A 144,179-nucleotide genomic window follows, 5' to 3' on the forward strand; every position below is an offset into this window, starting at 1 on the left:
ATAATAATCTTTCTATAAATTTACCCTCCAGGTTTGGGTGTTCCCGCGGACTCGGAGAGGGATCCCATCTATACCGCTTCAAGGAGAGTGTCCTGGAGCGTGAGACTTTGGGTTGGGGATACTTTTTTTTGTTTTACGTCGTACCGACACAGATAGGTCTTATGGCGACGATGCGATAGGGAAGGCCTGGGAGTGGGAAGGAGCGCCCGTGTACTTAATTAAGGTACAGCCCCAGCATATGCCTGGTGTGAAAATGGGAAACCACGGAAAACCATCTTCAGGGCTGCCGACAGTGGGGTTCGAACCCATTTTCATCCAGGAGATAGTGGGTTCGAATCCCACTGTCGGCAGCCCTGAAGATGGTTTTACGTCGTTTTCCATTTTCACGCCTAGAAATTGCTCTCCTTAGCCGTTCCTATCACATCGTCGACATAAGACGGCATGACGTAAAGCAAATTGTTACAAAAGTAATCGACAAATGAAACACGAACGATAAATGAGAATGTATACATTTCATATATTCGCCTTCGTCACGGATGGAACTGCAAGCGAGCACACATTCAGTGCTGTTTCTCCGTCCCGCGCTCGCTCACCGAAGCACCGATTGGTTTCTAAGCAACAGTTTACTACTAGCAAATACAGTAGAGACAATACGCGACACTTACGGATTTAGCCTTGATAAAATGGGAGACAATTCGACGGTGGCGCTCCTTGTGACTTGACCTGAAAATTCGCGCTAAATTCAAATATCAATGGAAATGCATATACGAAAATGGATGAATAAATTACGTCTAGAAAGAAAGTATTATTGAGATATTAACGAAGTTGCTAAAGCAATTCTGGATAAATGAATGAAGAATTATTTAAAAGGTTATTATCTAAAGACTGAAATTAGACATATAAACAAGATGTGAAATGGACTGCTGTGAAATGGGTTGATCTTTCATTTATGCATTACTTTTTTTTTTGCTTTAGCATTCCTGCCTGAACTTTTACGGTTAGGTTTGTCTTTTTTCTCATTTAAAAACATTGTATCATCACATTAAGACACTTGTCAATAAAAATATCGGCACATTCCTTACACACATGATGCAATGAATTAACATTGAAAAGCTGGACAATTTTCCTCTTAACATGAAGCCTACTAACAGAAAGAAAATCTATAAAATCCCGGCTTTAATCTGAGAAGAGGGATAAAAGGAAGAAAAGTATGAAAATGTTGTCGATAGTGATGCTTTGAGGAATATTTACGTACAATTAGAGTAAAAATGTAACATACCCTTGGCTGTATAGTCGAGGATTTTTAAAGTTGCTGGCCTGGAAATGATCTGAAGAGATCTTATAATTCTTATATAAGTGTAACGTCCCTTCTTTCTCGTACACCTTATCCAAATCACTTCTGTGACATTTCAAAACCCACAGATCACACCTACAACAACATATCGGTATTGGGGGTTAACTGCTGCACTATACAATAAAATATGCGTATTACCTATATTTTAAGCCAGTTAAAACATGCGTCGAGCAGGTCAGAAGATTATGAAGTACTATAAAAATCTCCTTGTCACTGGAAGAATATATATGCAAACACAATATTACTTACATTTTCTTATCACGAGGGTAGCGAAAGAAAGACAGCGCATTCTTCTCTACTTCATAGTTACTGCAGCCAAACAGAGCACATCTTTCCTCCCATGTTGAGATGAGATATCAAGGAATGACACATGCTACTATTTAATTATGTCAACTCACTGAAAACGTATAATTAACACCAAAAACTTCACACACAAATACACGTGCTCTTATGACAGAATCAGTAGTTTTCAGGTCTACTCGCTAGAGAGAGCTCCAATAGCTGTCCCTCGATATCTCGCTCAGTGTCGCGTATTGTCTCTACTGTATTTGCTACTAGAGAATACCGGAGGGAGCGCTGCACTCGCACTACCGATTGCAATCATAGGAGCAACTGCTCCGTTTCCCAGCTCTACGTCCATTTTCACGCCTAGAAATTGATCTCCTTAGCCGTTCCTATCACATCGTCGCCGTAAAACGGTATGACGTTAAAGCAAATTGTTACAAAAGTAATCGACAAATGAAACACGAACGATAAACGATGTCTTCCGACTGGCTAGAGCTGGGAACAGTAGGAGCGGAACGGAGCAATTGTTTTCGCTCTTCCTCTGGAGACCTCCAGCAGTCCTCCGATTGAATTCACTGGCGGAAAATTCAAATGCTTTAATGTGGGCAATGTTGTAACGGTGATTTGGGGTAGAATTACAATTTAGGTTTCAGTACTGATTCCACAGATACATGTGTTTTTCTACGTTTGTCATTTAAATGCTGCAGTCGATTCAAGATTGCCTCATTATTGTTACGCTATGAGTAACAGATTTTGATCTGTTGAAATTCAGTTTGCGTCCGCCTCTGTGGTGTAGTAGTTAGTGATTAGCTGCCACCCCCGGAGGCCCGGGTTCGATTCCCGGCTCTGCCACGAAATTTGAAAAGTGGTACGAGAGCTGGAACGGGGTCCACTCAGCCTCGGGAGTTCAACTGAGTAGAGGTGGGTTCGATTCCCACCTCAGCCATCCTGGACGTGGTTTTCCGTGGTTTCCCACTTCTCCTTCAGACAAATGCCGGGATGGTACCTAACTTAAGGCCACGGCCGCTTTCTTCCCTCTTCCTTGTCTATCCCTTCCAAACTTCCCGTCCCTCCGCAAGGCCCCTGTTCAGCATAGCAGGTGAGGCCGCCTGGGCGAGGTACTGGTCATCCTCCCCAGTTGTATCCCCCGACCCAGAGTCTGAAGCTCCAGGACACTGCCCCTGAGGCGGTAGAGGTGGGATCTCTCGCTGAGTCCGAAGGAAAACCCTACTCTGGAGGGTAAACAGATAAGAAGAAGAAACTCAGTTTGCAATAGGTGCAGGTGGATAGAATAATGTAGATTGAATATTGCCATATATTATGCCCTTGAAAATGCATTTACAATATTATTGATAGTTATAATGTTTACGTAATAATGATATTCTATTTGCATGTTAACATGTATTATATACGATGTTCTTACATAAATTATACTCGTAGCTCATTTATTACTGAAGAGAAAGAACTGATTGGAATTGTTTATATGCTGTACCGGGCTGAGTAGTTCAGACGGTAGAGCGCTGGCTAGTGGTTGGGACGGAGCAAGACCGCGGACGGAGCTGTTGTTGTGACGTCATCACCCGGTTATACCGAGTAAACTACCGAGTGAATGTAGCCTACTGCAGCGGCACGTTTAAACAGTTAAACACGTTACTGGTATGACAACGTAAAGGTATTCACCCGTCTATTCAGTGCCCTTTTCTCACAACATAACTGTTTCGCTTGTTTTCTGCTGCTGAAGCCGACCTGCTCATTTCATCCTTGTGATGCCTCTTGATATGATCCCACAAATTTGATGCACTACCACCCGTCGCGTAAATGCGCCGCAACATTTGCATTTTGCTGATGTTTATCATCAGTAATTTCAAAGAAATGCCATGCATCAGGCGGTCTTCGTGGCATTTGTGGTACAAATTTCTGTAAAAATTTATTAAATTCCTTTAAATATTCTAAAACATGAATACCATCTAAAATGGGATTAAATATCAAACTAATACCACAATTATTATCTAATATACTTTGCATTATCTACAAAACACAACAAGCAGAGGAAATATAGACGCAAATTTAATAAGCACAGACTGAATACAGGTACAATACACTTACAAGGGGAGGCCACGACGTTCGGATCACATTTAGTAGTCCATTAGGACAACATAATGTGCAAGTTACCACTAAGGCGTCCTCGAGAAAATCGCAAGAGAAATTTTCGCGTCGAAATTGTACCATTGGGGTCACGAACATGAAACGGCGGTGGTCGAGTGGTTAGCGTTCAAGCTCCGTAATCGCTGGTTCGGTGGATCGAGTCCCGCTTCCCGCTTTGTTTCTTTCTTTCTTAATCTGCTTACCCTCCAAGGTCGGCTATTCCCTCGGACTCAGCGAGGCAGTGTCCTGGAGCGTGAGACATTGGGTCGAGGGATACAACTGGGGAGGATGACCAGTACCTAGCCCAGGCGGCCTCACCTGTTATGCTGAACAGGGGCCTTGCGGGTGGATGGGAAGATTGGAAGGGATAGACAAGGAAGAGGGAAGGAAGGTACCATCCCGGCATTTGCCTGGAGGAGAAGTGGTGAACCACGGAAAACCACTTCCAGGATGGCTGAGGTGGGAATCAAACCTACCTCTACCTTCCGAGGCTGAGTGGACCCCGTTCCAGCCTTCGTACCTCTTTTCAAATTTCGTGGCAGAGCCAGGAATCGAACCCGGGCCTCCGGGGGTGGCAGCTAATCACACTAACCACTACACCACAGAGGCGGACTCTTTTGCCCCTACTGGCACCATATTGTATGAACCTGGAATGGCGGTAGTGTGGAATGTTGTGTGTGAGGAAAGGAAGATTAAGGACGTCACAAATACCCAGTCCCCAGGCCAGGGATATTATTCATTACAATTTTTAAAAAACTTGTCCCGGCTGGGAATCATACCCGGGACCGCCGGGTGCGTAGTCCCCTACAACACGGGGCCGGACAACACTGGTCATAGTCTACCATATATATTAGACTTCAAAGGTAATATAATGAAAAAGGTATACTCTATTTGCATGGACTTTATTGGATTTCCAATGTTATTTGGCTCTACTCATTTTTATCGTCTTTGTCTTTATCTGTTTACCCTCCAGGGTTGGTTTTTCCCTCGGACTGAGCGAGAGATCCCACCTCTAATGCCTCAAGGGCAGTGTCCTGGAGTGCAAAAAGTTTTGTTATATCTTTTCAATGAGAGATTTTTCGTATTTACGTTTCTCAGTTCTGAACACCCCAGCTGCTTGGGCACGTTGGGTTTTGTAGGTTTTCCAATCATTTTCTGATTTCGTAGAGTAGTACTGTTTCCACACATTGAGTCTTTCTTGGAGGACTGATTCGCAGGTACCATTCCACCAGGCATGCTTTTTGCTTCTCTTGATTTCTGCAACGTCTTTGGCGGCCTCAACAAGGAGACTTTTTGCGTTGTTAAAATCACAGTCATTTGGTCTAGCCTTCTCCTGGAACTCCTCGACCCTTTGCTGAAGTTTATCATTGTCGAAGCGTGTGATCTGTTTGGTTGTCTTCCTTGTGTTTGCGGTAATTGGTCTGAATTTGATAAGAGACATATAATGATCTGAGGCCACATTGATGCCTTTCTTTACCTTGACATTCATAATCTCAGGGCTGTTTCTCCTGGAGATTGCAACGTGATCAATTTGGAACTCTCCGAGAGCTTGGACGGGAGAACGCCAAGTCATTTGCTTTCTGGGTAAATGGCGAATGACCTGCAGGTTGTGATTTTCGCAAATGGACACCAGTCTTTTGCCGTTGGGATTGCTTCTTTTGTGAGCAGGGTAATTTCCTATAACTTTCCTGTACTTCTGTTCACAACCTAGTTGGGCATTGAAGTCACCCTAAAGCAGCTTGACATGGTGTTTGGGGATTTTGTTTAATTTTTCATCCAGTAGGTCCTAGAAATGATCAACTTTGTCTGGATCAGACTTGTTCTTATCGTTTGTAGGAGCATGTGCGTTAACTAGGGCGTAGGTTTTGTTCACGCATTTAATTGTGAGTATAGACAATCTGTCATTCACAAGTTCGAAATTTGCAACCGATTTAAGGATCTTGGTTCTAACAGCAAACACGGTTCCAAGCATCACAGCTCCATTGAGGATTCCTCTTTGCACTTTGCTCTTGAAAAATCGGTAGCCTTCGGATTCAAAAATCTCTTCATCTGGGTACCTTGTTTCCTGTAGGGCCATTATGGATATATGATTTTTGTGAAGAGCTTTGGTGAGGGTTTTCAGCTTGCCAGTTTGTGTAAGTGAATTTATGTTGAAAGTTGCTAGAAAGGTTTTAGATTTTGGCCTGAGTTTTTGACTCTTCGGGGTACACCAAGACGCTTCGACTAGTCTCTTGCATGATGTCGAGTCTCCCCCAGAATCCGAACGAGACTCGTGCGCCGTGGCGTTCATGACGAGGGATTTATCCGAAGATTTACCCCCTGGGGTATGTTTCTTGAAATGTTGTGCCATCATGCTTTTTGACTTGACTTTGCTTTTGACGGGTACCCATCCTTTTACAACTAGGGTTGTTAGCCCTAGAGGTTGCCTCAAGATGTTTTCTGGCTCCTGGTCATTTACCAGTCTTCGCCGTAACCCTGGCAAGGGACCAGTTTTTTCTTCAGGGTGGTATTTTATTTCCCTACTACCCTCTGACTCTGCTGGCGGCAGAGCCAGCGAGCTTCCCCAATTCCAATGGGACGCGCCCGATGGAGGTAACCGGTAAATAATAATAATAATAATAATAATAATAATAATAATAATAATAATAATAATAATAATAATAATAATAATAATAATTAAGGGCCTTATTTCTTGGTGAAATAAAACTGTCGATTTCGGTGTTAATAATGACACTATTTCAATAGGTATTTCGTGAAATAAAACTGCCATACTGATCAATGTTTTTTGTGAAATCTTGCTTATAGTATGGGGTAAAGCTAACTAATTTTGTGATAAGGGTTTTTAAAGTGAACTCATAATGTAGCCTTGTTAATAAATCTTAGAATAACCAAATATACAAAATGGTATAGAAATAAAACTATAAATCACTGATACCTCAAAATGAAGTTACGTGATCTGCCCTGTAATACGAATTTATGCATAGCCTACATTATTTTACATGTTGAATTGTCTCCAAAGTACAAACTAGGCATAATTTCAACATTATCTGCATGCAGAGTTGTGCGACAGTTGGAAAGTAACTTTGTGTAAGAAAAGAAGCCCCTCTCACTGACCACATTAGACGTCGAAAACCATAATGCTGGTGCTCACTGACCGGGGATGAGAAGCTCAGACGTTTAAAGCGCTGGCTTTCTGAGTCCAAGTTGGCAGCTTCGATCCTGGCTCAGTCCGGTGGTATTTGAAGGTGCTCAAATATGTCAGCCCCGTGACACTAGTTTTACGGGCACGTAAAAGAACTCCTGCGGGATAACATCTCGGCGTCTCCGAAAACCGTAAAAGTAGTTAGTGGGATGTAAAAACAACATTATTACTACCCAACCAGGTGATTTATTTACAATAGACTAGGCCTACCAATACCGTCATATTTCACAATGAAGACAGCATTATTTATCTTTCCTTTTAACTTATCCACTTCCTTGTACCAGGATTAACCAATTTTTCTAGAGGAATGCTGGCTTGAATGAATGATATTGTTGTGTCTATTACAAATTCCTCTATATCACTTTTCCACTTCTTTGCGATGGGTAAAGTGTCATCGGTTGTTATTTGCCGCATAGAATTATGTTCATTTGCTTTATTATTATTATTATTATTCTTTTTGTATGTTTCTGATACTCTGCAGTGTTTATCGCACGTGCCTTTTCGTTTCCATGTAATACGAACATTACAGTAGGCCTATTTACACATTAGAATCTTTCTTGCAGCATCAAAAAGTACTCCCACTGCCAAAATGACCGGTATTGTTACGACCACAACGCTATTTGATGTGATCAATAACAGATACTGATTTTTGTCGATTGGGTTAGAGATCGCGGAAATGAATAAACATACTTCCGATACACAGCGCTCATCGCTTTGTGTGTGTTCGTGTAGAGAATATACAGCGCTATCAAGCAACTGAGAAGAAAAATACAATAGTAAAGTTGTCAGAAGTATTTAAACGTTTATTGGAGAGCTTTTCCAATACTATTTCGCACTTATCGTACCAAGTGGGGTATATTTCGTGATTATTTGCACAATTCGCGCAATAAATCGGATTTCGCGATATTTTGCGAGTTCATTTTGCTAAAATATGGTACTTTAAGCACCTAGAAGGTGATATATAGGCAAGAAAGGGTATATGAAAAAATTTTGTGCGTATCGCTCTTACCAAAAAATACGGCCCCTAATTATTATCACTACAAATTTTCATCCAATTATGCTTTGGCCCCGTTTGTAATATTTCCATTTCTTCCGTGCTAAACTCCGTATCTGTTAAATTCTTAACTGGAAGATAGAAATTAATTTCATTATTATTCGACCTCTTATTGTCGTCTTTATCGTTTCCTTTCTCCTCTTTCCGCCCCTTCAGTAATTGAGTTTTCTATCTAATGTATCCTGCTTCTTTTTGAGAATAAAATACAATGAATTCTCTACATTATCTTCTATATCATCCCATACTAGACCCGAAACATCTTTCGTAATCTGCAGATGAAGGTCATGTAAGTCCTGGTTCAGACTACTTTTTTTAAATATATAAGTACCTAATTTCACTTTTTAACCATACCTGATTCACTTTCAACTGAGTCACGCTCACATGTCTTCGCAAAAAGCCTCTCCCCTCTACCGACTTCAAATGTTTTGGAATTAATTTATTTGCTAGACAATTCTTAAGAAATTTCAAGTCCTTAGATATTTTGGCTATTTTTATTTTTGTGTTCTTAAATTTATTCATTAATTTTCCAGCCTGGCTGGACGCGATTAAGAGCAGGAAATTCCAATTCATGTGAGGTCTCGGAATTATAGCAGACTTAAGGAAAGAAGAAGAGAGCATAGGTGTTATTTATTATTTTACGAATTGGCTATTTATTATTTTACAATGTTAAGATAGTTTATAGATGTTATTTATTATTTTACAAATTGAAACTATTTTATTTTAAAGAGTTCTACTAAATGGCGAAGTAAATATTAAATTTAGACACAAAGAAACATTTTATTCTTAAATGTAAATAAGGACGTAAAATTAACATATAGTAATTAATTTAATAGATTTTATTATTTATGATTTGAAAATTCTAGTTTAAAGTCTGTAACAAATGACATAGTAAGTGAAAGGTGAAACACAGACAAATATTGTAACAATTTCAAGATTTATATATAATTGTTCTATTTGTACCAATGCACCAAGTCCAAAGATTAATTAATGTTTGGCACCGCTGAAGAAGAGAGTAGTTGGCTCTCAAAACATGTACAGTAATAAAATATGTAAAGTATTGACAAGGCGGGAAAGTGTTCTATAGAGATTTGAATATAAGTCAATACGGACCAACATGGTGAAAATTATCAAGACCTGCACCTGGCAAGCCAAATGTCCTCGGACACTCCCGGCACTAAAAGCCAATCGCCATTTCATTTCTGCTGTTGAATGATACAGCACAGTAACAAAATTAAAGATACAATTTAAAATATTGGACCGCGGAGCATTCCTGCCTCTTATATGATGACCCTAGCCCTCATGCAGTTAAAATCCCCTGACCTGACTGGGAATCGACCCGTGAATACCATCTTCTGCCACAGTGAAGAATTAATCAGTTAAACAATTACTGCTAATTTTTTAACGTAATTGAATGCGATTTATCTATATTGTGAGAAGAATGGTCGAATAAGGTGGGATACAGTGAAAAAAATCAGACCTGGCTGGGAAATCGAACCCATGAATAGCATTACTGACCTGACTGGGAATCGACCCCGTGAATTGCTCACTGTCAAAGCCTGTTACACACCCCTGGGGCAATAAAATGTTGATGACAGGAAAAAACCTAGAGAAAAACCTGTCTCCCGCTTTCGCTTTGTCTTACACAGTGGGTGTGTGTGGGATTTGAACTGCGGTATTCAGCGGTGAGATATTGTCATCAAAATCAAAAGATCTGCACCAGGCCTCTCCGGAGGCTACATGCTATTATTATTATTATTATTATTATTTAGAAATTGCTTTCACGTCGCACAGAAGAGTCTTATAGCAATGATGGGATAGGAAAGGCCCCAGGAGTAGAAAGGAAGTGGCGATGGGGTGGGGAAGGCCCAGGAGTAGATAGGAAGCGGCTGTGGCCTTAATATATGCCTCAACATACGCCTGGTGTGAAAATGGGAAACTACAGAAAACTATCTTCAGGGCTGCCGACTAGTGATGGGTCGTTCATGAACGAACTGACTCTTTTGAACGACTCATTGGAGAGAGCTAGCTCTCTCAATGAGAGTCGACTCTTGTAAGAGCTAGCTCCCTCCTTGCTCCTTGAGAGCTAGCACGAGCCGACTCTTTTATCAACAGCTAGTCGTTCAATTACGAGTCGGCTCTTGCATGAGCTAGCTCCCTCCTTGCTCCCTGAGAGCTAGCACGAGCAGCGCCTCCTAGAGAACAAGGCCTGGCAATACGATTCGTGACGTCACGCGACTGGGCTCAGCGCGAGTGGATAGTAGATGAAGCTAATTCCTTACGATAATTGAAAAATACGCTGGTTAAACTACATTCTACGAATATTCTTTATCGTAGGCGCGCATATTGGAAGCGAAATTAGTAATATACCGTATTAATTAGGAAGAACAATAATTAAAAATGCAAGAAAGAATTAAGTTCTTTTAAGAATCTTAATACTGAACAACTTTAATAATATGCCTATATGACACTTTCTTTCATATATTTCAGTCAAAATAATAATAATAATAATAATAATAATAATAATAATAATAATAATAATAATAATAATAATAATAATAATGGCGTATATGGCCTCCAGAGAGGCCTGGTGGCAGGTCTTTCTATAGTAGATGGCCTATTAAGCGACCTGCATGTCTGTGAAGATGAGGGCCCTAACTAGGATGATTTCTAATGTTGAATACGCCGCACACACCCAGTCCCCGAGCCATTGAAAGTAACCAATTAAGGTTAAAATCCCCGACCCGGCCGGGAATCGAACCCGGGACCCTCTGAACCTTAGGCCAGTACGCTGACCATTCAGCCAACGAGTCGGACAGAGTCACAAATGATCAGTTCCTTTTACAAAACTCGCCATAAGACATCTCTGTGTCGGTGCGACGTAAAGCCACTAGCAAAAAAAGAAAACTTTTACAAAACTGAACTTGCTGATAAAAGATCAAAAACAACATGTAAGAACAGCAAAAGCTATTAAATAAAAATAATAACGTATAAACTACCTTACCTACAGGATATTAGTAGCAGTCCAGGTCCATACAAGCTGTAATGCTCAGTGTTGTCGCTCATGAAAACAGGTAAATATTTTTTTTTACAATAGAAGCCTAACATAAATTATGGGGGTGAAGAACTCACAAAATTTGACTGTTATGCAAAGAGAATGATTACAGTACATGCCAACAATAGTTTGTTCATCAAGTCATCAAAATTATATTCGCATTCCCTAGTGTATATAAATGTACTCTTATGATTTTGGACCCTGATTCAAATAACCAGAACAGGGGAAAAATTGAAGTTAAACTGGAAATAAAACAACTTATTAAAATGTATGAACTTAAATTTGAAAAGTATCATGCCAATTCTGATAACATTTGAACTGACCTTCACCCAGACATTTTCTGAAATTGTTCTCAATTTAACTTCACCAGGTTGCTTAAAATTGAAATGGACATGAGGTGAACATGATATAAGAAAATATAAAAGGAAATCTCTTTGAACATTACTTGTTAAAATCCTAAGAAACCATATTAAGAACTTGCATCTCTGCCATTAAATTCATAAAAATGTAGCAGAACACACACTGAACTAGTCATTTCATGCTTTATGAACCAGCTGCATTGTATAGATATGACACACATGAGATCAATTAAGTAATCAATCCCCAATTTTTCACAGATGCATGTTACATTCATTACATGCAATAACAAAAGCTGGAAGGAGTACTTTCTCCAAGACAAAATTCATAACCAAAGTGTGAATAGGCATAATGCTGGAAGAGGAAATTCATAATTGAATTCACAATTACTCAAACAGGAATGTTTACTACTGAAGGAGCTTACAGTGATTAACCGTGAATTCAGAGTTTACACATTCCCTTTCAGTGGAATTCATAGAGGTTCATCAAATGAGTAATTAATAATATTAATGTACTCAGAAAATGAGAAAGCCTCAGCTTACCACAGACAAAAGAAAAGGAGGGTTAATAATTTTGTAGGATATGTGCCACCAAGGTAATGAATCATATTTGTTAAATGGCAAAATACCTGTTTAACATAAAAGGTGCCCTCTCAAATGTAACATCACTCCCTGAAAATTTGACACCTGGCAATAAACATGATAAAATAAAAGTGCTCTTGTGTTATTACTGTGTTCTCTTCTAAAGAAATTACTATGGAAAACACATCTACTAAATTTGGCAATGTGTTATTATTGCATCAACTCCTTAGTGAATGATTTCTGTCTCCTCGGGTGAATGGTCAGCTTTGAGGGCTTTTAGAGGATCCAGTTAGAAGGGCTAGCTAGCCATCTAGGATAAATGCTGGGGGTCTGTATTTCACTGCACAGCCATTATTATCCAACTTCTTGCTAAATAACCTGCGTTATTACCAAGCAAATGCTAGGACTGTAACTCCTTGGTAAATGAACAGCAATGTTACCAAGCAAATGCTGGGGGAGGATGTATTACTCCGCAGGACAATTGTCCAACACCTTGCTGAATGATCATCACTGTCATCAAGCAAATCGTTGTCACCAAGAAAATGCTGGGACTGTACGACACAGCCCCGAAAATATTGCCCCGTCTCCTCGGTAAAATGACAGCGATGACTCCTTAGTGAATAAACATCGATGTTACCAATCCTTGCTGAATGATCAGCGTCGTCACCAAGAAACTGCTGGAGGAGGCTGTGTTACACAGCACCAAGCAAATGCTGGGACTGTAACTCCTTAGTGAATAAACAGCGACGTTACCACGCCTTGCTGAATGATCAACGTTGTTATCAAGCAAATGCTGGGACTGTACGACACAGCCTCAACAATACTCCCCGTCTCCTCGGTAAAATGATCAGCGATGTTACCAAGCAAATGCTGGGGAGGCTGTATTACTCAAATAATTAACAGTTTACTATTTTAAAATGTTTCAACAAATTCAGAAAAGTCCTGACCTACCTGGGAATCGAACCCGACTATGAACTAACCAATGTAGGGTCCGTAGACTACGAACGAGCCTTAGATGCAGGTAACCTCCCTAGGAATCGAACGCCGGGTCGCGAACTAGCCTACAGCACTGCTCAGCTCGAAGGCGTGTCCAGGAATTGAACCCGGGCCTCTAGACGTTGCAGGCATAAACACAGTCTCCGAGCCAGAAGAAATAATAATTTTAATGTTAGTTCCCTTTATTGTATTGTAAGTGTGATCCAGTCATGGAGCGCGAATGCTGCGCTGAAGAAATGCTACAGTGCAAAATTTGGTATCTTCCTTCCTGCAGTAAGAGTATGCTATGCTGTGTTGGAGACACAATCATTTCTTATCAACTGAATGCAAATTACATTTTATCATTTCAAACAACAATAATCCTCTTATTATGTTTTTACATGTAAGAATATATTATGCTACTATGAGGTAAGTAATTTTTAAAATGCGAACGAAGTGTATGTGCAGAATTAAAACGTGTACTTGAAAGCTGTGTAAATGTGTCTTTTTCCGTTGATAACTTCACTACGTTAGAAGATGGTGTTACATAGTCCAATGTAGGTGCTATGTCATGTGTTTAACATATTCGTGTTTTTCATTCATACTGTTTTTATCAATCGTAAATAGGAGCAAATCCATTTCCTTAGATCCATAGAATTAGTTTTATCAACTGCGGTTGTTGTGATTACCTGCTACACCTGGAGGCTCGGGTTCGATTCCTGGCTCTGTCACAAAATTAGAAAAAAAAGTCTGTTGGATGGAGACGTAAAGCGGCGAGAGGCCAGCGCGCTGCTGCCTGAGCTGTAGAAGCACATGACAATGCGAATTGAACCAGGCCCTCCCAGACATGACGTAATTCAAACCCCATGTCGGTAACCCTGAAGATGATTTTACGTGGTTTCCCATTTTCACACCAATCAAATTTCTTCTTACGATACAGTCAAATCGCAATCAATTATGATAAAAAAAGTGCAATAATTGTTAACTCTCCAATTCATCACTGTAGCAAAAGATGCTATTCGCAGGTTCGATTCCCGGTCAGGTCAGGTTTTTTTTACCTGCATCTGTGGGCTAGTTCGCGGTGTTGCATTATTCTTCTTATAATATAGTTAAATCACATTCAATTACGTTTCAAGGTACAGTAAGTACTGTGTCGCTGTATGTGTGCTCAAATATTTTTTTTAACAATGTGTCGTTCAACTCTGTATTTTGTGTCTAGTGTTCAATTTTAATCCCCTGCCAGTCGTTCATTCTGGTTTCCTTTTCACAACAGAGAGTTCAGGGGTTCGATTCTGACATACTACACCTTTCTTCTCACTATACAATTAAATCGCAATCAATTATGATAAAAGAAGTTTAATAATTGTTAACTCTCCAATTCATCACTGTGGCAGATGATGCTATTCACGGATTCGATTCCCAGTCAGATCAGGGATTTTTTGCCTGTCGTTCATTCCCTTTTCCTCTTCACATTGGAGAGTTCAGGGGTTCAATTCTGTCATACTACATCTTTCTTCTCATGATACAGTTAAATCGCAATCAATTACAATAAAAAAGTGCAATAATTCTTAACTCTCCAATTTATCACTGTGGTAGAAGGGGCTATTTACGGGTTCGATTAACAGTCAGGTCAGCGATGTTTTTACCTTCCTCTGAGGGCTAGTTTGCGGCCGGGTTAGAGATTTTTTTTATTTTTTATTTTTTATAGAGTCCAGTGCGTGTGTATGTAGTTTTCCGTGCCATTTTTTTTACTGCGTGTTGTGGTGTGGAGTGTGGTCAACTCTCAGCATTTGCCGGGTTAGAGATTTTTTTCACGGTATCCCATCTGTCGTTCGTTCCCGTTGCTTCGTTCTTCTTACAATATTCTTAAATCACATTCAATTACGTTTCAAGGTAAGTACTCTGTGTGTGTGTGTGCTAGTGTTCGATTTTAATCCCCTGCCTGTCGTTCATTCCCGTTGCTTCATTCTTCTTACAATATAGTTGAATCACATTCAATTCTGCATTAATTCGCTCAAACTGTCAACAATTTCAAGGCTTTGACCACCAATTTTCACAATGCCTTTCCTTTGTCTTTCTCCTCTTGAGATCACTTTTCTCTGCACTGATTTTCATACCATACTTTCCAATTTCTTGTTCAGTACATCAAGTTGTTCTTGTACTTCTTTGGTGTTTGTTCCCCAACCTCCATTAATTAAAACAGAATATCTTTGTTCTTGACAGAACAGCAACAGATTCTATCAAATCACTTTTTTTTTTTTAACTTTATGACTTGATGAAAATGATTGTGCGACAGGCTTCGGTAGCTGGCACAGTTCCTATCCTTGCCACTAGATGGGGGCTCCATTCATTCCATTCCAGACCCGGTTGAATGATTGGAAACAGGCTGTGGATTTTCATTTTCATAAAAATCATTAAAAAATATTCTGTTCATACACTTTTAATACATGAAAGTTAGAACTTATCTTAATGAAGTGCTCTGTTCCTCTCTCTGTACTAGTCTAACAGAGAGTGCAAGGTGGTGCATTGGTCTGTGGCCAGCTGGCCAGCAAACCTCCAGCGACATACCAAGAATCATACTTGAAGCTTTTTTTAATTATTATTATTATTAATGTATTTTAGATAAAAAATATATCCTGTGCTACACAAGTTTTATAAGGAAGTAGAAATGTTGCAAATCTTACGTGAAATTCATTTTTGAGGAGAGGTATGTTCATTGCAATGTCCACGAACCCACCAGTACATTTACTTTTGTAACACTCAGCATTCTCCATTCCCGAAGGAGCTATTAGCATTGCTACTAGCTGACATGTGATGTCATTCCGAGGAATGATGAGAATTACATTCTGTTACCAACCCCCGTATAATAACAGCACAAGTAAATGGAACATGTGAAGGAAACAATCAACAAGGTACTGTTATTGGTGGGGACTTGTGACATTCTGTCATTAGCCGCACGTAACCAATCCACAAGAACGGCTTTGTAAATTTAAGTTTCACTACTAGCCCACGTCAAGAGAACAATGGCGCTTTTGGGCCACACACACTTCGAGACACTTTTATATATGGCCGCAGTGCATACTGTCTGCACGACAAGAAAAAAGATGGTAAGGTCATTTGTGCTTATCTTAGTTCCTAAGTAGATAGGTTGGCAGCATCGTCTGCGAGGACGTGAGAAGGAACAAACAAAAGTCATTCTGCATGTAGATGTTTGTGATACAAGTGGCAATCCGCTGTATTAATGTTGCGTGGCACGGGATATAGTTTTCATGTATTTTAAATTGTTTTGGAAATTATTTAGGAGTGGTTTATTGGCCATTTAATGAGCTGGCTAATTTACTGGTAACTATGTTCTTTCATTTTCAGTGACTTCATCGTCTTTCAAACTCCATTAATTATATAATTTGGTAACTTACTAATGCTCTTTAAACAACTCCAAATCCATTACCAATACAATTTAAAGTAAGATGATGATGATAATAATAATAATAATAATAATAATAATAGTAATAACAACAACAACAACAATAACTACAGCTCGTTTTACATTATTAACCCTCGAGCACTCGCATTCTTTTTCATCACTCAAGCACTCACGTGGCGCACTGTGAGCTCCATTACATATTTTAATGTCTCCTTCAAAGTGAATTAAATTAAATGCCTGAATTCTACGAAGGTAATCCCAAAAATAAGGGATCCTATTTTTTTATAAATACATAGACCTGTTTATTTCTACAATGGTTTACATCATTTTACAGCTTGAACATTTAGCTATTTTTCTAAATGATCACCATTTCGGTCGATGCATTTCTGTAGACGCTGTGACAGTTTTTGTATGCCCATGTCATACCAGCTCACCGTCATGCTGTTCAGGAAGTTGTGAACCTCATCTTTCACCTCGACATCGGTGCTGGCACCCATCTTGCGCACACCTTCTGGTATTTCAACTTTCCCGTTAAAATTCTGTAAGCGGCGCTTCGGGAAACCTCAGGAACCAAGTGCACAAATCATCCAGGGTGATCCGCCGATCTTCACGCATGATTTTCTCAACCTTCACAACTGTCTCGATGAAAACTGACGGTCTCCCGCTCCTTTGTTCGTCGTGAATTTCAGTCCGACCGGCTGTAAACTCTCTACACCATTTACGAACATTTTTGACATCCATGCACTTGGCGGCAACATCGAACAGGAGCTCCATTCTCAACGGCTGCCAAGCCAAACCTGAGTGTCTCAGCGCAGCATGCGCATGTTTATATGCGAGCGCGGGAAACACTCTTCACAATATTGTGACCAACAGCCACACGAAGGGAGTTCTGTATTTATAAAAAAATAGGAGACCTTATTTTTGGGATTACCCTCGCATGTTATATCGATCAATTAATTCTTAAAATATTCTACATAATACTAACTTTATTTTACCTTGCTATATTACCTTAGAATATAATATTAAGTAATGGAAATTCACTAAAATTCTGCTTAAACTTTATGTTTACCTCCTGAACTAACATTAACAAATGTATGTAATTATTAAAGGAAAATCTGACATAGTTGCAGTTTATTTTTATGTGTCAACTACCAGAAGTATAATTATTATAGTATATTAAAGCACATAAATTAAAATCTGGCCTCAGTGCAGTTTAGTTTTGCCCCGTTTATTCTGCATCACTGGCAGCTGCACTCTTTCTGAGCTCACTGTAAATTATTTGCTCATTTTCACTTTCATAATTATCGTCATTTACATTTTCACAGTCATCCGCTATGTCAAAATCTGGATCACAATTCTGTAACCAGCACAGCTGTGGACTTGACAGATTTCTTCCAGCCCTCAATAAACGGAACGATTATAGGAGACTTAATAGCAATTCGTTTGTCCGTTATTGGACATTATAAATTTTCCAGCTAACTCATTCCTGGTTGCCAGCGTTTCACCCCAGTGTGCTAAGTTGGCCTCATCAGTTGGTGTGGCTAGTGCATACCATTGAGGCTAGTGCATACCGTGGAGGCCACTGCGCAGGCTATCTGGAGCCACCGGCAGTGTCTGTGCATTATGAGAGACTTTGTCTCATTTTCAAAAATTGATGTCTGCTTGGCCATTGGATGATCAGGTTCCACGGAGTGCACCAGTTGTGATACTGTGAACTTAAAATCGCTGTTTAATTCGCTTCCGATGGAGAAATATTTGCCTTCTCACACAATAGCTGTACTGGAGGAACAGCTAAAAAAGCAGGTCAACACAACAATGTACATCTGTTTTTCTAAACGTGGCGCACTCAGTATGCCAACACGAGAGCTTGAGGGTTAAAAACAATGTCACAATAATTGGTTTCGACTTCTATATTATACTGTGAAAAACTAGAAAATTACCTTTACAAAAAAATATTTATTCTTGAATACTGCCAGCTAGAGGTAATTTTCACGTCATTTCAAGAATGACTTGTCTAACACAATGAAACGTGCTCCAGAGAGTTGTACGAGCAAACACAAATGCAACTTAAACATAGTATTTGGACAGTTAAGATGCAGCACCTCAGACTAGGTGCCGAAGATTGTGAGGAAATTTACACCTGAAAGGTATTTTTTTACAGTGAAGTGGAAGACGGTACGCTGGAGATCCAATAATTACCCTCATAATTATAATACACAGGACAGAGTCATCCAATTATAATATGTACACTCAACAAAGAAATAAAATAAGCTACATTTGTAACTGACACATTCTGTTCATAGCTTCTAAAGGATTCACAGGTTCAACAATTTCTCTTTTATGCTCTTGCTGAACTGTCATCTTTGTTTCTTTCTCTTCAATTTTCTTTGCACCTTGCCGGACTTCACTTTGCAGCTCCGCGAGCTCCTTGTCTGCTTGGGCTGTTTTCTGCCGTGTCACTTCTGCCAACTGGAAACAATTTTTTTTTTTTTTTAATGTTACAGGAACATTGACACAAGATGTTATAAGCTATAGTACACACCATGAAAATTATTTTATGGATAGTTTCACTGGTATTCCGAATCTCAAACTCTTTTTTTTTTTCTTTGGTAGTGGTGGCTTAACATCCAACTAACATCCAAAATCAAGAATTTCATGTTAGGTCCATAATTTGTATTGAATAGGTGGATCACTATATTTTAATTTACTACTTTGTCCTACTAACATATCAAAAGTTTTCAATGATTCAAGGATGGGAAAGGGAAGATGGCAGCTGTGGCCCTCATTATGGTACAATCTAGTACTTGCAACTGAATACATGCATGAATTTCTAAAAATCTTTTTGTCAGTACATTAAAGGATAATGATAATTCTGTTTGACTTAGAAACCTTTCCTTGGAGATTACTAGTTCAATTTCTGTCTCTATGATTGATTGTTCTAGTATCACATGAAAATGGCAACTTCTTTGAGAGTACAACAAACTTCACTGACTTGGGAATATTGTTTAGCAGTTACAGGGATAGTGGTGACCCTGTTAATCACGAAGATAATGAAGGTAATTATCAAAATGAGAGGAAACATGTACTTGAAAATTTGAATCCCACGCAAGTATTTTTTATTTACTTTGGCACCAATTGCCTGGGTTGTGGTAAGCTTCCACAGACTGATTTATTTGGCCCTGTAATGACCCGTATGTATAGTGGCATAGGGTTTTGAGCTAGGTTGGACGAGGATGAGGAGGTGATGGTCTGTAGCTAGCATAAAGGCAACCAATCAGCTACGTTGTACATGTTCTAAGCTTCATAGACCACACACAGGGTAAACCGCGTCCCATTGGAACAATAACAACATGAGATGGCAGGCAGGTATGTAGCTTTTTGATCTCCCTACCTGTGAGGAAAGTCAAAACAAAATGCAACACAAAGCTTATTCACTGCATCGTGATGTATTCCAGCGACGAATATGTAGATTTGTTACTCATCTATGGACAAACTAGACAGAATGCACACCAGGCATAACGCGTGTATCAAGAACGCTATTTGGACACACGACAACCGACAGGCATGACATTTCGGCGTTTGGAAAGCCGTCTGCAGGCTACTGTGTTCCTGGGAAGGACATGGCCTGTTCGAGATCATCCTGTGATGTCTGCTCACAATGAAGAGATTGTGTTGGACGCTGTCCAGCCTAACCCTCACACCAGCACACGGGCCATTGCACAGGAGAAGAACATTACCCAGGCACTTGTTATGAGGATATTGCATACCAACGGTTTCACCCATATCATTTGCACTTACATTACGAGCTCCATGGACATGATTTCGAATTACAGGTGGCGTACTGTCAATGAACCCTACAGCATGTGGACACTGATGCTGCCTTTTTAGCGACCATCTTATTTACGGACAAAGCATCGTTACACAACAATGGAACCATTAATCGCCATAATATGCATTACTGGAGTGTGGATAATCCTGATTGGGTACGGCACAGTAAAAAAAGTCTATTGATCAAAACAAAAATTAAAACATGACAAGATGGTGGTTCAACCAGAGGTGACATATGGAAGCGGAACTTTTTAAAGTCACTCAGGGAAACAGAATCCTGAAAGTTGAGAGAAGAATAGCAAGGATGAAGTGGTGTACAGAGAACTGGAGCCCATCACAGATACTATACGGAAGAAAAGGATCTCTTTATTTGGTCACATTATGACACCGGAAGCCAGATTACCAAGAAAAATGATAGAGAAACTCTGGAATCTGAAGCAACAAGTAGAATGGATTAAGGATATAACTAGAAATAACTCTGGATGATTTGCAAAACATCAAAATAAGATTTAAACCAAAAATAGACAAACGACATGCAATGAAAAGAGAACTTACAGATGAGGCACAGCAGAAAAGATCTTAACAAATGAAAAGCTACTGGACAATTTAGAAAGAAAACCATAGAAGATGATGAGAAAATGATTGACTGAAGTGGTCCAATGAGGCTGTAAAAGCGAAGAAGACATACTGTACTATATTTCAAATAATATCCTGTAGAATTTATTTAACCATTACCTGCTGGAATGCAGTATTATTGCCCTTATTATAACGGCAGAGAACTATTTTAGAAAGCATTTCTGTAATTGAGACCTTCACTAACTTACACCCCACCGTTAATTCAAAGAAGTGAATGTTTATAGTATTCAAAGTAGAATTTGTAAGTAAAACAGACTAAAGTATATCCAACTAATACAAGAAGTAGGAAATACTTTCATAGGGATTATATCACGTGAAAAAGACCGGAAGAGTTTGTTATTGATCACTCACTTTCTTCAGCTGGGAGGTCACTGCCTTGGCTTTCTTCTTCACTTTAAGGCTCCTTGCTCCAGCCACTTTGAAGACATTATTGTGTTTGTTCTTGCTGTTCGCTTTGTTCTTCCCCATCTGGACACTCTGTAAAAAGGATGCACATTTCTTATGAGGCAGCGCAACAGTGCACAATATAATATGACACAAAGCACAACATAACCAAAAAAGTTCTCTCCGTTTTTCACACTGCGAAGAAGATGATTTCACAGATTACGGTGGGAATGAGACCAGAGAGGGAGGCGGGGCTTTGTCCTTGGCCTGAGAATGCAAAGTTACAGGAGTTATAGCTCGAGTCGCAGCATACAGAGATGGAGGTGTCAGCGCAGCTTGTTCAGGACTGTTTGATTTGTAGGCCTGTCTGCAGCCAAATCAAGCCGCCCACAGTGGCCGCCCCTAGGCGCTGAATGACGAGGCCTTGCAGGAAGCCACAGAACGAGTGCTCAGCTTGCCTCACAGGTAAGACAAACAAGTTGAGCAAGCGGACAGCAAGTGATGGCTTGTTTATCACTACTTTCATGACAGCGCAACACACCCATATTTAATCAAGTGTTCACCGGTGATCAAGAGCTGATCCTGTATGACACAGTCAAGTGTGCCAGACATTGGTCATCACCATGAGTCAGTGCCACACCACCATTTGCTCTCTCTGTACCAACGCAAGACCCTGTTCTGTATCTGGTTGACTAGTCGCCAAGTGGTCCACCATCACAGACCTGTACTGGAACGTGTGCAATGGGCAACGAAGCAGAAGCAGCTAGCACAATGATATACTGCTCCTGCATAATAATCTCGGCCACATGTGGCTCAAGTCACCAGGGAGACCATACGACGACTTGGCTGGCAGACCCTGTGCCAACCATCCTTCTCAGATCTAGCGCCATCTTTTTCATTAACTGGACAGCCACCTTTGCGGAAATCATAGAGGCGGGTATACACAAAGCACTTGTGGACTTCTTTGCTTCGAAGAACCATGATGTTTATCACCAGGGCATCACACAGCAGGAGGTACACTGGGAATAGATGCTGCATACCGAAGGAGATTACTTTGAGGACTGAAAGTACGTAATGTTTGCTGTCTACCATCTTGTGTCTGACACTTGATAATGGACAGAAATTTTTTGGTTACCTTGTAATTTTAAATTCAAGAAGTTCCGAACAGGTCACAGGATTCCTGGGAATGGCTAAAAATAGAAATATAACTCTTTCAGGCTTCTTCTCTGTTTGAAGTTCAGCAAACACGGCAATGTCTCAGATTGAGGAGCTCCTTAAGATCTAATAAGGCACATGCAGGAACGTCTCAACAAGGGTTCGAGACTGGCAAACCAGAAGTCAGCATCTTCCTTATGGTCACAAGGATGCGTTAAGATGTCAGAAGAAGAGCAGACTATACAAAGTACATGACATGCTAAAAGCTACAATCAATCCAGCTTTTGGTCTACACAGATACATTTTTAATGTACCATAAAAAATAAATACTAATTTAAAAACTTAACAACACAACAGAGTGAGTGGCTGTGCAGTTTGGGCCATGTAGCTGTCAGCTTGCATTCGGGAGATAGTGGGTTCAAACTCCACTGTCAGCAGCCATGAAGATGGTTCTCCATGGTTTCCCATTTTCACACAAGGAAAATTCTGGGGCTGTACCTTAGTTAAGGCCATGGCCACTTCCTTCCCTCTCCTGCCTCTTTGCTATCATTGCCGTAAGACCCATCTGTGTCTGTGTGACATAAAGCATACATACATACATACATACATCATCAGCATTATAGACTATTATGCCTTTTCAGCATTCAGTCTGCAAGCCTCTGTGAATGTACTAAACATTGACACAATCTTCTATTTGCAACTACTGCTGTGGCCTAGTTTAATTCTATACCTCTTATCCTTAAATAGTTAGAAACTGAGTCTAACCATCATCACCTTGGTCTCCCTCTACTTCTCTTACCCTCCATAACAGAGTCCATTATTCTCCTAAGTAACCTCCTCTTCCATTCGCCTCATACGACAACCGAAGCCGGTTTATGCGTATAGCTTCGTCCATCGAGTTCATTCCTAACATAGCCTTTATCACCACATTCCGAGTCCCCTCCTGTCATTCACCCTCTAGGTACACCAAGACCTTGATGTTGGTGTAGGGGCTTATGTGCTTGCTGATCCCAAGGGATGTGCCAGCTCAGGGTTACCCATGCTGGATCAGCCTCGGTGTAGGGCCAGACTAACAAGGTGTCCCCCGAGTTGCCTGAGAGGCATCTGTGCTCTTTAGATTTCATAACTATTTCTACCCTTCTATTCTCACCTTCTTAAATTTCATTCCTCTTCCTGTCTAGCCAACCCCTCTGCCTCAGGTAGAATAGGTTAGTATGGAGGTTTTATCCTCCCCCAATCACAAGTTTTGGGTCGTGGTGAAGTGATGCATGGCTACTGGGAGAGTAGTTCCTAGCGACCCCCCTCAAGACACTGGGCGCCCCTTGCCTTTAGTACATCAAAGCTCTGCTGAAGGTCGACCTTTTATATCCCGGGTACTTGTGGGACAAGGCATGGTTTTTGAGTTTGGTTTTGATTCATCGAAAGCTGCAGGCCTTAAAACTGCATCCTTTAATTGTTCAGTTAGGAAACATAAACATTTCAATCGTGTTGACCTGTCTAGTAAGGAAGTTTCTGCAGAGCGTCTGCCATGATTTCTGGCTGCGACCACAGTCAATGGACAAAACCTTCTTCAAGGGAACCCGTTCCTAATAAGCAATGCTGTGGAAGGTCTTGCTGGTGAAGTAGATGAAATGAGGAAATTGTGGGATGGTAGCGTACTCATTAAGACTAGTACGCTCGTGCAGAGTAAAAAGTTATTGGAAGCCACAATGTTCAGGCCAGTGCCAGTTAAGACTGAGAGCCACAAGTTCCTTAACTCCTGAAAAGGAGTTATTTTTCATAGGGACTTGATTAAGACCTCCGATGATGACCTTATCCGGGGCCTTCCTTGTAGAGGTGTCCGATGTTAAACATCTTGAGAGGCATATTGGTGACACCTCTATGGCACGGGGGCTTTCATCTTAACCTTCGATCTTGAGAAACTGCCCGAATGTATTAAGGTATCCATGTACACACTCACTGTTCGGCCATATTTTCCTTCTCCTATGAGGTGCTACAACTGCCGGCGGTTTGGCCACACCTCACCACGCTGCCAGGGTTGAGCAATATTCAGGGCATGTGGAAAAGCAGCGCATGCCGGTGCGGAATGCACACCAGCCCCAGTGTGTGTTAACTGCACTGGTGAACACGCCCCTCGGTCCAAGGAATGTCCTACATTTAAGCAGGAGAAAAAGATCCAGGAGATTAAGACCCTGGATAAACTTTCTTATCCAGAGGCACAGAAGAAGTATAAATCAATGGCTCCTCCGGAATTCTCCATCTCCTTTGCAGAGAAGACCGCTAGTGTGCGCATATCTTCCGTAAGTTTTGTACCCTCTGTCCTTCCATCAACTCCGCAAACATCATGTACCCAGCAAGTAATCGTCAAACCACAGGTTTAACAGTCAGCAAGCACGTCACTGCCGAAGACGTCCGGAAAAAACTCTTCCCAGACACATTCGGCTGGGAAGTCTTCCCTCACAAGGGCGGGGGGAAAAGACTTCCCCAACAAAGGCTGGAAAATTACATTTCAGGAATCCTTCAACTGGCCCAAAAAAGGAGGAGAAAGGGAAGCATAAATGCTCCCCTACACGTTTGGAGAAGAAACCTTTTCCAATGAGACCAGGGGTCCCAGGATCCCCAAAAAAGCCTGGCAACTCATCTGCCAGCCCTCCTCCAAAGTGTTTGAAAATGGTGGGCAAGAGTGAGGGCACACGATGTCCCTCTACTCGATCACTTTCTGGGGAATGAAGTTCTCCAAGGAAGAAGATCCACCACTCGCGATCAATGAGATCATTGTCTACAGAGTGCACGGCCACCGCGTCTCCCTCTTCTAAGGAGACAATGGAGACTGAACCACTCATTACCGTGGACGATGATGACAATACCGACAAGAACAGTGGAAACTGGCAGGTAGCTGACCGAAAGAAGGGCAAGCAATTGTCCTAATTTTGTAACACTACCAATCCACACAATGGCAGGAACCGCAATAGTTATCACTGTAGCCTAGCTGAGTTACGTAAATTGATATCCGTCTATGCGGCCTCCATAGTCTGTCTACAGGAATCTCGTTTGAGACCTGGACATGACACGACTATGAGAGGACATCGTATTTATTCTAAAGACAGAGTAGCTGTGGATGGCTCGGCTACTGGGGGCGTCTATACCCTAGTTCGCTCCGACATCTTCAGCGAGGAAGTACCGCTCCGTACTCAGCTAGATGCAATTGCAGTTCGCACTCCATTGCCAGTAATGACAATGGTGTGCAACATGTACATTCCACTGGACTACGATCCTGAAATCCAAGCACTACAAGATTTAATCGCTCAGTTACCTCCTCCTTTCCTCATGCTGGGAGACGTGAACGCCCGTAACACACTCTGGGGTTCTCCATCTTCCTGTGGTAGGGGGAGGATGCTCGAGCGACTGATAAACCTGTTCGATCTTTGTGTGCTTAATACAGGGGAACCGACACATTTCACCAACGCACATGGCACATTCTCACACCTGGATGTCACTTTGTGCAGCCGTGCGCTAGTTCCCCTGATATGGTGGCAAGTACACGACTATCTCCCGAAACTTCCCGATAATTCTATCTCTCTTGAATCAAAGACAGGCCAAAATACACAAGCGCTGGTTACTTTGGCAGGCAAATTAGCCAGAATTTTTGAAACGCGCAGTGATGGCCAATGATATGCTGGAGTCTGTTGACAACCACGTTTCTTCCATTACTACTGGAATTTTGGCTGCTGCAGAGGAAAAAATTCCTTCTTTGTCTGGTATTTGTCACCGGAAACAGGTCCCATGGTGGACAGACGAAATTGCAGCGGCCATACGTGATCGCTGACGGGCTTTTAAGCATTATCGTCGGAATCCAACGATGGCCAATTATATCGCATTTAAGCGTCTGCGCGCGAAGGCCCATTTTCTGATTCGAGAAAGTTACGTGGGAAAAGTATGTGTCTTCCATGACGGCACATACTCCATAATCACAAGTGTGGACAAAACTCTGCCGTATTGTCAGAGTAGAGAATGTGCCCTCAGTACATGGAACCTCCATTAATGAAGATATAGTTACGATTCCTTCAGTCATTGCAGACCACATCGCATCACATTTCACAGAAGATGTGTCCAGCTCTAGGAGATACGACTGTACATTTCTTCCAATTAAGCGCGAAGCAGAGGTACACCATTTCTCTTTTGCCTTCGCATCCCTACAATGTGCCTTTCATCGAGTGGGAGTCGCGGAGTGCACTCGCGCTATGCAGAGACACAGCTCCTGGACTGGACAAAATCCACAATCAAATGCTGAAGCATTTAAGTGACAGATGTCTCAAGGATATCCTCACCCTATTCAACAGAATATGGAGTAAGGGTGTGTTTCCATCTCAATGGTGGGAGGGAATTGTGATACCAATTCCCAAGCCAGGTAAAGATCCAAAACTTCTGAATAGTTATAGGCCATTATGCCTTACAAATGGCCTCTGTAAGCTATTTGAAAGGATGGTTATCCGGCATCTTGTGTGGGCCATGGAAAAGGAGGGTCTCTTGTCTAACTACCTGTGTGGTTTTTCGCTCTCATCGGTCTGCCACTGATCAGACTGGAGAGCGCCATTCAAGAGGCCTTTCTCCGGAAGAAACACCTAGCCGCAGTGTTTCTTTGCCTGGAGAAAGCTTACGATACTACCTGGCAATATGGGATTCTCTCCACACTACAACAGCGGGGATTTGGGAGAAATTTGCCAACATTTATTGAGAACTTCATGTCCCTCCAGCTCTTTCGAGTCTGAGTAGGGAATGCATTTTCTCAATATTACGTTCAGGAAAATGGAGTACCCCAGGGATCGGTATTGAGTGTCACGCTGTTCGCAATCACCATCAACGACATAGTTGCTGCTGCTGGGCCCACAGTCGTTCCAATCGCTGTATGTAGACGACTTAGCTCTACATTACAGCTCTGGAAGGGTGGCATTTGCTGAGAGACAGCCACAGCAAGCTATTAACCGAGTCAACAGATGGGCCCTGCAACATGGTTTTCGATTTTCAATGGCGAAAACCTCAGTTGTACACTTCTGTCGACGTCAGCTTGTGCATCTCGAACCAGAGCTCCGCTTGTGAAACAGTGTCTTACCAGTGGTAGACACCTGCAGATTCCTGGGTCTCCATTTTGATAAAAGACTAACGTGGCAGCCCCACATCCATCAGTTGAAGGTTGCCTGCATGAAGAGACCTAACATGCTTAAGTTTCTCAGCAGCACTTCGTGGGGGGATGACCGTGCGGTGCTGCTACGATTTTACACGGCAACGGTCCTCTCTCGAATTGACTATGGAAGTGCGGCTTATGGCTCAGCATCAAAATCTACGCTGAGCCTTCTAGACAGTATTCACCATAGTGGAGTTGGGCTAGCAAAGGAAACTTTCCGTACTAGTCCCTTTCCCAGCCTACTCGCTGAAGCGGGAGTTCCACCTTTACGGATAAGGAGCCAGCAGTACGCTGTCAAAATTCGTGAAATGCCGCTACAACCAGGCTATCAGTGCATCTATCGTACCGAATACCACCAGAGGTACCAAAACTGGCCGAATGCCACACGGCCGGTTGGGTTTTGAATTGATAGCCTGTGTTGTGATTTGAATATCGATATCAGTGGTTGTCTTGAACAAACTTTTAGCGAGGTACCTCCGTGGTTGGTTCCGCGACCGATATATGTCTGGATCTAATCCGGGGACCCAAGGTGAACAACGGATTCCTCCGTTTATCGGAGGTTTTCCAGGACTTCGTTCACCAATATCAGGCTGCAAGACATGTCTTCACGGATGGTTCTAAAATCGGAGATAATGTTGGTTGCTCTTTTGTCACCGATGATATGAGCACGAAGATCTCACATGCCTAGTGTGTGTAGCGTGTATACTGCAGAGCTTTACGCCATCTTAGAAGCTCTGCAGTGTGCACTCGGTGACAAAAGAAGGCACTTTCCTATATGTAATGATTCGTTAAGCTCTCTGCAGTCTATTGAAACATGTTTTTCATAACACCCACTGGTGCAGCAGATTCATGACCTTCTAGCCAGGTTAAGTGATGCTGGCACTAGAATCACTTTCACGTGGCTTCCAAGCATTGTTGGGATTGCGGGAAACGAACTTGCGGATAAAGCTGCAAAGGAAGTGGTACTTTTACCTCCAAGTCCTGTCAGTGTACCTACTAAGGATATTTGTTATCAGCTATGTCGAACCATCTTGGCGTCCTGGGAATCTGAGTGGCTAGCTATCCAAACTCTCGACAAGCTGAGATCAATTAAAAAACAACTACCGTGTGGTGGTCCTCTTTCCGACCTTCACGAAGAGAGGCCATAGTATTGTGTAGGCTGAGGATAGGTCATTTACGATCTACGCACTTTTATCTCCTAAGGGCCCCCCCCCCCAGTGTGTTCTTGTGGTGCCGACTTCATCGTGGCCAACATCCTCACAGAGTGCGCCAATCTCTCTGGCCTAAGACGGAGCCTTGGCCTGCAGGAAACACACGGACACATAAATTACAAGTGAACTGTTACTCAGGGAATGCAGGTTCCCTTTTGATTCGTTAAAAATTTTTTGGCCTAATTCAATTAATTTTTGTTTTACTTTGTACTGCGTTTCCAAATTCCTTTGTTGAATAAATAATTTTGTTTTTATTTTAAATTTCTTTTCCACTAATTTGTTCAGAGAGGATGATTACCTCGTTGTACTTCCTCTTAAAACAAAAATCACCACCACCTCCTGCCAGTGTTCCTACCTGTTTGTACCAGCAATCATTCTCGCTACTTTCATGTCTATTACTTCTAACTTATGAATAAGATATCCTGAGTCCACCCAGCTTTCGCTCCCATAAAGCAAAGTTGGTCTGAAAACAGACCGATGTAAAGATAGTCTTGTCCAGGAGCTGACTTCCTTGTTACAGAATGCTGCTGATCGCAACTGCAAGGTCACTGCATTAGCTCTACTGCACGTTGATTCAATCTCACTTACTATATTACAATCCTGGGAGAATGCACATCCTAAATACTTGAAATTATCTACCTGGTCCAGCTTTATATTCCCAATCTGACATTCAATTCTCTTGGATTTCTTACCTACTGACATCAATTTAGTCTTGGAAAGGCTAATTTTCATACTATACTCATTGCACTTATTTTCGAGTTCCAAGAGACTGTAGGCTTTTGGCACATAAAGTAAATTGTAATAAAAATGTTAGATGAAAAATCTCCAGCTAATTAAACACAACAACTTTGTTGATCAATCTTGTTTTGAGAGACATAGAAAAGATGATCATCCCCAAAAGACATCAATCATCCAACGTTCATCTGGCCTCCTTTTGGATTATCCCCCAATTGTGGATAAGGTGACTCACTGGACCAGCCTGTAGTTTGGAAAGCAAATAAAATTCTTTCAAAACTCCAAATGCATTTTTTATAGAAAGACCAAAAATAAAAGCCCAAATATGACCTCATCTCAAGCCAAAGGCTCATGGAATGTTAGGCATCAAAGAGTTTACAGACTTTTTATCCAAACACATGACCTAATGGTGCAACTTTCAGATAAAAAGGCAGAGACACTGCAAAGTAAATATTCCAAGCCCAATAAGACTGACGAGCTGCAGAAGACTTCCAAGAACTTTCAAAATTCCAGTTTCATACAGGTGAACACTTAATGTTAGTTCTAGAAATAATCTCAGCCTCAAATCTAATAAAAACATTTATTTTGCAAGAAAGCCAAACATGACACATTTACTGTAGCACATGCAACTTGTGCTGAAAGTTACAAGATGAAATCAGCTCTTAAATTCTCATAACCTTACTAAAGGCCTGTACTACAACAGCCAGATAAAATAGCTGCTTAAATTTATGTGGGAGTTTGCACATTTATCTAGAAGTTTGGTTGAAAACATGTACTACGACTTTCGTTTATATGCAGTTTGGGAGAATATTTTCTAGTTTAGCTAAGCTTAAGTTGGAGAGGCTGTTAACATTCTTATCTGGGACTTTGCTCCTATCAGGGAGGCTGTTTTAAAAATCAAGATCATGGTGAATCTACATCTGCATGTTGCTGCATGAAAAATAAATTATTACAATGTAATCTAAATATATATTTATAAACTATATCATACTTTCTATCCAGCTATCGCAGAATTTTTGAAGACTTCCAAAGCCAACAAGTTTCTGCCACGCAAGCGAGCACATATGTAACAAATTTTGTTGTTAGCCATAGTCGACACGGCATCATCGACTGATGCTGCCACACAAGTTACTTGTCAATTCGAGCCCCAATAGCAGATTATTATTATTATTATTATTTTTTTTTTTTTTTTACCTTCTGAATGTTAGTCAAGAGGGTACAAGAGGTGGTGGTATACATTTCCTAACCACTAGAATGTGTGCCACAAGCATTTCACAATAACTTACTTCTAAGTATTTACATTAAAGTGAGATAAACACCTGCTAGTACTATTCTAACATTGTCTCGGAAAAAAATAAAATTTATACAATTAGCAACAAATTACTGACCCTCCGCAGAATTCACGGCGCCTACTAGTGATATCCAGGTTCCCCAACTTCACATCACAACAAAATCAGTGAAATTGAATTCAAATATAAACTTAACTTTTGCCATAACGCACCCTCTTAATTAGTATTAATTAGTATTAATGCAGGCAGATTGGTTGATAGCTGGAAGAGTCTCTGATTTCACCTTTAAATTCAAAATTTAAACTCATTTTGTTGTGTAAGCACCAAATGTGTGATAGGAATTAGTTGATAAGATACACGACTTGATCTATCTTTTGAGTAAATGTATAATTTTCAACCTTTTTATTTTCTACAACAATTTCTGTACATATTTAATTAATTTTGAAGTTACTTCATAAGTGTAGATTTCAGTCCTAATTATTTTCTTGATCTGAACTTCCACATTATAGTCTAACTAGCTAAACCCGGTCAAGATTCGCTGTGGCTCAATCTGATATGAAATTAACGGGTAAGGAAATAAATGTATTCTAGCGAACATAAGATCAATCGCACTTTTGAACATCCAAATTAAATTATTGTTGTCATGTAATATTTTTTGCAATGACTCAAATATATGCCCTCTGATTCCAGTAGAGATTTGGCAGCGTGCATTCAATTGGTCATTTTCATCTCCTATGAAATAGATGAGGAGAAATTTATGATTATTGCTGGGAAAAGGAAGCAAAGACTAATGATCTGAAGTAAATTTGTCCCTATATTTGAAATGTCTGCATAAAGTTAGCACTGAATGAAGTGATCTGAAAATAGGAATTGTAATTTGTTATGTTTTTGAGGAAATGTTTTGAATCACCAGTAATTCTTTTTAACAAACTTTTGAGTGTTTCTTTTGGCTGCTCAAGTTCAGGTAGCTTCACGTTTCCGCTCGCGCAGCACATTCCCAGGGTTTCTTCTTTAAATTTAATTGCTGTGCAGTTTGGACAAACTGTCCATTTTTCCAATTTGAACGAATTCACGTGAGGTATTGTATTGAATATCCGGTTGGTATGAAAAAGCAATTTGGTGATATCAAGCTCGATCATTCGTAATTGTTCTTGGTGTTGTTGAGATGACTGTGCTGCACTTCTTTTTCTCGATTCAACTCGTAAGACTTTAAGCCTTTCTTCCCGCTGATCTGCCGATTCTTCTGCTCACCTCTGAGAAGTTCTGACTCTAACATGTTCATTGTTATCTAAACGTTCTTGATCAGTGCGATTTGATACCCATTGACGTTCTGCGATTGCGTGTTGAAAACGGCGGCCTATGTTCAAACATGGGCTAGGCATTACAGATGATTAATGAATGTGGTACTATGACTTAAGACTAAAGGCTGCTGTACAATGACTAAGAATCTTTTAATATTACTTAAGGATATGAAACTCGTTCATTCTGTATTACAACTGCATACATCTTAGCTGTTGATCTAGTTGTTCTTGTTGATACTATTGTGCCACTGCTCTTCTTCTTCTTCTCCTTGATTCAACTCATAAACCTCGTACTATGGCTGGCGAAAACACAGACGATGATCGACTACTTTTAGAGTTTTGCAAGCACAGGACAAATTTATTCATATTTATTCACATTTATTCAAATTTATAATAACAGGCAATGAGTTGCCTAGCTACATGAAGGTACATCTTGATCACAGCATGTTGGATTCCTATTTCCAAATTACAGGCAAGGAGTTGCCTAATTACATGAACCTCCTCGCAAGAAAGGTCCTTCATAAAACATGATGGCATGTTCCCATCCTCCTATATACAACAATTCTTACCGGACTATGATGATATAGCGTAAGTCGTCGTCTAGCGGCAATCGGTCCATCAAGGTTGATCCAATCTTGGTGCGGCTTTGTAATTAAATTCCATAAAATTACTCGTTATAAAAAACTACCAATCCGATTTTGTTCAAACCACTTCCTAAACATGCTTGTACTCGAACACAACGTTGTGTCAAAATTTCAAGTCAATCGACTGACTACTTTTAGAGTTTTGTGATCACAAACATACGCAGGCTGAATTTTTATAAAGATAAGAGTCTAATATTGGACTCTATAGTCATACAATTTCAAAAGGAATAGCACTAAACAAATAAAAACACCCGGGAAGAGGTATACCATCGTGCTAAATTTCACTACATTCTCAGTAACCTTATTGCCAATGGAATCAAAATGTTACTTCAAAATGTTACTACATCTTCTGTATAACAATACTGTAGTTAAAATCCATTGATACTACACAATAAAATATTTAACTTCAAGCATGCAAAATTGCAGTCTTCGTATCTGGCTGTTTATCTGACAGTCATAGTACAGGTCCTAACTGCCCCAGTTAACTGAGCCAAACCTCATGGTAGTACAATCGACATTGACTGCGTAGCTCCCTCTGTGGATCAGTGCTAGTGTGTCAGCCTCTAGATCCAAGACCGCAGGTTAAAACCTCGGAGAGGTAGTCAGAGTTCTGAACAACAGAAAAATTCCATCTGGCACTGGGGTGTATGATCTCTGGCAACACATTTCGTGCTTACACAAAAAAATGAGTTTAAATTTTGAATTTAAAGGTGAAATCAGAGACTGTTCCAGCTATCAACCAATCTGCCTGCATTGCCATATAACGATGATTGCCACTGAAAGAGGCATTTCCAAAGAATATGCAATCACAATTTCCACATCCATCGATACCAACAGTGGAACCTGCAACTCCAGATTGCCACCATCACCACCAAAGAAGTAGACATGAAAATGAAAAGAAGATTGGAACAGATGATCTAACTGTGGTGTGAAAGCTGCTTTTACCACAGGCAGCTCAGTATAAAAAGCGTATGATTTACAATCTTTTAAAAAGTGTCCAGTCAAGGTTCTCTTTCGAAGACAACTTCTTTGGTGGTGGGTGGCAATCTGGAGTTGCAGGTTCCACTGTTGGTATCGATGGATGTGGAAATTGTGATTGCATATTCTTTGTGAAACATGAAGATTCTTCATAGCTTGTCTCTTCCATACGATAATAACCCAAAAGATATCACGTGTCTCATAAATTATAATAATTTCTATTGCTGTTTAAATGTTCAATCGAACCCAACTGATCTCTAATGAAAATGAAAGTCCACAGCCTGTTTCCAGTCATTTGACCGGGTCAGGAATGGAATGAATGAAGCCCCCATCCAGAGTCCTAATTTCCTTAAAACCTCCAAAATAATTAATAAAGAGACATAACTTATAGTCAAACAGATTTCAGCCTGAGCGGTTTACAAAGAATTTGGTAAATAACAGAAAGGAACAAATGAGCATCAGATCACGTCATGTATAGGAAGACAGGAACATAAAAAAGACTGTATAACAGAGGAAGCAATAGAAAGAGGAGACAAGGAAGAAGCCTGAAAATACATTCTGTACAACCATACTATTCCCTGCAGACACATTGTTGGAGACATACAGGGTCTCTCTTATAAACCCAGGCCGTCCAGCAGAGTTTTTACTCTCCGAGACCCAAGCAGCTGTACGGGAGGCGTGGGCATAGTTCTTGACCTTGCAAGGAGCGTGCACACGTTCAACCTAGCATCAGTCGCTAGTCTGAATCTCAGCTGTTAACATGGTGAGACAGTTACCATTGCAACACTGTATTTTCGTACGTAAAAATTATTTTAACTACAAGTTGATTCGATGGGGACCTGATGCATTTGTTCAGCAATTTCCTGGTGAAGTACCACCTTCATTAGCACAGATTCATGTAATTGTAAATAAATTTGAAACTACTTTTTTTTTTTTTTTTTTGCTAGGGGCTTTACGTCGCATCGACACAGATAGGTTTTATGGCGACGTTTTTGAAACGACTGGCTCAACACTCAATAAGAAACATGCACGCACACAAACAGTTTTAACAAAGGAAAAGCTAGATGACATTAGTGCGAATCTTGAATGGTCACTGAATAAATCACTCACAAAATTAGCAAAAATCAGTTTCTTCTGCACACAGAGCTACACATCAAACCGTATAGGTTTACACTGGCCCACTGTTTAAAACCTGCCATGTGCAGGTTTCCACAGAATATGTAAGGATGGGAATGAAATATGACTTGTACAAGATCATTTTTGTTCTTTGTGGGACGTTCTCATCCCATAGTAGGTGTCTGACGATACTGTAAAAGTTTGGTTACTCTGTTCGTTATTTCTATCTCAGCTCTATTATTACTAGCCATTACGCTTACTAAATATCTGAATAGTGTACTACTTCAACTTGGTGGTCCTGTATTTTTATGTTGCATTCTGTATTATGTCTGCTGATTTTCAATGCTACTCTTTTGATGGGTTCAATTTCATTCCATAATCATCAAACTTCTTACACCATGCATTCAGATTATTTTGTACTCCCTCCTCTGTTTCATCCCATATTGCCACATCGTCTGCAAACACCAGAGCCTGAATATCTGTATTACCTTTTCTTTTTAGTTCCTTTAAAATGGTATCCATAAGTGCTATGAATAGAAGAGGTGATAAGGCACTGCCCTGTTGTACTCCTTTGGTTGTATTGAACTATTCAGAGAGACCATCTCCAATTCTGACACAGCTTTTGCAATTAGTACTGTATATAGCATTTGGATCTTCTTAAAAGGTACTCCGGTACACCAAGTTTTCTAAGACTTTTCCAAATAGTTTATCTAGGAACATTATCATATGCATTTTCAAGATCCATCAACACAATAATTAGGTCTTTTCCTCTTTCCCAGTGTTTCTCTGCCAACATCCTCAAAGCAAATACCAGATCTGTTGTGCTTCTTTCAGCCCTAAAGCCATGTTGTTCCTCTTCTAAGATAGGCTGTAGTATATCCCTTACTCTGGCTTCAATGATCTTCTCCATAATTTTAAGGCCGTGTGATAAGAGGGTAATGCCTCTGTAATTTTCACTTTTCCTTCTACTCCCTTTCTTAAAGATAGGAACTATCACCCCCTTTGTCCAATCTTCAGGTATTCTGTTATCCTTCCATATTGTTCTGAGAACTCTATACAGCCACTGTATTCCTGGCGGACCGGCAGCTTTAATCAAACATCAGCTCCTGCTAACTTACCACTTCTCATTCTATGGAGAGCTTGCTCTACTTCTGTCCATGTAATTGGGACATCTTCCGCTATTGTTTTCTGTCCTACATCCTCAACAGAGATCTCTTTAGGGCCATTTAGGGGCTTCTCAAAATATTGTCCCACTGTATCCGTGATATCTTTCATATTGCTGTCTTCAGGGCTGTAATTGCTTCTTTATCTGATCTTTTACTTTTTACTATTCTGTATATCATTTTCATATTCCCTTTACTGTCTTCTTCCAGTTTAGTTGTAAATTCTTTCCAACTTTTCTTCCCATACAATTTTCTTGACTCCAACTTGTATCTATATTCTTATGCCATCTCTTCCAATTTATTGCTGTCTATTCGGTCGCTGTTGATTCTTCTGTCAGACTTGGCCACATCAAGAACTTTTTTTGCTTTACTCCTTTTCATTATGGTTTATTTCACTTTATCATTCCATCAAGATGTTCTTTTCTCTCTCACTCTTCTGCTTGTTCTTCCACATCATATTTTATCTGCACTATCAAGCAGACTTGCCTTAAAATCATTCCATTTTTCATTATCTTTCTTTGTGTCTGTTATTGATATTTTAGCTCTGATTTACTCTTGAAACCGCCGTTTGACTTCCAGATCTTTCAATTTCCAGCCTTTAATTGGTTTCTTTCTTCTTGTTTAATTTAATAATAGGTTAGGTGACTCTAAGGTCTGCAATGAGGAGTCTATGGTCACTATCAAGGCTCTCACTAGGTATCACTTTTACATCATGCACCTTTTCTCCACTTGACCTATCTGTGATGATAAAGGTCTCACTGATCTATACTGACCATCCCAGCTGTATCTTGTTTGTGGTTATCCCATTTCTGAAACCACGAGTTCTTCACCAGAAGTTGGTTTCATGTACATAGATCAAGCAGAAGTTCACCCTTTCATTTCTATAACCAAATCCATGTGGACCAATAATTCCTTCATAACCTGACCCATCAGTTCCTACCTGGGCATTAAAATCCCCAATTATCATTATGTTCTCTTCATCAATGATGTCCTCTAGTTTTTCTAGAAAGCTTGCTTTTTGGTCATCACTATAACCCTGCTGGGGAGCATAAACTTGGATCACAGTTTGAGTTTCTTCATTTAGTCATATTTTAGCTTTGATTAATCTCTCATTGATGAATGAGACATCTGATACACTACCAATGTCTTTATGGTGTACAAAACCAACTCTATTCCTCGCCACTACAGGATTACGACTCCAGTATAATTTATATGTCTTCTAACATTCTTGTGTTGCAACCTTTCCATTTGGTTTCACTTAGCCCTAAGATGTGAATATGTCTACGGTTCATTAAATCTGTGATTTTGTTGCATTTTCCTGTTAGAGTGATAACGTTTAAGGTTCCAATCCAAAGCTTGTTTCTATGATTGGTTCTTCTCGTGAGATATTGTGAGTGGTATCTTGCATCATTGAATGATCGTTTAATCGGCCCACAGCTTATGTTCTTTTCGGATGAGGCCTGGTTTCATCTTAATGGTCTGTGAACAGTCATAATTCCTGCTATCAGTGTGCAGAAAATCCTAATGGTGTTTATAAAGTCCCTTATTATGAAGGATGACGCTTCCAGCATCTTTTATAGGCCTAAAGTAAGATTTCATATACACGCTTAAAGCAGGGCGGCCACATGCAACATAAGTTGGGCTGAGGCAGCTGCTGTAGCGCAGAGTACAAATACTGTGTGCTCGGTCTGGGTTTATAAGAGAGACCCTGTGGAATAAGAAGGAAAATGGATAAAGATGAATACATATAGGACATGACCTGAGGTGTGTGAAAGACTGTATTCATCTACCCATATCATCCCATGACAAGATGGCCTCTCACTTGTGATGAAGCAGAAACAAACCTATAAGGCTGACTATTTGAAGACAGGCTCTGTCCCTTCTTCTGTCATTGTGTTTTCCCTATTATGTGGTCCTTTTCATGTTCCTGATATTTCGGTTCAATGTTGAAACTGACAAGTCGGTAAAAGTTCCAGGGGGTGAGGACTGACTGCACGTGCTAAAGTCTAACACATCCTTGGCTTTTACCCATACGGTGAAACTCTTCGCAATGCCCTTCACATGCTAGCAGACTCTTTACAAAGGAGAGGATATACTACTCATGAGGAAGTCTCTGGAATCGCTATACAAAGGAGCAAAGGTGAATAGACAACATATCCTTTAAAGCCGACCCAGAAACTGGCTACATACTAGATCCAACCATGAGGTTCGGACTGAGTTCAGACCAGCCATAGGAGGTCGACAAAGAGAAGAAAGCTATCTACAAACCTACAGTGCCCTACTATAAAAACAAGTACAACCTTGAATGTACTGAGCTGATTGGATTTATGGTGGGTGCTCGTGAACGATACCACGCCTTCTTGTTAAACATGCAAAATGCTTTAATATTTTTAAATTATATTTGTTCATGGCGTCGACCTCTGTAGATCTTTTGCCACTACTTTCACCATATGATATGAACCTGCGTGTAAGTGGAATTGCAGAAGTGTAGAGTGTTGAATGTGAGGAAAGGAACGTTAAGGACGACACAAACACCCAGTACCCAGGCCAGGGATATTAATCATTTACAATTAAAAACCCCGACCCGGCCAGGAATCAAACCCGGGGTCGCAGGGTGACAGCGGACGCGTTGCCGCCTACTCTGCGGGACCGGACTGCAAAATACTGGGCATCCCTAATAATACCCTAAATGATACTGCAATCTTGGCAGATAAGGGATCTGTCACAATAGTATTAAATCACTTGTATGCTACATAACAATGTGTTATTGTCCTTAATTGCCTCTACTATTTTTTCAATCTTTTATCAGCAATATTGTATAACAATATTTTATGTCTTTGTTATGCTTTGTGCCTGAGGCAGCATTGATAATTTTTAGAAAGCTAAAAAATAAAAAAATTCCAGTATACAGCACCTTCACTAAATCCTAGACAACACCGGGCATGCATATGTAAATGCAGTATTTGCATAGACGTTTTTGAATTATGGCGTTACCTTCATTGATAGAGGCATCTGTTTGTGGTGAAAATGTTTGCCTATATTGTCATTTCTTAAAATATATTTTGGTATATTTTTTGGTATTTTTATTTTACTTTGTCAACAATTTTGCTAAATTTTATTTCCACTCTTCAGAAATAATTCATAGCATAGTTGGAATAAAACAACATATTTTATCAAAAATAAGGTTCCTAGAAGGAAACCATAATTTAAATGTTTTTATCATATTTTTATTTTTACATACATGTAAGAAAAAATTAGACAGTTGAGGCGCTGGCCTTCTGACCCCAACTTGGCAGGTTCGATCCTGGCTCAGTCTGGTGGTATTTGAAGGTGCTCAAATACATCAGCCTCGTGTCGGTACATTTACTGGCACGTAAAAGAACTCCTGTGGGACAAAATTCCAGCACCTCGGTGTCTCCGAAAACCGTAAAAGTAGTTAGTGGGACATGAAGCAAATAACATTATTATTAGAAAAATTAGAATCTTGCCCCCCATTGAAAATGTATATTACATGTATCAAAGTATAGGGGCCGACTGCAGAAACGATGACTAGTTTTAAGCCTTAGACATCGTCTACCTAACCAACGCCTAAATCGTTCACGATCTTCCATTGCATAAACCATGTTCATTACATAAAATCAGCTTCATGGTCCGTATCGCACTTCAATAGATTCACAATTAAGTATTTATTTATTTTCCACCTAGTCGATACAATGATTGCTTAAGGCAATTTTTAATGGTCAAAAGTGGTACATGTTTCATATATTATCAACATCTTCAGCCACATAACACTGTTTAGATGAAAAATATATAAAATTGACAAAGTAATGCTTTAGAGGAAGTGTCCTTAAAATTAACATAAGATTGACAAGATTAAAACAAACAAATAACTCAAGAGAAAATATATAAATTATTTCTACAATAGAAAGCAGTCGATGTTTAACTAGACATCCCTTAAAGTTTCAATTTTGGTTTGAAAATGGATACAGAAGTATCTTTCATGCAACTCTTTGCTTGTCGCAACCAATGAAATTCGCCGGTGCGCGCGCCGAACGCCAGTCAGCTGTTTGTCTTCCTACACATTACTCAAATATGGCTGAGCATGACTTGCCCACAGATAAGAGTATCGCTTTCGGTGGAAATTAAATCTCATCATATTATCGACACTAAAGCGACACGGCACCGTACGGGGAAGTGTAGCTTTCATTATAGCGTTGTTACAGTGAGTGTAATCTACTCATAAATACGGTAGCTTCGACGAAGGGAAGATGAAGCAATAGTAATGTGTAACCGAGTGTGTTGTACGGGCCATATAGATGTAGCTTGCATTCTGGAGATCGTAGGTTCGAAACGCATCATCGGCAGCCGTGAAGATTGTTTTCCGTAGTTTCCCTATTTTTACACCAGGCAAATACTAGGGCTGTTATTATGGCCACGGCTCTTCTTCCTCAGTCCTCTTTAAACGATAATCACCACCACTTGCCTTTTCCTATCTGATAGTTGCCGAAAACCTATGCAATTATATATATAAAAATCCCATACAACCTACTTTTTAGTTTTCACTATTATGTGTGTTTACTTGGCAGTAAATATAAGTGAATCCCTCCTGATTGATATATGTGACAGCCCTCAGACGATTGGGACACAATTCTGATATGTATGTAGTCGAAGTGACCTATAATTCCATGGAAATTACCTCATGTACATAATAAAATATATCGGTTGCCAAGAATTGTATTCAAGTTGACAGTTACCGGACTGTCACTTTGTCAGTCTCAAGAAACAAGTCTCTCGTAAAGCGAAACCTTATTTTATTGTCATCTCCCCGTGCATGTCAAACGAATTGCTGCGATTTAGCAGCGGGCGACCCATAGAGAGGCCGTCGGACTAACCTTTCTTTCCGGAACCGTTTCAACATGATCATACAAATTACATATTTTATGGTACATAACCTCTAATTGTGATTCACTCCTCTCATTTGAGGTTAAACAGTGCTCTCGGCAGTGTTTAAACATGACCGGTTGAACATCGGTTTTAGACAGTGTCTAAGTGATAAATAACGTCTCTGCAATGTGGCAGCCATGCTTAGGCATTGTTTAACCGTAGACATCGTCTAAATACCGTTTCTGCAATCGGCCCTAGATGTTTGGAAAATTCCATCCTGCCACTTTAACAAGTAAGGTCTAGCCTATGTACATAATTTACACATCAGTCTGTAAAAGGCAGTGATACCTTGAGATGCTTATTGCTGGGAATCAGAGCTGTTCTCCTGTCAGACACTATATTACTGACAGGGATCCATAAAGTCTCACTGCAGCTCCTACAAAATACCCATATTCTGATTTCAGGGAAAGAAGAGTGGCAATAATATCAATATATTTACCTGCTCTACATGACCTACCAACTAGATCCCTAAACACTGTGTATAGCTCAAGATATTCTGATGCTGAAAGTTCTCGTATGATGAGAGAGACTTCATTATCTAAATCATTTTTCATTATGCTTCTTGGATCAAAGAGCGATTCCACATAATTTCATCAATAATTTTGCGATTTTGCTTACAGGTTAAATAGTTTTGCGTTTTGAGCCAAATTCGTAAAATTTTGGTAAATTTGCACCTTTTGTGAAAAAACAGGCGCTTCTATTCATTGTAGACATCAGATTTTTACACCCTTAAAAATGAATGTTTAGACTGCTAAAGGGCTCTAAAAATTATTTTTTTTTTATTTAAAAAAAGCAGTCAAAGATCAGATTTTGACACCTAAAACTAGTACTTTACACAGCTAAAATGTGTTTCAATAGTTGGGCCCACAAGAGTTGGAGTCTGACATTTGAATGGCGAAAGCAATAACTACGAAGAACGCTGCAATGTCATAGTTACCTCCATTTATGGCATATCACCCTTTCATACAGCCTTAATGAAACGTGTAGGCCTATGCAATTATGAACTTTGACCCGTTCTTAAGCTCGTGCTAATAATTCTAGAATTTAAGACAGAACACGTCATTGCCGATAAATATGAGATTTCAAAATCACTAACAGTATCATCAGTTTACGACAATAACCTCAACAAATGCAATGTTACTTACAGAATAAAACTGTACAACTAGCCACTGACTAACTTACATCAAAATTAACTAACAACAAAAATAATATTCAGAAAACAAACATGTAAATACATAAAGCAGTAGCAACTAACACAGTAACACTTCAAATCATCTTTTTCTACTGCTTTTTCCCACACCTGTGGGGTCACGGGTGCGAACTGCGTCGCACTAATGGACTTGGCCTTGTTTTACGACCGGATGCCCTTCCTGACGCCAAACCGATATGGAGGGATGTAATCACTATTGCGCGTTTCTGTGGTGGTTGGTAGCGTAGTGTCGTCTGAATATGAAGAGGAGAGTGTCTGGACATACACAAAAACCTAGTCCCCGAGCCAGAAGAATTAATCAGAAGCGATTAAAATTCCCGACAAGGCCGGGAATCGAACCTGGAACCCTCTGAACCGAAGGGCACTACGCTGACCATTCAACCAACGAGTTGGACACAGTAACACTCCAAATATCACCCAAAAAAAAATGAAAGCAAGCCAACCCACGCGGCGATAGCTTCCTTAAATGTGGCATAGCAACAGACCCTTTTCGAGCAGCGTTAATCAACATTTTCTCGCCAGTGGCGCTAACCGTCAGACTCCAACTCTCGTGGGCCTTGATATACGTAGGCTTACCCCAATTGCAATAATTCTAACAATGCAATTAATTTGTATTAAGCACTTCAAAGTATGACAAAAACAGTGAACAATTATTGTGGTTAGAAACTGTTTCTCATTCAGTTTTACATTAAATTTGAGAAAAATCTCCAAGCTGTTATCACCCGGGACAGAAATATCACTGAAAGGATATCTATTTCCAGTACCCAGGATGGTGGTTAAGACAGGAATGGGATCCGGATGTGGAAATCAAAACCAGAATCAGCATCACAAGGCAAGTGTTTCTTACGTGACCGATGTGAATCTTGTTGCGTTTTTATAATAATGCCTCTGACATGTGCATATGGCAGAATGTTCACGGTCCCCAGCAGAACACTGCCTATATGGGTCACAAACACATTCTGACACAACTCATCACAAAAGGGAAACATGGACATCAACGAATAAGTTTACACTGGCTGTGGAACCTACAACATTGGTTCGACATCCAGGATTTTTTTTCACTTTGCTACTTGTTTAATGTCACACTAACACATGGCAGGTATTTTGCAAACAGCAGTATGGGATTGGAAAGGTAGTGGCCTTGGCCTTAAGGTACAGCCCCAGCATTTGCCTTGTGTGAAAACGAAAAACCACAGAAAACCATATGTGACCGACCCATTGCGTGGAAAGGGATGCAAAGTTGACAACGGAAATTTTACATCAGAGCTGAACAAAAGTGTCTGTAGCGTAAAAATCACATTTCTATCAATCAAACAATGATCTGCACTTAGGGCGGTTACCCAGGTGGCAGATTCCCTATCAATAGTTTACCTCATATTTACATTAGGCCTAATCACAATTATAAACTTGGACTTTCCACCTAATCAGCGCTTGATTTATTTCTAATAGAGGCCGAAACTGGTACTGCTAAATACATCAAGTATTGACTAGGTGGGAAATCCAGGTTTATAATTGTGATTGTAGAACTATCAATACAGAGCTAATAAACTACGATCATATTTACATTCATTTATAATTGTTTAGCTCCGGCATCGTCAATCGAGAGGGAAATGCCTTCGGAGCCAGTTTGCTCCCCGCTCTTGAGGAAAGAGAGCAGCTTAGCGAGCAAGTAGGGGAAGTGCATGAAGTAGTACGTACTGCAGGTCAGTGGCGCAAAGATATAGCACATCTTTCTGGACAGGTTAGATTGCGACACGATACGCGTGAACTCGTGAGAGGTGACACTAGTGTGTTTCCGTCTTTATCCTCACACCACGACATTCAACTCTAGTCGGTTAATGTTGCATTTACTATGGATGGCGTAGGCCATCGACGCCAACAAGTTTCAAACCTTCTTGGGAAGAAAAGTATTTAACAGTTCAAGAAAATAACACAGCAAATGTGTAACATGTAATAAAATATGGAATCATGTTTTAAAAAACATTAGAAGATTGTAAAGAGGTTTTCATATCACTATGAGAGTAGGTTTCACGATATTCAGGTGTTAGAAAAGGATTTGCAGGTGTTCGGTATTCCCTTCTCAGTGGATGTGCAAACTGTTAGACCAGAACTGCAGCTAGAACTGATTGACTTGCAGTGCGATACTCAAATGAAAGATAGATTTGCAAACACAAACAGTTTGACTGAATTTTATGTTCGTTTTCCACGGGTGAGGTTTCATAGAGTGTACACATTTAATGCTCATATTGTAAGTATATCAACTTATGTATGTGAACATATGTTTTCATTAATGAAGATTTGTAAATCTAGACACGGAAGTAGGCTCACTGAAGAAAACTTGAAATGTGTTTTGCGACTTGCCAGTACGCAAACGATAGTACCAAACATACACACACTACTATCTAAACGATCCCAAAGGTCCCGTGAAGGAGGAGTACACCACTGATATGTTTCAGTTCGTGTGTTTAATTTGTTGTCCTAGTCATAAATGCCATACAAATATTGAAATGTATGTTAATGAGAGGGCAAAGAACATGTACAAATCAGTAACTGTACGTGTTCCAAAGCTTCAGTTAATTATGAAAAATGTATTTATTCAGGAAATATTGCACACTGCTGTATATTTCCTTTGTCAATGAATAATTTTCTTGTCCTGTTATACTCCGTAATCTGTGTCCTGTTCATCTCATATGATTCATGCTGTAAATTATTATTATTATAAAAGCTGTTATTCATACGCGAACATTTCCGAGTGGCATGTACAGTATGGCCACAGTATGCAACCCGCCTGTCCGCTACTCTCGTCATGTGACAAACAGCCGTCCCAAGCAGAGCAAGTAACACCGGCTCCCTAGAGCAGCTATGTGATGACATCTGGCTTAGCTACCTTTTTCTAAAAAATATTTTCAACGAACTTGGAAATTTATCAAACATTTCCCTTGATAATTTATTCCAATCCCTTACTCCTCGTCCTATAAATGAATATTTGCCCCAATCCGCCCCCTTGAATTCTAACTTTATCTTCATATTGTGATCTTTCCTACTTTCAAAAGCTCCACTCAAGCTTATTCTTTTACTTATGTCATTCCTTGCCAACTCACCATTGACAGCTCAAAACATAGCACATACCAATATAGTTGGTCCATTATTGGACATTATAAATTTTCCAGCTAACTCATTCCTGGTTGCCACCGTTTCGCCCCAGTGTGCTAAGTTGGGCTCGTCAGTTGGTAAATAGCACACCTACCAAGACGGATGGCTAGTGCATACTGTGAAGGCTACGAGAGACTTCGTCTCATTTTCAAAAATTGATGCCTGCCTGGCCATCAGATGATAAAGATTTTGATTCCCATAGGGAACCTGAAATATCTGTTCCGAATGAGTAACAAATGTTTCAGGTTTCCTATGGGAATCAACATCTTTATCACATTGCACATAGTGGAGCATCTCGTCTCCTTACTCCCATGTCTTCCCAGCCCAAAGTTTGGAACATTTTAGTAACGCTACTCCTTTGTTGGAAATCACCCGGAACAAATCATGCTGCTTTCCTATGAATGTTTCCTAGTTCTCGTATCAAGTAATCCTGGTGAGGGTCCAATACACTGGAACCATACTCTAACTGCGATCTTACCAGAGACCTATATGCCTCTCCTTTACATCCTTACTCCAACCCCTAATTATACTCTCATAATCATATGAAGAGATCTGTAACCTTTTTTAACCTCGTTAATATGATTACCCCAATGAAGATTCCTTATATTAACACCTTGTTTCCCATGAGGTACTATCACCCCATCAATACAATAATTAAAACTGAGAGGATATTTCCTCTTGGTGAAACAACTTGACTTTTTATCCCATTTACATTCATTCCATTGTCTGCTGTCTACCTCACAACCTTGTTTAAGCCCAGCTACAGTCGCTCACAATCCTGCGACTTATTTACTACTCTATACAGTATAACATTATCTGCAAGTAGCCTTATCTGCGATTCCAGATCTTTAGTCATATCATTCATATCTATTACATGTATAATTATGATTTTACTTGTGTTACCTGTGGGTCTTCTCAACAAACTAATGGCCGGTTTCTGGTACACCACAGGTAACTCTGAATTACCTAAATGCGCTTGTAACTTTAACTGCACTGTTAATTTTAATGAGTTTCCGGAAACTTAAATCCAGATTTATAAGCCCTGGTAATAAATTGTGCAGTTATCGTCATGTTTAGTATCTGTCATCCTCCAATAGATGTCTCTACGCAAACGATTTTAGGGTTATTTTGGTAATATCTAGGTACTTTTACTAGCAGACGTTTTCTAAATGAAAAATGGTTGACAAATATGTACACAGTCATATCAATCAATCTGATTAGCATGTAATTATCTTTCATAATATGAATATATGTATGATCTAATAATGCAAAAAGATATATTTCCCGTTCTTTCTTATTCACGGTACGCACACATCGTCTTAAATTTCACCTTGATCGCTGTCGTCAGTAAATTGTAAAAATACACAACAATTACCAAACAGATCACTTTTCGCTGATCCAGAACACAACAAGCATAAACGAATAAATAAAAACGTGCAGCGCACTTTGGAACCTATAATCCGGCACTGAAGTTCTGCACTGATGGTGCGATATCCATCTGTTCTTGCTGCAACTGTTGCAGATTTTTTTTAGTAGACTGCAAACCAAAAATTCCTACTTAAAACACGCATATGCCATTTATCTCTTCAAGGATGCCGGATATGTACGCCAAGATTGCCGTTTTTTTAGTCTTTCTTTGGTATCTCGACGCCAAGTCTTACGTGCAAAATGTTGCTTATTCCTGCTCGTATCTCTCTGGGAACTCACATTCTTCTTTGACATGTAATTTCACCTGATCAGATACCAAACCCTTCAAGAATTCCATTTTTTCCGGGCTTTCATGGCACAACTTGGACAACACGAAAGCATTACAAACTGCGATCTGCAATAGCCAAAAGAAAATAGCTAAAATAGAAAAATTGAGTACTGTAGTTCCCTAATGTACTCCTCGAACTGAGAATCTGTACTTAATAACTGCAACAGACTAGTAATTTGAGATGTTTTACTTACACTGACTACAAAACATGCAATGACAAAAATACTCTCGTAACTGCTGACGTGAAGTCCACTTGAGAATTTCAATCAAACATAACGAGCTAATCCTGACTCAGGGTGTGAAGTGTGTTAACACAGATAAGAAGATGACATAACCTACAGCTCCCTGCAAGATTTTTAATTATGTCCATTTGTTTTATGTTTATTGGCAGTCTATGAGACCTCACGTCACTGGTTAAAGAATATAATAACATTAAAAAAACAATGAAAAATTTATATTTATAATTCAGGAGGCTTATATTAAATGCATACCGGTACCTAAGATATTTTTTATTTAATACAAATGTAAATATTAATGGTAAAAACTCCACAATTTCAGATTGGGTGTTAACTAACTGTTGGTGGGACTCGTGATTCAAAGCCTGACAAAAGAAATCTTAACTTTATAGCTACGGTAAAGGGAAAGATCAAGTTTTGCCTGATGAAAATCCATTTGATTCAAGTTCTATTTTATTTGACGATTCATTTCCCGTATTGCAAGATACATCTACATTAGAGGCGTCATGCTCCGAGGAGATTATAACCTAAACTGATGACACCATACAAGTGGAAACAGTGACTAAAAGCCAGTGAAAACGTGGAAGTAAATGTACTAACCGAAATATTGTCAATTCCAGCACACCCAAGCGCGTTAAAACTACAATGAATGACTGTAAATATATTATAACCAGTTCATTATCACTTACTAATGTTTAGGAAACTAATAAAAGATCTTGTACGAAACGGTATGGAGTGGTGCCTCATAGCGGTATTTGTTGGAATCAGTTTTAACATAGAGGTAACTACAGCACTAGCTGCAGTTACCAGTCGTTGCACAGATAACAATGAAGAAGCCAATAAATGTTGTTTCGAAAACTCATTTTAAACATATCACCATGTTAAGTCACTGATAACTACGCATCTACAGATAACTGTCATTCCAGAAACCGGCCATAAGTTACGCAGCAGTTCCAAGTCTTCGCTGCTTGATGTCGTGAAAACTTTGTGCAATTGGTATGAAAATAGTGAAAGCTGTAATTGTGCTCTTCTCAAAATACAATTTTCTTAATAGCAACAGTCAATAATTAACACCTCCTGAAGTAATGCACCTAGATGCACAAACTTTTAAAAAATGCTCAGTATCTTAGGCCAATTTTTAGAACCACCAAAATCTCAAAAATGAAAAATCCAACTTTAGGTTTCTTTCTACACAACAGGTCATATATTTAGGGATGCCAAAAGTGAGGTTCGAATCCACATCTCCTGAATGCAAGCCGACAGCTATGTGATCCAAACCACGTAGTCCAATATACTGAGCAAAGCGAGGTGTAGGGAGCTGGGCTATATTGCATGTCTGGTTTGTTCATTGCTACTGATGTCTAAAAGTGACGTTCTTATGACTGACATATTATTGATTCATGTTAAGTGTATGCCATGGTATGCCTCCAACTCAAATTTTACCAACAAATCTTTTTGCTGTACATCAACTTAATAACTTACTTATAAGATTGATGATCATAAGAAGAATGGGTGGGGAACAAGGAAATAGAGTCTCTGCCTTCTGGATAATTTAGGCAACATCCACACTAAAGCTTAAAGAGTTTTAAATCTCACCATTATGTTTCAAACATATTCTCTTCTGCTCGGGTTCTTCTGCCTCTAGGTTGACGTCAGACTGCATCTTTCTACAACCTGCGTTATCTTGTACAAGATCCTTATCCTTGAAACTGTTTGGCAACCCCAGCAGCAACTCTTTCCAAAGTTTGAACGACACACGTACCATCCATTTTTTTGGTGATACATTTCGTACCAAAATAACTTCAACCAAATGTTTTCCAAGTTCACTTTCTAAGTGCTCCTCTACCATTTTAGTTGCTAACATTCCAGCACTAGGTTCATCCCCCTTTACAAAACAATACACATGAACAAAGGGAAAATTTTGAACCTTAGATATGTCTTCACTTTTAAACATGCCATTAAAAACAGACAAGAATGTGACGGCCAAAGCTGGTAAATTCATTGTTATATGGAATGCTTTGCTCTTAAATTCTTTCTGCACCCATTTTTCTAACATATCTCTTTTTACATCCTCCTCCAGAAATAATCTTCCATCCTTGTTAAAAGTTTTAAGAAATTCACCCACTTTATTCAACTTTCCATTCTGTTTAAGCCATTTATGAGAATGTGGATTCAAATCATTAGCTAAAACATGACATTTTTTCTTTGAAATAGGAATAGCAAATGGTCCAATTCCAGCAAATACATCATATAATACATCTCCAGTCTTCAATTTCTGAACAATTCGTTCATGTTCAGTTGAAAGTCTAGGGTTCCAGTACACTGATGAGAAGTCAAGCTCATACAAACATCCATTTTCTTTCGTTTGAGTTTTAAAATTATTTTCCCCACATAACAACTCAAATTTAAAGTTGCGGTAGGTATTGTCTATTATATCTATCTTGTTTACAACAGTTTTGCAACCAACAACTTTACCTAGTAAAACTTCCCCAATTACAGACTTGTAGGGCAGTAAATGCTCATTGATATTCACATGGGTAATATGGCCAATAATTGAATAACTTGTGAGTGGATCATCTTGCGGAAGAATAGCTTTCAGTATTTCATCTGCTTTCCAATTATTGTATTTTAATGTTAATTTACTGTACCGAAGAGAACTTTCAGTAACATTAACCTTATTAAGACCAAGTCGGTCCTGTTCCGATATGTCAGTAAACTCTGCAACCAAAGAAGGACTAAGGAAAGCTCTTCTTCTAGACCCTTGAGAAGTACTTTCTTCAAAACTAGTAGTAAGTATTTCTTCTCCATCTAATATTATAGATGATGGCTGAAGAGGCTTGAAATTGATAAGTTTCAAAAAGTACTTCTTTAAGAATTTCACAGCAACACTCACTTGATTTGCATCTAACAGTACCCATGGTACAATGACATTTTTTTCAAATAAACCCTTGTCCAAAACTTTCATTCCCCTCACCCTTGCTGGGGGAAGTAAGAGAAAAGGGTCATTCTTGTGTTTCTTGATATCTACTTCTATCATTTTCACTTGCTTTGCATCGCAGTTGCTTCCAAGAAAATATCGGACACTTAATGATAACGTCCTCCGGCGGTAAATAGGCAGGAACATACAAGCTCAAAGCATTGAGCATCATCGAACAAGACGCGCTAACCTCACATATCGCAGAACAAAACAGGAAAAAGAAAACGTACTTACAACACTTCAACTTAATAATATTTTTGAACTTACGAAGTTCCCTCAACGCACACGTCAGTCGATATGTCTAACTGAATACACTGAAACACTATGATACGCTATGATAATCACAACGAGAGTCCTCTTTCTAGCTCGTTGGATAATCAACACACATGTGCCCCTTCTTCTTCTTCTACTTTTTCTTGTTAAATTATTGGGTGCCAACTTAAAAAAATTAAGTGCACTACAGAAGGGAAGGGGTGGCTGTTTAATGGAGTTAATTCACAGCGGGTAGTGATAAAACTTAGGAAAGTACAACTTTATTAAAGTTATCTTATCAGGACAGAACATAAAAGCACTGGGACACAAGGTTCTAAATCTTCACGTCGGTGTGATCCGTAAAGACGGCTTACTGCAAACGAACTAGAACGGATTACAAATAAGGATTGGGATCTTAATGTACATACCTGAATTAACATGATAGGGTTACAAGTTAATATTACATGTAATTAAAAAATTGGTGATTAATTATGCAATGCGAACTGTCGGATGGTATAGATGAAACATTTAATGGCAGTTGGTACCCCGCGGTAATGAGGTTAGATAGAATAGAAACTCGTGTCTGTGATGTTCATATGTCTGAAATTGGAAGAATATTGGCCAAGTGCACGAACCCCGTTTAGCGTAATCAGCGTTTAAGATTCGTCTTAAACCTTGTTTAAATGAAACTGCGGAGCATCATTCCTGATTAATACTTTAATCCCTGATTATTGTCGGTTAAAGTTAAACAGTCAAGTTCGAGCGGTTACCAAACATAAACAGTGATTAGCAGTGAAGGCAAAATGGCTGCCAGATTTGGAGATGATATTGAAGATGAACTTTTATATTTGGAATATCTGGAGCAGAATGGAAATGAGCGCGAAGGTATAATAGTGGAGAGAGGTGATCCTTTTGAAGAACTTAGTGATAGGAAATTTTTGGAAAGGTTTCGCTTATCTAAACAAACAGTTTCATTTCTTCTGGAAACAATGCAAAATAACCTACAATTTCCAACACAGAGAAATAATCCTGTTTCTGCTATCAACAGACTGCTCACTGCATTGAGGTATTATGCTACTGGTTCCTTTAACATAATTGTAGGTGATACTACTAATATACACAGAACAAGAGCAGCTCGGATTATACACGACGTGAGTAATATTATAGCTTCCTTCAGTCAACGTTATATTTATTTCCCAACATCGCAAGCAGAAAAGAGGGATGTAATGGGAAGCTTTTTTAATATTGCTAGATTCCCTGGTGTAATTGGAACCATCGACTGCACCCACGTTCGCATCAGATCTCCAGGTGGAGAAAATGCCGAGATATTTCGGAATAGAAAAGGCTATTTTTCCATAAATTGTCAGACAATAAGTGACAGTAATTTACTCATGAGAGATATTGTAGCTAGGTGGCCTGGTTCTGTCCACGACAGTACAATATTTCAGAACTGCAGTAAGAGGGCACAATTCGAGAGAGGTGAAATACAACATGGTTACTTATTGGGAGATAGTGGATATCCGTGCAAGCCATTTCTCTTAACACCTCTGCTGAACCCGCAAACCAGAGAAGAGCATATGTACAATAGGGCACATATTAAGACAAGAAATACCGTAGAAGACAGTATGGTGTATGGAAGCGGAGGTTTCCTGCTCTTTCTGTTGGTTTGAGGTGTGAAGTCCATAAAGCTCTAAATATAATTGTTGCTACAGCAGTATTGAACAATATTGCAATTTCAACAAGAGAAGAAAACCCTCCGGATGATTTAATGGTTCAGCACATTATCGAAGAGCTGCAGCAAGCTCGAGGTCCTGATATCGGAGATGGCGAACAATTAAATCCAGTACACCAAATGTACAGAAATGATGACAATGCTGGCACAGCAGTGCGCCAGGCTTTAATAAATGGTAATTTCAGGTAAGTGAAATTTATTAACTTTTAGAAAAACCACACACTTTAGCAAATTAGTATTCTATCGACCGGTCACACTCCTCATCGTCCTAACCTACTAGCACAAATGAACTTGACTTTTATAGAAAATGAAAATAAAGGTATGCTAATCGTAACACTTGCTGCTTTACAAAACCCACTTAGTTTGGCCTATCTTCGTTCTTGTTCATATTTTGCCAGTATTTTAGTTTTTCTTTCATAATGTTTAGTTTTAACTCTTTTATTTCGATTTCTTTCTCTTGTTCCTTTCTCATTACTTCTAACTGATAATCCAACACTGAAATTCTTCTTTCACAGACATCTGTAATTTTGTCTCTGGATGTTGACAGTCTACGCCGACGATATCTAGCTCTATTTGATAATACAGTATCAGCTGACGTTGAAGGTTGTACTTCTGAAGACGGTAGGCATGGTGGTTGAGTCAATGAATTTATGGGAGGTTTGATTAAGGGATTCAGTGCTTCCGCTTGACCTTGACTTTGAGTACAAGTTTCTGCCGCGTCAGCAGATGGTGCTACTACAGCTGGCAGTGTTCCTGTTTCGTGTGCTTCAGTTTCGTTACATCTTTCTTCCAGTTCCACGTCATCAAACGGAAGGACTAAAACTGAAAAAAGAATAAAACGTGTAATTAATATGTTCAGTTGGAGGTTAACTGTTAAATGCCTGATACAAATTGCATTAGTGTACTCTGTGTCCATACACTTACCTTCATTCACATGTCCTTGGTATAAAGCATCTGAATCATGAGCGTTCATAAGTGGTGTGATAGTCGGTTGTATTAGAGCCATAACCTTTTCAGTAGTTTTAGACAATGTGGGCTTAAAGTTACCACCACCAGTTGCGTTCATCATCACTTTATTGTCTGCACATATTTTTCTTGTTTTACTTTTCAAGTTCTCATAACAGGTTTTCAAATTTCTTGCACTCCTGCAAGAGACACCTGAAAAAAAAAAAAAAAAAAAAAAAAAAAAAAAAAAAAAAAAAAAAAAAAAAAACAGAACTATAACATGCTAGAGTGACAACACTATTTTGCTTTCACTATTTATGAAATTAAGGAGCATCTACTTTTAATTATAGTTTTGAAGTATTGCTTTTGAAAATAATCTGAATTTAGAAGGCTTTAAATCGCAATAGCACAGATAAATAGAATTATAATATTCGGGTGTATTAATATTGTTTTTTCGTACAATTTTACGGGAATAAATAAACCCAAGTACTTTTAGTTGTAGTTTTGTAGTACCGGTACTCGTATTGTACAGGAAATAATCTGCCATACCATATATTCTGTTGACCGATTTTCATAACCTAACTCGAAATACTGTATTAATTCACAATAGTACAGAGAAATATAATGCTTACCTGCAATAGAATTGAATTCTTCTGCGATTTTCTCCCATGTTTCATGTTTCTGCTTTACTGTAACTCCATCTGTCTTTTTATTTTCTATGACATATTTGTGTCTGATCACTAATTCAGCCACAATATCGGTTTCAAAATCCGAAAAATTGGACGACCTTTTCCTCTTTTGTTCATCCATGTTTCTAATACGTACTTCCAGCTTCCAGCAAAGAATAAATTTATATTCCTCCTTCTTCTTCTTCTCCTTCCTGAGAGGTGTGGTTCTAACAAAAGAAACACGAAATCGTCGAAGCGCGTTCACTATTCCTCGCTACCAAGTTAAACATCAGGGTAGTGTTTAATTCTACTGCCAGCTAAACATGCTTAACTAAACATTGATTAAGAATGGTGCTCCACACTTCCCTCTAACCAGTCCTTAAATTTAAACCATGTTTACGTACACACTGGTTAGCTGAATCTTAAACGAGGTTGGTGCACTTGGCCATATGTGGTTTATCCAAGACCAACTACAATAATATTGAGCAGAGATGTGCTTGAGCCCGGCTCGACCTGCTCGAACAAATGACGTCAGAGTTGACATATGACCAATGGAAGAATTTCTTCGCACAATTCACCACGTCCACTATTATTGGGGGCGATTACAATGCCCATAATCCGATTTGGGGAAGTTTTTCTTGTTGCAAAAAAGGCCGGGATATCGAGAACATCATAAATTAGTCCCCTCCTACAATTTTGAATGATGGCTCCCCAACACGGATCACTGTGCTCAATACAATTCTCAGCAAGACCAACTACAATTTATTACTATTGAAACTATTGATTTGGCACATAAGCTGTTGTGGCAAACAGGGAATGAAACCCACCAAAAGTGATCATTTTCCTATTTTTATTACTATCACATCGAACGCGCTCCAAAAGCCACAAAAATTTCGAGGAGTGTACGATAAATGAAACATATGGATACTTTGTTATTTCAAAGGTATATTCAGGATAAATTGACAACTGTCGATAACAACGGGAATAATGATCAATACCAGACATACTAAATATTATAACGCTGTATTTAGAAACGTACCATCCACTTGAACTTAAATACCTACCCGTCGCAATATTCCCCAAACGTTCGTTGGTGGGATGAAGAATGTTCAGCATGGGTACAGCGTCGAAAAAATGCTTTAAGGAAATTCCGACATGAAGGAACAATGGCTTCTTATCTTCAATACAAGACAATAGCCGCCCACATCCAAATATTATTCAATGAAAAACGACGATTGGCTTAGAAAATGTTCACAAATTCATTAAATAGACAAACTCCTCTTCAAGACGTATGGTCTGCATTTCGAAAGTTATGCAACTCCAACCGCAATAATCCATCCAATAACAACTGGGATAGTACAACTTTCCTTACTCTAACTCCTGATTATGTAGTACCTCAGCTCCAATATTCGATAACTGGAATTACGCATAAATTTCAAACCTTGCTGCGACCAATAATCCCAACGGAATACGATGTTGCTTTATATAATACGAAAACCACTTCCCCAGGAATGGATTACATATCATATCATATCATATCATATCATATCATATCATATCATATCATATCATATCATATCATATCATATCATATCATATCATATCATATCATATCATATCATATCATATCATATCATATCATATCATATCATATCATATCAACAAGCCAAAGTAATTGCAGTCTTGAAACCAGGAAAGGAAGGAACTGATGCTTCACATTATCGACCAATTTCACTCCTTAGTGTAATCTACAAGATGCTTGAAAGAATGATACTTAACCGTATCCAGGAAGCAATAGAAAGAGTCATCCCAGTTGAGCAAGGGGGTTTCAGAAAGAATCGTAGTTGTTGTGATCAGGTGTTAACACTGACAACAGAGATTGAAGCAGGATTCCAGAAAAGACTGAAGACTGCTGCAGCTTTTGTCGACCTTACATCAGCCTATGACACGGTCTGGAGAGAGGGACTGTTGCTCAAGTTTGTTCAGGTCATCCCTTGTCAGAAGCTAGCATGCTTACTAAACAACATGTTATCCAACCGTCGACTTGCTGTATTTCTGAATGGTGAAAGAAGCAGGTGGAGATCTCTAAATAATGGTTTACCCCAAGGGTCAGTTTTATCTCCCATTCTATTCAATCTTTACATCCATGACCTGCCAAGAACAACTTCAAAGAAGATACAGTTTGCAGATGATCTAGCTTTAATTACTCAGAGTACGGATTTGGCACACTGTGAGGATGTACTTACAGAGGACCTAGCTACCATGTGCGACTATTTTCACAAATGGAGACTCCAACCAAATCCTAGTAAAACGGAAGTAACAGCATTCCACTTGCATAACATGGAAGCTAATCGGAAGCTACATGTGCTTTTTAACGGAACAGAAGTCTCCCACAACTTCTTCCCAAAATATCTGGGTGTCACACTGGATCGGTCCTTGTCGTTCAAACAGCATTGCTCGAATCTGTCAAAGAAGCTGAGTACAAGAGTAAATCTACTGCATAAACTAGCGGGCAGCAACTGGGGTGCAGATGCAAACACTCTTCGCACTGCTTCACTTTCTCTAGTATACTCGGCTGGTGAGTACTGCGCTCCTGTGTGGGAAAACAGCGTACATTCGAGCAAGATTGATGTACAGCTCAATGAAACCATAAGAGTTGTTACTGGTACAGTGAGGTCGACTCCTACTCAGTGGCTGCCTGTTTTAGCAAACATTGCTCCTCCAGATCTGAGGAGAAAAGCAGCAAAAGTACAGTTGCTCAAGAAGACCTTTGCACACAGGAACTCACTTTTGTTCAATGCCTTACGAGATCCACCTGTGATGAGGTTAAAATCCAGGAATCCACTCTGGACTGATCTACACTCCTATGAAAAATTCAGTGTAACAGCAGAATGGAGACAGCGATGGGAACAATGTCCACCCACTAACGCCTTTCTGATTAAAGACCCAACGAAGAAAGTGCCAGGTTTCGATCTTCCTCGACATGAGTGGTCAAAACTCAACCGTTTCAGAACAGGCCACGGCAGGTGCCGATATATGATGAAAAAGTGGGGATATTGTGAAAGTGCTGCGTGTGAGTGTGGTGCTGAGAAGCAGACATTGCTTCATGTTGTTGAGAGCTGTCCACTGTCAGCATTTAAGGACGGTTTACGGACTCTCCATGAATTGACACCAAGTGCAGTGGACTGGTTGTCGAAGCTGGACATTCTAGTTTAATTACCTCTATATTTTAATGTGTATGTTAATTGTATATTTTTACAGATTATGCTTGTAAATGCCATACGATAATAATAATAATAATAATAATAATAATAATAATAATAATAATAATAATAATAATAATAATAATAACAATAATAATAATAATAATATCATATCATATCATATCATATCATATCATATCATATCATATCATATCATATCATATCATATATCATATATCATATCATATCATATCATATCATATCATATCATGGGGGACACGAGAGAAACCTCCCAGTAGGGTGTATTTGCATGTGATATTGTTATACATCCGGGTGTCTCTTGGGCAACGGACTAGGACTCTTCCTAGACGGCTGATTCTCTCACACCAGAAGCAGAACTAATCAATCTTAAAATGTATTTTAAGAAACGGCTCTTTTCAGAGCCATCCATGACAATAATATCCATAAATATTGAAGGCCTGTCAGCTGCCAAAGAGGAACTCTTGAAAAAACTATGCCAAGATCAGAAATGTGACGTCTTGTACATTCAGGAAACGCATAGGGATGAACATCAGAAACGTCCAAAGATTTCAGGAATGATTTTAGTTGCAGAAAGGCCTCATGCGAAATATGGTAGTGCTGTATTTGTAAAGCCAGACATCCAGATCATCAGTACTCATCATACTGAAGATAATGACATCGAAATAATCACCGTGGAGTTAAGCAACATGACCATTACATCTGTGTACAAGCCTCCAAATGAAAAGTTCTCTTTCTTACCACCTGCAAATTTTGGTAATCAAACTAAGTCAATAGTAATCGGTGACTTTAACAGCCGTAGTCACGTCTGGGGATATGCTCAAGAAGTTGAGAATGGAGAGATCGTCATTGCATGGGCTGAAACTCAGGAGCTTTCCATTATTCATGACAGTAAGCTTCCCTCCTCCTTCAACAGTGGAAGATGGCACCGAGGGTATAACCCAGATCTTCTCTTTGTGAGCAACTGCTTTGTGCAGCAATGTTCTAAAGAAATGGGTTCACCAATCCCAAGAACACAACACCGGCCACTAATATGTCACCTCTCTTCACCCATAAGACCACACGAAGTTCGGTTCAGACGGAGATATAACTTTCGAAAGGCTGACTGGAAAAGGTTTTCCAGTATGTTGGATGAGAGGATAAAAACTGTCTCTCCTATATCCCAAGATTATGACAAATTCATTGATATCGTGAAGTTCTGTTCACGGGCATCAGTTCCCAGAGGCTGCAGGACACACTACCTTCAAGGTATAACTCGTGAAACAACTGCTCTGCTGCATGATTACTACAGGCTTCACGAAGAAGACCCATTTAGTGAGCAAACGATTCAAGCAGCACAAAGTGTTCTTTCCTCTATCTCCCAGGCAAAGAAGGAGACATGGATGAAGTTGATGTCTGAAGTCGATATGGGTAGGAGCAGTCAAGAAGCTTGGAGACTTTTAAAACACTTGAGCAATGATCCTACGCAAGGTAACACACATGTCAATGTGAGTGCAGATCAAATAGCACACCAACTTTTGCTTAATGGAAAACCAAAGCTTTCCATGAAAGTAGGGAAGAATCCTATAGTCAGACAACCAGACGAGAGCAATGAGTTATCTAAGCATTTCACACTAACTGAACTGGAATTAGCTCTCAGTAAGTGTAAGATTGGGAAGTCAGCAGGACTCGATGACCTTCGAATGGAACAAATTAAGAACTTTGGTCCTACTGCGAAGTGCTGGTTGCTAGAACTCATGAATAACTGCATTCAGTCTTCCATGATACCTAAAATATGCAGGAAGGATAGGGTCATAGCCATTTTAAAACCAGGCAAAGATAAAAATGACCCTAGGAGCTACAGGCCAATCTCCTTATTATGCCATCTTTTTAAGATTCTGGAGAGACTAATCCTCAATAGGTTGACTGATAAAATTGAGCCATTTCTGATTCCACAGCAAGCTGGATTCAGGAGAGGGAAAAGCTGCACATCGCAGGTGTTGAAATTAAGTCAACACATAGAAGATGGCTTTGAAAGCCGGAAAATCACAGGAGCTGCATTTATAGATCTCTCGGCAGCATATGATACTGTTAATCACCGAATTCTCCTTGGAAAGGTATACAGCATGACAAAGGACTTCCATCTGACTTGTGCCATTAGAAACCTACTTCAAAATTGAAGTTTCTTCGTTGAGTTCCAGGGAAAAAGAAGCAGGTGGAGAATACAGAAGAACGGACTACCTCAGGGAAGCGTGTTGGCACCAATGCTTTTCAATATTTACACAAATGATCAGCCTCTTCCTGCCGGGACGAATAGTTTCATCTATGCTGATGATTGTGTCATCACATCTCAGGGGGATAACTTCGAGGCGATTGAACAAACATTGTCCACAGCTCTAGACACTCTTGCTGGCTATTACAAGAAGAATCAACTAACACCAAACCCAACTAAGACGCAAACCTGTGTTTTTCATCTAAACAACAGAGAAGCTTCCCGAACTATGAAGGTCAATTGGCAAGGCATAGCATTACAACACAATCCTACCCCGAAGTACCTCGGAGTCACTCTGGATCGTGCCTTAACCTACAGAAAACATTGTTTGAACATCAAGCAGAAAGTGGCTGCTAGAAACAATATTGTGCGGAAGCTAACTGGAACATCTTGGGGAGCACAACCAGACACAGTGAGGACATCTGCCCTTTCGCTCTGCTATTCCGCAGCTGAATACGCATGCCCGGTGTGGTACAAATCTTGCCATACCAAAGCAGTTGATGTAGCACTCAACGAAACCTGCCGCATTATTACTGGATGTTTGAGACCTACACCTTTGGAAAAAGTGTATTGCCTTGCAGGGATAGCACCTCCCGATATTCGCCGTGAAGTGGCAGCCAAGAAAGAAAAGAGAAAGGTGTTGACATCGGAAGCCCACCCTTTGTTTGGATATGAGCCACCACGCCAGCGGCTTAAGTCTAGGAAAAGCTTCTTGAGAGTAACCGAAACACTTGCAGGAACAGCGCAACAAGCAAGAATTCAAGAATGGCGCGTCAGGAGTCAACATACGAGGATCAGTCAATGGATGACGCCAAAAGAGGAACTCCCTCCTGGCCATGTCACAGATTGGGTGAATTGGAGAGCACTGAACAGACTGCGCTCTGGTGTTACGCGGTGCAGGGTAAACCAGAAGAAATGGGGTTTCGAAGTGGACAGTACCTTGTGTGTATGTGGAGAAGAGCAGACCACAGCCCATTTGCTGCAATGCAGTTCATGCCCATTCAGCTGCACAACAGAAGACCTGGTTAAAGCGAAGCCAAACGCACTTGATGTTGCAAGGTTTTGGGCTCACATAGTTTAATGTGGCTCTTCGCCATTGGAGTATTTATATTATGTTTTATGTCCTTCCTTATCTTTAATTTTAAACTTATGTATGCTTCTGACACGATATAAATAAATATCATATCATATCATATCATATCATATCATATCATATCATATCATATCATATCATATCATATCATATCATATCATATCATATCATATCATATCATATCATATCATATCATATCATATCATATCATATCATATCATATGCTTAAAGCTTACCCCCACAAGCTAAGAATATCCTTCTTCAAAAATTTGACCTGATCTTGGAATTTGATAATATACCTATGGAGTGGAACTATTTCGTATTAGTACCTATCAAGAAACCTGGTAAACCGAAACATGATCCAACTAGTTACAGAGGAAATTGTTTAAGTTCTTGTATTCGGAAACTGTTTCAAAAGATCTTACTAAACAGAATAATGTGGGCTCTAGAATATTATGACCTTCTACCGAAGTACCAATTTGCATTCCTCAAAGACCGCAGCACGACAAATGCTTTGAATATTTTATTAGTCGATATGTTGTGAGCAAAATCCAGAAAACAACACGTTATGGCTGCCTTTTTAGATATTAAAGGTGCTTATAACAATGTTAATATTCCCATCTTACTCCAGAAATTAAGGAACATGGATTTTCCTTCCACGTTGATTAATATCATAGGACAATTCTATACGCATCGACGCGTATGTCTCCCTCAAATCGCTCATCAAAACAATTGCCGTTCTATATCCGTTGGGCTTCCACAAGGCGACATTTTAAGTCCGATTATGTATATGTTGTATACTGCGGATCTTGAAAGAGAAAGAGAGGATCAAAAACAGCGACTAGATAATGTACAGTATAAAGCTGCTAGACTGATTACAGGTTCCATGAATTCGACACCTACAAATGCTTTACTAGCTGAAATTACCTAACCACCGTTACATTTGCGACACAAACATGTAGCTACTAAATATCTTCTCAAGAAAAAGGCCAGATATCATCATCCGATTCTTCCCAAGCTGCAGTTATTATCTGAATATTATGGAAATGGACCTGTATTACCGTACCTCCTGTAGGCTTATGTTCAATTTATATATTTACGACCTAACGTTGTTCAAACAAGAACTCACCCTAGTACTCTATCATGTTTCCTGCGAATATACAATTACCAAATAGCATACGCACAATATTCAACGATTCCAGTATCTCCGAGAATTTAAACAGAGTGATAGGAACTAAGTCATTCGAAATTATTTTAGATCAATATAATCAATACATTCCATTTTATACTGATGGGTCGAAACATCAAGACACATCCGAAGTTGCAGCCGCTTTTTCACTCCCCTCTGCTGCAATTATCCAAACAATTCATATTACCCTACACAGCGGAAATGTTTGCAGTTCGTCAAGTACTAATACATATTAAACATTCTACGATCCAAAAGACCCTCATATGTACCGATTCTCTCAGTGTTCTTCAAGCATTAGAAAATCCTACAAAGGCGGACAATTGGTATATAGAAAACCTCATACAACTATTATATGGTCTAACTATACTAAATCGTTCCGTATTATTTACGTGGGTTCCAGAACATTCTGGCATAGCAGGCAATGTCATGGCCGACACACTTGCCAACGAGGCAGCTGATGGACAAGGCTTATGCTACCATATTGCAATCCCACAAAATGATGTATGGACACCATGTCAGAAATTTATCCGAGAAAAGAGGAACGAACATTGGCGCCAACCTGCAAAATTTAAAGGTAAACATTTCTACACTATTCAAAATACAATTGCTATTAAACCATGGTTCTCAAAAGGACAGAACACTCGACGTCATATCACTACTCTAGTCAGACTTCGCTTGAATCATGCCTGTACACCGGAATATCTGTATCGTTTAAAGATTAAGGATAACAACTTGTGTAATTGTGGTCACTATGTCGGCAGTATAAATCATATCTTGTTTCAATGTGATAAATATCCCCGACAGCAACAACGTTTCATTTCCACTTTACTGGCACTCGGATTTCAACTTCCTCTCAATATTTCTCGTTTAGTATACCATCCGACAGTTCGCTTAGCTGAGTTACTGACTAATTTTTTCACGCGTGTAATATCCCGATTTAATCTGGACGATTCTGACTCCTTTATTTGTGATCTGGTCATATTTGTCTATAGTAGTAAATCGCCGTGATAGATCACACTGGCATGGAGATGTATAACCCTGTGTCACTGTGCTAAATCCCTGTAACCTAACAAATGTAAACTTATTCTGTTGTTCATAAGTGTAGATTTTTTTTTTGCTAGTTGCTTTACGTCGCACCGACACAGATATGTCTTATGGCGACAATGGGCCAGGGAAGGGCTAGGAGTGGGAAGGAAGCGGCCGTGGCCTTAATTAAGGTACAGCCCTAGCATTTGCCTGGTGTGAAAATGGGAAACCACGGAAATCCATTTTCAGGGCTGCCGACAGTGGGGTTCGAACCTACTATCTCCCGAATACTGCATACTAACCGCACTTAAGCGACTGTAGCTATCGAGCTCAGTTAACTGTAGTTTAGACGCCTCGAGTATTCCTAGGCCCGGTTTCTTCAACGAATGTTAAGTGTTAACACTGCTGTTACGGAGACTTAACACACAATTTAACAAAATGGTCGTCTCATCAAGAATTGTTAACTCTAACAATTGTTAAATCTTGTGTTAAATTAACCTAGCAGCACCCCTGTGTTAAACCTCTTAACAGTTGCTAAAATTTCAAAATGGAGACATGTAGAAGACGTAAGTTCGAAGCTTTATTGCTGTATGAGGACTATTTATAAACTGAAGAAGGCAAAGGACGACCCATACTAAGAAATAACGACCTTTTTAGAGTTGTCAGAAGAAAGACTTCTAATTACCGAAGCCATAATGAACAAGGTACTAGACGATATAGGTTAGAGTTTCCAACAGATTGCAACTTCCCAATCTCTCCAGTGCAGCAGTTGCTTATAGATTTTACAAGGATGGGTCAGACCCTGCGTCCAGTCGGTTTCAACTAGCTTAATGTACCTGTTGGGGGACACTCATCAGTAACTCGTGTAGAAGGGCTTGGGTCAATACCGTATAGTTTCGTTTTCGAAATAAATGAGGACAAATGTCATGAGTCAGGATCCGCTTCGGACCACGTGGAGGGGATAGAACACTAAAATGCGAATACATTTAACTTGAACTTGTTAGGTCCGCAACCTAGTAATTTCCGAAAAAATTATGAATTCCCGATTGTAAAGCACCGCGTATATACTTGAAAAGTTGCGCACTAGTCAAGAGTAGCAGTGGCCGAGTGGTCATCGTACTTGTCTACGAACCACGACGATGAGAGTTCGAGTCCCGCGTTAGGTTACTTTTTAAAAAATACAAATTTAATTAATTATTTCAGGGAATGTGAAGGTAAAAATGCGAATAAAAGTAATGATCAAATTGCAGTGGAACTTTATTTCCTACCTCAAATTAATATAGTCCGCCTCTGTGGTGTAGTGATTAGCTGCCTCCCCCGGATGTCCGGGTTCGATTCCTGGCTCTGCCACAAAATTTGAAAAGTGGTATGAGGGCTGGAACGGGGTCCACTCAGCCTCGGGAGGTCAACTGAGTAGAGGAGGGTTCGATTCCCACCTCAGCCATCCTCAAAGTGGTTCTCCGTGGGTTCCCACTTCTCCTCCAGGCAAATGCCGGGATGGTACCTAACTTGAGACCACGGCCACTTCCTTCCCTGTCCCATCCAATCTTCTTTCCATCCCTCCACAAGGCCCCTGTTCAGCATAGCAGGTGAGGCCGCCTAGGGGGGTACTGATCATTCTCCCCGAGGAAAAACCGACCCTGGAGGATAAACAGATTAAGAAGACATTAATATATATACAGAGAAAGAGATCCAGCAGTAACTGTGAGAACGTTTAGACCTATATTAATTTCAGGTAGAAAACAAAGTGTACCGGTACTGCAATTTGCGTAATATTTTTGTTCCCTGAAACGAGACTCGAACTCACGTCTACGACGCTCGCAGACAAGTACGATGACCACTATGCCACAACTCCTAAGTAGGGCCTATATACGCCTTGCATTGGAATCGGGGATTCATCAAGTTTTCAGAAGTTATTAGGTTGCGGACCTGACATGTTTAAGTAAAATTTGTTCGCCTTCGTTCGAAGCGGAGGTTTGTAATGACATCTGACCTCGAGACACTTTCCATGTAGGCCTAACTGTAGGGGGAAAAGATCTTCATAGGTCGGCGTACCGAACAAATAGGTTTTTTTAAAGAAAAAATGCCTAATTGTAGGCGACTATGTTCAGAGGGCAAGAAAAGAGTGTGTAGGATTCTACAAAGAATTCTTGCTGCCATTGCAGCATTAACAAGGCACTACATTATTTTCCCCGCAATAAAAGAATGCCCGAAAATCATTCAAAACATATCAATTATAACATTTTCCCGGTGATGTAGGAACCTTAGATTGCACTCCTACAAGAATAGGCTATATCGAATGTTGTGATATAACAGTTCGTTATTTCATTATTATTTTTTTTTTTTTTTTTTGCACACTCGCATAATTTTAAATTAAAACTATAACAACATTTGTCTCGCATTCATAATATTAACGCTGTTGTTGCCTCTTACTTGACATGTTTACTTCTTAGCGGTCTCCGCTAACCATAACCTATAATAATGTCAACCATGTGTCTGTGTGACAAAATACTATTTCAACACGCCACTAGGAGCGCTATATGCAAAGAAACAAAAGACGCTCACTGCCAAACGCGTTCAGAAATCTTACGGAAATGTGTTAATTTGTCTTTAACAATTGTTTCGTAACAAATGTTGGAAATATGTTCATGAAACAGGGTACTTTTAAACGAAGTGTTAAATTAATAACAATTGTTAGTTAACATTTGTTAAGCAAAATTTAACATAGAGTTGAAGAAACCGGGCCCTAATGTATCTTTACTGCACAACCTCTCCCAATACACTAGCCGACTAGTGTGTACTTCCGTTTCTTATACCCTCAAATCTATCCTTTTTGTAACAGTTCCTTTGATTGGTGAAGTTTAAAGCAACTAAGTGACTGGACGTAGTGCGCTGCGCAGAGTCCAAGAAAAACAACGAAGAAGAAGAAGACGACAGAGTTCGAACAAGTTCGAGCTTTGCTCGAGCTTTTGGGTGAGCGGCGACCTAGCGGCTAGCTTGTTATCAGCCAGAAACCCCAAGAAGACTGTGTTAGATTACTGAGCTAGGCATCCTGTATTTGCTGTGCACTTCTGTATATTTTGAGCGTATAATCCCTTCAAACTGTATCTGCAATTTAGAGACAGCCAAAATCTGTGTATGTGCGACTATTCGTTGCAAATGCCTCCCCAGACTATACAGATTGCCTCCAGAACTTCATTTGAATCTACAGTATAAAGATGGCGCGTCACAACAAGTTCTTCTTACAATATTGCGGCAACATTATTTGTATACATGCGAGTAATTCGTACCGTTGCAGAAACATAATTTTGTTAATATCCTCGACACTATTACATCCTGGCCAAGTCAGAGGCGCATCAGGGATGGTGGGCGGGGGGAATAATCTATTATTATTATTATTATTATTATTATTATTATTATTATTATTATTATTATTATTATTATTATTGTGTACTTTTATTGATAGCTACTAGACAATTATTTACAATTTGCTTTTACCTCGCTCCGACAAAGATAGATCTTATGGCGACATTGGGATAGGAGAGGGCTAGACGCGCGAAGGAAGGGGTCCTCGCTTCAATTAAGGTACAGCCCCAACATTTGCCTGATGTGAAAATGGGAAACTACGGAAAACCATCTTCAGGGCTGCCGACAGAGGGGTTCGAACCCACTATCTCCCAAATACTGAATACTGGCCGCACTTAAGTGACTGGAGCTACTGAGCTTGGTATTATTATTATTATTATTATTATTATTATTATTATTATTATTATTATTATTATTATTATTATTATTATTATTATTTGTTACGGGGCTTCGCGTGGATCAGCAGACGTGAAAGAAGGTGCCGGGATGAATGGGTCTAACTACAAAGTCAAAGCTAATTTAAAATTTTAACAAAGGTTATATTTTCTTGAAACAACAAAATTTAAACAACTCAGTGAAATAACAATGACATAGCAATTTAGAAACGAGACTTACAAAGATCCAAGACTTCAGAATTTTAACACTTTTGGGCTACAAGCCCCCAGTTTTACAATTTTGAGCTCCTAGCTCAACAAAAGCACAAATTTGTTCAAAGGGCACAAATTCCCTAATACATGGAGCACTTGCTCCCAAATATCAAGCCTCCCAGGGGCATTCTTACAATACGTGAAAAGAGCAGACGTGCTCTCAGTATTCCCAGCCTATTCAAGACCACAATGTGAAAATCTCATAATCACTGGCCTTACAAGGCACAACATACAAATAGCAATCTTTTTACACAGAGGTACCTAGTACCCAACCTACGGGGCCTTAGTGAAAAAGAACAGGTTCAATAAACGGCGCATGTACAACTGGAGTGGAGTCGGAGATTGAGCTCCACAAAAATAATATTTACAGACCAATAGGGCACTTGGCCGACGAAACAGGGGCTAATCCCAAACTACTGAGGTTGCTCGGATGGAGATAACTTTAATACACTGTAGAAACAAATGCGGTACCACAAACCAAGACGAAGGGGAGCTCGAGAGATTGTATCACTCTCTATCCCCGATTTACAGTTAAAGATTTTATGAAGTCTTTACATGAGCCGAAATGAGATTTACATGTTAGAAGGTTTGTTACATAGTTAAGGTTTCGAACCCTTCCCTAGGATTAAACTGCAGAGCTAGCAAGAAATAAAGATGCTAAACGGCCATTACCTTGCTGTAGAACTGCTGCGTGAAGAAGGAGGCGCCTCCCGCCCCCTGCGTGACACACACACACCCACACACACACACACACACACACACGCACACACACACACACACACACACACACACACACACACACACTTAGATGTTGATCAAATGGCCAAGAGACGTGAAAATCCGCAGTTTGTAAACCCCTCGGGGAAAGTTCGAGACCTTTCAATTTTATTGGTGAATGAAAAGGTTACACTCAAAATCGAAGAAGAAATATGGGACTGGTTGAAAATTAATTACAGAAATTCTTGATTGGCTAAATTCAAAACTAGCGGAAAGAAAAGATAAATATTGCCAACCCAAAAATGAATGAACGAAATTTAGTAAAGACAAAACTTATGAATACAAAGTTTCTTCAAAAAGGTTCCTTCACATCGCACCAGGGTGCATGATCAAAATTTGTTGGTAGTGACGTCTATGAGAGAATGTTCAAACTTCTTGATGAATGGAAAACAGAAACAAGTAGAAATTCGCACAGTTCACAATAACAAATTTTAGTGGTGTCATCTTCAGAGAAAATTTATAAGTTGGTCCAGTTTCAAGTTCACAGTTTCTCCTGTAGAGCAGTTCTTTAAGGCACTAGATGTAAATGTGAGGCGTAAAGGTGTACCTCCCGGTATATTATTATTATTATTATTATTATTATTATTATTATTATTATTATTATTATTATTATTATTTCTTTTCGTTCTTTGTTCGTTAACCCTCCAGTGTTGATTTTTCTCTCGGACTCAGCGAGGGATCCCACCTCCACCGCCTCAAGGGCAGTGTCCTGAAGCTTCAGACTGTTTCGGGGGATACAACTGGGAAGGATGACCAGTACCTTGCCAAGGCGGCCTCACCTGCTATGCTAAACAGGGGCTTTGTTGTTGGATGGGAATATTGGAAGGGATTGACAAGGAAGAAGGAAGGAAGTGGCCGTGGTCTTAAGTTAGGTACCTTCCCGACATTTGCCTGAAGAAGTGGGAAACCACGGAAAACCACTTCAAGTATGGCTGAGGTGGGAATCAAACCCACCTCAACTCAGTTGACCTCCCGAGGCTGAGTGGACTCCGTTCCAGCCCTCGTACCACTTTTCAAATTTCGTGGAAGAGCCGGGAACCGAACCCGGGCCTGCGGGTGTGGCAGCTAATCACACTAACCACTGCACCACAGAGGCGGACTAATTGCCAATCAATAAATAAACTAATGGTTTCATAACGTAATGTTTATGCACGTAAAATCGGTATAAACTGTGTACCTCGACAGTAGAGTAACTTCGTAGACCTTGTCCAGGCGGACATTCTGAGCCCTTCATCATTCTAATGCGAGCGACCGTCCACTATGCTATTCATGAAAAAAGGAGCCTATTAAGGATATTTTACCTGCATATGTCAACGTCTTTTTAGGCGGAGATGTTTCCCCCTCATTTGGAATGGTTTCTTTCGACGAAGGACGAACATTATGAATTTTTAAGTGCCTTATCATCGTCGATTTATTTTTACTACGGTTTTATAATATTTTATCACATCGTGTGCATTTTACTCGTTTGTCTGGAAGCCCTTCAAAGTAGTCCCAAGTCCATGACCTTTTCCTACCGGTCATTGTCTGCTCTGTCTGAAATAATAACAAGTTCGTATATAATAATATATTATTGAGAAAATAATAACTCGTAGCATACGAAAATCTTACTAACTATCGGTACTTGAAAGTAATGATTAACTACATTAGGCCTGCAAAACATGACAAAGTTATAAAGAAAAGCATTTCTGAAGAGCGGATAATATATAAAATGCAACGTTAAATATTAACGAAATAAATAGCTTACCATAAAATTGCAGGAAGACTATTAAACAAATGTTCATTCCCTTCACAGAGAACGTTGTGTTCACCACCCCACACAAATAAATATACTCAGTGTACCTAGTAGTAGTCTAATACGACGACTGGTCCGTCAGCGCTCCGCATAGTTTTCGTGTGGGGTCGCCGGACAGTTCGAACAGGTTTGATACTGTATCGAGCCTACGTAACGTATAGAGCCGGCTCGAGCCTGCTCGAACTTGAGTATCATTCGCCCTTCACTACAAAAGAAAGAAAATAATTTTTGTGACAGTGCCCTCGTATGTACTTTCATCTGTACCAAGACCGACTACAATATATCAGAACGTAATAACAAAACTAAGATGGTGGACGTCGTGGGCGCAGTAGTTGCCGACTGATGAAAGTTAGAGTACTACGCAATAACTTCATTTCAACGATAAACCAACTCACGGTTTTCGGAATTGCCGGAATTTAGTCCCGCAGAAGTTCTTTTACCTGACAGTAAATCTACCGATACGAGGCTGACGTATTTGAGCACCTTCAAATACCACCAGACTAAGCCTGGATCAAACCCGTCAGGTTGGGGTCAGAAGGCCAGAGCTTCAACCGTCTGAGCCACTCAGCCCGGCGTCACATTAAATTACTTGTGTTAATAACACAGAAAGCGCTACACAGTATCTGGTTCAATCCGCCAGAAATTACGAAAAGATCACGTACATATTTTGCCAACGGTGGTAATTTAACATGATAAATTAAACATGATAGGGAAAATCACTGTTGCACCTATGAATACGCTTCGCCAACAACTACTCACCCCACATATAAGCAACTAGAATCACACATATTCTGCTAGAACATATGGACAATCCCACAGCAAAAGAGAACAAGCTGATTATTTAGAAATTTCGCCTAGTCAAATAACGTTTTCTCTTAGATTTCACTTCGCTGGATAGATGGAAATACATTATAAAACTGTTAAAATGATATTTAAACATCACTTGAATGTTTAAAAATAATTTAAGGAGCGATGTTCCTAAATTTCTTCACTCCCATGAGAACTATGCCTTAGTTTCGAAGTGGTGGACAATTCCTGATGTTCAGCACTCAATGGAAGGGAAGTACACCCTAAATGATTATTCCAGCCCCATGAACGGCCCTGGTGATATTAAGCCTTCCTTACTGGAAAATCTTAAAACATATGTTAACATATATTATAGCAGATCTTCCAACAATTATGGTAAACTTAGTAGTGAAACGTTCAGACACTAAATATATAATAGGATTTTCCCCATTGAAGAACATGAGTATAAAAACTCTATTGACTCTAAACAATGATGTCTGTAACCTACATGGACGAGCTTAAATTTGGTGTAGACTGCATGATAACAGATATCCACAGTATTGGTACAATAATACCCCTGCGTTACAAATGAAGCTAATCCAAATACTTTAATATTATAATACCGGGCAGCTTGCTGTTTCCAGCGAGAAAGCCGATAGTGCTGCTACCTACATGGCTTGGTGTGATTAACTCCTCAAAAACATATTGCCATCTGTATGATTCTGGGCGCTCTGCCGTGCTGTTTATAATGTATCAGTGTTTGTCACTAAATAATCTTACATTGCAGTTATATTCCAAGAAAAGTGTTATGCGCTGAACAAATTACCCAGCAAGATAATGTGCATGGGAAATGATAAGGACCGCAAGTATTAAAAAAAGTAATGACCTCACATCTGTGTTGAGGTTACATTCCATGCCCCTTATATTTAAGAAATTCAATCAAATCCCCTACTGAAATGATAGTGGGACGTAAAACCAATAATATGCAACTCAAGTAACCTCAAGCTTGAGGGTCCATATTATTAAACAGTGCCATAAATTTCACAATCGAAAACTTGTGGGACTGTAGCGTGATGGTTATCGCGGTAGTCTTGATATTGAAAACTGAAGGCCATGAGTTTCAAATCCTTTTCTTTTACTGTAAGAAAATAATAATAATAATAATAATAATAATAATAATAATAATAATAATAATAATAATAATAATAATAATAATAATAATTTTCTTTACGTCCCACTAAGTACTTTTACGGTTTTCGGAGACGCTGAGGTGCCGGAATATAATCCCGCAGGATTTCTTTTACATGCCAGTAAATCTACCTACACGAGGCTGACGTATTTGAGCACCTTCAAATACCACCGGACTGAGCCAGGATCGAACCTGCCAAATTGGACCAGAAGGCCATCGCATCAACCGTCCGAGTCAATCAGCCCGGCGTAAGAAAATTATTTCAGTGTATTATTGGCATAGGCTTGAGCACCAGTCCAACTAATTTAATACGTGTGTATGGTAATTCTTCATGCATACATTTGTGAAAGAGACTTTAGGAAATTCTGAACACTTCATCCTTGTCTGGAACATCGTAGTTCACCCATGTAACCCCAATATATGTTATATATACTATGTGTTTCTGTCTTCAGAGGTAAAACAGAAAATTCAAAGAACAGCAAAAGCGAGATAGCAGCGTGAGGTTGAGTTGCTCCTAGAGTTCGGGAAGATCGGCTGAACCGAAGAAGAAGAGGAGGAAGAAGAAGAAGCCAACATTTTTTTTGCTAGGGGCTTTACGTCGCACCGACACAGATAGGTCTTATGGCGACGATGGGATGGGAAAGGCCTAGGAGTTGGAAGGAAGCGGCCGTGGCCTTAATTAAGGTACAGCCCCAGCATTTGCCTGGTGTGAAAATGGGAAACCACGGAAAACCATATTCAGGGCTGCCGATAGTGGGATTCGAACCTACTATCTCCCGGATTCAAGCTCACAGCCGCGCGCCTCTACGCGCACGGCCAACTCGCCCGGTAGAAGTCAACATAATGGACCAAACTACTGTTTCTTAATTACAGCGTCTTCTCTTTCCCAAAATCTTAATAAATCATGGATGTTGTTAGGTTATCTGCCCCCTTTGGCTCTTTGGCTGAATGGTTAGCTCTTCGTGCCACTCCCACCCCCCTTTCATTCTTCGGAGTGTTGGACCTCTTCAATTTCCCTTCTGAATAGTGTTAATAGAGGATGGCTGTCCATTTGTACTTCCTTGTAAAATAATCACCACCACGGATTGGTCAGCGTACTGGCCTTCGGTTCAGAGGGCCCTGGTAAGATTCCCGGCTGAGTCGGAGATTTTAATCGCGTCTGTTAAATCCTGTAGACAGCCCTGAAGATGGTTTTCCGTGGTTTCCCATTTTCACACCAGGCAAATGCTTGGGCTCTACCTTAATTAAGGCCACGGCCGCTTCCTTCCCACCCCTAGCCCCTTCCTGTCTCATCGTCGCCATTAGACCTATCTGTGTCGGTGCGACGTAAAGCAACTTGCAAATTCCTGTAGATCGAGGACTACGGGTTTGTGTTCGTATTCATACGCATCGTCAAGTATATACAACATAACATACGAAAAACAACCATAAAAACACGCAGTAGTGAGTACGGTATATATCCCTCCACATATGATTACTGTTATGAAAGGCATCCGGCCGGAAATCTAGGCTAAGTCCATACGAAGTGCTGCGCTCGGTAATTTAGAAAAGGCTAGAAAGAAGAGGAGAGTGTAGTTATTAAATAATTTCCCCAGAGGCTGGGTGGATCCTCAAACAGATTCTGCTTTATAATTTTTAAGACATAGCGAAAGGCACGGCTAATATACTGCTCGTTTGGAGGTTTATGAAGGAGGAATTTCATATTTTAAAATTTCATTCTTAATTATTATGGTTATTCAATTATTTTAACCAAAATATTTCCAATGAGTGTAGTGCATTCCTCTCAGCTGTAGCACAGGCAAGTATGCAGTTCACACCAATACGCTAGATGTCACCACCTTCGCTGTTCGCACTCCTCTCAATGCCGTTGAGACAGTGGCGGCTCGTTTGGGAGGCGCTAAGGCGCGCGTCCCCCACGGGGTTCCACTATAGGGAATTTTAATCTTAAATGTTAACAAGGGAAATATTTTACTATAAGATTATTGCTTGTTGTGATGATGCTTGTTGTTTTAAGGGGCCTAACATCGAAGGTCATCGGCCCTATAAGATTATTATCAAGGGCGCGAGTTATACTGTACTGCGGCCCGATGCGCTGCTGGCCCTGCGCAGGAGGGCCTCTCTCATAGCGGACCAAACACTCCCGAGTCTCGCTTGACTGGCCTTGAGGGAGCCAATCAGAGGCACAGTAGAGATGTGCTGTTCTAACGGAGATTCCGGCGCGTTTCTGCCGCGGCCTACCATTGGAGACAACCTACCCGAAACATTGCTGATTTGATTTAAGTTTAACAGGGGTCAGTTTGTGCAATTTCTCTCCTAAAACTAGGAACTATTTTACTGAGGCACTTACCTGAGTTAAGTGTGCCGGTATATATTTAAAATAGTCTTGTAATGTTTAGGATTATTAACTAACGAAACGAGTAACGATTGTAACTACTGTCTCCTCGCACTTGACTCATGTTGGCCATACTCACTGGAGAGCGCGATGTTTAGCTTTGTGTTGATGAATGATCTCGTGAGGTGACTGTGACGAGGTGAAATTAGGAGAAAGGTTGTGATTTATATGTAGGCGTAGTGATATGTTTGCATTTCGTACAGTCTGATTACCGTCGAATATATTAAAGAACTAACGTTTTCTTCTCTTCCTATCGAAAAGAAAGTCGAACTGAAGGAGTGTGGTAGGCCGACACCAGACTTCTCGTTGAAAAAACCGGAGACCAAGGAAAAGGAAAATGAAAATAGGGCTTTTCAATGACAAATTAATTCTCCTGACGTATATAACAAGAACCCGCGGATATGTGGAAGTGATATCTCAGAAACCTTTTACTGCATTCCTTGCCTGCTATTCTCCCGTTCTAGTAGGAAAGGAGATAAATGGATCACCACAGGGGTGATATCAATAGTACCATGGACTCTGAAATGCTTGGTAAAGTCAATGTCGTGTCTTGTTTGAGTGATCACTACACTGAAACACTTCGTAAACATAATTCGATCGTTGACAAGAACAGGCAAATGTTAATAATAATAATTGTACCGGTTGGTACACCTCTACGCTGCTAATTTGAATTTTCCGCCTTAAACTACCTCTCTACATGAGAAACCCTGAACTGTAACAACTGAATCAACTCTACGGTTTATCAGAAGATGTCACTGGGTGTTTTTGATTTGCTTTTGTTGATCAAGAAGTGTGGACATTCTCTAACAGATGTCTCTACTAAAAAACTATGATAATGCACTCTGGTGCGAAGGAATGAACTTTCTTGGAGAAATTTTGTATTCATAAGTTTTGTCTTTACTAAATATTATTCTTTCATTTGTGGGTTGGCAATATTAAGCTTTCTTTCCGCCTGTTTTGAATTTAACCAATCCTAAATTTCTGTAATTAATTTTCCACCAATAAGGTGTTTCTTCATCGATTTGTGTGTAACTTTTGCTGTTAGCCAATAAACGTTTGTGGGCGGGTCTTAATCATTCATGAAAGGTCTCGAATTTTCCGCGAGGGTATAAAGCTGCTCATTTTCTTGTCTCCGTGCCACTTCAATAACATCTAGCTTAGCGTGTGGATATGTAGCAGGGGGCGGGAAGCGCCTCTTTCTTCGGGCAACAAATCTTCAACAAGGTAATGGCCATTTAACATCTTTTCTTGCTAGCTCAGCAGTTTAACTGGCGGGGAAGGTTCGAAACCTTTAATATGTAACCCATCTCTTTAAAATGTAAATCCCTTTCCAGGCTATGTAAAAACTACAAATTTCTTCAACTGTAAATCGGGGATAGAGAGTGCTTAACCCTCTCGAGCTCCCCTTCATTTTTGAATTTGAGATGACTATGTTCTCGTAACCGTTTTTTTCTTCCTTCTTAATGTGTTAAATTTATTTTGTATACTAGTCACCTCCATAGATTAGGATTAGCCCCTGTGTAATCGGCCTAGTGCCTCTTAGGTTTTAAAATGTGTATTTAGGAGAGTTAAGTGACGCCTCCATTCCTTTTGCATTTAGGGCCATTTAAAGTAACCTCTTATTTTTCATTTTAGGCCCAGTAGAGTGGGTACAAGTTACCCCTGTTTATTTATAAGTGTGCCTTGAGGGCAGTTTGTAGTAAAGTCCGTTCATGGCCTCTTAATAGGCTTGAAAGATTGAGATCGGGTCAGCTCTTTCTGGTATTTTGAAAGGTGCCTCGGGGAGGCGTGACATTTTGATTGCTGGGAGCTAGTGCTCCATGTAATTAGGGGCGTTCTGCCCTTTGGTATTTGATGGTTGGGAGCTGAGAGCTCAAGGATTGACGAATTTGGGCTCGTAGCCCAGAATTTATAATGACCCCTTAACTTGTGCTTTAAGTTCATCTTTAAGACTTGTAGTTAGACCCATTCCAGCCCGCACCTTCTTTCACTTCTGCCTTCCACGGATAACTCCGTAATAATAATAATAATAATAATAATAATAATAATAATAATAATAATAATAATAATAATAATAATAATAATAATAATAAATTGCATATGCATTGCATCGTATAGTGTTTGAAGTGTGTATCTTGATAACATGGTTTGAAGAACTTGAGATATATTATGGAATTATGAAACTAAGGCGCGCCCCCCACTGCTGATATCCACGAGCCGCCACTGTGTTGAGATAAAGCTGTCCGGTATTGGTGTATTAAAGTATTTGGCTAATCCCTGCAAGTCACTATTTCTTCTGCGTAACTGTTATACTCCAAGATCCAGCCAAATATTTCCGCAGGCAAGCACATATTCATGCAAAATACAATTGCATCTAAATCACGCGACACTTTGAAGCACATAGACACTGACAGAACATCGCCATATCAATTATCATCAATCTAAATGAATTGCTTTTTCGAGGAATACGAATAGGTCCACAATTTAGAATTAGAAAAATAGTCTTCCCTAACCTCAGCCTTACACTCACGAGGGAAGTACCCCAGCTCGAAGGGCTAAAACCGACTGGAAGTGCGCTTAACATACGAAGATATGTCTGTTCTACTACCCATCAAGGGAATTTATCTGTAAAACCCCGCATTAGTGTACAATCAATGTTTGGAAGTTACGGCGTACAAAGATTGCAGAAACACAATTCGCAGCAGAAACTACCGTGCAACAGGCACTTCGGACCATTATAGTCACAAGAAACAGATGTGGTGCAGTATCATCTGGCAAAAGGTTGAACACGTGCTTGCAACAAGAACTCTTAACACATGCAGTACCGTGTTGACATAGTCATCTTTCCCAAAATAGAAGATACTGTATTGTCCTTTATTCGACGTCGAAGTGTAAATGTGGAGTTTCAGTGAAGTAATTAAAACACAGCGGAATGAAACAGTATGCACACTTAACAACGGCAACATGTTGGCATACTACATTATTTACAAATTTCCCATATTTAAATAGTCCAAACTCAAATACCACGGTGATCGCATTATCGAACGAAGCAACACATGCATCCACATCAGAACCTGCTCTTTGCCATGCGTATGTTAACATCTGTATCTCGGTGCAGATAGTTGGTTGTAGATGACGGAGTGAAGACGGATGATGAAGTATCGATCATATAACGTGGCCTGCGTGGTATCAATTTGCAAACGTACAAAATCAACAAGACGTCTGACATAGGGGTTGTATTGCCTAAAAATGTACATCCAGAGGTTGACAGTATTTGGTTGTCTTTGGTGGCAATATCTTTAATGTAATATCTTTATTTGGAAAACATTCTTCAATGACGCTGTAGTCTTTGTGTCTTGACCAGGAATTGCAAAGTAATAGACCTCTCTCACCAAAATGTTCAGTGAGGACCGAATTAAAGAAGCTCTTCATATGTGCTTTAGTAATTTTTCCACTTTTACTCGCTTCAGCATGGATGTTCCGTGGACACATTGCTGTCCGTTTCTTTGCAACCTGCGGACCAAACGTTCCATCCTTTTCCTGCAGACAAATGTAAACCTTGTTCGCTAATTTGCCATTCATGGACACAACCACATCAATTCTCTAACTATGCGTAGAACTATGCACCGACTGCACCAGACCAACTGTTGATTTTCCCCCTCTGTTTGAAAGTGTTGCAAAAGACGTTAGTTCATAAAAAATGGCTCTGATCACTATTCCACACGCATTCCTTCATTATATTCCCGCTCTGAATAAACATGTTCACGTCTGCCACAAATGTTTGTGCTATTTGTATAATAACATGCTCTTTTTCATCTCTTTGAGAGCCAAGAACACAGTGGTATGTCTGGACGAAATATTATATTCGTCTTTGAAGGCCCTAACAAAATGCAACGAAGCTTTAAAATTGTCCAGAGAAACTGCTCTAGCGGCCACCAGAGCCCACATTTGAATGTGCTAGTAGTGGACCACTGATCCATTATCTCTACTCTGTCAAATTGTGCTTTTACAGACTCTTTTAAAGCCTTAAATTTTAATGTTATGTTTCCCTTGAACAGACCTGGATCTTGCCTTTTGCGAGTCACATAATCTAATTACCTTGCAGTTTGATTTCGACCTAATCCAGCTATAATGCTTCATTAATTTCTGACAAAAATGGTAACTGCGATTATAATAATCCTCATAAATGTTGTACAATGTTCGGTCATCAATACTCCGTATCACACTTGTTCGTACACGTTTCGGGGGTGAAGTAGCGAAATCACTGTCACGTGTAGTTCCTTCCGTTGCTGGATTGTCGGTACGGTTGGAACCCTCGTACTCATGTGCAGTTTCTTCTACGCCGTCCGCCTCACAGTCACCATTACTCTCCAATGTGTCGGTATCTGGTTCTGTTACAGATCCATTGTATTTCTGCGTTATGATATCATATAACATGCATGCAAATGGCCCATCCTCCACTCCACTTACATCTTCACTATCCAGTGAGTAGCATCGGCGAACCTTTTCGCGCAGCAACTTTACAACATTCACAGGGTTGAATGGCTTCCACCTACTCATGTCGGACGTTTGTGTGTGCACTATACTACGACACACTGCAACTGACTAACAGGCATTGCGTGTACAGCTCCAATATAGCGCGGCCTGTGCGCTGACTGTCTGGTGGCGTTGGCGACCGAACACGTACTTTTACAGATGAATGGCCTTGATAGCTATTGACATAGGTACAACACCTTAAGCCCACTTTATCTCGGCTTTAGCCGTTCGAGCCGGGGAACTTCCTTCGTCAGATGACATATGCACACTACTGTTTTGTACAAATATTCACGATGTATGTTTTTTTTTGCTATGGGCTTTACGTCGCACCGACACAGATAGGTCTTATGGCGACCATGGGATAGGAAAGGCCTAGGAGTTGGAAGGAAGCGGCCGTGGCCTTAATTAAGGTACAGCCCCAGCATTTTCCTGGTGTGAAAATGGGAAACCACGGAAAACCATATTCAGGGCTGCCGATAGTGGGATTCGAACCTACTATCTCCCGGATGCAAGCTCACAGCCGCGTGCACGATGTATGTTCTTAATCAAGTTCTCTCTTAATGTTTTATTCCTTAGAAAACTAAAGAATAGTTGTATGAGAGGCATTGCCATAGTTCGATTTACATCCGGTTCACAACACGATCAAAACATTCATATTCTCACATGACTGCGCACAATTGCAGATTCTAAGTGACCACTGACCCATATGAATACTCTCACACACTTATATTCTACAAAAAACTAATATTTATCGTCAAATTTAATTAAATTACTCCAACTGAATAAGAAAACAAAAACGAATAGACTCACCATTTTCGGTTGGAAAGAGATTTCCCTAACCACAAATTTTGGTTACACCCATACGACAGTTTCCCCTTTACTTCCAAATTTTTCCAATGAATAGTCCTTATCGATTTCTCCCGTAAAGATCTATCTTCATAGAATTTAAAAGCTTCAGCAACGGTATATAATTCGATCTACAACCACGAACGAAGCAGAAACGACCCTTTTGTGAAATGCTACAGCACGGCAATTATAAACACTATTATACACTAAAAATACCATCATATGCACTCCTAACAGTACACCATACTTACAAACCTTTATAGATTAATACGTTACCAAATATATACTTTATACTTTAATAACACGATCAAAATAACACTCTTTAACAGAATATAAACACAGATATATACCAACAATATGTCTCAAACGTTCGCCCACGAAGGCGCCGTTTTCCTCCCAATCGATAGTAGCATTAAGGTCTGACATATTCGTTGTCTACGTTACAATACAAGGCCTGAAAATAGAGCCCGTAAAACGCTATGGAAGTGGTTACACTGAAGTTCAATGCCGGGCCGCTAGGATCGCCATCTTGCCCCCTGTCTACCAGGCTCGCGCCTTTAAACGTGTTCATTAACTGAGTTGATTGTGAATGTATTATGTATTCGTCTGATGTTGAGCATTCGCAGTTCCAGTCATGGTTTATTCACGAGAAATTAAAGGTAGTGGAATTTCGTTTCACAAGTTTCCAGTGAATGTTCAATGTTCGAAACATTATACAGAGGAAGTATTACGCATGAGATACGACTTCAAGCTGATCGAAGTAGGCCTCTGTTCCTAAGTTTTGATCCGAGTTACGTCATAAGAATCGGGCGATCCCAAAATTTGTCACTGGACTTTTTTTAAACTATACTACCGTGACCGGCAATCATTTGAGAGGCATCTTCAAACTCAGAAACCTTAAATTAGGAAACCAACGAGGAAAATAATTTGCCCAACAAATTTCACGAAAATGAATGTAGCAAGAGCTAAAAATATTGTATTTTACCCTGAAACAATCTCTGGTTTGTAAAGTATGGAGGTGGTTTTGTCCCGAGAGCATAAAATACAGTTTAAAATAAGCCATTAGTTTTATGGAGCATTTTATTAAATTGTTCAATGCGCATAACGTCTGCAACACCTCACATGGGACATATTCAGGAACGAGAACAAACGAGCATCTTTTAACCGGGCGAGTTGGTCGTACGGTTAGGGGCGCACGGCTGTGAGCTTGCATCCGGGAGATAGTGGATTCGAATCCCACTGTCGGCAGCCCTGAATGTGGTTTTCCGTGGTTTCCTATTTTGACACCAGGCAAATGCTGGGGCTGTACCTTAATTAAGGCCACGGCCGCTTCCTTCCAAATCCTAGGCCTTTCCTATCCCATCGTCGCAATAATACCTATCTGTGTTGGTGCGATATAAAGTCACTAGCAAAAAGAAAGCATCTTTTAGTACTGAAGATGAACTCCTCAGTTGGTTAATTAATGATTTCCTGTCATATATTAAGAAACTTAAAATGCATTCAAAGTAAAAAAGAATCGTGAGAGAAATGTATCAGGCATAGATCTTGACTACCCAGTCCACTGTGGACTGCGTAAAATACCTCATAAGTATACTTTGCATTATGCATTGATGAGGAACCTAACGAAATATGACATCGAGCTCTTCTTCAGCCACCTAAGACGCCAAGCGGAATACAATGACATTATGGTTCGTGTGGCAAAAGAAAAAACAGACTGTAAAGGCTGTTTAGAACATATCTGTTCTCCGGCTACTCTAAGTTCAACATTGTGTCTTATTCGTTTTCAAGATCGAGGAACCCTCAGATACAGAAAATCGTCTGTGGCACTTCTGCAGTGGACGACGGAATGTGTCACTTCCGCTACGCAGTACTTGTCCCGAAGAGAGTTACTAAAAGGTGTACGTTTATTTTTTCGAAAGACATGTTCAACAGTGAAATTAATTGTGGAAAGTGTAAAGGCGACAAACCACCTCTTTTTCTACTATGAACATTTCTAAAGACCTCTGTTAGACAACATTGCTTTGAGCCACTCAAGTAGAAGAGAGAACGTTTTGAAACTTGATAAGAAGCCCCTCAGAAGGAAAGTTTTGAAACTTCAATGACATATCCAAACCAATGCAGCACCGCTCAATAAATAAAGTGCTGTCAATACTCGCAAAAACATTCAGTTCCTTTTATTCAGGATATACTTTACTTATTGACATATACGGCCATGCGAATAAAAGGGGGCAAAACCGCGAACCTAGCGGCTGAGTGGTGAACTAGAAAGCAACCCGTTTCCACGAGTGCATTTCAAGGCCTTGTACAAGACCGACTACAATATATCAGACCTTAATGTTACTATTGATTGGGAGGAAAATGGCGACTTCGTGGGCGAGCTTTTGATATATGTGGTTGGTTCATATCTGTGTTTACATTCTGTTAAAGAGTGTTATTTTGATCGAGTTATTGAAGTATAAAGTATTTGTTTGGTAAAATAGTAATCTATAACGGTTTATCAGTATGGTGTTTTGTTAGAAGTTTATTTGATGGTATTTTAAATGTATAATAGTGTTCATATTGCCGTGCTGTAACATAGCACAAAATGGGTCGTTCCTGCTGCGTTCGTGGTTGTAGATCTAATTATACCGTTGCTGACGCTTTTAAATTCCCTGAAAATAGATCTCTACAGTAGAAATGGATAAGGAATATTCACCGGGAAAATTTGGAAGTCAAAGACCAAACTATCGTAGGCTATGTGTGTAACCAAAATTTGTGGTTAGGGAAGATCTCTTTCCAGCCTATAATGGTGAGCCTATTCGTTTTTGTTTTCTTATTCAGTCGGAGTAATTTCATGTAAGTTGACGATAAGTATTAGTTTCTATGTAGAATATAAGTGTGTGAGTGTATTTATATGGGTCAGTGGTCACTAAGGTCTGTAATTATACATAGTCATGTGAGAATATGTTTGTTTTGATCGTGCTGTGAACCGGATTTAAATCGAACTATGGCAATGCCTCTCATACATCTATTCTTAAGTTCTCTAAGGAATGAAACATTAAGAGAGAAGTGGATCAGGAACATACATCGTGAATATTTCTACAAAACAGTAGTGTGCATACGTCATCTGACAGTAAGTCTGAGATTAGGGAAAACTATTTTTCTATTTCTAAATGGTGGACCTATTCGTATTCCTCCACAAAAAAAATCATTTAGATAGTGATAATTGATATGGTGTCTATGTGCTTCAAAGTGTCGTGTGATTTAGATGCAATTGTATTTTGAAAGAATCTGTGCTTGCCTGCGGGAACATTTGGCTAGATCTTGGTGTATAACAAAACTTATAGTGTGACAGATGGAGCAATCTGTACACTGTTACACAGAAGAAATAGTGACTTGCAGGGATGGTGGTGGTGGTGATTATTGTTTTAAGAGGAAGTACAACTAGGCAACCATCGTCTATACAACACTAATCACAGAGAAAGAATGGAAGGGGTCCGACACTTCGAAAAATGAAGGTATCGCCCGAAGGAAGACAAGGGGCACGAAGGGCATGAAAATGAAAGACACCCTAGGAATCCATACATAATACCGTTGGAGTCTGAAAAGAACAAGTGTTGACCAAGGGAGGTCGGATAGGATAGATGAAAGTGAGAAGCCTGCCATAAGTAAGTGGAAGCAATGCCAGGACTCAGGTGAGGGCCCCGTGGTCGCCAACCCACGCTCCAAAGTTCAGAGCCCCTGGGATACAGGGAGGGGATACCGTGGGTATTATTCTACCACCCTCACCCACAGGGGAGGATTTGCAGGGATTAGCTTTGTTTGTAACTCAGGGGTTTTATTGTACCAATACCTTCCGATTCATGCTGTAGATATCTGCTATCAAGCAGTTTACACCAAACTGTAGCTCGTCCATGTAGGTTAAAGACATCATTGTTTAGAGTCAATAGAGTTGTTTTACTCATGTTCTTCAATGGGGAAAATCCTATTATATCTTTAGTATCTGAACGCTTCATTTCTAAGTTTACCATCATGGTTGGAAGTGCTACTATATCATATGTCATCATACGATTTAAGAGTTTCCAGTAAGGAAGGCTTAACATCACCGGGGCTGTTCATTGAGTTGGCGTAATCATTTCGGGTGTACTTCATTTTCATCGAGTGCTGAACATTAGAAATTGTCCACCACTTCGAAACTAATGCAACACGTTATGTTTCATAGTTCTTATGAGAGTGAATAAATTGAGGAATTTCGGACCTTAAATTATTTTTAAACAGTCTAAATGATGTTATAAATATCATTTTGACAGTTTTATAATGTATTTCCATCTATCAAGCAAAGTGTAATCTATGAGACAACGTTGACTAAGTGAAAATTCGAAATAATCAGCTTGTTGTTCTCTTTTGCTGTGGGGTTGTCCATTTATTCTAGCACAATATGTGTGATTCTAATTGTTTATATGTGATGAGTACTTGTTCGCGAAGCGTTTTCATCGGTGCAACAGTGATTTTCCCTATGATGTTACATTTACCATGTTAAATTACCTACCACCGTTTGCAAAATATGTACGTGATCTTTTCGTAATTTCTGGCTGATTGAACCAGATATTGTGTAGCTCTCTTAGTGTCATCAACACAATAATTTAATGTGACGCCGGGCTGAGTGGCTCAGACGGTTGAAGCTCTGGCCTTCTGACGCCAACTTGGGGGGTTTGATTCCGGCTCAGTCCGGTAGTATTTGAAGGTGCTCAAATACGTCAGCCTCGTGTCGGTAAATTTACTGGCAGGTAAAACAACTCCTGCGGCACTAAATTCCGACATCTCCGAAAATCGTGAGTTAGTTTATCGTCGAAATGAAGTTATTGTGTGCCACCCTAACCTTCATCAGCCGACAGCTACTGCGCCCACGACGTCCACCATCTTGGTTTTGATATTACGGTCTGATATATTGTAGTCGGTCTTGCCTTGTATTATAGCGTAGGTAACGGATATATTGTAGTTGGTCTTGTCTGAGCATTAAGGCCTGATCAACGACATTAAAGATATATAGACTGCCAAACATACTCGTTTCAGCGCCCCTGGTTGAAGCACGGCGAACTAACTTTTGCCTGCAACTGTCATGGCGGCTGCCACTTCTTGGTCTTGACAGTTAGCCCTTATCAGTTCAATGAATTGATGAGATTATTCGTTATTGCAAATTAAGGATATATTTAAGAATAAACACGACATTTCCAAACATGCTTATTGTTGCATTGATGTTATAATGAAATAAGCTCAGTGAATATGGTGAGCATTTGCTTGGTTAAAACGAGAATTACGTATGTAGAAGAATGGATAATTCGGCGTCATGCACTAATAATAAAGTTATACACTACAGAAAGACATGTTATACGTACAGCAGTTCATTGAGGAATTCACACGCGTAGAGAAAGATACACTGCCTTTTCATGACATACCTTCAGTGTCATTCTGGTATAATGTTTGAATTTTGCTTCTTTGTCTGGTTTGTTACGTTTTATGCTTTTTGCTACTTATGGCTACTTTCTAAGAACTGCTGTGCGACATGTAGCACAGACGTCCGTTGGTTGCGGTGTACAATATCTCTACGGCATCCTCTGCCTGTCGTAAGGGGCCACTAAATGGGGTTACCCCAGATTCTAAAGTTGAGCATTCCTTCCACATAGGGTATCATACCAGCTTTACCGCTTTAATATTTCTACCGGACCTCTCTTGGTCAAACCTCGCCTGACTTCATTTGACTGAATTCATAGCATACATACATACATACATACATACATACATACATACATACATACATACATACATACATACATGCATACATACATACATACATACATACATACATACATACATACATACATACATACATACATACATACATACATACATACATACATGCATGCATGCATACATACATACATACATACATACATACATACATACATACATACATGCATACATACATACATACATACATACATACATACATACATACATACATACATACATACATACATACATACATACTGTCCCCGTTAAAATTGGCGATATTACGAGTATTTTAACAAGTGGAAAGCAAAAATTTTATTGTCTGCTTAAAACCGCAGCATGTCATCTGGGAAGTTGTGGCGAGCCGAGAACGAGTTTTTTTTTGGTCGTTCAGAGGGGTGTTATACCAGCGAGACTGTGCCAAGGCCAGATCAAACCACGTGACTGCCTTCGCACGCGCACAACCCAGCTTGTTTCTGGAATAGTCTGCGCAAATTAAAGGAGACCATCAGCCAATTACCGTTCTCGTTGAAGAACACGCCTCCCTGGCTAATTAGATAAAAGGCCTTGCTTCGTGTGAATCGTTCTCTTAATGCTTGTTCTCTTAATGATTAATGCTCTTCGCTGTGTGAGACATCACATTACCGGACCACGTGGAAAGAAAATTTTCAAGTCAAGTCGACGCCCGTTCTACCAGAATTTAGCCTGATAATTAGTGAATTCTGTGGAATGAAAACGCCTAGGAGCCAAGTTAAGTGTGACAGTGTAGACGAGCTAGTTATATTCTGCGTGTGCTTGTGCAAAATACTTAATTTTGTCATCTCAGTTACAGCTTGTGACCAGCAATCTACGGAAGACGTCTTAGAATGGAACACTTCAAGATGAAGAATTCCGCAATCACCGGCAACACAATTTCATCGAGGAACACCTGTTGCAGAGCCTCCATGGAGCTGTAAAAATGTAAGGCGTCTCTGGTAATTGGAAGGAGACTGGCCGGAGTATGCTGAAATAATTGACTGTCGACGGGAATCGAACTTCACAAAAACTTGAGTACCTCTTTAATTTAATTTATCTGTCTTACCTTTTGTACAACTAGAGGTCTTTCTTCTTAAGTCGTAGATCTATTAGGTTGCTGTAGTTAGAAATATTTCATTTTTCCTACTTCTTAAGGTGTCGTGGTAGACTAGGTACGTGTGAATGAAATTTTGGATCTATTAGAGTAGACATGTAGGTTGTCTTTGAATGATTTCCCATGCTTAAGGAGCTTTATATTTAATAATCACTGACCACACGATAAATCTACTTTCCTTGTAATATTGAAAGCTACCGGACGGAAAATTTGCGTGTACATTTTGAGTGAATAGGGTCGAACCTAGTGTCTTTTAAGATCACTTGTTGTTTTTATTATGAAGTCATCTAATTTTACGATATTCCATGAGGATCAGTAGATGTAATAATCACTTTAATAATAATAATATTGACTAAAGATCGGGTAAAACAGAAGTAAACGTTCGTGAGCCATAAAACTACTGTAGAGTTCCTAAATGTGAGATGGAATGTGCTCTGTTCATGAAGGGTCTGGAATATGACCTATCCTGAGGGATATTTGTTGTATAATTGAGCAATTGATGAATTAGTGGAGATATTGATTTATTCTTGTGTATTTGGAGCGCAAGATGGATTATAATTATTGGAGCACGTGTTGCGAGTGTATTTCACAGGTAGGAAGTAAAAATAACACGAGTAAGGCTCACGCCCGCGGTAAATTCAACCTGTAGCCCACATGATGGTAGTGCTTATGGATTTTACTAGAATCTTCCATTATAATTTCATGAATTAGATGAACTTGCGTTGATATGTGAAATGTGTTTCTACCAAGTGATACCCATGACTTCGATCACTAGCCACCAGTAATGAAGGAGAATTTCAGTGCACGGATTATTTCTGTTAGACATTACGCGTCCCGACCACCAATAACAATCATAAATAAATTTGCCAAATCAGGATTCGATGTAAATAGTGTACATAAAAAAAACGTGTTTCCCTAGTGTGAATGTGTGTGTGTGTAAATGTGTATATTTCTCTTGTGTCATGTTGATTTCATTTAATTTTGATCTGGTCACGCACTCGCTGTGACGCAGATCACACTCATCGTTGTGTGTCGCCTTAAGAAATAATTTCATGCCCTTAAGGGAAAGTTTAATTAAGTTAAGTCAAGGAAGACTAGGAAGGAATTTATTTTCTTAATTAGCGAGATTTAAAAGGAAAGATCATCTCGTTACTTTATGAAGGCACTCGATTTGTAAATAAAATTTATTTAACTAGCTCACACGTTGGTAATGTAAATTTCTAAAAATCTGAAATACTTTAAGGTTAATTTGAATAGAAATGAAATGCAAAGATCAAAGGTAGAAATTTGTTAGCCGCATGATTGCTTTGGAACATTGTGAAAATAAGTCATTAATAATTAATTAAAAATAATTACTCTGAAATGCTAATGATGATCATTAGGTAAATGATGCAGTGGAAAATTAATAGGAACACGATCGTGTGACAATGAAACAGGTTAATTGAATGATAAGAAAATAATAATAATAATAATCAGAATAATAATTAATTAATTTTGAGAATTTTGGAAACAATTTTCATTTTCTACTGAAGTTCATGTTGGTGTCATTGACCAATATTAAATACTGTAAATGACAAATTCAGTTGTGTACATCTTAAAACCACGTGTTGAGACTACTTTAAATTGGTAAAGCTTTGAACACATGTTAATTCATTTAATTCTTTCAGTCAAATGTTTGGTTTGGAAAGGCAAGTGGCCTAATTACTTCTTTGGTTTCATTACAGCACAGTAAGGCTGGAGATATGAACACGTGTCACTCTAAATCGAGGAAGAAATCCAATATTATGAAAGTTTTCTGTTATGTTAAAAGAAAAATATCAGCAAGAATATTTTATTTGTTTGTCTGCTTATGTGAATAAATGTCAGAGTGTTGTTTTAATATTTCTTTTTATCCTGCTTGGTCATCAATCCTTAACAACCCTTAAATGCCTCTAGAAAGTGATAGCCAACGATCGAACGGTCCACCTTGGGATTCCTCGCTCGATGGCTGGGCTTAGCTCGGGAAAAATGGGGGCAATACATACATACATACATACATACATACATACATACATACATACATACATACATACATACATACATACATACATACATACATACATACATACATACATACATACATACATACATACATACATACATACATACATACATACATTCATACATACATACATACATACATACATACATACATACATACATACATACATACATGCATGCATGCATACATACATACATACATACATACATACATACATACATACATTTATTTATTTATTTATTTATTTATTTATTTATTTATTTATTTATTTATTTATTTATTTATTTATTTATTTATTTATTTATTTATTTATTTATTTATTTATTTATTTATTTATTTATTTATTTATTTATTTATTTTAACCTACAAGTGTCATGGCTGCGAGTGGTTCAAGTAGATTCAAAGATGGATATCAGATTAGCAGTCTATATTTTTAATGTCGTTGGGTCTGATATATTGTAGTTGGTCTTGTCTGTACTGTGACTGGGTAAAAATAAAGCGCCCATTAGGCTGATGACACACTGAGCAGTTTTTGCCGAGTCGGCGCATGTTTCTATTGTATCAGATGGGATGAAACAAGACCGACTACAATATATCAGACCTTAATGTTACTATCGATTGAGAGGAAAATGGCGACTTCGTGGGCGAACTTTTGAGACATGTGGTTGGTTCATATCTGTGTTTACATTCTGTTAAAGAGTGTTATTTTGATCGAGTTATTGAAGTATGAAGTATATGTTTGGTAAAATAGTAATCTGTAACGGTTTATCAGTATGGTGTTTTGTTAGAAGTTTATTTTATGGTATTTTTAATGTATAATAGTGTTTATATTGCCGTGCTGTAACATAGCACAACATGGGTCGTTCCTGCTGCGTTCGTGGTTGTAGATCTAATTATACCGTTGCTGAAGCTTTTAAATTCCCTGAAGATAGATCTCTACAGGAGAAATGGATAAGGAATATTCACCGAGAAAATTTGGAAGTCAAAGACCAAACTATCGTAGGCTATGTGTGTAACCAAAATTTGTGGTTAGGGAAGATCTCTTTCCATCCGATAATGATGAGCCTATTCGTTTTTGTTTTCTTATTCAGTCGGAGTAATTTCATGTAAGTTGACGATAAGTATTAGTTTCTATGTAGAATATAAGTGTGTGACTGTATTTATATGGGTCAGTGGTCACTAAGGTCTGTAATTATACGCAGTCATGTAAGAATATGTTTGTTTTGATCGTGTTGTGAACCGGATTTAAATCGAACTATGGCAATGCCTCTCATACATCTATTCTCAAGTTCGCTAAGGAATGAAACATTAAGAGGGAAGTGGATCGGGAACATACATCGTGAATATTTCTACAAAACAGTAGTGTTCATATGTCATCTGACATTAAGTCTGAGATTAGGGAAAACTATTTTTCTATTTCTAAATGGTGGACCTATTCGTATTCCTCCACAAAAAAAAATCATTTAGATAGTGATAATTGATATGGTGTCTATGTGCTTCAAAGTGTCGTGTGATTTAGATGCAATTGTATTTTGAAAGAATCTGTGCTTACCTGCGGGAACATTTGGCTAGATCTTGGTGTATAACAAAACGTATAGTGTGACAGATGGAGCAATCTGTACACTGTTACACAGAAGAAATAGTGACTTGCAGGGATGGTGGTGGTGATTATTGTTTTAAGAGGAAGTACAACTAGGCAACCATCCCCTATGTAACACTAATCACAGGGAAAGAATGGAAGGGGTCTGACACTTCGAAAAATGAAGGTATCGGCCGAAGGAAGACAAGGGGCACGAAGTGCATGAAAATGAAAGACTCCCTAGGAATCCATACGCAATACCGCTCGGGTCTGAAAAGAACAAGTGTTGACCGAGGGAGGTTCGGATAGGATAGATGAAAGTGAGGAGCATGGCACAAGTAAGTGGAAGCAATGCCAGGACTCAGGTGAAGGCCCCGTGGTCGCAACCCACGCTCCAAAGTTCAGAGCCCGTGGGGCCCATTTTAGTCGCCCCTTACAACAGACAGGGGATACCGTAGGTGTTATTCTACCGCCCCCACCCACAGGGGGGACTTGCAGGGATTAGCTTTGTTTGTAACTCAGGGGTTTTATTGTACCAATACCTTCCGATTCTTGCTGTGGATATCTGCTATCAAGCAGTCTACACCAAATTGTAGCTCGTCCATGTAGGTTAAAGACATCATTGTTTAGAGTCAATAGAGTTGTTTTACTCATGTTCTTCAATGGGGAAAATCCTACTATATCGTTAGTGTTTGAACGCTTCATTTCTAATTTTACCATCGTGGTTGGAAGTGCTACTATATCATATGTCAACATACGATTTAAGAGTTTCAGGTAAGGAAGACTTAACGTCATCGGGGCTGTTCATAATCATTTCGGGTGTACTTCATTTTCATCGAGTGCTGAACATTAGAAATTGTCCACCACTTCGCAACTAAGGCAACACGTTATGTTTCATAGTTCTTATGAGAGTGAATAAATTGAGGAATTTCGAACCTTAAATTATTTTTAAACATTCCAAATGATGTTATAAATATCATTTTAACAGTTTTATAGTGTATTTCCATCTATCCAGCGAAGTGTAATCTAAGAGAAAACATTATTTGACTAAGTGAAATTTCGAAATAATCAGCTTGTTGTTCTCTTTTGCTGTGGGGTTGTCCATCTATTCTAGCACAATATGTGTGATTCTAATTGTTTATATGTGATGAGTACTTGTTCGCGAAGCGTTTTCATCGGTGCAACAGTGATTTTCCCAATGATGTTACATTTATCATGTTAAAGTACCTACCACCGTTTGCAAAATATGTACATGATCTTTTCGTAATTTCTGGCTGATTGAACCAGATACTGTGTAGCTCTTTCAGTGGTATCAACACAATAATTTAATGTGACGCCGGGCTGAGTGGCTCAGACGGTTGAAGCTCTGGCCTTCTGACCTCAACTTGGCGGGTTTGATTCCGGCTCAGTCCGGTAGTATTTGAAGGTGCTCAAATACGTCAGCCTCGTGTCGGTAAATTTACTGGCAGGTAAAACAACTCCTGCGGCACTAAATTCCGACATCTCCGAAAATCGTGAGTTGGTTTATCGTCGAAATGAAGTTATTGCGTGCTACCCTAACCTTCATCAGTCGGCAGCTACTGCGCCCACGACGTCCACCATCTTGGTTTTGATATTACGGTCTGATATATTGTAGTCGGTCTTGGATGAAACCAACGAGCTAGAAAGAGGACTATAGAGTGGCTATTGGACCACCATATTTGAATCTACTTGAAAGCCACGTCCGCCATATTGTAAGCGATCAAATCGAGTGGGCTTGTGATGAAGCAAGTACCGAGGCTGCGAGAATAAATACCGTTTCACAGTTTTTTTTTATTAGGGAAGCACTCAAAGATGTGCAATGTCTGTTTAAAAGGACATTAAAAATACAAGATACAGGCTACGTACTTACATATTGTATAAAGAAAGAAAATTAGCGCATTTCCAGTTGTCCGAATTACAAAACAAATCACAAGACATTGCCAAAAATTTAGACCCGCTTACAGGGAATGAAAATATAGAACAGAAAACCTTGAGCAAAGTAATATAACATCGAGAAATAATTCATATAACTTTAATAATAATAGTAATAATAATAATAATAATAATAATAATAATAATAATAATAATAATAATAATAATAATAATAATAATAATAATAAATCCTAGTATCTTTCCATTTACCTGGAATTGGAATTTTGTATGGATTTAGCCTAATTTTACGACCGGATGCCCTTCCTGACGACGCCAACCCTAGGTGGAGTGATGTATTTACTATTGCATGTTTTTGTAGTGGTTTGTAGTATGTTCTGTTGTGTGTAGATGAAGAAGGTTATCCAGTCCGGATCCAAAGTAATTAACTGTCGACTACTCGGTTAAAATCCTCAACCCGGTCGAATCCGGTGCCCTCTGAACCAAAGGCCAGCACGCTGATCAATCAGCCAAGGAGCCGACACTAAACAACTTGGCAGGTTCGATCCTGGCTCAGTACGATGGTATATGAAGGTGCTCATATCCCTCAGAACTCCTGCGGGGCAACATTCCGGCACCTCGGCTTATCCGATAAAGTAGTTAATAGGACGTAAAACTAATAATAATTTACGAAAAATAAGTATTCTAGAGCCGTGGTTTACAAGGTTTGAAGTGAACAATGGTGTAATAAAGTATCCCTTAATAATAATAATAATAATAATAATAATAATAATAATAATAATAATAATAATAATAATAATAATAATAATAATAATAATAATAATAATAATAATAATAATAATAATAAAATAACAAGAATTTGTAGGATAAACAATTTGAAATAATTGATGAAAAAGAGAACAGTTCTTCTTGTGATAATGATCTTAAATCACATAAGTTAACTTTCCTGAATAATTCACTTCGGTTATCTTTGGAAGAAGATTATGGTAACACCGATTTTTATTTGCCTTATGTAGCACCCACTCAGACACGCCGTATAGCTACGATGGGATAGGGAAATGCTAGGACTGCGAAGGAAGTGTCAGTGGCATTAAGGCACAGCAGCCCCCGCATTTACCTGATGTGAAAATGGGAACCACGGGAAACCAGCTATCAGTGCTGTCGGCAGTGGAATTAGAACTCACTATATCCCGAATGCAAGCTAAGAGCTATATACCGCGAAGCACGTAGCCAACTCGCTCAGTAGTAGTGGTGATGTAGGACTGAATGTCCTTGTATTACTCCGTATCGTTGGCAGAGGGGATGGGGTGACTAGGAAATTCTAAATATTGTAGGTGTGGCGTTGGACAGCTGGCGTCTTGTAACACCGTTGTTCACTTTATATTTATTTTCAAAATGCTGGAGAAATGTGCTCTGTAGGATACAATGTAATAATAAATAGTGGTCTTGGTTTTTCTTCCTACCTACTACTTAGTACGGTTTTCGGAGAAGCTGAAGTGCCGGAGTTTTGCCCCGGCGGAGTTCCCTTACGGGCCGGAAAATCTACTGACACAAAGGTGACCTATCTGAGCATCTTCAGAATACCAAATATGGCAACTTGGGCTCAGAAAGCTAGCGCTCTACGGTCTGAGCCACTTAGTCAGGCAGGATACATTTTTATCGTGTTTGGCTGCCAGTTCCTACAAGAAAATAAAAGTAGGCCTAATGTACACGTGCTGGATTGTGCTACATAGGCAACGTAATTCTGCTAATCGCCCAAAACTGTGTACTTCAGTAAAAAAAATCTTATCTGAAATATGATATTTATTCTTCGTGTTTTCTCTACAATTTATGCAATTGCATGCCACACACGTAGAGAGCATAATTTCTTCGATCTAATATGTTAAAAGTATCGCACCATATGCGGAAGAAATTATATGAATGGCGCTTAAACTATGGAGTCGCTATTTCGTCTTGGCACCACCCAGAGCGCTGTAGCAGCCATGTTAGCCACTCTATAGTCCTCTTTCTAGCTCGTTGGATGAAACAGGCACAGCGGTGCTCGCCGACAGGCGGCAGATTTGCCGACTCGGCCTGTGATTTAGCTGGCGGTGCAGCGAGCGTTTTGAAGACTTAGTGCGCGCTTTAGCGCCATTGATTTAATACATTCAGCTGAATTACGGCCGACTTAATGCGTCGCTCTAGCGAGGGATCCAGTCGGCCGTGGCTGAATTTACGCGGCGGTTGCATCATTGGTAGGTATTCCTGTATTAGATAACATGAAGTATCTTTGAAATACAATAATATACACGTAAAAGGACATATAGAGTAAGTAGACTTTTGGAATAAGGATAAGAACAATAAGAATAATTTATTTTTATATAATAATAGCTGGCTTCCTCACCTAACGTCGCGCTCGCTAATGTGTTTTGTCCACTGCCTGCTCGATGCGCACCTGATGACTGCAAATAAGCAGTCATTTTAGATGCAGATCGAGCAGGCAATGGTTTCGTCACAGTCGGCAAAAACCGCTCTGTGTATCATCACAGTCGGCGGCCGACGCGTCTGCCGACTCGGCAAAAACCGCTCCATGTGTCATCAGCCTTAATCTTTAAGATAGAGGTGTGACGGTCCAGATATTATGTGTCACTGCTCCAACTGCTCCAGTGACACGACTGGAGCAGTGACACGTTGCCGGTACAGTGACAAACCGGTCCAACAACAGATGGAGCTGAGAAGCAAGGCATAGCCAAGCTGTCTAGGGAGGTCAAGTCACGAATGCTTCTTATGGAGGCGCCATATTGGGTCTTTAAGCGAGCGTAACCAAAGGCAAGTGTATTCGAATTTAGACGATTTCGGTACAGTACAGTGAAATAAAAACAAAATACCAACTATTTTTCATAAAGAATGTAATTGGGCATCTTCTGTTCCTGTATATATAACATTTTAAAACTTAAATGATATGAATACATTCACAGCCATTTGAATTGGATGATAATTAACAGAGTCTGAATTGTTTTTTTATAAACAAGAATCAACAGAAAAGCTCATGTCCTACTCTTTTACTTCATTACAACTTGGTCTTACAGTGTTTCCTATTAATATAATCTGTCAAATACGTAATCTTATTGACAGAAACATAGAAATCTGTATAGTACCTGTGTCATATTATGATTACCGGTGCTGTACATGAAATCAATCAATCAATCAATCAATCAATCAATCAATCTATCTATCTATCTATCTATCTATCTATCTATCTATCTATCTATCTATCTATCTATCTATCTATCTATCTATCTATCCTGATCTGCATTTAGGGCAGTCGCCCAGGTGGCAGATTCCCTATCTGTTGTTTTCCTAGCCTTTTCTTACATGATTTCAAGGAAATTGGAAATTTATTGAACATTTCACTTGGTAAGTTATTCCAGTCCTTAACTCCCCTTCCTATAAATGAATATTTGTCCTCTTGAATTCCAACTTTATCTTCATATTGTGATCTTTCCTACTTTTAAACATGCCACTCAAACTTATTCGTCTACTAATGTCATTCCATGCCATTTCTCCGCTGACAGCTCGGAACATACCACTTAGTCGAGCAGCTCGTCTCCTGTCTCCCAAGTCTTCCCAGCCCAAACTTTGCAATATTTTTGTAACGCTACTCTTTTGTCGGAAATCACCCAGAACAAATCAAGCTGATTTTCTATGGATTTTTTCCAGTTCTTGAATCAAGTTATCCTGGTGAGAGTCCCATACACTGGAACCATACTCTAGTTGGGGTCTTACCAGAGACTTATATGCCATCTCCTTTACATCCTTACTACAACTACTGAACACCCTCATAACCATGTGCAGAAATCTGTACTCTTTAATTACAATCCCATTTATGTGATTAACCCAGTGAAGATCTTTCCTTATATTAACACCTAGATACTTACGATGATCCCCAAAATGAGCTTTCACCCCATCAACGCAGTAATTAAAACTTCAGTGGAATAATCTTTCCTAAAACCGAACTGCCTTTTATAGAACCAGTTATTAATTTCGCAAACATGTCTAATATATTCAGGAAGAATGCCTTCCCAAAGCTTACATGCAACACATGACAAACTTACTGGCCTGTAATTTTCAGCTTTATGTCTATCACCCTTTCCTTTATACACAGGAGCTACTATAGCAACTCTCCATTCATTTGGTGTAGCTCCTTCAACCAAACAGTACTGAGATACTGGACTTGAAGTACTGTACTTTAAGTACTAAAAGACAGTTGTAATAAATTACCTTCAGCGTTTTCTTTAATAAAAAGGTAATTACCGATACTGCATTTATAAAAGATTACCCCAGTATGTTGACAAACACTGAATGCCTCTTGAGTTGAATGCATTAAATTATGTATGGTAACTGTTGTTATCCATTCATGTGGTTATTTCTTTGGGTTCTAAGGCAAAAATACTCTGCACATGTACAAAACCTCATTTGCAAATAAAGAGATTTTGATTTTGAACAAGAGTGATGTTCTTAGCTACTCTAAACTAGTTTATTAATATCCCATGCAGCTATATAGTACAAAGTGGTGGTGGTGATTATTATTTTAAGAGGAAGTACAACTGGGCCACCATCCTTTATAAACACTAATCAGAAGAAGGGTTCCAACACTTCGAAAAACGAAGGTATCGGAAAAAGAAAGATGAAGGCCACAAAGTGCGTGGAAATGAAAAACTTCCTAGGCCTCGAATGCGCTGATGCCGTCGTGGTCGGAAAAGGGCAAGTGTTGACCAGGGGAGGTCAGATGGCTAGAATAGGTGAGAGACTGACACAAGTAAGTGAAAGCAATGTAAAGACTCAGCTAAGGGCCTCGTAGTCACAACCCAAATTGTTTCCCCCCCTGCAGGTGGGGCAAGAGAATAATACCCACGGTATCCTCTGTCATAAGAGGCGACTGAAAGGGGTGTCAGGAGTTCCTAACTAGGGAGCGTGGGTTGGCGACCACGGGGCTCTTATCTGAGTCCTAACATTCATGCGAATAATAATAATAATAATAATAATAATAATAATAATAATAATAATAATAATAATAATAATAATAATAATAATAATAATAATAATAATAATAATAATAGTTAAGAAAATCAAAGCCATTGGTAGACACGATTCCATAAAAAATAGATATTCAGTCACTATTAAGTTGAGTTAACCTAGGTTAGGCTATTTTAGGGATTACGTGAGGATGTTATCTTAGGCTGCGGTACGTTAAATTACAGTACTTGGTTAGTGCGAGTGAAGCGAGTGTTGTGATCTTTAAGTATTTGTCCAGCCATATAATTTACTCTAGAGAGCATTTAAGATTAATAAAATATAGCTGTAAATAATAACTACAGTACCGAATAAGACTGCTATTAAAATATGTCGTTGTAATGATGGCAAGCTGGACACAAATCGTTGAAGTGATAGGCCAGCGAAATTAACAATTACGGTTAAAATTCCTGACCTTTACGGGAATCGAGCCCAGAACCCCTGTGACCAAAGATCAGCACGCTAACCATTTAGTCATGGAGCCGGACACATGAAAAGGAAATTTTCATAAACATCAATACTACTATTACACATTTTCTGTTACTTTTCTCGCTTGTTTTGAAAGATAATACTTTTTTTTGGGAGGTTTCCTATCATACAAGTATGTCAAAGACTTCGGTGGATTAGGGACGTTGAAAATTGTTGGGATGGAATTCCACTTGAGCAGTTTCCGTCCATGTGCCCACTTTAGTTCAAATTCCGATTCTTCAAAACGATGCCAGAAGAAAATGCATAATAAGACCTATAAATATAAAACATCGTTCATATAAACATATTATGACTCAGGATTAATACGAATGTATAACTTCACTAACCGCGCACAAGACGGAATTATCTGTAGAATGCCATTTGTCACGCCTACAGTTTTGTACCCACTGAGCTCTCCTTTGCTTATCTCTCGGGAAGCGAAACATTCTAATTACGTCAGCTGTCTTATTTTGACAATTTGGTGTGACACAGTATCCCATTTTCCTTCAAAATACAAGTAATAACTCACATCAATACATCGGGCACGCCCACATAAAAAAGATATTTAAGACCCAATATGGTCGCCACCGCAAAGGATTGTGGTAGCGTGACCAGACCTCCCTAGACAGACCTTGGCATAGCATGAAGAGCCGCAGAGCGCGGTGACACGGTGCCGGCACCGCCGTCTCGATCCTCCTGTTCTGCCTGCTCTATGCGAGGTTTTTTCGACTAGGCTCGACAATATTTCTCCACTAGATGGCAGGCATAGACGCACAATGTTCCAAACTTCTTCTAATGACGACAGCCTACAAAACACTATTCAGTATGGTCATATGTTCACTGAAGCTCGTAAAATTACATCAGTAATATTAAATATCGACAATATTACCTGTATGAAATCACAGTTGGCTTTTTCATGCACAATTTAAATATTTTCCTGGATGAAGGCTTGGAGTGGTGCCGTACAATTTGTGTTCTTGGCAACGCAATATCGGTTAAAAACGTGGTCTTACGAACTTGGTTAGGATAATATCACTAACAGTTTGCCGATGTTCTTTGACCTCACGCTGTAACAAAACACATTCTGAAAGGGAAGATGACGCAAGTCCTCGTATTATGCTCATACGTTTGAAGGACTTCGACAATAGGGTTCAGCAGCTTAAACGAACTTCTGCAGATACCTCACTAGAGCAACAAAACCAGGTTTTGGTTATCGAACTCCTCCCGTGTCCTGATGCATAATCAGTTCCATTTAGCGGTGTCGAAGCTCTAGGCAGTAAGATTTTGCTGACGCAAATGTCACACTCCATCGTCTCCTCAAAAACACGAACCAAGTACCGGTACCCCGAAATTAGGACTTTTTTTATTTCTAGTTTGATCGGGATATTACCGTCTGGATATTTGAGGTTGTCCAAAATGTCTAAACATGAAAACGTTTGTTTTGTGATTGTCCGTCACAATTCTTATCACAAGGAACCCACTATATCCCACGGCTTTAATCACATTCTGAAAAAATCCGCAGCCTGTTTCCAGTCATTCCACCGGGTCAGGAATGGAATGAATGAAGCCCAAATCTAGCGCCAAGGATAGGAACTGTGCCGGCTGCTGAAGCCTGTCGCGCTCCTCTGGGGCAATAACAGAATGACAAATGAAATGATATTCAAGAATGTTGCAGGAATGAAATATGACAGGGAAAACCTGAGTACCCGGACAAAAACCTGTCCCGCCTCCGCTTTGTCCAGCACAAATCTCATATGGAGTGAGCGGGGTTTGAACCACGGAACCCAGGGGTGAGAGGCCGGCGCGCTGTCGCCTGAACACGGAGGTTCCACCAGGTTCTAATGTAAGGTGTAAAGGCACAGATGCGAGAGTAATCTGAGGATATCCAATTACTTCCTTTATTAGGTCCTTGCCGACAGCCAATTTTCTATTAATGCCCTTCTAGATGGTATTTCACGGAGTCGTATCTTTTCTGGCTGCGAACCACCTTGCCGAGATTGGAAAATGGTACACAACAGATGAATATTTCGGGGAAAGAATCTGAAGTTTCAGTTCTACAAAAAATTACCTTGCACAAACGGAAAGAAACAAGTACACCTCAAATCGCTTTTGAATTATCTATAATCATAACATAATTAATTCATTTTACAGTTCTATACAAAATATTTCTTGTACGAACGGAAGTGACCAGACCCGTTTACTTATTGTACGAAAAACTCAGCTCTGTTGAGCGGAGCGGTTGTACAGAGCGTGCGGTTGTGTAATATCGGGTCGGTTCTCGATTTTCCTACTTAGTGCTTGAAGATAGGTAAAGTGCACAATATGGGACAATATGAATAGTGATAGTGGAGGAGATGAAGGACCTGAACCTTCACCTAATAAAAATGTAGATCATGAAGAAGCAGTGAAGACGGATCAAAATTCATCAAATAACTTTAAGGATAACTCTGCGGGTAATAATCCTACCCCTAATAACGCTAATACTTCACCTATTAAAACCAATAACAAAAAGTATGCCTCTTATAGTTACCAAACTAATCACCAAGGTCCATATTGCACCCGTCATGCCGGGCTCAGCTCGGCCGGTGAGCGAGAGTCTCAAAGGTAGACCGTTCGCTTACTGGCTGTGCAGAAAATTTTAAGGGCAGGGCTAGCTTAAGGACTAGCAGCAAAAGAAAGGAACGCTAAAATAGGTTTTTCACATTTATTATAACTAGCACTCTCCAAAATAACATTTAAATTACAAAATCTAGGAAATTCTGTATTATTGTCTTCTCTTCAGGCTATTACTGGTAAGAAATCTTCATCATTTTAAAGGACGGCAGATGTTCGAATCTGAATTATAACACCAATTGTTAGCCTACATTTAACTTAGTAATAAAATCAAAAATGATTTCTGAGAACACTTTGTCAAATAATAATTAAATTATTTCGAAAATTAAAATATTTCCTCTGGATCTCATGTAATATTAATGAAAAAGTGATCACTTTCTCCCTCTTATTAAAAATAAAATAACATTTTTCCTTCATGAAATTATTATCAATTTGTCTTTCTTAGACTTTAAATTTACCAATCAAATTATTTTTATAATTATTTAGTGAATCATCTTCTCATAACCAGTTTAAATCTGACGTCATGTCAATCCGCATGTTACTCATTTACGTATAATTAATGGTTATGTAATATCTATAAATTCGAGTTCGTAAATTCGATCCACTGACATGGCCTTTTTTATTCATTTTTCGTTAGTAGATAAGACCCTATTCTATCTTAAAATTCAATAAAATCTACTAAAGATTCATATCCAATCAAATTATGAGCACACGAAAATGGCATAAAATCGACCCAAATTTACGCGCACAACGGAGAATATCACCACAAATATTGACAAGAAAAATCACAGTACACAAAATATGGGTAAATTACACACAACACATTCACACCAAAGGCACACGGTAACATTATACAACTATTTACACGAATACTAACCCTTGATTATTATTTTGAGTTTAATCTAAGTCAGGGAAAATATTCTTAAGATGACAATATCATGTAAAATTCCGCGCGTCGACTTGGGATGTGATAGAGTCAAGATTATCACTTCAGTGAAGAAATTAATCATACAACGATGTCCAAGGGAATATTATAAATAGAAATCATCAGGAAATTATCGATTAAAAATGCCTATAACACAGGTCAAAAATCGAAAATACGCGCTTACGGTTCATGAGTTGCGGTATTAATTTTATTCTCCTAATACTTGTGGCTCTCAATTAATCTGTGCTCAAACTGAAGAAATTATGTTGAATAACATATTTTCTTCCCAAAATGACTCTATAATGGATGCACAAATTATTCCTCAAATTATAGTGTCCATCTTACTTACTTAATCCGGTCCTCTTGTACCATGAGGTGTCGAGGATACGAGAGATCTCCATCTACTCCTATCTCCGGTAATGGCAACGGCCTCTCGTACCGAGAGTCCCCTCTCCTGCAGTGCTTCTCTAATCCCCTCCTCCCATGTCTTCCGTGGTCTTCCTCGAGCCTTCCTTCCTTCCACTCTCACCTCCCTCATTAACCTCGGCAAGCGGTCTGTCGACATTCGGTGGACATGGCCAAACCATCTCAATTGATATTCTTGGATGGTTTTCTCCAGTGGCTTCATATTCAATACTTTCCGGATGGCTGTATTCCTGATCCTGTCTCTCCTGGTTTTGTCCTCTACTTTCCGGAGGTACCTCATCTCTGTCGCCTGGATTCTGCTCTTGGTTCTTTCTGTTAGCACCCAGGATTCGCAGCCATAGGTCAATGTGGGAATAAAGGTGGATTTGTAAACGGCTAATTTTGTGCCCTTTGAGATCTCCTTCTTGTTGAGGAAGTTTGTTCGGATGGCATTAAACAAGTGCCCTGCTGTTCCTATTCTTTCTGTTATTTCTTCCTCCATCTTCCCATCTGAGCTGATGATTGAGCCAAGATACTTGAACTTGGTGACTTGTTCTAATGGTTTACTATCGACCATGATACAGTGTCTCTCCTCATTCCTGCTGATAACCATAGTCTTTGTCTTGTCCACATTCACCTCCATACCTTTTTCCTTAAGCTCTTCCACCCATAAATTGATGTTGTGCTGCAGGTTTTGTTCGCTGGAGGCAACAACAATCAGGTCATCAGCAAATGCCAGGTCAGAAAATCGTACTGGTCGCATGAGATAATTTCCGACCGTCAATTTCTTGATTTTCTCATGACACAGCTTCATAATATGGTCGAGGTATACGATGAAAAGAAGAGGGCTAAGACTGCAGCCCTGCCGGACTCCTTGTCTCGTAGTGAACTCTGCTGACCTCACATTTCCTGTCCGCACGTAATTCCGACAGTTCTTATACAGACTCATGATTGAACTGCAAAGTGACTTGCTAACTCCATACTCCTTTAGGACTTTCCAGAGTTTGGACCTCGGGACTCTGTCAAATGCCTGTTTCAGGTCAATAAAGGCAGCATGAAGGGTCTTGTTCTTTTCCAGTATCTTTGCACTGGCCATCCTAACAGTAAATATGAGATCTTGCGTGCTTCTATTTGGGCGGAAGCCACACTGGGCTTCTTCAAGTTTAGCCTCTACCTCCTTTCTTAATCTAGTCTCCAGGATCTTTGAGAAGACCTTCCCAGGCACTGATAACAAGGATATGCCACGGTGATTACTGCACTCTCGATTGTCTCCTTTCTTAAAGATGGGGATGATGACTGCTACTTCCCAATCTCTAGGTACCTTTTTTGTTCTCCAGGCCTCCACCATAATCTTGAATAGAAAGTTTCCTGCTTTCTTTCCCAAGTTCTTAATCATTTCTGGGGCGATTCCATCATGTCCTTGGGCCTTCCCATTCTTGAGTTGTTTAATAGCCAACTGCATTTCATTTATCCTTAAGTCCTCTCCTTCTTCTTGTTCTCCTTCTCCCCCCATCTCTTCTCTTTCCTCACTTGACCATGAGCTGTCTTCATTCCCATTTCCATTCAGTAAATCATTAAAATATTCTTTCAATCTCTCCATTATTTCTTTCTCTTCTGTTAAGATTTTCCCTTCCTTATCTTTTATAAACTTTAGAGGGCACTGTTTCTCCTTTCTCATGTTTTTCAGTGCTCTATAGAACAGCTTCTGGTTCTCTTTATAATTTTTCTCCATTCTTTGTCCGAATTCTTCCCAAGACTGTCTTTTCGCTGTTTTCACTAGGTCTTTAACCTTTCTTCTTTGTTCCTTATACATCTCATGGCCCTCAGCATCCTTGCTTCTTAAGTATTTCTTCCACATTTCCTTTTTCTTTCTTACTTCTTCCTTGATATCATCATTCCACCAGCTTGTTTTCTTGTACTCCCCCACCTTTGTTGTTCCACATACTTTACTTGCCACTTCTAATAGTATCTTCTTGAACATGTTCCACTTTCCCTCCAGGTCCATTTCCTCGATCCTCTCCTCTATCCTCTGACACTCCTCCTCCACTTCCTGTGTGAACTGCTCTTGTACCTCCCTGTTCTCTCTTAACTTATACACCTTAATCTTTTCTTGCTTCTTGTTCTTAGGTTGTTTCCTCTGTACCTTTGCTGTTGTTTCCATTGTTGTTATCAAGGGAAAATGGTCACTTCCTATTTCATAGCCACGGTATACTCGACAGTCTGTCACCTTCTGGAGGTGATCTCTCTTCATCTACAAGTCCAAATTAATATCGTAGCACAGTAAAATATACAAATGATCCGTCAGGATACTGCCATGTTCCAGGCCTACATTTACAAAAAATAAGCACACATTAATCTCATTCAAGAATAAATAATATTATACTCATGACCTTATTCATGTTTTAGACCGTAATTAAGTTGACTTAATTTTATTATTATTATTATTATTATTATTATTATTATTATTATTATTATTATTATTATTATTATTATTATTATTATTATTATTATTATTACTTCTGACCGTGCATGATCACACTCGCAAAGGCTACTCTACGATAACATTTCAGATGACTCTAGCGCGTATATCAAATCCATTGAAACATCGTATAATCATATAATGAAATCTAACATAATGAAGGTACTGAAATACTGTCCCATCTGGTTTCAATTAAATTGTAACATAATTTTAAACTCATCCAAGATTAACGTAGAGGTCAAATTAATTTTAATTCACCTGCCACACTGAACTGATGATGATGATGATGCTTGTTGTTTTAAGGGGCCTAACATCAAAGGTCATCCGCCCCTACCACACTGAACTTGGGACAATCGAACTTCCTCTCGAAGACACTCACTCAAATGACTAGCTAATAGAGTCCAATACACATCCATTCAGTAACACAAACTACCTTTCACCAAGGAAAGAAGGAATGAAAAATGTAACTATAACAATACTAACAGAAGTTACTCTAAATGAATAAGAAAAAGCTATGTTTACACAAATTATACATAGATAGACAGAAAGAAAATTTTTTAAATGGCACTCATGTGACTGTTGACTGCTGGATTCTGCCTGATGACCTAGAGTATGATCACCTCACCCACCATCGAACCGTGTCCCGTCCATGTCTGAGGTGCCTCACATAATTAGAAGCTCACTGAGGACGTGAGGGCGTACAGGAAACAGCAGCAGAATTCAGTTTGCGGAAGGACAGGCATCTAGAAATGTACTCGAACCAGTAGTCTTCCTCTCCTGATTTACCTCGTGGAAAAGCTGAAACTGACAAACAGGTCTTAGAAAAAGTCCAGGACACACGCCCGATGCTTGTTGAGATGGGTAAAAACACTTATCTTTTGCAAATCTCAAATTATTCGTAGACAGCATTTAGGGAACGTCTGAATTGCTGTATGTTCAAATTTCAATGCCTTCTGCGAGGTAAAGTTCTCCAGCGAAGTAAAAGACGTCTAAACTCGACGGTAGTTGCAGTCAGAGTAACTATTAGACGCAGAGTTCAGAAGCAGAATCCAGAATAAAATTTTCCTTTGGAAATACCATTATTTTATCGTCTTGAGACGGAGGTGTGTCTCTTAATTAATCTTGATTGGTCGATCCAATACATTCAGGCGAAGATTGTCGTTTTATTGGCTGACACTGTCCTACGTCAATCGTCCTTGGCTTTATCGATCGACCGGCTCACGTACTATTCACCTTGTCACGTGGCACTCACAGCTGACTGAAGGACATCTAACTAACAGAATTCCCGACTCGCCCTTGCTCGCTGCTAAACCGGGAAATCCAGTCTCCAAATAACTTGTTCTCGCCCGCTCGGAAGTGTTGAAATTCCCCTTCCTGGCTGTCGAAATATTGTCCCAACTCACTGTTGTAATAAAATGTTCTCCCTTAATAAAATATTACCACTTTTGAAGGGCACAATATATTGTATTTGTGTCCGCCAAAAACACGAATAACATTGGCAACTTTCATCCAATGGCACTCAGCAGACTTTTACATGAAAGTAATTTACATGTTCACTCTATTCAACCAAAAGGGAGAAACAGGATTCAGATCACGTTTCAATATGCTCTGCATGCTAAAAAATGTTTACAGAGTAATTATCTTGCCTCACACAATTTACAGGCTTTCATACCGCATTCAAACTTATTTCGGATTGGTATAATTAGAGGGGTTGAGAAGGATCTTACAGAAGCTGACATACTAGCCCTAATTAAAAGCGATATAAAAGTACATTCTGTACAAAGGCTAAATCGTAAGACTACAGAAGAGAGGAAGGTAATATATGTGCGAAACATCTACCCAAATATGTCTCTATTTTTCAAGTTGTGTTAGAAGTTACGCCATTTATTTTTTATCCAATTGTTTGTGCGAAATGCCAAAGATATGGACACACTCTAAGAAATTGCCAACCTTCCACCTTTAGATGCCGAAATTGTGCATTAAATCACGCGACAGCAGATTGGCTATCTAATGTAATACAATGTTTGCACTAGAATAAACAACATGTATCGGGTTCGCTTGAATGTGATGTACATAAACGCCAAGTCGACATAAAATATTAATGTGCCTAGAGAATGTATCCTTTTCTGATGCTGCTTCTCTTCTACATCCATGGTCAATAGCTCCACAAGATACTCTTCAAAATTCCCCCCCCCCCCATAAATACTCATGCGGCTCCAACTGTTGTTGAAGCTCTGCGTAAGCGGAAGTTTACACAGGTTATTGATCAAGATTTGCCACCCAAACCAACTCCAGGTTATGATCGAATGGGTCATAAGCAAATTCTGCAACACTATCAACTTCCTCGGCACGTACAAATGCAGTCTCCGCAAAACTCCCCTTCACATCCTCAGCCGCTCCCATCTACCTCGAGACAACACTTATCACAACAAGCGGTAAACCCAGCTGTTTTTCCCGATCAACGTTATATGCAAAAGGACTAAGTCCTACATTGTCTACATACGCTCATGTTGCTACTACCACCCTTACTTAAGGATCAACCCAATATGTCAACCATGATTGGACAATGCTGCGACAGCCTCCAGCTCCTATTTAATCAAGATAATGAAAATAATTCAATGGAATGCTAGAAGTATGCGGAATAAATATCATGAATTGCAAATCTTGATAAAAGAAACAACACCGGCTATCGTAGTCCTACAAGAAACTTGGCTTGTGCTCGATAATATTTTTCTATTCCTTCTTTCCAAATTGAACGCAAAGACGGCCCGGGGTATGATGGAGTAACATTTCTCATACATCAATCATTCACATATCAGATATTTCATCCCCAATACCAAATACCTAATACGTATGTACTTGGTATAATATCTAACAAAATATATATATCATAAATATATATTGCCCACCTGACCAATATATATCAAATATGCAATGATACCAGCCAGCTACTTATTTTAGGGGACATGAATATTCACCATGCCCAGTGGGGTTCTCAAGTTGACACACCTAGGGGAACGAACTTCTTGAATGCACTACAGCAAAGTAACCTAGTTATACTCAATGATGGGTCACGCCTAGACTAACCCCCCTGGAGCACCTACCCAGTGCAGTGGATATTTCATTATGCAGTTACAATATAGCATCCACAACTACCTGGCGTACATTAAGTGATACCCATAGCAGTGATCACTTTCCAATATTTATCACTCATGGTTCCGGATCAATAGTGCAACCCCCACGGTCCCATAAAGTAACGAGTACAACACGCTCCTTCCATAAGTTTGATCCTGAGACGTTCAAGATATTTATACTTAAACAGATTGAGACACATACTGACGATGAGTTTAATTATAATACTCTCTATCAAATGATATATCAATATCTGGAATGTTATCAACCATGTAAACCAATATCTAACGCACTGTCCGTCAATATTGGTGGCCTCAGATGCTGGGATGATGAATGTCACCATTTAATTCTTAAACGGAAACGCCTTCTTAAAATATATCGGAAAACATTAACCTTAGCGAATTATATTCGGCTGAAACACCATACTGCTACACTACGCCGCATATTCCACCAAAAAAGACGCAAAGCTTGGCAAATATTTATCAATTCTTTCAATAAATATATATCAGTAGGAAGTTTGTGGAACGCGGTCAGAGCTCTGACGCGTGTTTCCACACAAATTACTAGACCTTTAATTCAGCCCGATATATTGAAACAATTCCTTTACTCATTAACTCCGAATACGGTGGTCCCACAGTTTATCCCTGAATGCAACGATTCTACACGATAATCTTCGGTATTGCTAAGGAACATCACCCTACGTGAACTCACAGCTACGTTACAAAAATGTACAACATCCTCAACTGGTCCGGATTACATTAATTACACGATGATAAAAGCCCTCCCCAAAGAGGCCTTACAAGAACTTGTTAATCACTTCAACCAAGTCCTACCAAACTCTACCCCTCCAGACGACTGGAATAATTTTTTCTTAATTCATATTCCCAAACCATGTCTACCGTTGAATGATCACAAAAATATTCGAGGAATAGTATTAGCATCTTGTTACGCAAAACATTTAAAAACAATACAGGGTTATTTTATGGTACTTAGGATACCATGAATTAGTTCCCAAGTACCATTATGCATATTTTAAAGGTCACAGTTCACATGATGCCATTCATATCCTACGAACTGACATATTGCTGCTAAAACACGCAAATACCACACAATTGCAATTTTTCTGGATATGCGGCGGGGGGGGGGGGAGTTGATTCCATCCCATTGCTTATGTTATGGGCCTCATTATCATGCAAAGCCATTCCTATTTCGTTCATCACACTACTACGAAACTTACTTACATATAGAACGCTCATAATAAAATACCCCGATTCTCCACTTCTTTCACGTCAGGCTACGAATGGAATTCCAAAGGGCGATATTTTTGGTGGCATATTATTTGCCTCGTATCTCTCAAACCTCGAACAACTTGTACTACAACATGCCCGTATCTTACTCTATGCGGATGATATAGTCATTTACACATCAGAGAGAGAGAGATTGATAGTGCACGTAATACTATTACTAAAGTAATGCTTGAAGTACAGGACTGGCTAAGTGCCCATGGTTTATCACTATCTCCATCTAAGTGTTCAGCACTCATTTTTACGCAGAAACGGATCTACAACACTGAACCACTAACAGTGGCTTCCTATGAGATACCGATAAATACACATCATAAATATCTAGGTATCATCCTAGATAACAAACTAAATTTTTCTAGGCATGTCAACTATCTACAGAATACGGCTGCTAATTATATAAAACTGCTCAAAGCTATAACGAGATGATCATGGGGGGCAGACCCTACAACAGCCAAGTCAGTGTACTGCACTTCAATTCGGTCAAGATTAGATTATTGCGCTCATAGCATTGATATTGCTAATCCCTCACCACTGAATAAGCTAAATACCATACAACACCAAGCATTACGTACTTGCTTTGGTGCATTACAATCTACACCGAGGAATGCTTTGCAAGTGGAAACGGGAGAACCACCACTCCACATTCGCCGACAGTACCTTGCTTCCAAGTACCTACTACGACATTTAATGACAGTTTCTAATCCTCTTGTGCCGAAACTCCAACTACTGTATGAACGATACAATTCGTATAATATAATAGATAAAAGAATCCCTGCTCTGATAAGTGTATTCCAACACGTATCGACACTAAACGCCAACTCCCAAAGGGGCACAAAACTCCCCCATCATACAGTATCGTGTGGCGTAGTCCAATACTACGCAGATACTATAAAAGCTACATCTACTAGTTTTGCCTTGCTACAGTTTAAAATCTCTACGTTTTCATCAACATCGAAAAAACTTCGTTTATCATACCCTAATATTGGTCATAATTTCTATGATCTAAGAATGCCTGTGAAGTATGCGCAGCGTTTTATTATGAACGAATACAACACATTGAACATTGAACTATATAAACTTCACCCATATTTCTCTATATTCACAGCAGAAATTATAGCGATAAGACAAACATTACTGTATATAAAAATGAATCAATTCCAAATGCCAATATTTTCACAGATTCCCTATCAGCGTTACAATCTATCCAGCCCTCTAAGTTCACGCTTAACTAGTATGTTTATAATGTTAAGCAGCTCACTATATAACTTGCATAATGATGGTATACAGATTACGATTATATGGATTCCGGCGCATAAAAACATTCGCTGTAATGAAAAAGCGGATAAAGCTGCCAAAGAAGCATCAATACTCAACACCCCTACAATGACATTTATGACTCCAGTAACTGATGTAATTCCAATACTAAAGAAACATAAAAAATCAACATGGCAACAGTTCTGGAACGAAATTGCTAGTATAAAAGGGAAATTCTATCACAGAATCTAACCCTCTCTGCCAATCAAACATTGGTATCAACGACCAACATACACACGGCGTCACATAGTATAATATTATTAGGTTACGTTTCAACCATGCCCTTACGCCCATGTATTAATATCGTTTCAACATTGTCAACCAACCGATATGTCAGTGTGGTTCAAATGAGGCGGATGAAAATCACCTCATTCTACAGTGTCCGTTATATATTCAGACTCGAACACGGTTACTTACAAGTCTAATACGCCTACGACTACCGCGTCCAACAAGTGTTGATTGTCTTGTTTACAACCCGACACCGGAGGTTATATACATATTAAACAGATTTCTAAATGATATGAAAATCATACTATAAGTAATTCCATACGGTTACCGTTTTCATTAATAGTTGTGTCATTTAAAGAAGTCTTACTTCTCATTTGCCTACTATGCCAATTTATCATTTGTTTCGGTTTTGTGTGATATAAAGCTACTGCAGCTATTGAGACGCTTGTTCGCACAGCTACTGTCATTTGTCGGCTCTATCCCACGTGTTATGGTGCGTTGTTCTTTTGTTAGCCAAGATCAAAATTCAGTAGGTAAGGATTAGGGTAACACGACGTTCGTAATAACACACGTTCTTGGTACTTTTCACATACACATTGAGTAATATATAACATCACAACTCTCTGATTTGTGTTACCCCCTCCTCAATAATATCTCATTTAGTAGTTGAGTTATAGTCTATGTCCTTCCCAATTGTAGACCCGGTTACGTATGTCATAGTAGCAAGATGCCAAGATGGATCTCTTCGTCGTGAAGATATAGTACCTTGTGTCCACGTGCGTACTCCTAGGTCTATTGCCCTTATTACCACGCGATGTAGATTTTTCCTTCCTGCTAGAAATCATTGTGGTAAAGTACTTTCTGAATAGTTGCATTAATTCCACATACTAACGTACGATACCTACATAGTAATAACCAAGAAGTTTACAGTTTTACCAGCTTTAAAAACTGTGAGATAAAGTGTTTGAGTAGCCCATTTGCAAAACCCGCTATATGCACTATAAGAACTTTTTGGGTATTGACGAAAAATCTTTACAAACTATCATAAACCTGATAGAAAGCTGATTCTTTTTTCAAAAATTCACAAAAAAACTTGAAATATCTATATAGGAGCCCATAATCTCATGAACGTAGGAAGTCAGCTATTTAAATATTGATTCCACACATAACTGGTTTTGCAACTGTGTAATACATATAGCAGGTTTTGCTACTCAATGGGTAGCCATTTTGTTTTTCTGATAGTTTGCAAAACCTGCTCTTTTATGATGATAAGGACTTACAAAAGGATAGAGACGGACTTAAAAACACCAGTATTCATGAAAAAATGTATTTCAACAATATATTACCTGTTCATTAACATATATTAATAAACTACAAACCAGTTCACAAACTAGTTTCAAAATTAAACAGGAATAATGTAACATAAAATATGATGAGTTGAAATCTATTGACTTCAAAAGGTGTTAGTTAAACAGTCACTTTGCAAAAACTTGCAAATTAAATAAAATAGTCTTTCACAATGAGACAAAGCAAGAAAAACTTGCAAGCTAAATAAAATGTTCTTTCACATTGAGACAAAATAAGGAAAACTTTAATTGTTCATTTTACCCATCAGTGTGAAAACATCAGGTGAGCATGCAATAAATCCTTGCTTATGTGAAATCAACATCCTCTTCCTCCATTAGTTCTAAATCACTCTGATTGTCGTCTTCACAATCGTCATCCATACAGCCTTCTTTCATAGCAATAACATCAGCTGCAAGGAGCGTATTGTAGAACTGCAACTTTTCATTTTCACCCTAGTTTTCACCAAAGTGGAGGCACGAAAGTCGCCAGGTATCCTTCAGTTTTGCTGCCTTCATTTGAACAGTTTCTTCTACGTTTTCAATACCAGCGTATTGCCTGAAGTTTTGTCCTTTCCTGCAAAGACTTTTAGGTTCACAAACGTCAATGTTGTAAAACGGATCGCCTTGAACTAAAGTGATGTTCTTGTTTTTGCCACGCGTGATCGTAATTTTCTTTGACTTCTGGAATCTGAAATGCCATTGGCCTGGCTGTTTGAGGATTCCATCAGAGTAGGATTTCCAGTTACGGACTGAACAACTTCGACCCAAATGGATTACCGTACGCATAGCTCTCTAACACTTTTGTGTAATCCTCTGAGCTCTCAATCACATCCCTTTACCTGAATTCCCTCTCCAATTTGTCGAAAACTCTGTGGAATGAATGAGTGCCCAACAACAGGGAACCAAATCTGAACAGTTTAACATGCTGAAGAGCTTCAAAAAGTAGCCAGAGAGACAACATTCCCAGCATTGCCTTTTTATTCTGACCGACGCATCCGTCAGAAAACAAACGTACAGTTGTAACCTCATCTAAAGCAGAGTTGCATAGTCTGTGATGCAGTACTGAAGCAATTTGGTTACATCCCTTGGGATACTCATTTTCGGTCCCAAAATAGCTTAAAGTGTTGCTTTTGTTTTGTGGTGATAATGATGAACCCTGGCATATGGTGAAGTTGTAGAGGCAGAGTTGGCGGGAGTAGTAAGCTGCCTGATCTGAAATTTTCGGAAGTACTAAGTTTTTCTGACAACCGTAGCTCAGTGTTAGTGCATTTTCCACTTCAAGCCGAATCTTATCGTAGAAAGCATCTGCTTGTTTCTTGTGTGTTTTTAACTGGAATTTTAAACCATCCCTCTTCTCTGGAGACTTTTCTTACAAACTCTTGTTCGAGTGCACATGCAAGTAGAGCATTTGTCTGAGTATGGACTGTCAAAACTGATATTGAAGTTTTCTGTGAATACCATACGGAAAGATTCATATTCAACATAGAGATCATCACTTTGGTGTATCTCAACATACATTTTCCACATCTTTCTTGTGTCAAATCACTAGGGAAGTACTGCCGTTTACTTCTCTATCCCAGACAATAGTGGCTCTGAATTGGTTTGAAAGTTTTAATAAATGCTTTCACTGCTTCATGTTTTGTCTTATATATTTCAGTTCTACGGTATCGCCTCGTGTTTCAGAAGGTGTAGTACCACTTTCCATGAATCTCTGACACAATCGGTTCACATGGTCACGCTTCTCCTCCAGAATGTTTAAAAACGTAGCTAGGCACACTCTCACATTTTCAGTTACATCACCTCTTTGTTTGGGAAGAATAAAGTAGGTGCTTAAATTCCTCCTCCTAGGAACACCCGGTGCAACACACTTCTTTTTGGGAGTAGTAAGTTGAACATGCTGAAGGATGAAGTTTCTTTTCCATTGCAAGTCTGGTTTCTCGTAATAACTCTGATGTATTTTACGAACATCTTGCATCGACAGCTCATGGCATCGAAAGGTTGCTAAATTCTGGTGTTTACAATCTGGTTTCCTTGGCAGTCCTTTAGATACGTGTCTGGAAACAAAAAGAAATTACTTGAGAATTCTCCGGTAAGGCATTTCGAAAATACATCAACCTAATTAAAACGAACAGCTAGCACGTAACAATGAAGCACACTAAGTGCCTCCATTAAAATGTTCTGAAAATAAAGCATACCTTGCTCTTTTAGCAACATTCCTTTTCCACGTTTCAGGGCATCTTCTCCTTTTCCTGGATACTGTAGGCCCAGTTTCAATCACTTTCAATGCCACTAGTATGATTTGCAGTATGGTTTTATTCTCGTAACATAGCTGTACGTTCATTTGCTTCCATCATTGCAAATAAAACTAAATAAACAACACTGTCAAGATAAGACCAGAGCGACCACGTTGCCTTCCGTTGGCTGGCTCAAAAGCAAATAAGTGAGTGCCTCAGAAGCTGCTACCTTCATACAGTAAAGAATCCTATTCTCTGCTCGCTGTCTTCTTGCCTTGATGTAGCATAAACATTTATTCCTAGAGAAAAGAAATCATTGCAGTGATTAAGATAATTTAGCTGGTTTTGCATCTGTATAATCTCTGACAAGATGGAATGCATAACAGCTGCGATAAGTATAGCGGCTTTTGCATATCCATTGAATATAACTGGCTTTGCAAATGTATGGCCGATTCACATACTTTACGCGTACTTTTTCTTGAGCCCGTTTCTTACGTGGTGAGGGGTAAGGAGGGAGCGCTGACGGTTCCGGTTATACTGCCAACTGGATGGAAATGAAATCTGAATTGAATCGATAATATGATAGGTCGATATGAATTTTCTAAACATTTATTATCTTACGCCAACAACTCTGTCACACATACATTATTTAACATTATATAATATTTATCGATGTGAATCTTGTTCCTAGCATGAATTATATAGTTTGTCTTTGTTGTATAAACAACAACAGTACTAGTTCGTAAAGTGCACGCCAGATGTCGCAAAGCGGTGCATAGTTTGTGTTTCAAAGGTTGCCAATATGGATGTCTAAGATAACCTAGGTCTACCGATTCAGCACTAGGCAGCTCAGGGCTCAAGAAAAGGTTCGCGTATAGTAGCGCACTTTGCAAATAACTGAACTTTTCTTTTCCAGTTTTAGAAGGCAAATAGCGCATAATGCAACTCAAAATTTAGTGAAATATGTAGGTCTTGGAGTAATGAAGGCTGGGGAACCAAACACTCGAAATCGAATTTTCCGTCATATAGCGGGTTTTGCAAATGGGCTACTCGTTTATTATTCATCATAAATAAGTGGTTAAGATTGTTGTGAAGTGTTTCATTCACAATGTATTGGAACTGGGTGTTAGTTAAATACCGAGCCCAACCAATTATCAAGAAGGGGGAGAAGAAACAGAAGTATCGAGTCTTTGGTTGCAGTCTGGTGTTTGCCTGCGGTGATAAGTAGTGTGTGAACGTTTGGCGAGTGTGTGTCTGTGTAAGCTTTGGCGATGGATACTGATAGTGGAGGAGATGAGGCACCGGATCCCTCATCCAATGCCAATGTTGGTCGTGAAGAAACTGTGCCGATGCAAACCAATTTGATTAATCTCACTTCACATATGAATTCATTACAGCAGCCTTTATAACCTCAACAGTCTAATGACGCTCAGCCACCTCCCCCACCTCCTGAAGAGTTGGAGGTTTATCAACAGGCTCATTTTGGTCCATTTATTGTCTTTGTTGAATCAACTAAGTCGAAAAATATTGGTGGGCTACATCCCATGGCGCTTGGGCGTTTGTTTTACGATAATGATATTTTTGTGAAAGGTATAACGCCCAAAGGACGAAATAGATTATTGGTGGAATTTAGTTCCGCGATCCAAGCTAATTCCTTTCTACATCATTCAATACTTGCAACTCACTCTTTGAAAGCATATATTCCCAGTTCCAATATCTTTCGTGTTGGACTTATACGCGGTGTGAAAAAGAATATTTCTGATTCTGACATTCTTAAATACCTCAAATCTGATGTTCGGGTCAAATCGGTCAAGCGGCTTAACCGTAAGGTTGTGGAGCCCAGTGGAGTGACGTACGTTCCTACTGGAACTGTTAAGATTGTTTTTCGCTCTCAGACTCTTCCTCAATACGTCTCTTTGTTTCAAGTGCATTTAGAGGTTCACCCTTTCATATTCTCTCCGATTATATGTTCAAAATGTCAGCGATATGGACACACGATTAAAAACTGTCAAGCTAAGTCACCCCGATGTGGGCATTGTGCGTTACATCACCTTACGTCTGAGTGTCAGGAAAATATTCGCCGATGTGTTCACTGTCAGCAGGAACATTATACTGGCTCATCAAACTGCCCTACTCATCAACAGCAAACTGCTCTTAAAAAGCTTATGTATACAGAAAATCTATCCTTTTCCGAGGCGTCTGCTAGAAAACCCTCGACCCAATTTGACATGTCCAATAATGTCCATCATTTTCCACCTCTTCCTTCTACTAGTTCCTCTTCACCTGTGGAAACCCCCAGGAAACGTGAATTTACTCAGGTGGTTATGAAAGAGCCCCGTCCCATTCCAAAACCTGGTTTCGATAAATCTGGGTATCTTAATCTCATCAGACCCACTCCAGTGTCTTCACATACCTCGGTCTTTCCATCCACTTCATCGTCATCCTCCCCGTCCCCAATTCCGTCTACGTCCCGTAATTCTCAGTGTTTGCCTTCAGCTTCTTCTCAATCATCTAGTTCCCCTGTGCTACGCCAAAAAGCGCATCTCCAAAGTGGTATTCTTCAACTATTTCTACAACGTATTCAATTATTAGGGGACCAGCCACATGTTGCACCTACCTTTTATAAGCTTCGTGACTGTGTGCACACTATGTTCTCTTTAGATGCTACGTATCCTGCAGTGGAATGCTAGGAGTATTCCTTCTAAACGGTATGAATTACAATTTTTGATAAACGAAATTTCCCCTTTCATTATAGCCTTACAGGAGACTTGGTTTTCCCCATCCACTGAGTTTTATTTAAATGGCTTTAATGTTGAGCGTTGTGATGGTATTGGTTATGGTGGTGTTGCTTTATTTATTCACCATAGTTTATCCTATCAACGTCTTCATATCTCGTATTGTCTACCCCATACGTTTGTTATCGGTATCTCATATAATCGCCTTTCCATTATTGACCTTTACTGCCCTCCAAATCTTTCTATTTCTCATATTCAATGGTGTCGATTCTTGCAGCAATTTTCTTCTCATAACGAGCTTCTCCTCTAAGGGGACTTCAATCTTCATCATTCTATGTGGGGAAGCAGTAGTGATACTTCCCTGGGTTCTTATTTCCTCACTGCTTCCCAATCGCACGACTTTGTCATCTTAAACGATGGTTCTCCCACGCGCCTCACTCCCCCCGGCTCTCCTCCCAGTGCTGTGGATTTATCATTATGTCGTCCTGCAATGGCTTCGGTTGTAACTTGGTATCGTCTTTCTGATACACATTCTAGCGACCATTCCCTATTATTCTTACGTATGGTCTTGGTAGGTTTCCTAGTTCTTCTTCCACTCCTACATGTATCAGTAATGTTCGCTCCCTCCGTCACTTTGATAGAGTATCTTTTATTTCTTATGTTGCCCATCGTATTGAGCTTATTTCGGATACTATTTTGTCCTTTTCTACTCTCTTTCAATTTATACAAGATTATCTCGATCTTTACCATCCCTATAAACCTATTTCTTCTCACTCTTCTCGTCCCTATTCCTTTTTACGATGGTGGGACTCAGAGTGCCATAATCTTGTTCTTAAACGACGTCGCTTATTCCGGATATATAGGAAAACACTAGCCCCCCCATCATTATTTCCGTCTTAAACAACATATCGCTTATGCTAGACGAGTTTTTCTTTCTAAACGCCGTGCTGCCTGGCGATCTTTTATTTCCTCCCTAAACGCTCGTACTTCGTCTTCTCATTTATGGAGTGCAATTCGCTCACTTACCCGAGCTTCTCAATACATTCCACCCTCTGTCACCCCTCCACAGATTCTATCTATCTTTCTTAACTCACTCCTGATTATGTTGTGTCTGACTTTATTATCCCCCTGTCTCTATGCTCTTCCCGTTTTTCGGTATTACTCCAATCTATACACCTTTCTGAACTTGAGGCCACCTTGTGTAACGCAAAGAGTTCGTCTCCAGGCCCTGATTATATATCATATGATATGCTCCGGATCCTCCCTCTACGTGCTAAACAAGCTTTATTAGCTCTCTATAATAATATTCTTCTCACTACTTCTGTTCCTACCTCTTGGAATGAATTTTTTTTGGTGCCTATCCCCAAACCTGGTCAACTTCACACTGACGCTAACAGCTTTCGAGGGATTGTCCTTGGTTCGTGTATCCGCAAGACGTTTTTAAACATTCTCCTTCAACGAATCCTGTGGTCTCTTGAATATTATAATTTGGTTCCCAAATATCAATTCGCCTACTTTAAAGGTCGTTGTGCTCAAGATGCTATTAACATTTTAATTATAGATATCTTATTGGCGCAAATTCGTAAGGATTGTATTATTGCTATTTTTTTGGACATACGAGGAGCTTTTGACTCCATACCACTTCATCTTCTCTGGACTAATCTCGCACAGAAAGGTTTTTCTGCTCATTTTCTCCACATCTTGCGTAATTTTTTTACGTATCGGAAACATTCACTTAAATCCACTTATCCACTTATTCTTCTATTCCTTGTCGTCTGTCATCTGTCGGTGTTCCTCAGGGGGACATTTTAAGTGGTCTGCTTTTCGCCCTGTACGTGAGTAATCTTGAACAATTTGTTACACAAAAAGCTCGCATTCTCTTTTATGCTGATGATATAGTTCTTTATTATTCTCATAGTAATGTCGATGTGTGTCGTCATCATATATATCAGCTAATGGAGCAAGTCATTACATGGCTTACTTTTCATGGTCTTCAACTTTCCACCTCCAAATGCTGTGCAATGTGTTTTACCTCTAAGCGTAGGTTTAACTCTGAGCCACTTGTTTTCGATTCTCATGTCATTCCTTTTTGTTCCTCCCATAAATACCTTGGTGTCATGCTAGACCGCTCGTTATCTTGGAAACATCATATTACTCAGTTACGTAATTCTTCTGATACGCATATTAAAATTCTTCAAGCGGTTACTAGACGATCATGGGGTGCTGACCCTGGCACAGCTCAGTTGTTATATTCCGCTACTATTCGCTCTAGACTCGACTACTGTGCACATGTTATAGATACTGCGCCGGATTCTTTTCTTAACCACTTAAATACTTTACAATTTAAAGCCCTGGGAACTTGTGTTGGAGCATTTTTGTCTACCCCTACTAATGCTCTCCTTGTCGAGACCGGCGAGCTCCCTCTACCAATTCGCCGTAAAATTATAACATCTAAATATTTACTTAAAAGATTTGCCCTGGCTCAACACCCATTGCTTCCTAAATTGCAGTTATTAGATGAATACTCTCTTCTTTCACAGGCTCGCCGTCGTAAGATGCCTGCTTTGTTGTATGCATATCAATTTCTTCTCTCCTACAAAAATACTATCTTACGCACTGCTTCTTCTCCCTTTTATTCAGTACATTTTGACTGTTTATTTTTTGTCCCTTCTATCATTATCTCCCCTACATCTACCTTTTCCTCTTCTATTCCTGGTTCTTCGTTGACTGGCCCTCCTTTTAAAAAACTACGTGTTGCTCTAAGTGATTCTGGTGTCAGCATATATACAGACGGCTCAACAAACACTTTTGGTGTTGGAGCAGCGTTCTGTATTGTCAATACCAATGTTGCTGAACTCTATCGTTTACCCAGTGACTTTTCTATCTACACTGCGGAAATTTTTGCTATTCGTCAAGCTCTCATGTACATTAAGCATCATTCTATACCTAAAGCAGCTATTTATACGGATTCTCTCAGTGCCGTTCAATCGATCATGTCCTCTCATCTTTCTTTTAACTGGTATTTGTATCATGTTAAAAGTCTAATTTATTCCTTGCATCAATCTGGGGTGGTTCTCACTTTTGTCTGGATCCCTAGTCATATAGGTATCTATGGGAATGAACAGGCGGATTTATTTGCTAAGCGAGCTGCTCGTGATGGAAAATCCCTACTTAAACTTGCAGTTCCTCTACCCGATTTTTATCCTGTTATTAAACATTCCGCTTATCGTCAGTGGCAAGAAGATTGGACTCGATCAGCTTCTTATAAAGGTCGCTATTATTACAATATTCAGCCTTGTATTCCTCCCTATCCTTGGTATTTGAAGGGTAACTATTCTCGCCGTCACATTACCAACATTATTCGTCTTCGTTTTAATCATGCCCTTACTCCTCTGTATAAACATCGTTTTAACCTCACCCCCCACTCCTCCTGTCTATGTGGTACTCCGTATGCTGATGTAAATCATTTATTATTCCAATGCCCTGTGTATGATTCTTTTCGTCCGGCTTTTATTTCTCGTCTTATCAGTCTTCAGAAAGCTTTCCCCACCAATGTCTCCTGCTATAATACATGCTTTCAATCAATATTTGGATGACTCTCATATTCATTTGTAAATTACTGTCTTTTTATTGTTTGCTCGGTTACATACTCCTACTTCCACTGTTTTTTACTTCTATGTACTTCCTTTGTTATGTTACGCGCTATTTAAGATGTGTACATAGACATGATGCTTAACTTTGTTCTTGTGACCTTTTTAGTGAGACTCATTGCGTGTGATCTTCGTAGTGTGAATAATTGCGTGTGATTTCGCATATTAAGTGTAATATCACGATAATAAGTGTAGTGGCTGGGTGAAATAATAGAGCCCATAACCTCTCCAACAACAACAAGTATCGAGGCAGCGGTGATTGCAAGAGAAGTAGAAGAAGAAGAAAAGGAGGAGGTGAATAAACACGCGTTTCACTTAGCAACTAATATTATGGTTTATGATTTTTCGTCTTGGTGGCCTTCATAAACCACCCCAGGTGTTCGCTTATTTTCGGAAGTTTTTTTTTTCAATTGTATGAGTCTTCGTAAGTGTCTATAGTTGAGACTGAAAGATCCGCTGGTAAAATTTGACCTAACCTCACCATAGCGGGTATATTTGTACGAAATGATTCGTGTAAAAGTTGTACATTCCACTGTGAGGAAATATTTGGCTTCGTATGTTGCTCATCTTAAGCGGAATACAAATAATTCTCAGAGAAGCTACAGTGATACCAAGTGGGACTTATTGAGTGCTGTATGTTTGGAAAGAAAACCTGTTGTTACCAGTTCGTTGACGTCTATCGAAGAGAAGTATCGAAAACTTATCCAGGTTTTAGAATATGAACAAAGCTTAAAATCTGACCATGAATTGCGTAAGGAATTGGACAAGAAGAAAGCGATACTTTTAAAACTAGGTGAATTGAGCGAAGCCGAAGCAGAACAAGCTATGAAACAAACCGCCCAGGACTTCGAGGACGCGAGTCAAGAAGAATTACTTAATTTTAAGTTAGCAGATAGAGTAACAGAAGCAGACAAGCAGAATGACACAAAATCACTTGATAGGAAGTTGGATCAACATTTAGTGTTGGTAGTTCAGGAGAAGGTAGGAAATGAGTACCATTGGTTGCTGCCCCAAGGAGTGAGGGAAGAGGGAGAGACTATGCGACAGGCAGCTGAGAGAATTTTAAAGCAAAAATGTGGTGAAAATCTGAAATCATCATTTCTGGGTAATGCACCATGTGGTTTTTATAAATTCCGATATCCAAGAACTATTCAGGGAGAGAATAAACCAATTGGTGCAAAAGTATTCTTCTTCAAGGCATGGCATATTTCAGGTGATATTGATTACAATAAGTCAATTTTGAAAGATTACCAGTGGTTATGCAGAAAAGAACTATCTTCCACATTGCACAAGGAATATGGCAGAAGTATTCAACAGTTTTTAATAGATGAATAGTAGTTACACAAATATTTAAAATGTTGGCTTATGTGCAACTGATTTCTTAAGAATATTTAATATCACAATCAGACTTAACTTTATTTATTTGAGAACTGGAAACTACACTTTAGGAGGATACATATATACTGTGGTTATGCTTCTTTACCCGGTGTGCATGTTTAGAAGGCATAGAAAAATTATATGTAGCAATACTATAAGTAGCAGATAAAAGAGATGCTTCTTGTATGCTTGCCAGGGACTCACCATCCTGCCTCAAGAAGTATTACTTGTATAGAAGAAATAAAATCAAGACTGTGTAAATTAACGAAATGCAACCATTGTCTGTTTTTCTTTTAGCTGGCCATATTTTGTCCAGCCTCAAGGCTGCCACATTTACTATCTGCGCACTTTTTAGTGATAGATTTACACTCTAGTGCTGAAGCGGTCGACTTCGGTTATCTTCGAGATTCGTATTGGCAACCTTTGAAACACAAACTAAGAATCGCTTATCATCACTGTGCACCATCTGGCATACACTTTAAGTACTCGTACTGTTGTTGTTTACACAGCAAAGCCAAACTATAGAATTCATGCTAGGAACAAGTTTCGCAACGGGAAATGTTATATAGTATTATATATTGTGTGACACAGTTGTTTGCTTAAAATAATAGAGGTTTATAAAATTCATATCGATCGATCATATTATCGATTCAATTCAGATTTCATTTCCATTCAGTTGGCAGTATTAACGGAACCCTTCTTACTTTTCCAACGAGTACAAAAATCTATCACTAAAAAGTGCGCATACTATAGTAAAAGTATTTCCAGACTAATGGTTTTATTGGTCTAACCAATTGTTTTGTCATGGGACACTAAAGGCCTGTATGCCACTTTGCAGCCTAACCTGGGGGCTTACGCCTCCAGACCACCTTTGTTTGGACACTGACATTGGCAAGACTGCTGAGTGTCTTTTGGTGCTGTTCAAGCCACTTCATTCTGTATCTCTAACCAAACTTCCACCCACCAGGTGTGGGAGCTTTACCAACATTGTTTATCCTATGTTGTGATTTCTGTAATATTAAGAAAAAGCTGTCTTGTATGAAATGCTTTGGTTGAAGAACATAACATTTCATTTATATGTCTATAAAAAGTAGTAAATACACAGTTATTGCATCTCAACAGAGTTGAATTTTAACTAAATTTGCTTCCGTTACAATAATTTTAACGGTATATAGTTGATCTTGTAAAAGTATGCGTAATAAGTACATCAGCATTTGAAGAAATCTACTTTTCTTGTGTTGCCCCTTTCATTCTTCTTCCATCTACAAGCCAGAAATATGATTATCCAGGTTTTAGTATAATCTTAGAATGGGCAAAGGTATAATTTCCCTCTCAGCCAAGACCAGTAAGGCATGGCTATTTTCTCTTCCTATTTACTAACCTTACTTCCTCACATGATTACCAGGTCAGGTCCCCTACGGGCGTCAAATAAAAAGACCTGCACCTGGCAAGCCGAACATGTCCTCGGACACTCCCGGCACTAAAAGCCATGCGCCATTTCATTTTATTACCAGGTAGGATATGAACTTCATGGTTTTGATCTGTATTGAATTGTGATCACAGTAATAATTAAACTTATGTTTTAATGGTCCACCTTTTCAGTACTATATTGTGCAATGTTTACATTACATTTTTAATCTTGGAACTAGTTTTGGGCCGATGACCTTAGATGTTAGGCTGCTTTAAACAACAAGCATCATCACAACAACAAGGAACTAGTTTTGGCCTTGGCTGGCCATCATCAGCCATAATATAAAACTGTACAAATACATCTAATGACTAAAACAAATATACAAACACAAATGACGTTAAAAGGATCTGGGATGAGCTATGTGCACAACACGTAAAATATGAAATGGATGTGTTGCATCATGTTAAAATGTTAGTACTTCGGATTACAAATTTCTACCAGCTGCATTCTATGAACTGTCATATATTAATCATATCTTCGTGTGCCGTTTTTGACAATCTCCATCAGGATTTTTCAAGATATTTTAATAAGAAGCAATAACATTTTAACATGATGCAATACATCCAAGGACTTTAGAGCCTTATTTTAATTTCATATTTTATGTGTTGTGCGCACAGTTCATCCCAGATCCTTTTAATACCTTTTAACGTAATTTGTGTTTGAACATTTTGTTTTAGTCATTACGTGTATTTGTACAGTTTTATATTGTGGCCGATGATGGCCAACCAAGGCCGAAACTAGTTCCAAGTTAAAAATGTAATGTAAACATTAGGTAATATAGTAATGAGAAGGTGGACCATTAAAACATAAGTTTAATTATCATTGTGATCACCAGGTGTTGAGTAAACACTCGCGCGGTGTGTATAATCTGGAATAGTGACAAAAACCTATTGGTCTTAACATGACGTAGTGCTTCTTGAATGGAGTGTGCGTCCCAGTGTATCAGGGGTACTGTTTCATGTTGGACCATTAGCCTGCATTATATTGTTTGGTACATTAGTTGGTAATGAAATCTGTGTTGAATTCTGGGAGTGAAGGCACGTTTAAGAAATTTCAGTCAAGAACATCATCAGATTCTATCAAATTACACCATTTTAAAATATAGGGCCTATATACAGTCGAACTTCCTTTCTGCGGACACCGTCGGTTCCGAGGAAAATTGGCCGTTACGAGAGATGTCCGCTAAAACAAGTTTGTAAAAATAATCGAACCTGAAATATTTCTGTGTTAGTATTTCATAGAGAGTTATTATAAGTGATTTTACATCATTTACAAACATTACAGCTTTGTGAAGTAATCCATTGTTACTCATGTTTAACAGACAACTGAAATGACACTGTATTTCTGTCAAACTAATTAGCGCCTGTACTGTCCTTTCCTTCGGAAGTTGACTATCCGAGCTCGACCTTATCAGTGACAATCCGAGTTATGAATAGAATGATGCAAGAAGGGAAGAAAATCCGCAGGTAACTTGTGAGTCAACAGTCTCTGGCAGCAATTCTGGGCAATTAGAATTCTCGGAATGGACCCATACACCACTAGGTAGAACTGCATTCCGATGTACCTTCTCTCCCCTTGCACTCGAAATAGTACAAACATTCAAAAGGGATTTCCTTACGTTTGAAAAATGGTTTTAAAAGAAAGGACGAAATGTGGTCCGGCGTAATAAGTTGTCCTGCAACGTGTCAAGTGTCCACTCAAGTCAAGTGGACGGGACAAATGGTGATGTCCGCTGTTCGAGGTGTCCGCTTATATGAGGCCAATTTAGCACTTGTCTTATGTAAAATAAAATTGGTTCCGAGGAAAATTGTCCGTATGGGGAGGTTCGACTGTTTAAATTGATGAAAATTGTTTAGAAATTCAGAAACATTTATGTTTAAATTCTGTTTATATCCTTTAATATTTGAGAGTGATAACTTATCTCAGGGAGCCTCCGTGGCTCAGACGGCAGCACGTCGGCCTCTCACCGCTGGACACCGTGGTTCAAATCCCAGTCACTCCATGTGAGATTTGTGCTGGACAAAGCGGAGGCGGGACAGGTTTTTCTCCGGGTACTCCGGTTTTCCCTGTCATCTTTCATCCCAGCAACACTCTCCATTATCATTTCATAGCATTTATCACTCATTAATAAATCACCTTGGGAGTGGCGACCCCATTGTAATAACAGCCTATATATGATTCATTCATTACATCCCTGACCCGGTCAATAACTGTAAAACAGGCTGTAGGTTTTCATTTTCAACTTATCTCAGTGAAATGCTCTGCGGTGTGTCATCCTTGCCCGTCTTAACGAGAGTGTGGTGCAATATTCTGTCATTGGTACGAGGCCAGCTGGGCAATTTAACAGTAACTTCCTGTTACGTAATGCTTTGGTGAAGTCAACAGCTACTTTGAATTGTATTTTTAGCTTTATTGTATTGTTGTTATCGTGTTTGGTAAATTATATGCAGGGGGGGGGGGGAATGATCCATTTACTGAGCTGCGTAATTTACTGATAATTACATCATTTTCTGGTATATTTTCAGTGATGTCAACGCCATTTGTGGAAATATATTTGTAATTGTATTATTATTGTATATTAGGGGAGTAAATGCAACTTAAATGAAAGTGTGAAATTGAATTAAAATCTCTTTTTTAAAACATTATTTTTAGTTAGTGTTTTCTCCCTAGGACCTTTTTAATGGGTGTACTGCTCTGCCATTTTTACAGACCGCCCGGCTAACAATCTAGACATATGATAGTTACATTAATATGAATACATATTTGAGTCGTTGGGTGCTCCAAATTAAAACGTAAATACTGTAAAACTGTTTATTTAATAATCTTCGTTATTATCAGCAAAATTGCATCAATTACTGTACATCGGAGTTTATGTTTAACTTGACTATCACGTAGTGTCCTACACAAGTGGTGTATAGATTAGCGTGGAATCGCATGCAAACACTAGATTCTGTATGACATTACAAACGCGTATGGCACTCCCTGCAACCGAGTCATAAGCCCCAGAGTTACATATTTATGAACAAGCACTAGAGTAGAACACTAGTTCCAAATACTCTTATGCCTTGTTCGTGATAACACTAAAATAGTTCAATTTTGCAGTTAATGTTTATCTGCCTTATCTTATTGTCAGTGCCCTGAGGGGGATTAATAGAGATTTTATCATATTCAGTTTTTTTTGTTTGTTTTTTTAATTCCTCTCCTGCCACCCAATTGTTGAAAATTTCTGGGGAGATCACTGTTCATGATATATAACCTACTGTGGTGGCCAAGATGCCGAGTAAATTCTCTGAACTTTTGAACCCTCTCGCAGTGGCTGAGTAAAATCCAAGCACTTCACCAGGAACACCATGGAACTCGCACTAGGAAACAAACATCACAAGTTATATACAGCGAGGGCAGGAAAAATAATAGCTAAAGTAGCAGACTGCTGTGATGTTGAAAAAAGAAAGTGAACAATAATTGCTCTACTCTGTCTGTAAGTTGATGGAACGAGCTGCCACATACACGGGAAAATCTGTTTCCACAATTAAGAGTTTTGGAACATTTTCTGACTCTCATCCTGGCAAAAAGAGGTAGGCCAGTATATTTTATGGATAATAAAGGAAAAAATAAAAATTGGGATTTTGTTTGGGACATCTAGACTCTTGTCATCTTTGTCTTGTAGAGTTTAATTAATTTCCGATAGGTGGCAGCGCTTTAACTAGCTTTCAGAATGGCATCTGTAATGGAGGTGCATACCAAACAGAGAGCAGTTATTGAGTTTCCTTTGGGCAACACAGATATTCATAAACATTTGCAGAATGTCTAGAGAGACCTGGCAGTGGACAAAAGCACAGTGAGCCTTCTCCACAACAATGCAAGACTTCATACAAGTCTGCACACCCGACAGGAGCTCACAAAACTTAAGTGGACTGTCCTTCCTTATCCACCCTACAGCCCATATCTCTCGCCTTCTGACTTCCATCTCTTTGGCCCAATGAAGGATGCCCTCCGTGGGAAGCACTACGCGGATGATGGGGAAGTTTTCGATGCAGCACGACGTTGGCTCCAACATCGACTGTCAAGTGGTACCATGCAGGCATACAGGCCCTCACATTACGGTGGCGTAAAGCTATAGCAATGAACAGAGATTAAAAATGAAAACCTACAACCTGTTTTACAGTCATTGACCGGGTCAGGGATGGAATGAATGAAACATACATAGGCTGTTATTACAATGGGATCGCCACTCCCAAGGTGATTTATTAATGATTGAGAAATGCTATGAAATGATAATGGAGAGTGTTGCTGGAATGAAAGATGACAGGGAAAAGCGGAGTACCCTGAGAAAAACCTGTCCCACCTCCGCTTTGTCCAGCACAAATCTCACATGGAGTCACCGGGATTTGAACCACGGTATCCAGTGGCGAGAGGCCGACGCGCTGCCGTCTGAGCCACGGAGGCTCCTGAACAGAGATTATGTTGAAGAATACGGTATTGTAGCGAAAGGATTGGGGAATAACATGGTGTATTTGAATCATCAATAAAACCAACCTGCTCTTAGAAAAAAAAGTGTTGCATTATATATTGAACTTCTTTGTACCTTGGCAGACTGGTATAGTCTGCGGACCTTTTACCGATATTACTTTGTACGGGGGTGAGGAGTAAGGAGGGATCTCTTCCGGTTCCGGTTATATCGCCAACTGAATGGAAATGAAATCTGAATTGAATCGATAATATGATTGATCGATATGAATTTTCTAAACGTTTATTATCTTACGTCAACAACTGTGTCACACATACATGATTTAACATTATATAACATTTCTCAATGTGAATCTTGTTCCTAGCATGAATTCTATAGTTTGGCTTTGCTGTGTAAACAGTAGTAGTACTAGTACGTACAGTGTACGCCAGATGTCGCACAGCGATGCTTAAGCGATTCTTAGTTTGTATTTCAAATGTTGCCAATACGAATCTCGAAGATAACCGAGGTCGACCAATTCAGCACTAGGGTGTGCATGTATCACTAAAAGGTGCACGTACTATATGTAAACCACCTTCTGGCTTGGTGAGGAAAGCAACAGGGAACTACCATATTGCTCATTTCCCTCATACACCTCTTCAGAGATGCCTAGCCCATTTGTGACAGCTAATGGTGGATCTGTAGAGGATTCAACCAGCTTTCAGGCTGAGTACTCAAAATACATACAATCAAATATTATAAATCATGCAACATTTTCCATACTGCCTGCATCAACAGTCTCTGCCACTGGCTGAAATTCATGAAATATGGCATCACTTGCAGAAAACTCAAATTTGATTTCCAACTGTGGCAAAATGGAAGTGTTGCACCTCTCCAGCCCCCTCAATATCCAGGGTGGCTCTTTTTATTATGCACCCCTGTTGATTTAGACCATTTGAGTGTCACTAAGAGACATCTCATGGACAGTTGGTACAGTGACTGATGTAGCAGAGCGCCAGTAGTTCGAGCAAATCTTATCCTGTTTATATGTTTCTCAAAAGTACGACTGCATACTAAAGAGCTCCAACACCACAAGTTTGAGGAGTCCACATGCTGTTTGTTTACCCCTTCACTAACCAAGGATGCGCGTCTGTCAGAAAAATAACCCCAACCTAGCAACACTAGAAATAAACCCGTGCCAATATTAGAGTGAGCACCTGTACGTTTGCTCCTGACCTTGACCGATGTTTCAGTTGTTGAAATGAGGAGTGTGAGAGAGCCTGCTGAAAACAGTGGTATGAAAGGTCTGAACCAGTGGTGACCAGCACCGCGGATTTGGCAGTGCTAGAAGCAGCGTTGCATTACGTCGAGCAACTAGCAAAAGCTAATGCCAACTGATGCTATGTTTGTCAGAAGATGGCACAATATTATTCCCCTATTCATATCATATCATCTTTATTTTCCTCCAGATCTACAGTATTGATACCTTATTGATCTATTAAAGGAGAAAAATAATAATGCCCAACCTAGACAGCTTATGCTAACATACTCATAGAATAATTCTCATAAAATAAAAAGAACTAACATAATCGGTACCTGCTGCCAATTGGCGCACAGACATCTCCCTCACAGAGAGCCGATAGCCATGGTAATACGGCAATAAAGGAAAACAAGGGAAAAAGGCAATAATAATATAAATAATAATAATAAAATCGCAATGAGGCAGGATAATAAGAAACTAAAATAATAACATATTAGGCCTACAGTGAAGAGTACAATAGTGTCGGCAGACGGCATCTGCACTTTAAAACAAAGTGTATATCACTTCTGGCCTGGTTTACAACTCAGCGCAATCCTTCCTGAACACTGACCTCTCTGTTGCTCTACTTAAGTTGCAAACCTGGTTTCATGTTACATCCACTGTAGTGCCGGTGTGCAATTATTCTCCTTACATTTCATTGCTATCGTCCACTGTTAAACTCTATTCTCTCGCTATACTTATTATCTTTTAAAATTCCAGACAACTCGCCACATTAAATGAAACCATCTCTCTTGCCATTCCATACATTACCAACCAAATAATACTATCTCCTTATTCATTTGACAGCCTTAACTCATCACAATTTTTACATTCACTCTACTACCTTATTCACTCACAGTTAACTTAGACCATAAGCTTCTATACCATCCATCTCCACATATTAACTTTATCACAAAACCTCACGATTATTTACAAAGTTACCACACATGCCATCACAAGTTTGAATCACAATCATCCTGCAACCACTTGTATTCTTACCATTAGCTTTTACCCTTATCACCTATCCATTTTACAATCACTCTCTTCCTTATTCACTAGCCAAATACCCGCCTCATCTTAATCACAGCCTTCCAATACCATCTAATGACAGAACTTAATATACACACTTTACCGCCTACTAATTTAACTACTTAATCGCCCTTGTCACATTTATGAATAACATACACACTGCACTATTTTCATGTGTTAAACAATTTACTTATTACTGCTGATTTTTTTTTGCTTCTTGTCACTATGCTTTCGTCCAATTTATTCTTCTTACCCCATATCTCTCTTGGGCTCAAGTTCACCAGGCACCTCTTGCTTCTTCTTCCTGCCTCCAAGCTGTATTTTCACTTTGTTTATGTGTACTTGTCACATCTTGTGCTTCCGCCCCCCACAATCACTCCCTGTATATTCCTTTCTTCTCTCGCACTGGCCTCCGTCCTCAGCTCCTTAACTAATGCCCTGATCTCCCTCCTCATCTCAGTTGCTGCTTCCCTGGCTCCTTCTACGATCGATTCGAAGATAGCATGCACGCCTTCCTCTGTCCTGCTAATTTCTTCTTGCTGCAAGCTCTGTTCCAATGCCCTATTTTCTTTGGTTTTTTTTCTTTGTCCCCATGCCCGTCTTCACCAACTTTACTGCCTCTAACTTGCCTTTATTCCACTTTCTTCACCATTACCACTTCGTTCTTCATATTCTTTTCCATTTCTCATAATTTTATCGCTGTCCAAAATCTGGTCCATAGTCCATTGGTTACCACTAATTGTTGACCCTTAATGTAGACCCTTGCATTCTAGCCCTGACCAATTGTTTCTTCAGAGTGTTTATATTCTTTATCCCTTCTCTTCCCATGTCACTTTTAATCCAAATTTTTGTGTTCCGTATATTGTCTGCACCTCTTCTCACTACTTCTGCCATCAGGGTGGAAAACAGCTTCACTTTTATCGGCCTATTACTCCGTTTTTTACCTATCCTTTCCACATAAATATCTACTTCACTAAAGTTCATTTTCATCATTTTCTGGATGACTTCCACAACTTTGTAGGTTGTCAACACTTTGTCCTCACCTTTTTCTTCCGGCACTCCATATATAAATAAGCATTTCTTCCTGCGTTCTTGGCTACTTTCTTCTATTTCTACCTTCAGCTTCACCACCTCTTCCTCCATCTCCCTTATTTTTACCTTGAGTGATATAATTTCTCTCTCGTTGATTTCCACTTTGTTCATTGTTTCGTCTGTTTTTCCCTGTATCCAACGCCTCATATGTTCAAATTCTTTCTCTTGTTCCTTCATCATATTTTTTATCTGCTCAAATGGACATACTTCATCCACAACTTCTTTAACCACTCTTCTTATGACCTCCACGTCTTCCCAGTTCATGTTGCCACTGGAAGTCGGGCCGGGGTTTACCTCCACATCCCCTATAGCTAGCAGTACCATAATCACCGCTGCCACCAGTATCATCTCGCCCAACATTCTTGTTTCCACTTTACCTCCTTCATTCCTGGCTGTTTCCTTCTTCCATCTCCCCTGCCATCTTCCAATAACTACCCGATATTGATCCACACCAATCATCTTCCTCTTCCCTCCCGTCTTACTTTTCCACTCACCAGTCACACTCCACACCGGCTCTACCGGCACCTCAACTCAGCATGTTTGCCCCGATCACTGACTAGGTCAGACTGTTATTCCCCTATTTTAAAGCAAAAGAGTGGACAGTTTCCTTAAAATTTAAATTTGTGTTTGTTTTAAACTTGGTAATGTTAGCCCATACCTAATACAGGTATGTTCTGTACTGTACTGTTTAACTCTTTTTATATTTATTAGACACTTATGCACACATTATCCTTTGATTTGTTGTTCTTTCTTCTTTTCTGTCTACGGCAGGGAAGTGCTTTCAGCATAAAAATGCCTTCATTTCACATGATGATTATGTGATGAAATGCCATGGAGAGGGACTGCATTAACACCTTGGTGAATTAGTGCCTAGAATATGGTAGTCTGAAGTAGGCTCTATAATTGTGAAAGCAGCTTGAAGCATATTCTAACTATGGTGGATCAGTGTTTCCCTGTATCATTTATTTGTAAATTATTGCCTTCCAGTAAGCAAAACATCGTGATCTGATCTTGATTTGAACATGTGTCTCACACCGTTTTCTTGTCAAATGAAAGTTTGTTTATTTTGTGGGTTCCAGCAACCTTTGTTCCCATTTGCTGACCAGGTCTTAAGTGGGTATCTCTCTCTGGTGTAGTTTCTAATAAGTGTGTTTCCCAAAATGATCTGTCAATATAAGATCTCTTCCTAAATATGCCATAGCTTTGGCTGACCATGCTTCTTGTTCAATGTTCTCGCTAAGTTTTCAGAGACCGCCCGGCTAACAACCTAGATATATATTAGTTACATAATATTAATAATGCATATTTGAGTCATTGGGTGCTCCAAATTAAACGTAAATACTGCAAAACTGTTCATGTAATAATCATTATTGTCAGCAAAATTACATCAATTACATCAGAGTTTAAATGTATAGCTTGACAGTCACATAGTGTGCGCAAGCGATTTATGGATTAGTGTGGAATCACAAACGAGCACTCAATTCCACATGACATTAAAAACCCACATCAACTGAGTGATGAGTCCTGGAGTTAAATGATTATGAATGAGCAGTAGAAACACTAGAAGTTCAAAATACTTTTTTCTCTTGTTCGTGATAACACTAAATTTTGCAGTTAATGTTTACCTGTCTGATATTACTGTTAATGCCCTGAGGGGGATAGATTGAGATTTTATTATATTCATTTTCTACGCAACATCCCCCGCCCGCCTATTCGTTCCTGCCACCCGGCTGATGAAATTTCTGGGGAGATCACTGTAGTTTATTATCTTGTGATGGTTTCCTTCATGTCTATCACAAGAAACTGTTACAGTGTGTATGTCAAAAACATATTTCGTAGATGAATTCTTGATTCAGAAGAGTTATAATTTCCAGAAGTCAGATTTCCATTGTGTTTATGATGTCATAAAAGCAGTTAGGAATACTTCGCATTAAATTAAATTAGGCCGCTACTGGATTTCTTCATAAATAATAACTGAAGTAGACCACAGAGCTGGCAGATATAAGTGCTGATCTAGTGAAACCCATCTCAGATTTACACTGTTATCAATATGACACGACCATCCAAGTTTATCGACAGTGTGCAAGCAACACTGTGTATCTCACATGGATACGCAGTCCGTCAGAACACTGCTCGTTGCGTTAATTTTCCTATGCTAATATGTAAAGAAAAATTAACCTTATTGTACCGTATTGTAGGAATGTACATGTTCATGAAGTATTTACACACTTCTAAAGGTTCATTTTCCTTTACACATTAGGACAGGAAAATTAATACAACGAATGTTGTTCTGATGGGCTGCATATCCATGTGTGGCTGGGAGGCGTGACCAGTCTTAAAAAGGAAACTGATTGGAAGAGCATTGTTGGATACGAGGTATGGCTCGCACGCTATCGATACATACATTTAGTACATAATATCCAAGGGGCATTCCATGTGAAATCGGACAGTAAGAATAGTATTTTATATTTGAATTGATATCTTAGGGAAAAACTGGTTGGAGACTTTCATTTCTGCACAATATCAACTTCTTCTGTTCAACAGTATGCATTATATTAAATATATTGAATATAGTATATTTTCCTTACACTCCACTTTTCACAGAAATATTACAAAAATAGGGCCTTCATTTTTTAATAGTTGTTCAGATACTACTATATATAGGGAGACCCATACTACTTTTTGCATCCCTGAGTAACTGAATAACCGATCTTTCACATGAGGATGGTGTTCCTTGTGAGGCCTGGACTATTCAGTCATATTAGTTCATAAATCATCTACCACAGACCAATAAAGAGATCACCTACAAAGAAATTGTATAGAGTTTTCATGACAACAGCCATTACTCCAAATACCTGTGTTTCTCTTGTCGATAGCAAGTGCATAGAGTGACAAATTTCAGTTGTTAAAATATTTCCTGTGTTTTTGAGGGCTTTTAGAATAATACACACATGCTTTTTGGTGGAATTATGTTTTTTTTACAACAGAGAATTTAGTGAAAAGTGTTTGTTCCTTGCGACCCACTACACAGTCATGAAATTTTTATGGAGACCATGTTTGAGGCTATATGATTTTGTTATTATTGACTTGGTTCTGTTCAGGGGCCGAAGTGAAGTGTTTTTAAATTGCTTGACAGTGTTTCAAAGTGTGTTTATGCCTTAATAATATTTGTATTGTATTAAAGATATCATATAATGACAAACTAACTGATGAACAATTGGTTGCTGCACTGGAAATTCTTGCAGTACCTGAAAATAGTGAAGATGGACTGGATGATTTAGATGATAGTGATGAAGAGTTCAGGACGGAAAATATAATCTTTTCAGATGGCATACCCCCTACGCCTTTCTCCAGACAACCACCAATTGTCCCTGTGCCTAACCAATCAACATTTGGTACCGAACAACAACCGCCCACTGAGCGTTATTCCACTCAGCCACAAACATCTGTTAGTGTAGAGTCTGTCTCAGATGGTGCAAAACAGAGGGATCCTAAGTGTATTCCTACCTTAGCAAGTCAAACAACAAAGTGAGATAAAGAAATGTCATATGGAAAAGAGAATGCATGCAACGGGCTGACGAAGATCTCAAATTTTCTGGCATAACAGTGTTACCAGATGAAATACGCGAGTTGGAAACTCCCTTCCAGTTTTTTAGCTTCTTTTGTACAGAGCAGTTTTTAGAGAAAATATGCAGTGAGATTCATAAATACAGTGTTCAATTAGATCCATATAAGCCTTTCTGTCTGACAACAAATGAGCTGAGAAAGTATCTGGGCATTTGCATAATGATGCCACTAGTTCATGTGCCTCATATTAGGGAATATTGGAATGAAATTCTAGGAAACAGTACAATCAAAGAAACTATGCCACAGAAGCAGTTTGAAAAGATTAGAAGGTTCCTGCACTTCACTGATAATACTTATGCAGTACCACCAGGGCAAGATGGGCATGATAGATTACATAAGATCAGTCCTTGATCACGTAAATGAGAGGTTTTAAGTGCCTCTAGAGGAGTTACTTTCTGTGGACGAGCAAATTTGTGCCACCAAAGCTAGACACTATCTAAAACAATTTATAGCCTACCTGATAATCCCCACAAATGGGGGCTACAAACTCTTCTTTCTTGCTGGAGTAAGTGATTTCAGTTATAAAGTGGAAATATACAGTGGCCTAGAAAATGATCTTCTTCTGCGAGCTCCTTTGGGAGAACCAGACCTTGGTGCAAGCTCAAACATAGTGATAAGATTAACCAAAATTATTCCAACTGCCACTATAAATTATATTTTGATAATTATTACACGTCTCTTCCTCTTCTTGTCTATCTTGAAAAGAGACAGATTCATAGTCTTGGCACCTTTTGCCGGAATCGTTTTCCTGGAGTGAAATTGTCAACAGAAAAAAATATGAATAAGCCTCGTGGGAGCATTGAAGAATGCACAGCTACAATAGACTGAGTGGACATAACAGCAGTTGGATGGAAGGACAATAAGCTAGTCTTATTGGCCTCAACATATGTCGGAGAACAGCCAAAGATTAAAGTGAAACAATTTGACAGGAAGGAGCACAAAGCAATTGAAATTGACTGTCCAAACATTGTTTCTGTTTACGATCACCACATGGGTGGTGTTGATTTGTTAGGTAGCCTTGTTGGAAGGTACAGAAACATCATGAGAAGCAAAAAGTGATATTTTAGATTGTTTTATCATCTACTGGATCTTTAGTCGTAAATGCTTGGCTTTTGTCTACGAGATGCCTAATTGAAAATTTTTTCAAACAATGTGTTTTGTACATACTGTACATATGTGCCCTTTATTTTCTTTTGCTTTGGAAGGTTTATTTTTTAATTATATCTTTACAAACATCCCTCCAATAAAGTATTTGTCTTCTAACAGTTCTCAAACACTATTTTTTCCTCAATGCGCAGTTTTCCTCTTAAGACCCAAACCCCTTTTTAAGCCATAATCTTTACATTTTGTAAATATAATTTTTTGGCTATTTTTCCACAAATTGGTACATTATAAGTAATAAAATTTTTCATCAAAATTTGAAAAATTGCACAGTGAAGGGTTAATAAGGAAACTGATCGGAAGATCATTGTGGGATACGAGGTATGGCTCGCGCACCATTGATACATAAATTTAGTACATAATATCCAAGGGGCATTCCATGTGAAATCGAACAGCAAGAAAAGTATTTTATATTTGGAATTGATATCTTAGGGAAAAACTGGTTGGAAACTTTCATTTCTGCGCAATATCAACTTCCTCTGTTCAACAGTATGCATTATATTAAATATATTGAATATAGTATATTTTCCTTACACTCCCACTTTTCACAGAATTATGAAAATAGGGCCTTCATTTCTTAATAGTTGTTAAGATACTACTATATATTGGGAGTATCAAAAATTAATGGCAAAACTTTATGAATGGATTACTCATACAGAGAGAAAAAGAACATGGGTCTGGATATGCATTACTGGAGTGATGCGAACTTTGCTTGGTCATCACGTTCTCCTGACTTTTACCTTGGGGACAGGTTAATATTTGACTGCTGTTGATAATGTGCGCACATTGTGGCAGCCTGCCAGACAGTACAAATGCATCATGCATTTTTGATCGTGTCCAGCACTGAATGCGAAGAAGAGCCGAGGCCTGTTTTCAGGCAGGAAGAGATCACATTGAGCATTTCATCTGATACATGAACAGTGCGTTCCAGCTAGCATTGCAGACTTACTCAGTGTAACAGTGTTATTAAAGGTCGAATAAAACTGTAATTATGTATTTCCAGACCCATGTTGTCATACCCTTTTTTTATTTCCTTCTCTGTATAATAATGAACTCATGCCTAAAATTTAGCTGTTAAATTTTGATATCTTCATGGGGGTGATTATTGTTTTAAAGAGGGAGTACCACTAGGCATTGGTTGTGGCATCATACACAACCATTAACCCGGCTCAAGAGAGATAGGGTCACTGTCCCCATCCTTAAGTAATTCTTGTCTGGCGCATCCACGTTGTGGGGGTAGGTATCCTCCACATCAGTAGGCTGGTGTGAAAGAGAGCTAATTTCAGGCAGGGACCCAGTCTCACGGGTTATAACGTCAAATCCATGCCCAGGGTTACGGGTAAAAACCTTAACAGCATCTTAGGTAGAGAAGGAGACCTTCGGAATGGTGAAAATGGTGGATGAGGCAACCTATCCTCTCTGGGGAAAATTAGAAGAGGAAACCACTGCCTTGTGGAGAAGAGGGATCTTCAAAGGCTAAGGGAGAAAACCCCGAAAGAAAATTCTCAGATGCGTTAGGCTTAGCAGGTCAGCAGATGAGTAAATTTGTACTTGCTTTCAGCTATAATACAAACTTCGGATGGCAGTTTAAAAATGGAATTGACAAGTCTCTGGCTACAGTTGCATAGTATGATGGTAATGTTGACGTTCGTGCAAGTGTTAGATCAGGGAACAAAACCCAATTTGCAACAATAAATATTTTAACAATGAATGAGAAGGAAAATGAATTGATCGACCTAATGGAGAGACGAAAACTCGACATCCTGGGATTAAGTGATGTAAAATGGAAAGGGGAAGGAACGAAGAAACTAAGAAAGGGGTACACCTTGTACTGGATGGGTAACAGTAAAGAAATGGAGTGTGATTTATAATGAATCAGAATGTTGAACTAATACCTGAAGTTGAGTATGTAAATAAAAGAATTATAATAATGCACATACGTGTAAAGAAGGAACTACTGAAGATAGTATAGGTGTATGCTCCACAGACAGGATGTAGCGTGGAAGAAAAAGATGACTTCCTCAATGAACTGGAAACACATAATTGGAGATGGGATCATGATAATGGGAGATCTGAATGCTCATGTGGGAACTGATAGAATGGGATACGAGAATGTTCTGGGCCCACATGGGTATACCCTTTTTTTATTTCCTTCTCTGTATAATAATGACCTCATACCTAAAATTTAGCTGTTAAATTTTGATATCTTCATGGGGGTGATTATTGTTTTAAAGAGGGAGTACCACTAGGCATTGGTTGTGGCATCATACACAACCATTAACCCGGCTCAAGGGAGATAGGGTCACCGTCCCCATCCTTAAGTAATTCTTGTCTGGCGCATCCACGTTGCGGGGGTAGGTATCCTCCACATCAGTAGGCCGGTGTGAAAGAGAGTTAATTTCAGGCAGGGACCCAGTCTCACGGGTTATAACGTCGAATTCATGCCCAGGGTTACGGGTAAAAACCTTAACAGCATCTTAGGTAGAGAAGGAGACCTTCGGAATGGTGAAAATGGTGGATGAGGCAACCTATCCTCTCTGGGGAAAATTAGAAAATAAATATAGAACCGTTAATACAGAATATACAGACAGCAAGACTAAGATGGTTCGGACATGTAAAAAAGAATGGGAAAAGAACAGGTAGCAAGAAGCGAATTAGAAAGAGAAGTTAAGAGAAAGAGACCAGTTGGATCAGATTTGGAAGGACATTAGAAAAGAAGGTGGAGAGAAACTGTTGTACTTTTGTATCAGAAATAACCTGATAATCCAGAACACATGGTTTATGAAGAGGAATAGCCATAAGATCAGCCGATATAGTTGGGATGGACAGTATGGATCACTCATTGATTTTATAATAACAGACCGAGAATGGGGAAGATAAGTCACGAATATGAAGATAATCCCCAGTGAAAGTATGGAAGGTGATCACAGATTATTAATTGTGGAATTAAAACAAGTAAAAATCCCTAAAATTGTACTGAAGAAGAAACCAAGGATCAGGATTTGGGAATTGAAGGAGGAGGATAAAAGAATGACATTCCAAGATTGTAAAAAAGGAAGTTGCCCAACACAAAAATACAAAGTAGAGAAGAAGAGTGGGACAATTTAAGACAGACATTTGTGGAAACAGCAACTGAGGTATGCTGAAAAACAAAAGCAAAGGTTAAGGGAAAGGAGGCACAGTGGTGGACAAACAAAATAAAAAAAGAAATAAAAGACAGGAACAAGGTGAAAAAAGAAATGGATAAGGAAAAGCAAAAAAATGTACCAGAGGGATAAGAATAAGATAGAATGGTTATGTGTGGAATACAAGAGGAGTATCAAGGAAGAAAAGGAGAAATGTTGAGGAGAGTTTACAAACAAAATTGAGCAACATAATCGAGGAAATCAAAAACTATTGTACAGAGTAATAAAAGAAAAAAGTGAAGGCATTAGAGAGAAAAGATGGATTTATAGTACATGACAAAAAGAGTTTTCAGAAGGTGATGGCAAAGTATTTTGAAAAACTTGTAACGAGGATGACTGCTCGGAGGAAGGAGATAAAAATATGGAAATAATAGATGGAGAAAAAGAAAAGAACCTGATAACGTGGTTGGAACTTGAAAGGGCAGTGAAAGCAATGACCAAAGGTAAAACACGTGGAAAAGACGAATTCAATGCTGATATGATTAAGGCAGCAGCAAGCAGTGGACTACATGGGCTATACCGAGGCCTCAATGCCATATGGAAGGATGAAAGGATATCTGAAGATTGGCAACAAGGAAACATTGTACCATTATTCAAAAAAGGAAATAGGAAGAAATGTGAAAATTTTAGAGATATAAACCTATTATCACATGGGCTAAATATAATTGAGAAAGTCAGACAAAAGACTGAAGGATGTAATAGAAACACAAAGAAAGAACAATATGGCTCTAGACCGAATAGATCAACAATAGACTTGATATTTACAGTGCGAATGATAATGGAAAACCATCAGGAAAAGAACATGGAAATCATCTTAGTATTTTTGGATTTGGAAAAAGCTTATGATACAGTGAAGGGAAAACATGTACGGGAATGCTTACTGAAAAGGAATGTACCAAAATCATTAATTAACAAGATAAAAATGTTGTATCATGAGAGTAAAAGCAGTGCACAAGTGGGAAGTGGTGATTGAAACATTTTATACAAAAAAAGGCCTCAAGCAAGAAAGTGCACTGTCGTCATTATTGTTTATTATATTGATGGATGAAATCATACAACGTGTAAAACAGAGTATCAGTAGTGATGAAGCGAATGCTTTGGTATTTGCAGATGATGTGGTAATTTGGGGAAAGGGAGAATAGGAAGTACAAAGGAGACTGGACATTTGGAATGACAATCTGAAGGAGTTTGGAATGGTAACTAGTAAAAGAAAACTGTAGTTGCACTGTGGAAAAGAGAAAAAGAGAAGCCAAGTGAACATGGATGGAGAACAGTTAGAAAATGTAGAACAGTTTACTTTATCTGGGTAGCATTATTAATAGAAGTAATGAAATCAACCCTGAAATTAATAACAGACGAAGTAAAGGTACAATATTTTATCAGCAAGTCAGAGAGCTTTTATGGAATGACAAAGTACCCAAGAGAACACAATTAAAATTTTGGACATGTAAAAAAGAATGGGAAAGGAACAGGTAGCGAGAAGCGAATTAGAAAGAGAAGTTAAGAGAAAGAGACCAGTTGGTTCAGATTTGGAAGGACATTAGAGAAACTGGATTCGATGTGGCAGAAGTAATGGTGCAAGAAATGTTGAAGAACAAAGGAGTGGAGGAGGCTTGTTAACCACACCTGGGCGACTGGAGTGGGACATGGATGATGATAAGTGGGCAACCATCCTCTATTTTAATCAGAGGGGAAAAATTGGAAGGGGTCCAAAACTTTGAAAAATGAAGGCATCAGCCAAAGAAAGACAAACACCATGAAGTACATGAAAATAAATGACTCCCCAGGCTTTGAAAACCAAATACTCTCAGGGCCGGAAAAGAACCAGAGTTGACCAAGGGAGATAGGATAGATGAAAGTTTGAGAGTCACTCTTATGACTGACTGGTAGGCGATACCGTGGATGTTATTCTACCGCCCCAACGCACAGAGAGATGAATTCTAATACAACCTGTAGAATACAATTATAACTGTCTTAGGAATTTAGTTCCTTAAACACATGCTCTGAAAACATATTTCGTTTGGCAAACTTCCCCAAAACTGGGAGGAAAAAAAAATTTGAAAGCCACTAGTTTCCTCTTCAAAGCAGGAGACAAACTGCATTCACAAAACACACGTTTTATTCCATTTGGTCCGGTCCAACCCAAACAGTTCCAGTAAATGTCAATCAAGAAAGGAAGAAAACACATACCAACATTTCCTTGTTAAAATTCTATTTATTCAAGTATAATAAAGTTTACATTCACTATCCAACCATTGTTCTCTTCCTGCCTCTAGCTCTCACTTCTTCCAACTTTCTTACAACATCTGCAGCACGTTTTGTATTGCACTGTGAATATGACTCGAGTATCGCTGGGAAGAGCTCTTCGGCATTAGCATGCGTGCTGATTAAAGCCTTTTCGAGAACATACAAGTCCACAGCTTTATCCTCGGCCACTGGATCTGCACTGCTCAGGCCAAAGTCTATGAACACCAGATAGCGACCATTCACATCCTCGCAGTTCACTACCAGAATATTCGAGGTGGTGAGGTCTCCATGAATTATATTACTGGAATGCATTTTCGCAACTGACTTACCTATTTCTTCCGTAATAAACTGAATGTCTTTCCTTGTACTATTACCATCTCCATTCTGTGCCAGTTCCTCAAGGTAGTCTTTAACTGTCTTAGAATTCACAATCTCTTCCATAAAAATGCACCTTCTGTAAAAGTCCACTAAGTACATAGCTGGAGTACGTACACCTGCAACACAAATTTACAGAACATTAATTCAGACGTCTCTTCTTCTACTTATTCTACCAAACTGACTATCTACTATTATCACAGAGGGTTTTCTTTAATTGAAAGGGTCTAAATCCATTAATGACTTAAAAACAAAGCTAAGTAGAAAGATGCACAAATGAGAAGTTATATATAGAAAGATAGAAGCAGGAATAGTATAAGCAAAATTATAGGTCTGCACCAGAAAAGGACAAAAAGGATCAGCATGAGAAGAGGGAGCAAAAGATATGGAGAAGAGTACAATCTCCATACACTGCCATCTTCAAGTAGACAGGCTTTCTCCTCAGCAATCCAGTTTTTCTATTTTTTTTTCCAGCCCCCAACAAGCTCGATTCTGTTTCCCAGCCTCAGTGAGAAGGACAGGCTTCAACACTCACGGAGCGACCATCTTTATGTCTTGTTGAGGAAAGCACGGGATAAGAAGAAAGCTGGATAAATAAAGGAAAAGGTGAGAGAAAAAAAAAGATTAAAATTAATACAAATGGTAAAAGATTAGAAACAGAGGACAAACACAAAAGGAAAGAAGGAACCCAAAGGTCATTCACCAACCACAAAGAGAAAGAAATCTGAACAATTCAGTTCATACTGTTCTTGAAAAATAATATATAAGGTTAGATCAACAAGTTTCCAGACTAGCTCTGTATTGTGCCAACAGATGGCAGCACAAGGTTGCACTAGCAACTATGCTGACCTTCAACCTCCACATGGCAGTGTGGCAGGAGACATCACTCGGTTAATGATGGGAGTTGTTATGGTGGTGTATGTGTGATAGTCTGTGATTACATCATGGATAGAAAGGCATAACGAAGTAGCATAAAATTTTGCGTTAAACTGCAAATTGGCCACAGACACACTGAACATGCTTTAGCAAGCATACAGCAATGAGTTGTGCCCAATATTTCGAATGGTATAGGTGCTTCAGAGGTAGAACAATATCCTTTGAAGATGAGAAGTGATCTGGAAGACCTTCCATGAGCCCACCAAAAATGCGGGATAAATCCAGAAACATGCGAGAATTGCCTGCGGATGATCAATGACATTGTAAGACATCATTACTGTGTTGTATGAGCCAGTGCGGACAATCCTAACATCAGAACTGACATGCACAGTGTTAATTTGATTGCTAACCCCTGAGCAGAACATCTCAGGGTGCCAAGACCTCTGTCCTTCATGTCTGGGATCATCAGTGGTGATGAGTCTCGGATCTATGGCTACAACCCTGAGATAAAATATAAAGCTCGCCAAAGCAAAATTCAATATCTGCGGCCTGTTCAGTTAAACGCAAAAATTTAAAATACACACATGCATGTACAGTATTTACAAAAATTACCACTATAACAATTGTTAACATCCTGCCTTATCAAGGTTGATTGCACAATCAGAGAATATGGAGGAATGTTCAGGTAAATATAATAATAAAAATTGTATTTTACCTTTTCATTTTTATTGATCTTCAACAACAGTTAATAATGTTATCCATATTATCACTCTCATTATTATCTGCTTTTATTATATGAACAAATAAACTATTTTATTTATTTATTACTAGCTGATGTACCCGTGCTTTGCTACGGAATTCTAAATTTTATACAGAATTCTAGGTTAGGTAGTGTAAACGTTGTGAGCAAGACTGTATTAAGTTGCATAGCTCTTAACGTTGCCCTAGAAACACGACGGGGAAGTCACCAACGACTTTTCTCATATGAAGACTGGGTTAGGGAATTTTCACTGTAATAGTAGGCCAGCTTGCCTACCGTCAGTCACGATCAGGTTGGGGAGTTTTCATTATAATGGAAGACACTCACTCTCAGCCTGCCTTTATAGATTCTCAGAAAGACCCTCTTAGTGGTTTTCCCAACTGAAATGAACATGGGTCATTACACTGACGTCAGTAGGAATGGCGCGATTAAAAGCAATGCTTTCATATGAAATACTCGATCAAATGAGAAACCACACATTTTCTCACTTTTAACGAACAGTACAATGCTGCCGAACTAACAGTCCAAAGCTACTGAGCTGGAATGACCAAGACGCAGACATCCGTGATCCGTGAACAATCTTCATCCTTTTTTCGGCGGAGGGTTCGAATAGTGGATAGTCCCAAGGCAAAAACTATGACCGTTTACTTATCTGTTTCCTGGGAGTACCCGATGAGTTGGAAAATCTCAATTCACTACACTGGCGGGGAAGGAACTATCTGACGTGGAGGCAATTTTTCCTCCAAGCCAGAGAAGAAACCACATCTTCGCTGCTAATTTGGAATAAAGTTAATGCAGATTTAATAAAAGTGAAGAGGAAGAAGCATTTCTTAAGAAACGGCTCTTTTCAGGGTTGAATTTTGAGTTATTTAGTGAATTGTGGTAATATAATTTGGAATAGGCCTAAATTGTAATTCTAGACCAGTCCTCTGACTTAAGAGCGCACACTGCTCATTCAAAACAGCGCACCAGAGTAGGTATTGAATAGCTGGCTTACTATGATGAACCAGTGTGTTGCGTACCAGCAGTATCAGAAAATGTACGAACCAGAGGAATGGCATGCTAAAGAAGAAAGTTATCTAACTCCTCAGCTATTCCCGCCAATATTCAGTTAGGCTGTTATACTCGGTATGCAGTAGTAATCCCATCTATCGGAGGAAGGAACTATCTGACGTGGAGGCAATTTTTCCTCCAAGCCAGAGAAGAAACCACATCTTCGCTGCTAATTTGGAATAAAGTTAATGCAGATTTAATAAAAGTGAAGAGGAAGAAGCATTTCTTAAGAAACGGCTCTTTTCAGGGTTGAATTTTGAGTTATTTAGTGAATTGTGGTAATATAATTTGGAATAGGCCTAAATTGTAATTCTAGACCAGTCCTCTGACTTAAGAGCGCACACTGCTCATTCAAAACAGCGCACCAGAGTAGGTATTGAATAGCTGGCTTACTATGATGAACCAGTGTGTTGCGTACCAGCAGTATCAGAAAATGTACGAACCAGAGGAATGGCATGCTAAAGAAGAAAGTTATCTAACTCCTCAGCTATTCCCGCCAATATTCAGTTAGGCTGTTATACTCGGTATGCAGTAGTAATCCCATCTATCGGAGTTGAATGTCAGCATAAGAGACAAAGAACATTACAACAAACAATGGTCAGTGTAATGTTATTGTTGATTAATGTTACGCGCTTTCGATATTGTAGGCCTTCACATTATTGTCTTCCGGTTCTGAAATACCACTCTTATCATAGTCGTACGGTAAAACTGAATAAAACATAAATTATCAGAAATTGTATTCTCTATAACTTTTGTTATGTAGTACTTTTCCATAGGACCAAGAACATAGGTATTTAAAAATTAAATTT

The 144,179-nt window shown here is 39.3% G+C and overlaps 3 protein-coding genes across 6 annotated transcripts in view; 1 reads left to right on the plus strand and 2 right to left on the minus strand.

The window, feature by feature from the left end:
* Positions 1-18,365: 18,365 nt before the first annotated feature.
* On the minus strand, positions 18,366-50,726 carry LOC136857440 (tRNA (guanine(37)-N1)-methyltransferase). Of its 3 annotated transcripts, XM_068225184.1 has the most exons (4): positions 50,700-50,723; positions 50,595-50,663; positions 21,245-21,370; positions 18,366-18,898 (listed from the first exon to the last, which is right to left on the minus strand). In XM_068225184.1, the coding sequence occupies exons 3-4, from the start codon at positions 21,359-21,361 to the stop codon at positions 18,701-18,703; spliced, it is 315 nt and encodes a 104-aa protein (XP_068081285.1). In that variant the 5' UTR covers positions 21,362-21,370; positions 50,595-50,663; positions 50,700-50,723; the 3' UTR covers positions 18,366-18,700. The 3 variants fall into 3 exon arrangements, with proteins under 3 accessions (XP_068081285.1, XP_068081283.1, XP_066992207.2); XM_068225182.1 differs by having other exon boundaries at positions 50,595-50,726; XM_067136106.2 differs by lacking the exons at positions 50,595-50,663; positions 50,700-50,723 and adding an exon at positions 48,947-50,588.
* Positions 50,727-119,652: 68,926 nt separating this feature from the next.
* On the plus strand, positions 119,653-121,866 carry mRpL46 (mitochondrial ribosomal protein L46). Its single transcript, XM_067146575.2, has one exon. It carries the CDS (start codon positions 119,875-119,877, stop codon positions 120,703-120,705), a length of 831 nt encoding a protein of 276 aa, XP_067002676.2. The 5' UTR covers positions 119,653-119,874; the 3' UTR covers positions 120,706-121,866.
* Positions 121,867-140,254: 18,388 nt separating this feature from the next.
* The window catches only part of Tcs5 (TP53 regulating kinase), a 25,043-nt gene continuing 21,118 nt past the window's right edge, over positions 140,255-144,179 (minus strand). Inside the window, exons 2-3 of one of the 2 annotated variants that reach the window (XM_067146593.2) lie at positions 140,636-140,800; positions 140,255-140,521 (exon numbers count right to left, since the gene is read on the minus strand). In XM_067146593.2, the coding sequence (XP_067002694.2) occupies positions 140,304-140,521; positions 140,636-140,800 (383 nt within the window). In that variant the 3' untranslated portion in view covers positions 140,255-140,303. Of the gene's footprint in view, positions 140,801-144,179 lie in introns of both variants that reach the window. The other variant, XM_067146586.2, reaches the window with a different exon arrangement.

Source organism: Anabrus simplex, chromosome 1 (assembly GCF_040414725.1).
Source record: "Anabrus simplex isolate iqAnaSimp1 chromosome 1, ASM4041472v1, whole genome shotgun sequence".
Lineage (NCBI taxonomy): Eukaryota > Metazoa > Arthropoda > Insecta > Orthoptera > Tettigoniidae > Anabrus > Anabrus simplex.

What these genes read in the sequence shown, in the direction of transcription:
- LOC136857440 (XM_067136106.2), bottom strand. Translation starts at nt 50,474, where the DNA reads ATGTTCCTGCCTATTTACCGCCGGAGGACGTTATCATTAAGTGTCCGA. An exon ending in AATATGTTTGAAACATAATG is followed by an intron (nt 21,371 to 48,946) that starts GTGAGATTTAAA and finishes TCCTTTTTACAG; the next exon opens with AGTGTCCAGATGGGGAAGAA.
- mRpL46 (XM_067146575.2), top strand. Translation starts at nt 119,875, where the DNA reads ATGATTCGTGTAAAAGTTGTACATTCCACTGTGAGGAAATATTTGGCT.